Raw genomic sequence first — 144,179 nt, forward strand, 5'->3', positions numbered from 1 at the left:
ATATTATATTTGGATTTACAGATGATAAACTTTGTAAAAAGTTTGCTAAATTAATGCAAAGTAAATATGAAATGAGCATGATGGGAGAACTAACTTACTTTCTTGGTTTACAAGTTAAACAAGTTAGTGGTGGAATTTTCATTAGTCAAACTAAATATATTTATGATCTTTTAAAGAAGTTTGACTTAATGGATTGTTCACCTGTAAAAACTCCCATGGCCACTGCCACTAAGCTTGAATTAAACAAGGCTGAAAAGTCTGTGGATATTACAAGTTATAGAGGCATGGTTGGCTCACTTTTATATTTAACTGCTAGTAGACCTGATATTATGTTTTCTACTTGTCTCTGTGCTAGATTTCAAGCTGACCCTAAAGAATCTCACTTAGTGGCTATTAAAAGAATTTTCAGATATCTCAAGGGGACTCCAAATCTAGGAATTTGGTACCCTAGAGAGTCTGGTTTTGATCTAATTGGCTACTCAGATGCAGATTATGCAGGTTGCAAAATAGACAGGAAAAGCACAACAGGCACCTGTCAATTTCTAGGGAACAAGCTTGTATCATGGTTCAGCAAGAAGCAGAATTTTGTTTCCACATCAACAGCTAAGCTGAGTACATTGCAGCTGGTAGTTGCTGTGCACAAATAATATGGATGAGGAACCAGTTATTTGACTATGGTATAACTGTTGACAAAATTCCAATATTTTGTGACAACACAAGTGCCATTGCCATTACTGAAAATCTAGTGCAACACTCAAGAACCAAGCACATTGATATCAAGTACCACTTCATTAGGGAACATGTGATGAAAGGTACAGTGGAACTTCATTTTGTTCCAAGTGAAAAGCAGATTGCAGACATATTTACCAAGCCACTTGATGAATTAACATTCACAAGATTAGTAAGTGAGTTAGGTATGCTTAACTATTCATAATCTATGTCATCTATGTAATCTGTCTTGTAGCCTGAAATGAATTTGTTACAAGAACAAAGTTGGCTTTAATCAAGACATATCCTGTCAACGGATATTCCCTATCCGTTGAAAGCCAAAATTGTTCTATCAACGGATATTCGTCATCTGTTGAAAGACAAATACATTTCTGGTAATTTTATCCTTCAACGGATAAAATGGTGTTGTTCATCAACGGATAACTATTTACCTTATCCGTTGATGTGTCACGTCAGTGAGTCACAATCGTTGATTCTTTTACTCAACCGTTGATACAGATATACAGTGTTGTATGTATTTGTATTTACGGTAGTTTTCAGAATTTCTACAGTTTTATTTATTCCTGAACGGCTGTCACTTACTTAAAAGTATCATTTAATTATTTTATTTATGTTTTAATTCAAGAAAGTATAAAAGCCCAATTGAATTCTTGTTTTCACTTTACGCTTTCTTGCAATTATCATTCTCTTTCTCTCTCAATTCTCAAGTTTTTCTCTGCAACCTCTACTCACAACAATGGCACCAGTAGTCAAAATTATGTCTCAAACAGGATTTGTTTATGAAAAGAATAATTTCATAGTCTTGGTTGAAAAGAATGAAGCCCATTCTGATTATCACAAGATGATGGACTTCATCAAGAACTGCAAACTGAGCTATACAATGCTGGAAGCCCCAACCATCTACTGTGAAGTGATTGAGGAAATTTGGACAACTGCAGAGTTCAACACCACAGATATGACTATTGCCTTCTCTCTCAAAGGTAAGGACTATTGCATTAATTGTGATGATATACAATCTTGCTTTAAGTTGCCTGAGAATAATGCCATGACACCACATACTGATAAAGATGTCTCTGCAATGCTAGATTCTATAGGCTATGCTTTTGATTCTGCTAGTTTAGGTAGTATTAGAAGGAAAGGCCTTAGGAAAGAATGGAGTTTTCTTGGAAATGCCTTTATTAAGGTTTTCTCTGGGAAGATTAGCAATTTTGATGCTATCACTTCATCTCTTGTTAATATGCTCTATATGCTAGTTTCTGATAGGTACTTTAATTTTAGCAACTGTGTTATGCTAAAATTAGGTTCCATATTAGGCAACAAAGCTAATAGACCACATAACATCTACTTTGCTAGATTCTTTATGTTATTGGCTAACCATGTTGCTGAAGGTTTGGTTATATCCAATGAGAATAATAAACTCAAATGTTGGGCACAAGAGAAAAGGGTCCTTGCAGACCTTTTGAGAATGAACCTCAACAGCCAGGTGCCATTGGTATACTTGACAATCATGAATGCACCATAGGTAAGTGAGGTAAATGTTTCTATAACTCCTACTATTTCCAACCCCAATGTTTCTTTGCCTTCTAGTGTGGCTATGGAACCTGTGTCTTTGTCCAAACAGGCTCCTACCAAAGCCACCAAATCTAAAGTTTCCAAAGTCAAGTCAAAGAAACCTACCTCTGTTGTTTCTCAAAAGACAACAGTTGTAACAACTACCATAAACCCTGAAGGGAGTGAACAGGGTGTGAGTGGTGAGGGGAGGGGTGAACATCAAAAAGCCCCCAGGATAAGGTGGGAGAGGTGAGTGGTACCCAAACCAGCCAAGCCACAGTCTCTCAAAAGACTGTGGTGGTTCAAAAGGAGTCCAACACATCCCTAGTTGCATCCTCCCAAAAGGTTGTAACTATTGAAAATAGTCCCCAACCAGGGACACAGAACAAAAGAGGGAGGGACACTGAAGCCACACATTCACCATTTAAAGCCTTTTCAAGGAAGAAGAAGGCCAAGACCCTAGTTTCCATACAAGGGACACACTCAGCACAGATACATCCACCTGTATCTGTACCTTCTCAAATTCAGCTTGATGTGATTCCAGCAAATGTGGAATCACAGCCCCATTCTCTCAATATAGAAACACACCATTCATCAAACTCTCCAACACCCTCTCTGGATGTGGATATGATATTCACATCAATTCCTGATTTTCCCTCATTAAAACTCAGGGAGGAGCCCCACTCAAAACCTGGTGATCATCATCTTTTAGATGATTTGTTGGATCATCAGCCAATTCTTTCAGATGTAGTTGCAGAATCTGTCACCACACTTAAAATCAATCCACACAGATTCAACAATTATGTCACTTTCTATATCTACATCTTTTCCTTCTTCAACGGATAACTCTCATCCGTTGACAAGTGGTTGTTCTTCAACGGATAAGCTTAACAGCAGTTATCCGTTGATACCATCAGTTTCCACTTCAACGGATACTCCCTATCCGTTGATGGCCTCTACACACTTAACAGAAACAATTCCAACTGTAGAGGACATGGCAACTGTACAATCACTTTTAGGCTTGAGGGAAGGGAGTGATTTTTTGAGTGAGAGGCTGGGTTGCTCCCAGGCAAAAGGAGAGGTTGAGAGTCACCAAATGCATGCTATTTCTTCCAGCATGACAAAAGTAAGTGAGAGGAGTGCCACCTTAGAAGGTGAAGGTGAGGGTGTGAGGGTGTGTGTGAGCCAGGGGGAGCCCCTGATGCAAGAACAGAGAGAAATTGAGAGAAAGGCAGGTACAGAAGCTATAAGGGTGGATCCAGCCATTGCTAGTGAGTTAATAAAAGTGGATGATGCAGATAAGGAAAGACAATTTCAGCAACATTACAAAGCTGTCATTGATAACATTTCCTTGGATGCTGACACTTTTACTCACCCTGTTTCAGCCTTTCAATTTTTGGCTACTCAGGGCAATGTGGAGGCAGAACAGACACTACACATTGTACACACTTCAGAATCTCTTCTCAGAGACAAAGCTGCTGTCAACAGGCTGCCTTCTCAAGCTGGTGAGCCATCTGAAGAATTTGGAGTAAATTCTAATGATGATGACTCTAATTCTTTGAATGAGAGCATGAACTTAGGGGGAGTAGAAGGCCCAAGTTCTGCTCCTGCTCTTCCTGAATGGGCACTGGCCAAATCACCAACACCAGGAGAATTTGGTGTCACTTTGGTCAGACAAGTCATGACAATTCAGAAGGCCTTTCAGGAGACTCAAGATGCTGGTACCAAGGCAATTCTTCAAGCTCATCTGGAATCTCTGCATCTCTTGCAGTTGCAGCATTACCAGCAAAATCTAAGTATGGATGAGCTCAAGCAGGACATTGCAGATCTGAAATCCTACAATGCTGAGAAATTGGATTCAGTTATACCCTATGGTACTATGCAAGATTTGTTGGGGAGACTGAGGAAAACATCTGATGCTGACAAGAGGCTGGCCAGATTGGAAGATAGGGTTCAAATCATTGAAGACTCTATGGTCACCATTCTTCAGAATCAACAAACTCAAACAAATCTACTCATGCAGCTGGCAAAAGCACAAGGCTTGACCCCTACCCTTGATGATAACAAAAAGGGGGAGAATAAAGGGGAAGGGGAAGGAGAGCCATCTACAACAGTTCAGATTTCTCAAGTGCTAGTTCCTGTCATCACAACTTCTCCACCAATTCAAGTCAAAGGAAAGCTAGATGGAATTGATCTAATCCAGATAGCAGCAGCTGAATTACAAGTTAAAGAGCAAAGGAAGAAGATTGATGAAAAGATGCAACTAATATTTGGTTCTACAACTTCTCAATCACAATCTGTGAAGCATAGCACAAAAGTGGAATCGATTATTATGGAACTCAAGCCAGTAGGGAGGCATAAGGATGGAGAAACTTCTTCCAAAGATCTGCAACCTATGGTTCTCAAGCCCAACAACAGCTTCAACAAGGACTCTACAAAGAACCCTCTAAGCCTTGCTCAAATGAAAGGAGTGGATTTTCCTCTTCCAAAGCCTGATGAAGACAAGCTTTTGGGTAGAAGTATCATAAAGCTCAAAGAGAACATGGATGAGACTGTAAGGAGGAACATGGCTGTTATCTTTAGAGAGGGAAAGAGCATCTATGTGATGCAAGGACATTCCAAATTCTCAATAGCCAAGAGGGAAGAAACCAAGAGGTTGAAGGAAGAAGCCAAACAGCTAAAGGCTAACAAAAGAGCACAAGCAAAGCTTGAAAAACAGCTAAAGTTAAGTCAGGCTGAAGAACAGAAAGAAATTGAAGACAAAGGTGATGATAGAGCTATGGGGGACATGGTTGGTACTGAGATGGAGGAAAGAAGTAAGGAAGAATGGCAGAAAGGGAATAGAAAGAAGGTCAATGCAAAGAGAAAGATGGTAGATGAGACTGAAGAAAACCAATCAATATCCAAACCACTACCCTCTATTCCTGAACCCATTGTGCCTGACCCCTTCATAAACATTCATGGTGAACCAATCATTCCTAAGGAGGAACCAATTGATTGGGACACCATCAAATTGCCTACCTTTCTAACCTCTTTTACACCATCAAAGAAGCAGAAAAGAAGAATCAAATCAACACCCCCTAAAGCCTCAATCAAATTCACACAGAAGCCTAAGCCTAAACCTCAAACCTCTAAAGATGATTATGTTCACATCTATGACATAAAAGAATTTTCAGACATTGAACTCTATCTGGATGAGCTGGAGGATGTAAGGGGAATAGCTGCCTACAGACAGCTACCAGAAAGACTAGTGTTTAAATACAAAGGAGCTGGGGAAAGAACATGGCCTCTTCACAGAATTCTGAATGAAGGCTACTCTACCTTGATTAGAGTCTACTCAGCCATACAAAAGGATTCTGGCTTTACCAGGACTGCCAGGACTGAGATTCTCAACAAGATTGCCAACATAAGGAAAACTTGGTGGGAGCCCAATGCCTTGCCTAGAACTTTACTCGTTCAAGAGAGAGGTATTACAATTCACAAATCACCTCATTGGTTGATGGAGTTCAGAGACAACAAAGGAGTCAGAAGATTTTTCAGAATTGAAGATCAGCTAAAGATTGCCAGTAATGAAACTCTCAAGGATATGCAGTCTAAGTTAGATATCAATGAAGAAGATGAAGCTGAATTCTACAGACAACTTCAACTTCAAATAGAGGAGAATGACAGGAGGCTAGGAAAGAAAACCAGGGATCAAAGGAAAAGAAAGTAATTTGCTCAGGCTAAAGGAGCACCCTTGGAAATAATGTATTTCTTCAACTTCATCTCAGCATATACACTTTTGTAGCACTTTTGAATTTCTGCTTTGTTACAGTTTATATATTTGTTAAGTGTTTTGTTATCATCAAGATAAACCCAAATTTATGCCTACAGTTCTAGTAGACATAAATAGGGGGAGATTGTTAAGAATATGTGTATTAGTTTGATGATAAGTTAAGCAAAACACTTAAGTAGAAATCTAGTGTTTGTAGCCTCAACGGATAAGACCATCTTGGCTATCCGTTGAAGGAGTAGCCTTACTTAGCAATAAGTTTGGTATTGTAGCACATTTCACTCTCTGGTTTCAAGCTGTAATTCTTAGATGTTGTTAGGAAATAATCAGTCATGTTGACTACTAATGGATGTACAAATAGGAGGGCTAATTGTAAATATTTCATGCCTTGTAATTTTGTATAAGTGAAGAAGTGTCAACGGATATTGAAGATCTTCAACGGATAAGAAACAAAGCTTCAACGGATGTCTCTAATGCTTCAACGGATAATATCCATCAACGGATAAGTGCTTCAACGGATAAAGCTTCAACTGCTAGAGCATCAACGGATAAAGCCATCAACGGATGAAAGGTTCAACGGATGCTCAGTCTCATAGCAGTTGATAGTGACAGTTAACAAAGCTGACAGAGGCACATGGATTGACAGAGATGTGGTAGCCTATTTCAGGAACAGCAGAAAAAGCAGCCATTTTTTAGTCTGGTTCAAAATGGAAAGTCAACAGATAATTCCATATTACACTGGATAAAAATGGAATAGAAATAAGTGGAGAACTATTTTCTTATTGTACTTTATCTTTGTCTTCACTTGTAAACTTGGTGATATATAAACCAAGTAGTAGCTAGTAATTAGAAGTGAATTTTCCCTGAGCTGTTTAGAAATATCAAGAGAGAAAATCATCTAGTTTGTACTAGGAAGCAGCTGTGATTTAATTTTGAATCACAGATTTTCTGAAATAACACATCTCTGGTGGAACAACAAATCCACCAGAAAAGTTTTTAAGTTCTTTGTGTTCATTACATTTGTGTTTAAATATATATCTGTCTCCATCAGCTCCAAGCAATTCACACATATTTGATCACTCAAACACTTAGCCTTACAAACTGCTCAAAACTTGAAAAAGTTTTGAGATTTACATTCAACCCCCATTCTGTAAATCTCATTGTTAGTCCACTGGGAATAACACAAATTCTTGAACTCTGTGCCATTATCACTTCTTATGATCTTCACTGAATCTTTGACCAATTTATCCAGTTGCTTGACATGATCAATCAAGATAGATGCAGTTTCACTTTTTGTGTGCAAGAAATACACCCATGTGTATCTGGTGAACTCATCCACTATGACCATAGCATATTTCTTCTTTCCAATAGACATGACATTCACTGGACCAAATAGATCCACATGTAGTAGGTGATAAGGCTCAAGAATTGATGATTCAGTCTTGCTCTTGAATGAAAATTTTCTTTGTTTTGCCTTCTAACATGAATCACAAAGGCCATCAGGAGCAAATACTGATTTTGGCAGTCCTCTCACAAGATCTTTCTTGACTGGTTCATTTATATTGTTGAAATTTAAATGAGAGAGTTTCTTGTGTCAATTCCAGCTTTCTTCAATTGATGCTCTACTTAACAGACAGATTGCAGAACTATCAGTACTTGTTGAAAGCTTGGCTTCATAAATGTTACCATACATGTATCCTTTCAGAACAACTTTGCCTGTAGATATGCTTACAACTTCACAGTGTTCTTCAAAGAAATCCACATGATAACCTCTGTCACAGATTTGACTAACACTGAGCAGATTGTGTTTAAGTCCTGAGACCAGAGCTACTTCTTTAATGATGACATTCCCAAGATTGATATTGCCATATCCCAGTATTTTTCCAATGTTGTCATCTCCATAAGAAACACTTGGGCCAGCTTTCTCCACAAAGTCTGATAACAGGGCTTTATTTCCAGTCATATGTCCTGAGCATCCACTGTCCTGAACTAGGATGTTTTTCCTGTTGCCCTACAATCACAAAGACCACTAATGATTAGTTTTAAGGACCCAAACTTGCTTGGATCCTTTGGTCTTATTAAGTTTGTTAATATTTGCAGCGGATTTAGCATCAGAGTTTATGTTAACATTTTTCTTATCAGCATTTACACTATCAGACTTTGTATCAGAACTTACACTAGAAGGAACAATGCTAACTTTCTTTAAAGAAGGTTTTATTTGATAATAATCATAGTACAAACTATGATATTCCTTACAAGTATAAATGGAATTCCATAAACTACCTCAATGAAAATAAGGATTTTGTGGCCTATATCTAACAGACTGACTCTTAACTCCTGACTTTGAAGGTAAGGAGTTTATGTTCTTATTCTTCCTGCAAAAAGAAGCCAGATGGTTAGAACTTCCACAGTTATGACATGTTTTTCTAGGAGCATTAGGAACAGGCTTATAATCATTACTTTTATTCACACCTTCCTTTCCATTCCTATTTTTCCTAGGTGACTTTACCTTGTTTACATTCTTAACATCTTTCAGCTTATGCTTAAGCTGCTTCTTTGTCATTAAGCCTACGTTAACTTCAGTTGGCTTTTCCTGTTTTAGTTTGTCAGAAGTTAATTCCTCTTTAACTTCTGATTTCTCAGTATCAGACTTTATAGCTACAAACTTAACAGGTTTTACCTTTGGCTTTTATTTAACAACTATAGGCTTAATTTCTACAGTTCCTTTATCATTCTTATCATCTCCATACCCTAAGCCCTCTTTCCAGTTTCCACTACTTAACAAATTTTGAGTTGTTCTGCCAGAGTTAGTCCAAGTCCTGATAATCTCTCTTTCCTTTTCTAACTCAGTTTTTAGAGATTCATTCATTTTAAGTACTTCATCCCTAACATAGAAAGCATCATCTCTATCTTTCTGAGTTTGATGGAACATGACTAACTCTTTTTCTAAATAATCATTCCTTTTTTTACAGGCAAGATTTTCAGAAGTTAATCTTTCACATGTTAAAGTTTGATCTCTATAACTAATAAACATGGTTTTAAGATATCTTCTCAACTCATTAATATCATCAGTATGAAAGGCATAAGTAGTTTGAGGTACCTTTAACTCAGCAGCTTCAGAACTGCTATCAGCATTTGCCATCAAGGCATAGTTCTCCTCACTTTCAGAATCTGAAGTGTCTGTCCAACTTTTCTTCTTTGTGACAAGAGCTTTGCCTTTGTCACTCTTCACTTTCTTGCAATCAGGAGATACGTGGCCTTTCTCACCACAGTTGTAGCATTTGACATTTGTGTAATCTCCTCTGTCAGACTTCCCTCCTTTGCCTTCAGATTTTCTGAAACTCTTCTTATCAGAACTTGCACCTTTCCTGGAAAATTTCTTTCCCTTCCTGAATTTTCTGTATGCAATCCTTGTGATTCCTTTCACCATAAGAGCACACAGCTTCATCATCTCTTCATCAGCATCCATCTCAGGCAAGCTTTCAGTTTCTGAGTCATCATCACTATCAGAACTTGATAACTCAGTATCAGACTTTGTGATGAGCGATTTTCCCTTGCCTTTCCTTGAGGTAGCTGTAATAACCCCAATTTTTGGAAAATTTTTGAAACCCTTATGAATAGTGTTTTTGCTGAATGAGAAAACTTTTCATGCCACACTATGTAGGGGTTCTGATATGGATATTCTGAGATTTTATTAGTACTTTATATGGGATATAAGTGTATGTAAAGATCGTCAGAATCCAAATCCGAACACTTTGATTTTTCCCGGAAATACACTAGATACGGAAAGATTTGAGAAAAAGGTAACAGGATAAAAAGGATTTAAATTAAAGGATTATAGGAGAGGATCATAAAAGGAATATAATATATTGAGAAAGGTTAAGGGAACCTAAGTAATAAGATCCCAGGTATGATCCCTCAAACGATAAACGAAAACGAAAGTTAAGCGAACCGTATAACAGATCAGCGGTCATTAGGCAAACGATTAGGAAGTTAATCAAAGGGATTAATGGGAATGATGTCATCCAACCAATAGAAAGAAGACAAGGAAGGAAGGATGACATCATGAGGATGAGGTAAGCATGACATGGGAAGGAAGGAGGTGTGGTTGAATAAGGACCACACAAATTCAAGGGCAAGGTAGTAATTTACTAAATCAAATACAAAAACCAAGCCAACCAAGCTAGCAAAATCATTTCATCAAAAAATCAAAAACAACCAAGGCATGAGTTCATCTTGCTCTCGGCTTTTTAGCATTTTCAAGGCATAGATTTTTCAAAATCAAAGATCAAAGCTTCCTAAATTGGTAAGAAAATTCCCTAATCATCTTCATGCTTAGTTATGGCTATATCATGAGTTTAAGCCATTAATTCTTTCTCTAACTTCTTCATTTAATCAAGGAAGAAGACAATGAATAGTGTTTTCAAGTTTTTAACTTGAACTTTTTCTTGTTTTTCTTGAAGATCCAAGCTTTCCTAAGGCTTCTCAAAGCTTCTTAAGGCTTCTTAGCTCCACCCACCACTTCAAGGAAGGTATACCATTTCCAAACCCTAGGTTCATATATATTATAAGGTGATTTTGAGTAGTGGGTTGATATTGTATCTTGTTGTTATGATTTAGAGTTTGAGATTTGGTATGGTAGTGAATGGAATGGTAATTATTGTGGTTTTGATTTAAAAGAACTTAAGAATGATTAAAGTTAAGTTTAAGCATAAGTATGAAAGATTAAATTGAATTGGTTGGGGTGGTTATGATGTGATAAGGATGGAGGATGGTTGTATGTTGGATTTGAGGTTGATTTGGGTTGATTGTGGATGGTTTAAAAATTGGAAATCGCGTAAACATAGCCGTCGTAACGTCCGATTTTCTTTGGACTGTTTTTGTGCATAGCATTAGGACCCGAGAACCCCCTGCTAGATTGTGACCACTGCCATGTTTAGATATCTCATGTTACGAGCTTCGTTTTGATATGTAGTTCGTTCGATTCCGATTTACGGTTTAGGAGAAACGACCGTTTCAAGTAACGGCGTTTCGCGAACGAAACTTTTTCCCTCGCCTTACTTTGGAATGTAGGTTAAAGACCAAAAAGGGTTATTTAATGTGTGAAACATTTATGGTAAGTGTGTTAGGCAGTTGGTAAGTCATTCGCGAAGGAATCGCTTTAAAACTCGTAAAGGTTAAATTATTAAAAATGGTGGAGCCGAGGGTACCCGAGTGACTTAAGCAAATCGGTGAGCGCAAAACTAGCATTAGAGTCTAAGTTAGTTAAAGCATAGATTTACAAGTGATTTTGGTTTAATTCCAACTTACTTGTTGTTTATAGGTTATCAGACTCGTCCCGAGCCTTTCTCACCCCCAAGTCGCTCAGGCAAGTATTCTATCCGTTATACTGTTGTTGTGATGAATACACTTGTATATGCACTATCTTGCGATAGATGCATGTTGGTTATTTAGCAAATTCTTGCGATATATTGTAGCATGTGATATGGTATATATGCATGCCTGTTTCATATTCTTGAAATATATATCTGTTGGTTCAGTTGATAATACCTATGCTAGAGGATAGCGGTAACTTGCATATACCCTTAGTATAGGGACCCAAAGGTGAAAATATTTTCTAAAACCGGGAGCCGAGGATCCCGAGTAGATTTTGTATATATATGGATATGGATATATATATATATATATTTATATATATATATGGTTATAGTTTTCCAAACTATTAATCGAATAAGGTTTATTCGATAACTTTAACTTTATTTTATTATTGAATATTATTTCGAATATTATTCGAGGACTTATGACTCCTTTTATATTATTTATTGAATATTATTTGAATATTCATTCGAGGACTTATGACTCAGTTTATATTATTTAATGAATATTATTTGAATATTCATTTGAGGATCTATGACTCCTTTTATATTATTTATTGAATATTATTTGAATATTCATTCGAGGACTTATGACTCAGTTTATATTATTTAATGAATATTATTTGAATATTCATTTGAGGATCTATGACTCCGATTATTTGCTGAAATATATTCTTTATTTTATTAAAGAATAAGATGTCAATAATCAAACTTATTTTCGATTATTCAAATAAAGATAATACTTTCATATAAGTATAGCTTTGGTTAATTAATACTCGTTTCAAGTATAAATTTTAATACTTCTACTTCAATTATTTTTATAAAGACTATTCTTTACGGGAATATTATTTAATTAATAATATTCAGATATTTTCTAATATTCTGGGGACTGATTTACTTCATTAAATCAGCCTTACTCCAAACACTCTTTAAAGTGTTTTCGAGTCTTCAAAATGATTTTTAAAAGTCAGAGCGGATCCCAAAACTCATTTTTTTATATTTAAGATCTTCCTTTTTAAAGGGGATTTAAATACTCGCTCAAAACCTGGGGAATCCGGCTCTGTGGTGTATTTTATATTCGCAACGAGGTTGCAGATTTGGTAAATGAATTGATTACTTGCCCAACGTTCGGGAAGTAAGCTCATCTCATTGAGTCGGCATAAGCGACAGGCCGGGGTACGGTCTATTATTGTGTAAGTGGCTGGGTGGCAGTCCATCAACGCGTGAGGGGCCGGGGTACGGTCGAGCGCGAGGTCCTAATGCGGCCAGGGTGATGACCGGTGAGGAATTCATCCATCTACAGTAGAAAAGGTTACTTATTGGTATCTTTGCCTGATCAGCGAGATATCGGGTTTATGCCAAAATTCTTTTCCTTTCCAAAATTCATTGGATGTTTCAAACTCTGTTCATACTTTACATAACAGAGGTTCCAGGAAATGTTTAAGAGATATATATATGTGGATATATATATATCGAGACTAAATAAAGTATCTCGTAACTTTATTTCATTCAATAATATTTCAAAGATTGAATCTATTCAAATCTTGTCTTGTAGTCTCATCTATGTGATGAACTTTTGAAACTGATTATAACTTGAACGGTGGTAGTTCAAGTAGTATTGGGAAAGATATAAGTATATTGGGGTATTTGGTAACCTCATCTTTTAAACTTATATCTAATTAATAATTGTCTTATGAATGACAAAGATTTTCAGAAAAACGTTGAGACAAGGTTAGATATATGAGATCACCTTGCAACGATATTTGTGTATATTATGCATGGAAGAGGACTTCCAATATTTTGAAAAGTATATATGTATATATACTGAATATTTTGCGAATTCATCGCATTAAGATATCAAACTTGGTTCATTTCTTTTGACCAAGACTTTCATGAGTATTATGAGTAGGCTCATATATTGTAAATCATTATACATATTATTTTGGTGGGCTTGCTGCTCACCCTTGCTTTATTTCTTCATCACACAACAACAGTTAGGAAAGATGGCCAGACTCCAGCAGACCCAGCGCAAGCGCGTGGGAAGCGTCCCGCGTCTTCCCGTTGATGTTGTAGCTGCTATAGCTGCAGAGGTAGATCTATTGTAGATCAGACCATCTACTTTTGAGAATCAATTATGTATAATTATAACTTGTGGCAGATAATGGCAATTAACTGTAAATTTATCAAGTAATCATTTCGGGTTGTAATAACTTTTAAATTGTGGATTCAAAGACTTGTACTTATTTAAATTTCATCTCTGAGACTATAACGGGTTGTGGTGTGTGTTAGTGTGGGGTCACAGCATAAAGTTATTTATTATTAATTAAGTGAAGTGATATTGTGGAAAGAAAGACCGTGACGACCCGGATCCCCGACCCCGGATCTGGGGGTGTTACAGAAATGGTATCAGAGCTAAGCGTTATAAACCTCAGAGATGATGGGACGTTAAGATAATAAGTTAACTAAGATAATAAGAACTCTTGCCAAGTTCATAGTCGGGCTACCTAACGTAGTACTGACAGTTAAAACCCTTATGGGAACCCTTATAAATATCGTGATAGGAGCGTAGTTCGTTATCGTATATGGTAGCGGGACTCCGAACCCTGAGGTTGAGGAGCAACATCGCGATGATATTTTATTACTAATTGGAGATCGGATTGTGGATCCGATAGAGTGTCCTAATGCAGGACCGGATGATGTTGATATTGAGAATTTAGCGGTTGAGGATGTTGTCCTAGAAGGGATAGTTGTTGAGGAGGACCCCATGGAGGATCCTGACAGGATTGGATAAAGGACCACTGATGAATTGATGACCATGGTTTGGTCGACTACCAGAGGTAGGATTGGCCGGTCACTACCGGAGGTTCGTTCAAGTTTGTAAAGATAGTAACCCCTTTAACGCGGCTTACTCGTAAGACTGAGAAGTTCGAATGGACAGAGAAATGCGAGAACAGCTTTCAAGAACTGAAGCAGAGGTTGGTGATGGCCCCTATGCTGGCATTGCCGGATGGAAAAGGAGATTTTGTGAAGTGTAGTGACGCTTCGCACAAGGGCTTAGGGTGCGTGCTTATGCAGCACGGTAAGGTAATCGCGTACATGTCAAGACAATTAAGGTAATATGAAATTCGATATCCCCGCCCATGAGCTTAGGCTCGTGGCAATAGTTTTACCCTAAAGATTGGAGGCACTACTTGTATGGAGAGAAGTGCGAGAATTACCTAAGCCATAAGTGCTCTAGTACATTCTTACGTAGAAAGAGCTCAACATACGCCAGAGGAGGCGGTTAGAGCTAATCAAGAATTATGATTGGGAGATTCTTTATCATTCGGGGAAAGCCAATGTGGTGGCTGATGCCATTAGTAAAAAGGAGAGACTCAAGATGATAATGTCTTTGGGAGAGTTGATAAGAGATTTTGAGAAAATGGAAATAGTAGTGAAGGTAACCGGAGCCGGTACCGAAAAGCTGTTTGAGATTGCAATAGAGACCGAATTATTGGAAAAGAGCATATTGTGCCAGAAAAAGGTGATGAATGAAGGCAGAGAGCCAACAAATAAATATGAGATTAATACTGAGAAAGATGATAAGGGAATAATGAGGTATTCCTATAGAATTTGGGTTCCGAAAGTTCAAGAGCTTAAGGATGAGAACTTAGATGAGAGCCATAGTTTGAGGAATAGGATTTAGGGCAAACCCAGAGTGTGATAGTCAGGGAGGTTGCCATCAAGAAAGAAAGAACCCATAACATAATAGAGTGGAAAACAAGGTTTTTAATGTATAAGATAACCCCGATTATGGGAGAAGGTGGAAACATTTCATACTAAGGAAACGAGTAAGGAAAGGAGACCCGAGACGGTACTCCTATATGGCAATTTATGGACCTGTCTAGACAGAACTTAGACTATTATCCCCAACCACCACCCTGAGGGGACAATGCGGCAGGAAATTCTTTCATGACCTTTAAATCGTTAAGCTCTCAGAGTTCCAAGGAACAAGCTGACCCAGTCGAGGCAAGAGCCTGGCTAAAGGAAATATAGGAATCATTTGAGATTCAAAATGATTGATGAACCACAAAAGACTGTTTTTATCACTCACCCTCCTAAGAGAGAGACCACCCGCTGGTGAAAGGCCAAGGAAGGCACGGAGCAAGAGATTATAATAAACTGATTTAAGTTCAGTCAATTGTTTTCAGGAAAGTACTTCCCAAGGTTATGGAGATAATGTAAAAGCTTTAGAGCCATAACAAAGGCAGACGAGTATGATGAATTATGAATCTAAGCTGTAAAAGTTGTCAAGATTCGTTCTGAGGACACGAATCCAGAATGACGGGATGTATGAAATCAATGTTTATGTTGTGTTGGTTCATGAAATAATGATAAGAGAAAGGAAAATAAAAAGGAATTGAAGTGGAAAGGAATAAAAAGGCAACAGAGTTTGAGGAATGATAAGGGAGTTGGGTATGAGGAAACCCTAAAGACTCCTATTAATAGAAATAGAAAAGTATGCATTCGTCAGGATGAGGGTGATTCACCATAAGTTAAAATTGATGGTTGAGGGCATAAGAGATACATATAGTTTATCCCCTGTAAGTTGGGAGGATTCGAGGAAACCTTGAGATAATTCGAAGGATAAATAATGAGACGCGGATAGACTAAGGGGATAAGGAAGTAAGAAATTAGGAAAAATTGGATGAAGGAAGTGACCTTCAAGAAGGTGAAATGTAAGACCGGTGGCTTGATACCCAGAAAGGGAGACGCCAGGTATGAAAGATATCCCAATATTGAGGTGACTGTTGAGATAAACAACAAAAGTAAATAAGGAATTATTAAGAAGAAGTTCACGTTGAACACGACCAATATCTTCCAGATCATCCATGTGATCATTACCAAATCAGGAAAGACAAGCGGATAACCGTTGTTATCTTTTGGAGGCCATATGGATTGACCTCAATTTGAATAAGGATGCTATTATGAAGTTAGGTATAGACTATCGAGGTGGAAATGATTGAACAAGATACCCTTATCAGGGACATATGACTTGATTTATTCGTGGAAGGATGCAGGTACCTTTTAAAGGTGGAATTAAGGATAGAACATTGGTAACTTAAAATGAATCCTAGGGGACTGCATAAAGGTTGGCATTTCACCCTTAGTAGGGATAGTATGAGTTTGACGGTATGAATTGGAAAGGATTAAGGTAACAATAACCTTTAAGGATCAATGGAGAAATTTTGCAGAAGTATATAGACAATGGTTCTACTATTAGTAAATGGTATTGTGATATGCCCTGTATCTAGGGAATATAGGAGGAACGATTGAAGGATAACCTTAGAGGTTTTATAAGGAAAAAGGTAATATTCAAAATTCTCAAGAATAGAAATGTGGATAAAGGAAATATGACGTAATTATAATGATGCCAAGTGGGGCATGTGTTAAACCACGAGAAAGTATGGATCGAACCAGTAATGGTCGAAATTGTTCAGGGAAATTAGGACTTAAGATAAAAAAAAAAAATGTTCTAAGTATGATTGAGAGTCAGTCTTGACAGTGATTAGCCTCTAAAGACTGAGGCAATAACTTATGGAAAAAAATGGTGATGTTTTTTTTTACTCATCAGATTTTAAGGGAAACATCTTCACTCAAGCAGTGATCGGAAATAAGGTAGAAAATTTATTTGGAGGTGGTTAAAATGACATTGACTGTAAGGAAATTTTACTATCAGGAAAGGCCAAAGAGGTGGCCGACACTCTAAAGGTAAGTGGATAATTATAGGCGCGTGTGCCAAAAGAAAACAGTGATGATGGTTAAAAATGTGAAGGTTGAATTATGGTTTGGATGATTGACATTCCTTCTGATGACTGTGCAATACCCAACCGTAATAGTAGTTGGTAAAGGTATAATTCGTGTAATCGCCATGAACGGGCTATCTATCTTAGAAGATACTATCTTGAGAATAAGCCAGGACCATGTTTCAAAAAGGACTAGACGAACCTTTGAGTAAGTCTTCTATTTAAGGCATATGACTAAGAATGGTATTAGCCTGCTATCGTTGCTTTGATTGAAACTCTTCTGCAATTTTATCTACTTCATGTCATGAAAGTACGTCAGAGTTTGGAGTGTTCTTCATGAATTGTGATTGGTGGTTATGTTAACTCCTTAGGAGAATTAGATACGAGATGTATGGACTCCGTATGGTTAGATATTAAGATTTTATGGAAAAGTGAATGACGACAGTAGGTCAGTGGTGGACCATAGTAAGGCAGCAATGATTCTGCGAGTAATGAGCTGATTACAACCGTGAGAGTTGTATTGGAATGGGTGTTGAGATTGAGTACCACTAATCGGGTCGTGGTAGTGTATAAGTTATCATTGATAGACTAATTAAGTAGAGTATCTACCTAGTGAATTATTATTCTTTCTTATCAATAGAGAGTCGTATTATTATACGAGGAAGGTTGCGGTGCAAGCATAGAATTCTAGTAGCGATGATGTATAGAATGAGATCCCAGATTCGATTTTCGATGTCGAGGGAGTTTCAAAGGTGATTGTGTATAAGCTCGAGGAAGAGCATGGGTCCATAGAATGATGAACGGAATAGAAATATTTAGGCATGTGAAATAGGATGCTATAATACTTGATGTTGATATAAATACATATATGTTTTGTTCTCCTATGACAAACCTCTATAGTTCAGAGGTAGGTTCCAAGCCAGATATTTTGTGGCAGTATATTTTTTTATATATATACAATTCTCTTCAGTTCGTTCTTTTCTCTTCTTTTCATTTCATATAAATTGAGAAGAACAACCCTTCCAGAAGAGGAGGTATTGCCGAATGACTGTCTATCTGTGTGATAGAAGCCTAGTAGGATACCAACTATTGTTTAATTGCTTGTCAAGTACTAAAGGCTGGCCACCTTCTGTACTAACTATGCGATATAACAAGTGTTCATGATCATAGTGATCTCTCAACAAATTCCTTTACTTCTATTTGATTGATCAAATTTTGGAAAATAGAAACAACTGAAAAAGGAGTAATAAAGTGGTGGTAGTATGCGGAATGGAAACACATTCGTGATACTAAGGTTGACGTGGTTATTAAAAGGTTATAGAACGCTAACGAGCAAAAGTTTAACCAGTATAATATTAGGAATGGAAGGTAGTAGTGATTACGAACTGGAAAAGAATGGGTATTGAGAAGCAAAAGCTCTAATGCTAGAAGCTATAATGAGAGTCTGTGCAATAGACTTGAAAGGAATTAGAATGATCACTTAATGCGGATTGAGTTATCTTACGACAATAGATCATATGTCATTATCGAGATGTCGCCTTATGAGATCCTTGAGGGAAGATAATGTCGATCTCCCTTATGTTAGGATGAAGTTGTAGAGCGCAAGATGCTCGGACCCGCAGTAGTCCAAAGGATCAAGGATATAATAGATCTGATCAGAGGATGGTTGGTAGTAACCCAAGATGGACATAAGAAGTATGTTGATTTGACACGAAAGGACAAAGAATAGGAAGTAGGGGACCTAGTGTTGTTAAAGGTATCCCCTTGGAAACCCTTGGAAAGGATTGATGAGATTCGGAAAGAAAGGAAAGCTAAGTCTACAATTTGTTGGACCCTTGGATATATTAAGACGTTTGGGAAGTTAGCATATGAGCTAGCCCTACCCCCGATCATGTAGCAAGTCGTAGCGTGTTCCACGTATCAATGTTAAGGAAGTGTAATTCGGATGCCAGTTAAATAGGGGCATATGAGCGCATAGACATGCAACCAGACGTAACCTATATGGAGCAACCAGGAAGGGTTATAGAGTGAAAAGGAACAAGTGCTTAGGAGAAGGATTATCAAACTAGTAAGAGTTTGATGGTAGAACCACAATGTGGGAAAATTTACTCGAGAGTTAGAAAGTGCAATGCTAAGAGAGTATCCCTATTCACTTTCTATCTGATTCCGGGACGGAATCCTTTTAAGGAGGGGAGACTGTAATAACCCCAATTTTTGGAAAATTTTTGAAACCCTTATGAATAGTTTTTTTGCTGAATGAGAAAACTTTTCATGCCACACTATGTAGGGGTTCTGATATGGATATTCTGAGATTTTATTAGTACTTTATATGGGATATAAGTGTATGTAAAGATCGTCAGAATCCAAATCCGAACACTTTGATTTTTCCCGGAAATACACTAGATACGGAAAGATTTGAGAAAAAGGTAACAGGATAAAAAGGATTTAAATTAAAGGATTATAGGAGAGGATCATAAAAGGAATATAATATATTGAGAAAGGTTAAGGGAACCTAAGTAATAAGATCCCAGGTATGATCCCTCAAACGATAAACGAAAATGAAAGTTAAGCGAACCGTATAACAGATCAGCGGTCATTAGGAAAACGATTAGGAAGTTAATCAAAGGGATTAATGGGAATGATGTCATCCAACCAATAGAAAGAAGACAAGGAAGGAAGGATGACATCATGAGGATGAGGTAAGCATGACATGGGAAGGAAGGAGGTGTGGTTGAATAAGGACCACACAAATTCAAGGGCAAGGTAGTAATTTACTAAATCAAATACAAAAACCAAGCCAACCAAGCTAGCAAAATCATTTCATCAAAAAATCAAAAACAACCAAGGCATGAGTTCATCTTGCTCTCGGCTTTTTAGCATTTTCAAGGCATAGATTTTTCAAAATCAAAGATCAAAGCTTCCTAAATTGGTAAGAAAATTCCCTAATCATCTTCATGCTTAGTTATGGCTATATCATGAGTTTAAGCCATTAATTCTTTCTCTAACTTCTTCATTTAATCAAGGAAGAAGACAATGAATAGTGTTTTCAAGTTTTTAACTTGAACTTTTTCTTGTTTTTCTTGAAGATCCAAGCTTTCCTAAGGCTTCTCAAAGCTTCTTAAGGCTTCTTAGCTCCACCCACCACTTCAAGGAAGGTATACCATTTCCAAACCCTAGGTTCATATATATTATAAGGTGATTTTGAGTAGTGGGTTGATATTGTATCTTGTTGTTATGATTTAGAGTTTGAGATTTGGTATGGTAGTGAATGGAATGGTAATTATTGTGGTTTTGATTTAAAAGAACTTAAGAATGATTAAAGTTAAGTTTAAGCATAAGTATGAAAGATTAAATTGAATTGGTTGGGGTGGTTATGATGTGATAAGGATGGAGGATGGTTGTATGTTGGATTTGAGGTTGATTTGGGTTGATTGTGGATGGTTTAAAATTGGAAATCGCGTAAACATAGCCGTCGTAACGTCCGATTTTCTTTGGACTGTTTTTGTGCATAGCATTAGGACCCGAGAACCCCCTGCTAGATTGTGACCACTGCCATGTTTAGATAGCTCATGTTACGAGCTTCGTTTTGATATGTAGTTCGTTCGATTCCGATTTACGGTTTAGGAGAAACGACCGTTTCAAGTAACGGCGTTTCGCGAACGAAACTTTTTCCCTCGCCTTACTTTGGAATGTAGGTTAAAGACCAAAAAGGGTTATTTAATGTGTGAAACATTTATGGTAAGTGTGTTAGGCAGTTGGTAAGTCATTCGCGAAGGAATCGCTTTAAAACTCGTAAAGGTTAAATTATTAAAAATGGTGGAGCCGAGGGTACCCGAGTGACTTAAGCAAATCGGTGAGCGCAAAACTAGCATTAGAGTCTAAGTTAGTTAAAGCATAGATTTACAAGTGATTTTGGTTTAATTCCAACTTACTTGTTGTTTATAGGTTATCAGACTCGTCCCGAGCCTTTCTCACCCCCAAGTCGCTCAGGCAAGTATTCTATCCGTTATACTGTTGTTGTGATGAATACACTTGTATATGCACTATCTTGCGATAGATGCATATTGGTTATTTAGCAAATTCTTGCGATATATTGTAGCATGTGATATGGTATATATGCATGCCTGTTTCATATTCTTGAAATATATATCTGTTGGTTCAGTTGATAATACCTATGCTAGAGGATAGCGGTAACTTGCATATACCCTTAGTATAGGGACCCAAAGGTGAAAATATTTTCTAAAACCGGGAGCCGAGGATCCCGAGTAGATTTTGTATATATATGGATATGGATATATATATATATATATATTTATATATATATATGGTTATAGTTTTCCAAACTATTAATCGAATAAGGTTTATTCGATAACTTTAACTTTATTTTATTATTGAATATTATTTCGAATATTATTCGAGGACTTATGACTCCTTTTATATTATTTATTGAATATTATTTGAATATTCATTCGAGGACTTATGACTCAGTTTATATTATTTAATGAATATTATTTGAATATTCATTTGAGGATCTATGACTCCTTTTATATTATTTATTGAATATTATTTGAATATTCATTCGAGGACTTATGACTCAGTTTATATTATTTAATGAATATTATTTGAATATTCATTTGAGGATCTATGACTCCGATTATTTGCTGAAATATATTCTTTATTTTATTAAAGAATAAGATGTCAATAATCAAACTTATTTTCGATTATTCAAATAAAGATAATACTTTCATATAAGTATAGCTTTGGTTAATTAATACTCGTTTCAAGTATAAATTTTAATACTTCTACTTCAATTATTTTTATAAAGACTATTCTTTACGGGAATATTATTTAATTAATAATATTCAGATATTTTCTAATATTCTGGGGACTGATTTACTTCATTAAATCAGCCTTACTCCAAACACTCTTTAAAGTGTTTTCGAGTCTTCAAAATGATTTTTAAAAGTCAGAGCGGATCCCAAAACTCATTTTTTTATATTTAAGATCTTCCTTTTTAAAGGGGATTTAAATACTCGCTCAAAACCTGGGGAATCCGGCTCTGTGGTGTATTTTATATTCGCAACGAGGTTGCAGATTTGGTAAATGAATTGATTACTTGCCCAACGTTCGGGAAGTAAGCCCATCTCATTGAGTCGGCATAAGCGACAGGCCGGGGTACGGTCTATTATTGTGTAAGTGGCTGGGTGGCAGTCCATCAACGCGTGAGGGGCCGGGGTACGGTCGAGCGCGAGGTCCTAATGCGGCCAGGGTGATGACCGGTGAGGAATTCATCCATCTACAGTAGAAAAGGTTACTTATTGGTATCTTTGCCTGATCAGCGAGATATCGGGTTTATGCCAAAATTCTTTTCCTTTCCAAAATTCATTGGATGTTTCAAACTCTGTTCATACTTTACATAACAGAGGTTCCAGGAAATGTTTAAGAGATATATATATGTGGATATATATATATCGAGACTAAATAAAGTATCTCGTAACTTTATTTCATTCAATAATATTTCAAAGATTGAATCTATTCAAATCTTGTCTTGTAGTCTCATCTATGTGATGAACTTTTGAAACTGATTATAACTTGAACGGTGGTAGTTCAAGTAGTATTGGGAAAGATATAAGTATATTGGGGTATTTGGTAACCTCATCTTTTAAACTTATATCTAATTAATAATTGTCTTATGAATGACAAAGATTTTCAGAAAAACGTTGAGACAAGGTTAGATATATGAGATCACCTTGCAACGATATTTTTTATACAGTTATACACTGGGACTTTGTGTATATTATGCATGGAAGAGGACTTCCAATATTTTGAAAAGTATATATGTATATATACTGAATATTTTGCGACTTCATCGCATTAAGATATCAAACTTGGTTCATTTCTTTTGACCAAGACTTTCATGAGTATTATGAGTAGGCTCATATATTGTAAATCATTATACATATTATTTTGGTGGGCTTGCTGCTCACCCTTGCTTTATTTCTTCATCACACAACAACAGTTAGGAAAGATGGCCAGACTCCAGCAGACCCAGCGCAAGCGCGTGGGAAGCGTCCCGCGTCTTCCCGTTGATGTTGTAGCTGTTATAGCTGCAGAGGTAGATCTATTGTAGATCAGACCATCTACTTTTGAGAATCAATTATGTATAATTATAACTTGTGGCAGATAATGGCAATTAACTGTAAATTTATCAAGTAATCATTTCGGGTTGTAATAACTTTTAAATTGTGGATTCAAAGACTTGTACTTATTTAAATTTCATCTCTGAGACTATAACGGGTTGTGGTGTGTGTTAGTGTGGGGTCACAGCATAAGGTTATTTATTATTAATTAAGTGAAGTGATATTGTGGAAAGAAAGACCGTGACGACCCGGATCCCCGACCCCGGATCTGGGGGTGTTACAGTAGCTGCTTTGGGGGATTCTTCCTCAACTTTAAGAGCAACTGTCATTGACTTTCCTCCTTTCCTCTTGCTTCTTTGTTCCATCTCAAGTTCATGAGTCTTGAGCATCCCATAAATTTCATCAAGAGTTGTTTCTTCAAGATTATAGTTGTCTCTTATAATTGTGGCATTCAAATCCCAACTTTCAGGAAGAGCTAACGGGAATTTAAGGTTTGAATCTTCAAGATCATACTCCTTATCAACTAGTGACAAATCATTCAAGAGTTTGACAAATCTGTCATATAAATCAGTCAATGACTCATTAGGCCTTGAGTCAAAGTGTTCATACTATTGAGTGAGTATAGTCTTCATGTTCTTCTTAATCGAATTCGTTCCCTAGCATCTTGTCTCCAAGGCATCCCATATCTCCTTTGCAGTCTTGCAGTTAATTACCTGTTTGACATTACATTATCAATGACACTATGCAGCAAGTGTCATACCTTAACATCCTTAGCAATTGATGCGATATCTTCAACAGTGTAATCACTCTTCTCCTTTGGTACAAAATTTGCTGCTTCAACTGCAACTACAACAACGAGTTTGGTTGGCTTGTGAGGTCCTTCATTGATTTTGTCAAGATATTCTGGATCTGTATCTTCCAGAAACATAGTCATCCACACCTTCCATATGGGGTATTCAAATGGTTTCAGTATGGGAACTCTAATAGCCTCATATCGACTATGGATTTGAGCCTTTGGAGGTTCTTCAGTTTTGGTGGGCTTGGTTGGAGTTTCTGCTTCAGACGTGATTGTTTTTGGATCTTAAACTGTTTGTGTGTTAACAGATAGGCTCTGATACCACTTGTTAGGTCACACACACTGTAGAAGGAGGGTTGAATACAGTGTATATCACAATCAAATCGAATTCAAAGAACACAAGTAACAGAAAACAAACTTTATTAAACTCTATTACAATGTGGAACTGTTCTCTCTCAGTGATGAACAAATATCACGAGAGCTGCTAGGATTACAATGAATATTATTCTCGATTATGATAACACTTATAGTGTAAACCCTATGTCTGTGTTTATATACTACACATTTACAAGATAATCACTAATTGATATGAAATATAATTCTGCTTTCTTAAATATATCAATCAGATATCTTTTCTTCCAAGTATTCTATTCTTCATAGAATTCTTTATTCATGCATATCTCTTCTTGTGTTTGTCTTGATCTTCTTTCCTTTCAATCAGCTGCCTTCCTTATCTAAAAGTCTCCTTAAGTCCTGATATTATCTCCTAATAAATATCTGTTAATAACTTAAGTTCTGACAACTTAAGTTCTGACTTCTGTATAAGTGTCGATATTCAGTTAAATACTGATTTGTCCTGTTTAAGTAAGATCTGAAAACTAAACACAAATTATATTAGACATGACATTATCAAATATATCTGACAATAGATATATTATTAACTAATTTTTTAATAAATAATACATCTAATTTTTTAATTAGACGTAAAAAAAAGTATTTATAAATACTTTTTTTGTTTTAACAAAATGTGAATCAATCACAGAACTTCTCACAAAATAGACTTTAAACGGTATGAAAGTGGCGCCATATGCAAGTGCACAGAAAAAAAAGGAAGTCGAGTACAATAGCGCTCTCGGCTGTATGGCCTTACTGATGGAACGTGTATGCCACGCGCCACCACTAACACTACCATCACCACCAGCCCTCGAATCCAAACCTCTCACTTTCATCCCACCTAAGCTACGTCGTTTGTCCTCTCAGTCACTATCAAGCAATCATAGTTACATATCTCCTTTAGATGATCCTCTGAATTCAAGAACTTATGCTTTAGCACTTGAATCATGTTACTGCTCAAGATATGGCAAACAAGTTCATGCTCAGGCACTTAAAAATGGGTTTCGTGGGCATGAATTTGTTGAGACTAAATTGCTCCAAATGTATGCAAAATGTGGCTCATTGGATGATGCAGTTAGAATGTTTGATGAAATGCCTGAGAGAAACTTGTACTCGTGGACTGCTATTCTTGGTGCTTTTGTGGATCATGGGCTTTTTGAGGATGGGTTTTTTATGTTTTTGGAAATGCAGGTTGTGGATTTGGAGTTGAAATTTTTTGTGTTTCCATTGTTGTCGAAGATTTGTGTTGGATTGTGTAGTGTAGAGTTGGGAAGGCAGTTTCACGGGATTGTTGTGAAGAGTGAAGTTGATAATAATATATACGTGGGTAATGCTCTAATGGATATGTATGGTAAATGTGGAAGCTTGGATGATGCAAGGAGAGTTCTGGGTTATATGGAGGAAAGAGATTTAGTATCGTGGAATACTATGATTGCAGCTTGTTATGCGAATGGGAAGGTTGATGAAGCGTTGCTGTTTATGCAGAAAATGTGGGTTGAGGATAATTTGAGTCCGAATCTTGTTTCTTGGAGTGCTGTTATTGGTGGATGCTCGCAGAATGGACTTGATGAGGAAGCTATAGAGATACTAGGGAGGATGCAAGCTGCTGGAATTGAGCCTAATGCTCGAACACTAGCTAGTGTTCTTCCTGCTTGTGCTAGATTAGAGAAACTAAGATTGGGAAAAGAATTACATGGCTTTATAGTGAGAAGAGGATTCATGGGTAATCAGATTGTTGTTAATGGAATATTGGATGTGTACAGGAGGTGTAACGAAGTGAATAGTGCTGTAAATATATTTTCAAAATTTTCTGTGCAAAATGCCGCCTCTTATAACACGATGATTGTTGCTTACTGCGAGGCAGGAGATATTTCAAACGCTAGAAGACTCTTTGATCAGATGGAATCAAACGGTCTTGAGAAGGATGTCATATCTTGGAACTCAATGATATCAGGCTATGTTGATAACTCTATGTTCCGCGAGGCTCTGAAAATGTTTATAAATCTGCTGATGCACGATGGTATTGCAACTAATTCTTTCACTCTAGGAAGTGTTCTCACTGCCTGTACTAATATGGGTTTAATAAGATTAGGAAAAGAGATACATTTGCATGCCATTGTTAGAGGCCTGCAATCAAATCCTTTTGTGGGTGGATCATTGGTAGAGATGTACAGCAAATGTCAGGACCTAAAGTCAGCTCGAACTTCATTTAATGAAGTGAGTGAAAGAGATATGGCTACATGGAATGCTATGATATCTGGATATTCTCACTGCAATCAGATTGAAAATATCCAGGTTAGTCTTCAGGAGATGAGAGAAGAGGGATTTGAACCAAACGTGTATACATGGAATGGCATTATTGCTGGCCATGTTGAAAATGGCTGCCATGAGTTGGCTCTTAATATGTTCTCTCAAATGCATACTTCAAACTTGCAACCTGACAATTACACGATCGCAACAATTTTAACTTCTTGCTCAAGATTAGCAACACTTGAGAGAGGAAAACAGGTTCATGCTCATTTGATCAGATTCGATTACAAATCAGATTTTCACATCGGAGCAGCCTTGGTGGACATGTATGCAAAATGCGGGAATATAAAGTATTCCTGTCTGGCTTACAATAGAATATCTACACAAAATTTGGTGACTCAAAATTCAATGCTGACTGCATATGCTATCCATGGATATGGAGAGGAAGGAATTGCTTTTTTCCGCAAAATGCTTAGAGATGGATATACACCTGACAGTGTTACTTTTCTTTCAGTCCTATCCTCGTGTGTTCATGCAGGATCAGTTGAGGCAGGGAAGGAATTCTTTAAACTGTTGAGGCCGTACAATGTAAATCCCACATTAAAACACTTCACCTGTATGGTAGATCTCCTAAGTCGTGCAGGTGAGATAAATGAAGCTTACAAGTTTATTAGAGAAATGCCCCTACAACCTGATTCAGTCATTTGGAGTGCTTTTCTTGGAGGTTGTGTTCTTAGTGGGAATGTCGATTTGGGGGAGGTTGCAGCAAAAAGGCTAATAGAGTTGGAGCCAGATAAAACTGCAAACTATGTCTTGTTGGCAAACTTATATGCTTATGCAGGTAAATGGAGGGAGCTATCTAAAACCAGACAGATTATCAAAAATAAACACATGAACAAGAACCCGGGATGCAGTTGGATTGAAAATTCTGATGAGATCCATATATTCGTATCTGGAGACAGATCTCATAAAAAACACAATGAGATAAATGACACTTTGAATAACTTAAGAATCCACATGAGCCTTGTAAAAGAATTACGACAATAATCAGTTCATGTATCATATATGTACATTTCAATACAATCATAGATTTATAAATAGTGCACGCTTTTCTTTTGGGGGAAATGATGTACTGTAATACCAAGTACCAATTCCCCACTCTGGCTTCCAAATATAAACCAAATTTACAACATTATACTAATTCTGCATAAGGATTGCATTGCGGATTTGAAGTTGCAGTATAACACAATTTTTTATTAACCAAACAAAGAACTTCTGGTCCAGTGACAAGCAGTGAAACCTATTCAGTAGGGCAAGAACTTTCTATACAAGAGAGACGGGATGCACATAGGTAGCAGGCTAGAAGAAATAGAACAATGTTTGAGCATTACCAGTTCTCAGTTACAATTTTTAACTTCTCAAGTATGAACTTCCCTTCCTTGTACTTCTGCGTAGGTTCATAAGCTCTTTCATACTTCCACCCCAATACCTCACAGCAATCAGCACAGGATATATCAGCAACGGTGTGAAGCCCCGTCATGAGATTTCTGTCTTCTTTGCGTCCAACAGTAATGTTAATCGCATGTGAGAACAAGAAGGCTCGTCCGTTTCTTCCCTAACATAATCAAACAGAAAATTAAACAGGGATAAATCTGTAGCCGGAGGATTCAATTAAACGAAGTGCTTTGGAATTTATTACAATTCTGATATAAAAACCAAATTCACTCAATCAGATTGATCACACACACAAAACACAAATTCATTCAATCTGAATGATCACACACACAAAACACACACTAATATGAGATCACGAGGAAAGTTAGACCTGGAAAGCCTTGGAAATTATATCATCATGAAGTGCAATATGATTTCGACATTTACAGCAGCTATACAATCGAGGTCCATATTCAGCCATCAATATCAAATGCCTAAAAAGGTAGTAAAAGCAACAATTTCAAAGCACTAAATCTAAAAAACAGAAAAATCTTAACCAAAATCATGAAATTAAAATCATGAGTAGATCAAATTTGTGTACCTGTAACAAAGTAGAAATGACCCACAAAGTCTGATGATGATAAAGCAAAGAAAGTGATATTATTGGAACATGAGATTGTGTAAAGGACAGCAATTGCGTATTATAGTATTTGGACAACAGTGAGGTCGATTAAGACATAGTATTTATTTATTTTATTTAACACTATTACACAAAATTGTCCAAAATGTATTACTACAATAACAGCAAGTTGCGGTGTGGGGGAAAACTGAAACACACTAAATTAATAGTAACATAAAGTATGAGGATCAAGCTACAAATCTGATGCTCATTCGTTAAATATAAGTTAATAATTCTGTAAACAAAAAAGTATTTTACTTTTCTCAAGAAAAAGGTATTATACTATATTTTATAAATATAATTTTTAAAAAATCCGCCATTTCATCTGATGAACATAAATAACAGTACTGAATCGTGTAATTTAGTATAGTTCCTAACTCCCGAGGAACAGGCGATGCTGAGGAAACTAAGGGGTAGAAAGATCGTCAAAGAGAAGGGAAAATCGAAGGAGGTGGATGAGGCTGAACAGATAGGGGCCAAAAAACGGGAGGCCGATGTGCTGAAACTCAAAGCCATAAAGCTACAAAGGGAGGAGTTGGAACTGGAGGAGAGAGCGCTTAGAGCGTCACTCGAAGAAACCGAATGTGCTAAGAGTTCTCGGAAAGAGACACGAGTCAATGTTGAGGAAGATGAGTCCACGGACTCTGACTCACACCACAGGAGGAGGGAGACGAATGTCGTTTTGACTTCAGACTCTGACCACGAAGAAGAAGGTGATGTGTCTAACACTAGGTTGTCCAGGCTAGAAAAAGCCATATTTGGGGACAGAAAACTTAACCGTTCCCGAAAATGACTGAGTTCAATGGGAGGGGGATCCCGAAAACCTTTGTGACAAATATGAATTATTGATGACTGACATGGGTCACAGCCAGACAATATTGTGTAAGATGTTTAAGACGTACCTGAAAGGAGGGGCTTCAATGTGGTACAAATCGCTTCGGCCACGTTCGATCTATTCCTATGATCAGCTGAAGGGAAAATTCATGAGGCAGTATTCACACCTGTGTCGAAGAGAGAAAGACACTGAGACTATCATCCATTGTAGGCAGAGGACGAACGAGTCCCTGGGTGATTACCTAGCCAGGTTTAAGGAGGAAGCGGGCATGGTCACCAACCCGAACAAGACGAAGGCTATGAGGTATCTAACCACTGGGTTGGACCCAATCAAAGGTAAACAACTCATATCTTCTCTTTATGATTATCCCCTAAAATCCCTTAATGACATATATGTGAGGGGTGAGAACATCTGGAGAAAAATGAAAATTCTAGAAGGGTATAGAGAACCTCGAAGAGACGACCGAAGCAGACATTCCGGCCACTATGAGTACTCCCGAAGTCCAACCGTGACCGAAGGGACGATCGCAGGAATGATGGTAAAAAACAGACTGGTCGGGGCCTAGAGAGGCGAAGAGATAGAGATTCGATCGCGTTTACACCTCTTAACGCGCCGATCTCCAAGATTCTCCACGATATTAGAGGCAAGCCAGGCTTTGTCCGCCTGCCAAAATGAAAATGGACGATCACAAGAAGAATGCTCACAAGTACTGTGACTACCATCAAGATAAGGGGTATAATACTGATAAATATTTCCACCTGAAGAAGCTAATTGAGAAGATGATCAAAGTCGGAGAGTTGAATAAATTTGTAAGGGATCTGAGGGATAAGCTGGAACAGAATAACGCAAGTAATAGGAGGACCGAAGAAAGATATCGGGGAGAGGTGAAGACCATTTCAGGAGGCAGTGCCCTCGGTCTTGATAGCAAGAACCCTAGAAAGAGGTATGGCCGCCAAGTTTATAACCTGTACCAATTCAGCCCTGCCAGGCAGGTCATGCCCCTCTCCTTTATCGAAGAAGACTATGAGGATGTCGTATACCCTCATGAGGACACGTGGTAATCAATCCCCTCGTCGGAGAAAATAAGATATGGAAATTAATGATGGATGGAGGAAGTTCTGCTAATATCTTGTTCTATCGGACATACACAAAGATGAATCTGGCGGGACAACAAATGGAACCGTTCCATGAAGCACCGCTGGAGGCCTTCGGCGGACATCATATCCCCTGTGAAGGTACAATCACTTTACCTGTTCTTATCGGTAAAATGCCCTACAGTGTTGAAAAATATGTCAAGTTCTATATTGTGAGGGTCGAAAGCCAATATAACGCACTCCTTGCCCACCCTTCTTGTCCACTTTCTAATCCGTAGAGTCCATACCCCATATCAAGCTGAAGTTCCCCATATAAAAGGGGGTTAGGGAGATGAGAGGGGACCAGAAGATGACGAGGATTATCATGCTCGAGGACCTTGACAAAGACAAGGAGTATGAGGAGAATGACTTAAATGGGAAAAGAAAGCATTCGGAAGCCGAACCGAGTGGGAACAAACAGCTGTTAAATATTGAACTGGAGAAATTTGGGGCCAACCTGTCTTGCCCAATTGTCGAGCCTGCGACCGTAGTGGAAGAAGTCAAACTCTATGCTGGATGTTCGGGAAAGATGGTATGTATAGGGAAAAATATGGAGCTTTACCTGAAAGAGAAATTTATCGCAGTGGTAAGGAAATACCATGACGTCTTCTCATAGGATCCCGAAGACATGCTCAGGCTAGATCCGAAGACGGCTAAGAATTGCCTTAATGTGAAGCCCGAGGCCAAGCCTGTGAGGCAAAAGAAGAGAACCTTCATCTCAGAGCGACAGAAAGTTATTGACGCCGAGGTTGAAAAACTATTGGAAGCCAAGTTCATTGAAAAGATTGAATACCCTGATTGGCATGCTAATGTAGTTGTGGTTAAGAAAGCAAATAAATGGAGGATGTTTGTAGACTACACACAACTCAATAAATCCTGTCTGAAATATCATTACCCCTTGCCGAGCATTGACCAGCTGATAGATGCTATGACCGGCTACCAGGTCCTCAGCTTTCTTGACGCCTTTTTGGGTTACCATCAGATAGCCATGAATATGGCTGATATCACGAATACAGCCTTTATCACGTAGAATGGAACGTAGGCATATATCAAAACGCCCTTCAGCCTGAAGAATGCAAGGGCAACTTTTCAGCGTATGGTCAATAAGATCTTCAAAGAACAAATTGGGAACAACAGGGAATGTTATGTGGATGACATGATTATTAATTCACTTTTTCGGGACTATGCCGAAGACCTCCGAGAATGTTTTAAACCTCTGAGAAAAAATAGCATGAAGATTAATCCGAGCAAGTGCACGCTTGGAGTTGCCAGTCAAAAGTTTTTGGGATACATGGTAAGTAAACGAGGCATAAAAAATAACCCCTAAAAAATAAAAGCAGTATTGGACATGGAGCCCCCGAAGTGCATCAGCGACATTCGGAAGCTAGCGGGCCGATTGACAGCACTTCGGCGTTTCATATCAAGATCGGTCGAAAAAGCACTCTCTTTCTTTGGTGTGCTGAAAGGTTCAAAAAACTTTGAGTGGGGACCCGAAAGTTAGACAGCCTTCGAGCAAGTAAAAGAATACCTGACCAAGGTCCCCTTGTTGATGAGATCAGATACGAAGGAGACGCTTCAACTTTATCTTTCTATTTTAGACCAAACTTTGGGGGGAGTCCTAGTGAAGGAATACGAAGGTAACCAGCATCCTGTTTTCTATGTATCTCACATGCTTAAAGATGTTGAAACCAGGTACCCCGACACTGAAAAGTTCGCATATGGGTTGGTCATGGCCACCCGAAAATTGTGACACTATTTTCAAGGGAGAATAGTGCAAGTTATGACCGACCTACCACTCAAGAAAATTTTAACAAGACTAGAAGCTTCAGGAAGAGTGGTCGCTTGGTCGGATGAGTTGGGCGAGTATGATTTGGAGTATATTTCCGAGAACGTATATTAAAGCACAAGACCTGTTTGATTTCATGGTAGAATGTGTTGGGATTTGAGGCATAAAACGCAGCGAAAACTAAGTTTAAAATTGTAAAAACCAGGAAAAAAATGAGACCCGTCGCAGGATCCATGTGAAAAGATAATATTTAATTTGTGGTTTAGATGTTTACCTTAAGAAGTTTTATGATTTCTGTTGTCTAATGGAGGTCCAAGCTTTCAAAAATTGCCACATATCCCGTCGCGAAATGATCTACACCTTGAAGGTATCCACACGAATGATTGAACGGAGGATGAACGTGTACTAGCACTTGTAAACCAGAAGCCGCCTTTTCTCTCTCTCTTTTCTCTTAAGCTGCTAGGGTTTGTATTTTTATCTTATAAAAACGTCAAACCCTGGTTGAGGCTTAAAAAGATATTATATATGCAAGAGAAAAAGACTTCTCACCCAAAACTAATTTAGAGTTTTAATAAATCCGAAAATCCTAGTTATTATTAATTAAGTCTTACTTAATCAACCAATAACTCAATTTCGGATTTAATAGTAAATTCGAATTTCTTATTTATTTATCTAATTAAGTCTTACTTAATTAATAACAAATTATTTGAATTACTTACATTTAATTTAAATCTGAATTTAAATTAAATAATTCTCCAATCATTCTTTGTGTGACCCTTTAAGTTATTATTATGTTGGCAATAATTTTAAATCTAATTTAAAATTGTAAACAATGAGCGACATCTAGTAATAAATCATTGTTATCCAAGTAATAATAATTAAATCGGTGATCAATTAAACCTTTCGTGAATAATGTACAATGTAATATAATCCTTTTAAGCAAATATTATAGATTAAACTCGAGGCACGTAATGTGTCATCATCTTCATAGTTTAATCCAAGTTTCCTTGATCAAGGAGTAGACTATCATTTCAAATCAACATTTAAGCGCGACGCCACACATTTCATAGTCTAGCTCACACAAGAGGCCAATAATATCTTTCCAAAATTATGAGGGTTAAATCATTTCTAGATCATTCATATTTCTCACACGATTCCTAATATACCCGATGTCCACTTTTATCATTACCCGATAAAGGGCAACTTTAGATGTAATCAAAGTATATTAATCATCATGTAGAAATATAATGATTTCAAGTCGAAAGACCATTACATCATTATCACTGTGAGAATTACTTATGACACAACACACATGTAAAATATCATATTGGGTCTATCCAGCACCATGTATATTTACATCTGCTAGTGTTTTCGACTTTAGTATCTTTATACCTATGATCAATGAGTTGTGATCATCAATCAACAAAAACACTAGTCTTAATGCATTATTATTGTCCCTTAATAATAATACTCGACTATGGATGTTTGGGAATATCTATACTATTCACATAATCTCATTTCTAAGTCACGTACTTAGAGATATAAAATTCATATCATATTTCAAGGACATTTATTAATCTAATATTTATGTCACAGTAAATTAAGACTTAATAAATTATTAAAAGAATAATCGATAGAACATAAACAATAATAATCCAAATATCATAAATAAAACATAATAGTGTTGTCTCTAGGGCACAAACACTAACAATCTCCCACTTGCACTAGTGTCAATCACCCATGTATCTAATACCCATGGAACTAGTATGACCGTCGTGCTTCTGCTGCAAAAAAGCCTTAGTCAGTGGGTCTGCAAAATTATCATCAGTATGCACTTTACATATATGTATATCTCCTCTCTAATTAATCTCTCGAAGAAGGTGATATCTTCTAAGTATATGCTTTGCTGTAATAACCCCAAAAATTTTGAACTGTTTGTAACCCTTATGAATAGTGATTTTTGTTGATTATGCTGAATAAGAAAACTTTTCATGCCACCCCTTGTAGAGGTTCTTTTATTGTTATTCTGAGATCTTATTAGTACTCTATATGATATCTAAGCGTATGTAAAGATCGTCAGAATCCAAATTCGAACACTTTGATTTTTCACGAAAATCCACCAGATACCGAAAGAATTGAGTATAAGGTAATAGGATAAAAAGGATTTAAATTCAAAGACTATAAGAGAGGATCATAACAGGAATATAATGTATTGAGAAAGGTTAAGGGAACCCAAGTAATAAGATCCCGGGTATGATCCCTGAAACGATAAACGAAAACGAAAGTTAAGCGAACCGTATAACAGATCAGCGATCATTAGCCAAGTAATTAGGAATTAATCAAAGAGGTTAGTGATGATGATATCATCACACCAACAAGAGGAAGACAAGTGTGGAAAGATGACATAAGAGGATGACATAAGCATGACACAATGGGAAGGAATTGTTGGTTGATTATAAGCCACACAAAATTTACCATGGTAACAATTCAATTAACAACAAAAAAACAAAGCAACCAAGCCAAAACAAATCAAAAACACAAAACACAAGTTGACTTTCACTTTCCAAGCAAAGAAGCTCTCGGCTTCATCTCTTTTTCAAAGAAGAAAAAATCCAAATTCAAGTTACAAGCTTTGTTAATTAGTGAGGTAATTAATCCAAGGTTCCTTGTACATAGATATAGATATCCTATGAATCTAAGCTTCCAATTCCTTCACAATCTCTTCCAATATTTCATGGAAGAAGAGAGTGAATAGTGTTTTTCAAGAACTTGAAATTTTGATCTTGTGTTTTTAAGCTTTAGTAAGGATTTTCCAAGGTTGTTTCAAGCTCATTTGTTACTCCTACTCTCAAGGAAGGTATAATCTCTTAACCTAGCATTATTATTGAATGTTAAGAGCTTGTTATGAGTAGTATAGTTCATGAGAAGCATGGTTATTGAATATTTAGAGATTGGTTGGTTTTATAATGTTTTTGGAGTTGTAAATCTTGATTATTAGTTAATGAACTTAAGTATAAGCTTTTAGTTCATGATTTAGAGTAGTATAAATTGGAGAACTTGAGATTTTGGGGTTGTAGTAGAGTATGGATGGAGTTTGGTTGTAGTAATGATTGTGGGATTGATTGAGGATTGATTTGGAGTTGTACAAATTTGGTAATCGCGTAAACATAGCCGTCGTAATGCCCGATTTACCTTAGACTGCTTTTGTTCTTAACATCAGGAGCCGTCAACTCACTGTTAGGTTTTGAACATTGCCATGATTAGATAGTTCATGTTACGAGCTTCGTTTTGATATGTGGTTCGCTTGAATCCGATGTACGGTTTAGGAGAAACGACCGTTTTAAGTAACGGCATTTCGCGACCGAACGATTACCCCTCACCTTACTTTGAAACCTTGGTTAAGGCCCTTAAATGACTAATTGGAGTATGAAACAATTATTTAAAGTGGATTAGGCAGTTGGTAGGGTACTCGCGAAAGAATCTCCTTAAAATTTTTAATGGTTAATTTATTAAAAATGGTGGAGTCGAGGGTACTCGAACGACTTATCTGATTCGTTAAGCGTAGAAGTGACCATAAGCGAACATTAAGGTTCAATTGGTTAAAGTCTAGTTTCTTAAGCGACCGGGGTTTTATTCCGACTTATGTTGTTGCTCATAGGTTATCGGACCCACTCTAAGCTTAAGTCTATCCGGGAACACTCAGGCAAGTTTTCTACCCGTTATACTGTTGTTGTGATGTATATATTTATATGTATTATCTTGTGATAAGTGCATGATTGTTATTAGCAAATTTTGCGATATATTGGAGCATGCTGATATGGTATATATGCATGCCTGTTTCGTAATCTTGATATCTAATTGTTGATTCAAATGCTTATAAGTTGCATAATACATATGCTAGAGATAAGCAATAGTTGCGTATACCCTTAGTATAGGGGACCCAAAGGTGAACATTTTCTAAACCAGGAGTCGATGTTTCCGAGTATATTATATATATATTTATATATATATATAGATATAGTTTTCAAAACTATTAATCGAATAAGGTTTATTCGATAACTTTATTTTAAATAATGAATATTAGTTGAATATTCATTCGAGGACTTATGACTCCATTTATTTTATTTAATGAATATTATTTTGAATATTCATTCGAGAACTTATGACTCCGCTTATTTATTAAATAATATTCTTTATTTTATTAAAGAATAATATTTCGATAATCAAGCTCATTTTCGATTATTCAAATAAAGATCGTACTTTCGTATAAGTATATCTTTGGTTATTTATTATTAATTTCAAGTATAAGTTTTAAAACTTCTACTTCAATTATTTTTATAAGGATTATCCTTATGGGAATATTATTTAAATAATAATATTCAGATATTTTCTAATATATTGGGACTGATTTATCTTATTAAATCAGCATTACTCCAAACATTCTTAAAAATGTTTTCGAGTCTTCAAAAATGATTTTTAAAAGTTAGGGCGGATCCCAAAACTCATTTTTATATTTAAGATCCTCCTTTCGAAGGAGATTTAAATACTCTCTCAAAACCTGAGGGATCCGGCTCTGTGGTGTATTTTATATTCGCAACAGGGTTGCTGTTTTGATAAATGAATTGATTACTTACCCAACGTTCGGGAAGTAAGTCCATCTAATTGAGTCGGCATAAGCGACAGGCCGGGGTACGGTCTATCAAAGTGTAAGTGGCTGGGTAGCAGCCCATCAACGCGTAAGAGGCCGGGTGGCGGTCCAGCACAAGGTCCTAATAAGGCCAGGGTGATGACCGGTGGGGGTGTCATCCATCTACTAGTAGAAAATGTTACTTATTGGTATATTTGCCTGATCAGCAAGATATCAGGTTTATGCCAAGGTTTTCTCCTTTCCAAATTCATTGGATATTGCAACTCTGTTTATAATTTTCATAACAGAGGTTTTCAAGGAGTGTATGAAATGTATATATATAGGTGTATATATATATCGGGACCTAATGAAGTATCTCGTAACTTCATTATTTATAATGATATTTCAAGGATTGAATCTATTCAAATCTTATCTTGTAGTCTCATCTATGTGATGAACTTTTGAAACGGATTATACCTTGAACGGTGGTAGTTCAAGTAGTATTCGGAAAAGATATAAGTATATTGGAGTATCTCGTAACTTCACCTTTTCAACTTATATCTAGTTAATTATTATCTTACGCTTGACAAATATTTTCAGAAAAAGGTTGAGACAAGGTTAGATATATGAGATCACCTTGCAACAATATTTTTATACAGTTATAAACTGGAACTCTATGTATATTATGCATGGAAGAGGATTCTAAGATTTCAAAAAGTATATATACATATATACTAAATATTTTGCGACTTGGTCGCATTAAGAGATCAAACTTGGTTCATTTTTTCTTGACCAAGACTTTCATGAGTACTATGAGAATGCTCATATATTGTTAATTATTATACATATTATTTTGGTGGGCTTGTTGCTCACCCTTGCTTTCTTCTTTCATCACACAATAACAGATAGACAAGATGAATAGGATCAAGCTCCCAATTCGAGAGCGGTTAGGAAACGTTCCGCATTTTCCTGTAGGCGTTGATGCCGTTGTAGCTGAGGTAGGAACTACCAATAGGCTAGGCTTTCAACTTTTGATGTGCCAGACTTATGTACATTTATGAATTGTAATAATGGCAAATAATATGTAAATTTATTCAGAAACCCTTTTGAGGTGTAATGGCTTATAATTATGGAATAAAATGACTTGTGTTATTTTTGAATATTCATCTCTGATACTATAACTTGTGGTGTGTGTGTATATTGTGGGGTCACAGTACGCAGTAGTTGGTTGATTATTAAGATTAAGTATTATTAAGGGAAATGGAACTCGTGACAACCCGGATCCCCGACCCCGGATTTGGGGGTATTACAGAAATGGGATTAGAACTAAGCGTTATAAACCTCAGAGATGATGTGATGTTAAGATAATAAGTTCGCTAAGATAATAAGAACTCTTGCCAAGTTCATAGTCGGGCTACCTAACATAGTACTGACAGTTAAAATCCTTATGGGAACCCTTATAAATATCGTGATAGAAGCGTAGTTCGTTATCGTATATGATAGCGGGACTCCGAACCCTGAGGTTGAGGAGCACTAACGCGATGATGTTTTATTACTTATTGGAGATCAGATTGTAGATCCGATAGAGCGTTCTAATGAGGGACCAGATGATGTTCATATTGAGGGTGTAGCGGTTGAGGATGTTGTCCCAGAAGGGATTGTTGTTGAGGAGGATCCCGTGGAGGATCCTGACAAGAATGAATAAAGGACCATTGAGGAATTGATGACCATGGTTAGGGAAACTACCAGAGGTAGGATTGGCCGGTCACTACCGGAGGTGCGTTCAAGTTTGTAAAGATAGTAGCCCCTTTAACGCGGCTTACTCGTAAGACTGAGAAGTTTGAATGGACATAGAAATGCGAGAACAGCTTTCAAGAACTGAAGCACAGATTGGTGACGGGCCCTATGTTGGCATTGCCGGATGGAAAAAGGAGATTTTGTGATTTGTATTGACGCTTCACATAAGGAATTAGGGTGCTCTTATACAGCACAACAAGGTACCCGCGTACGCGTCAAGACAATTAAGGGAATATAAAATTCGATATCCCCACCCATGAGCTTGGGCTCGTGGCAATAGTTTTGCCCTAAAGATTGGAGGCACTACTTGTATGGAGAGAAGTGCGAGATTTACCTAAGCCATAAGTGCTCTAGTACATTTTCACGCAGAAAGAGCTCAACATACGCCAGAGGAGGTGGTTAGAGCTAATCAAGGATTACGATTATGAGATTCTTTATCATCCAGGGAAGGCCAAAATGGTGGCTAATGCCCTTAGTGTAAAGGAGAGACTCAAGATGATAATGTCTTTGAGAGAGTTGATAAGAGATTTTGAGGAAATGGAAATAGGAGTGAACGCAACCGGAGCCGGTACCGAAAAGCTGTTTGAGATTGTAATGTAGCGCGAGTTATTGGAAAAAGATCATATTATGCCCAGAAAAAGTGATGAATGAAGGCAGAGAGCCAACAAATAGAGAAGAGATTAATACCAAGAAGGATGATAAGGGAATAATAAGGTATTCCTACAGAATTTGGGTTTCAAACGTTCAAGAGCTTAAGGACGAGATCTTAGATGAAAGCTATAGTTCGAGGAATAAGATTTAGGGAAAACCCTGAATGTGATAGTCAGGGAGGTCGCCATCAAGAAAGAAAGAACCCATAACGTTAATAAAATGGAAAACAAGGATTTTAACGTATAAGATAACCCTGATTATGGGAGAAGGATGAAACATTTCATACTGAGAAAACAGAAGTCGAGTAAGGAAAGGAGACCCAAGACGGTACTCCTATACGGCAATTCATGGACCTGTCTAAACAGAACTTATACTTTTATTCCCAACCACCACCTTGAGGAAACAATGCGGTAGGAAATTTTTTCATGACCTTTAAGTCGCTAAGCTCTCAGAGTTCCAAGGAACAGGTTGACCCAGTCGAGGCAAGAGCCTGGCTAAAGGAAATATAGGAATCATTTGAGATTCTAAATGATTGACGAAGCACAAAAGACTGTTTTTGTCACTTACCCCCTAAGAGAGAGGCCACCCGTTGGTGAAAGGCCAAGAAAGGCACGGGGCCAGAGGTTATAATAAACTGATTAAAGTTCAGACAATTATTTTCGGGAAAGTACTTCCCAAGGTTATGGAGGTAGTGTAAAAGCTTTAGAACCAGAACAAAAGCAGGATGAGTATGATGAATTATGAATCTAAGTTGTAAAAGTTGTCAAGATTCGTTCTGAGGACACGAATCTAGAATGACGGGATATTTGAAATCAATGCTTATGTTGTGTTGGTCTATGTAATGGTTGTAATGGAAACGAAAATAAAAGACTGAAAAGGGCAGGAGTATAAAGGGATATAAAGGAAATAGAGTTGAGAAGTGATAAGGGAGTTAGGTATGGGAAACCCTAAGAAACCCTTGTAATAAATATAGAGAAGTGTGTCATCATCAGCGCGATGGTGACTGATCATGAGATAAATTCAAGGTTTGAAGGCATAAGAGGTACATATATTTTATCCCTTGTAAGTTGGGAGGATTCGAGGAAACCTTGAGATAGTTCGAAGGATAAATAATGAGACGCGAATAGACTGAGGAGACAAGAAGGTAAGAAATTAGGAAAATTGAATGAAGGAAGTGACCTTCAAGAATGTGAAGTGTAAGACCGGTGGGATGATACCCAGAAAGGGAGACGCCGGGTATGAAAGATATCCCAACATTGAGATGACTGTTGAGATAAACAACAAAAGTAAATGAGGAATTATTAAGAAGAAGTTCACGTTGAACACGACCAATATCTTCCAGAACATCCCTGTTATCATTACTGAATCAGGCAAGAAAAGTAGATAACCGTAGTTATCTTTTGGAGGCCATATTGATTGACTTCATTTTGAATACAGATGTTATTGTGAAATTAGGCATATACTATCGAGATGGGATTGATTGAATAAGATACCCTTATCAGGGATATATGACTTGATTTATCCATATAAGGATGCAAGTACCTTTTTAAAGGTGGAATTAAGGACATAACCTCAATAGCTTGAGATGAACCATGGGGGGATGCATAAAGGATGGCATTTCACCCTTAATAGGGACATTATAAGTTGGGTAGTATGGAATGAAGGACTAAGGTAACAACAACCTTTAAAGATCAGTAGAGAAATTTTTCAGAAGTACTTAAACAATGGTTCTAATATTAGTAAATGGTATCTTGATATGCCCTGAACCTAGGGAGTACCGGATGAAGAATTTAAGGATAACCTTAGAGGTTTTACAGGGAAAAAGGTAATATTCAAAGTTCTCAAGAATAGAAATTTTGATAAAGAAAATATGACGTAATTATAATAATGCCAGGTGGGCACGTGTTGAACCCTAAAAAAGTATATATCGACCCAATGAAGGTCGAGATTGGTGAAAACGAGAAGGACCCAAGATAAGAGACGTCCTAAGTATGATCGAGAGTCAGTCGTGACAATGTTCACATCTAAAGACTAAGGCAATAACTTATGGAAAAATGGTGATATTTTTTTTCTCACTAAAGCTTAAGTAAGAGCATTTTTGCACAAGCAGTGATTTGAAATGAGGTAGAAAATTTATTGGAGGTGGTTAAAATGACATTGATTGTAAGGAAATTTAACTATCAGGAAAGGCCAAAGAGGTGGCCGACACTTTAAATGTAAGAGGATAATTATAGGCGCTCGTGCCAGAGGAATACAGTGATGATGGTTTAAGCCGTGAAGGTTGTATTATGGTTTGGAAGATTGACATTCCTTCTGATGACTGTGCAATACCCAACCGTAATAGTAGTTTGGTAAAGGTTTAATTCGTGTAATCGCCATGAGCGGGCTATCTATCTTAGAAGGTACTATCTTGAGATAAGCCAGGACCATGTTACGAAATGACTAAATGAACCTTTGAGATGCATGTCTCCCAATAAAGACATATGGTTAATAATGGTATTAACCTGCTATCATTGCTTTGATTGAAACTCTTCTGCAATTTTATCTGCTTCATGTCATGAAAGTACGTCAGGATCTGGAGTGTTCTTCATGAATTATGAATGGTGATTATGATAACTCCTTAGAAGAATTTGATACGACAGGTATGGATTCCGTATGGTTAGCTATTAAGATTCCAAGGAAAACGAATGATGATAGTAGGTCAGTGGTGGACCATAGTAATGCAGCAACGATTCTTTGAATAATGAGCCGATTACAACCGTGAGAGTTGTAGTGTAATGGATGTTGAGATTGGGTACCATTAATCGGGTTGTGGTGATGTATAAGTTATCATTAATAGACTAATTAAGTCGATTATTTACCTATTGAATACTTATTCCTTCTTATCAATAGAGAGTCGTATTACTATACGAGGAAGGTTGCGGTGCAAGCATAGAATTCTAGTAACGATGATGTCTAGAATGAGATCCCAGATTTGATTTTCGATGTCGAGGGAGTTTCAAAGGTGATTGTGTATAAGCTCGAGCAAGAGCATGGGTCCATAGAATGATGGACAGAATATCAAAAATATTTAGGCATGTGAAATACGATGCTATAATACCTGATGTTGATATATATACGTATATGTTTTGTTCTCCTATGACAAACCTCTATAGTTCAGAGGTAGATTCCAAGCCAGATATTTTGTGGCGGTATATTTTATATAAATATAATTCTCTTCAATTCAGTCTTTTCTCTCCTTTTCATTTTGTATAAGCTGAGAAGAACAACCCTTCCAGAATGGGAGGTATTGCCGAATGACTATCTATCTGTGTGATAGAAGCCTAGTAGGATACCACATGTTGTTTAATTGCTTGTCAAGTACTAAAGGCTGGCCACCTTCTGTACTAACTATGCGATATGACAAGTGTTCATGATCATAGTGATCTCTCAATAAATTCTTTTACTTCTATATGAAGGACCAAGCTTTTGAAGATAGAAGCAGCTAGAAAGGAGTAGTATCAGCGCGGTGGTATTCTGAATCTAACGCGTTCATGATACTAAGGTTGACGCGGTTATTAAAAGGTTATAGAATACTAACGAGCAAAAGTGTAACCAGTATAGTATTATGTACGGAAGATAGTAATGACTACGAACAAGAAAAGAAGGAGTATTGAGAAGCAAAAGCTATAGTGTTAGGAGCTATTATGAGAGTCTGTGTAATAGACTTGAAAGAATTTGGAATGATCATTTATCGCGGATTGAGTTTTCTTACGACAGTAGATAATATGTCATTATCGAGATATCGCCTTATGAGATCCTTGAGGGAAGACAATGTCGATCTCCCTTATGTTAGGATGAAGTTGTAGAGCGCAAGATGCTCAGACCAGCAGCAGTAGTCCAAAGGACCAAGGATATGATAGATCTAATCAGAGGACGGCTGGTAGTAACCCGAGATGGACATAAGAAGTATGTTGAATTGACACGAAAGGACAAAGAATAGGAAGTAGGGGACCTAGTTCTGTTATAGGTATTCCCTTGGAAAGGATTGATGAGGTTCGGAAAGAAAGGAAAGCTAAGTCCACAATTTGTTGGACCCTTGGATATATTAACACGTATTGGGAAGTTAGCATATGAGCTAGCCCTACCCCCCGAACATGTAGCAAGTTCATAACGTGTTCCACGTATCAATGTTAAGGAAGTGTAATTCGGATGCCAAACAAATAGGGGCATATGAGCGCATAGACATGCAACCAGACGTAACCTATATAGAGCAACCAGGAAGGGTATAGATTGAAAAGGAACAAGTGCTTAGGAGAAGGGTTATCAAACTAGTCAGAGTTTGATGGTAGAACCACAATGTGGGAAAATTGACTTGAGAGTTAGAAGGCACAATGCTAGAAAAGTACCCCCATTTGTTTTCTATCTGATTCCGGGACGGAATCCTTTTAAGGAGGGGAGACTATAATAACCCCAAAAATTTTGAACTTTTTATAACCCTTATGAATAGTGATTTTTGCTGATTATGCTGAATAAGAAAACTTTTCATGCCACACCATGTAGAGGTTCTTTTATTGTTATTCTGAGATCTTATTAGTACTCTATATGATATATAAGTGTATGTAAAGATCGTCAGAATCCAAATTCGAACACTTTGATTTTTCCCGAAAATCCACCAGATACCGAAAAAATTGAGTATAAGGTAACAGGATAAAAAGGATTTAAATTCAAGGATTATAAGAGAGGATCATAACAGGAATATAATGTATTGAGAAAGGTTATGGGAACCCAAGTAATAAGATCTCGGGTATGATCCCTCAAACGATAAACGAAAACAAAAGTTAAGTGAACCGTATAACAGATCAGCGATCATTAGCCAAGTAATTAGGAGTTAATCAAAGAGGTTAGTGATGATGATGTTATCACACCAACAAGAGGAAGACAAGTGTGGGAAGATGACATAAGAGGATAACATAAGCATGACACAATGGGAAGGAATTGTTGGTTGATTATAAGACACACAAAATTTACCATGGTAACAATTCAATTAACAATAAAAAAACAAAGCAACCAAGCCAAAACAAATCAAAAACACAAAACACAAGTTGACTTTCACTTTCCAAGCAAAGAAGCTCTCGGCTTCATCTCTTTTTCCAAGAAGAAAAAAATCCAAATTCAAGTTCCAAGCTTTGTTAATTAGTGAGGTAATTATCTAAGGTTCCTTGTACATAGATATAGATATCCTATGAGTCTAAGCTTCCAATTCCTTCACAATATCTTCCAATAATTCATGGAAGAAGAGACTGAATAGTGTTTTTCAAGAACTTGAAATTTTGATCTTGTGTTTTTGTTTAGATAAAGCTTTAGTAAAGATTTTCCAAGGTTGTTTCAAGCTCATTTGTTACTCCTACTCTCAAGGAAGGTATAATCTCTTAACCTAGCATTATTATTGAATGTTAAGAGCTTGTTATGAGTAGTATAGTTCATGAGAAGCATGGTTATTGAATATTTAGAGATTGGTTGGTTTTGTAATGTTTTTGGAGTTGTAAATCTTGATTATAAGTTAATGAACTTAAGTATAAGCTTTTAGTTCATGATTTAGAGTAGTATAAATTGGAGAACTTGAGATGTTGGGGCTGTTGTAGTAGAGTATGGATGGAGTTTAGTTATAGTAATGATTGTGGGATTGATTTGGAGTTGTACAAATTTGGTAATCGGGTAAACATAGTCGTCGTAATGCCCTATTTACCTTAGACTACTTTTGTTCTTAACATCAGGACCCGTGAACTCACTGTTAAGTTTTGACCATTTCCATGATTAGATAGTTCATGTTACGAGCTTCATTTTGATATGTGGTTCGCTTGAATCCGATGTACGGTTTAGGAGAAACGACCGTTTCAAGTAACGGCGTTTTGCGACCGAACCATTACCCCTCGCCTTACTTTGAAACCTTGGTTAAGGCGCTTAAATGACTAATTGGAGTATGAAACAATTATGTAATATGGATTAGGCAGTTGGTAGGGTACTCGCGAAAGAATCGCCTTAAAATTCTTAATGGTTAATTTATTAAAAATGGTGGAGCCGAGGGTACTCGAACGACTTATGTGATTCGTTAAGCGTAGAAGTGACCATAAGCGAACATTAAGGATCAATTGGTTAAAGTCTAGTTTCTTAAGCGACCGGGGTTTTATTCCGACTTATGTTGTTGTTCATAGGTTATCAGACTCACTCTAAGCTTAAGTCTATCCGGGAACACTCAGGCAAGTTTTCTACCCGTTATACTGTTGTTGTGATGTATATATGTATATGCATTATCTTCTGATAAGTGCATGATTGTTATTAGGAAATTTTGTGATATATTGGAGCATGCTGATATGGTATATATGCATGCCTGTTTCGTAATCTTGATATCTAATTGTTGATTCAAATGCTTATAAGTTGCATAATACCTATGCTAGAGATAAGCAGTAGTTGCGTATACCCTTAGTATAGGGGACCCAAAGGTGAACATGTTTTAAACCGGGAGTCGATGTTCCCGAGTATATTATATATATATTTATATATATATATATAGATATAGTTTTCAAAACTATTAATCGAATAAGGTTTATTCGATAACTTTATTTTAAATAATGAATATTAGTTGAATAATCATTCGAGGACTTATGACTCCATTTATTTTATTTAATGAATATTATTTTGAATATTCATTCGAGGACTTATGACTTCGCTTATTTATTAAATAATATTCTTTATTTTATTAAAGAATAATGTTTCGATAATCAAACTCATTTTCGATTATTCAAATAAAGATCGTACTTTCGTATAAGTATATATTTGGTTATTTATTATTCATTTCAAGTATAAGTTTTAAAACTTCTACTTCAATTATTTTTATAAGGATTATCCTTATGGGAATATTATTTAAATAATAATAATCAGATATTTTCTAATATATTGGGACTGATTTATTTTATTAAATCAGCATTACTCCAAACATTCTTAAAAATGTTTTCGAGTCTTCAAAAATGATTTTTAAAAGTTAGGGCGGATCCCAAAACTCATTTTTATATTTAAGATCCTCCTTTCGAAGGGGATTTAAATACTCGCTCAAAACCTAAGGGATCCGGCTCTGTGGTGTATTTTATATTCGCAACAGGGTTGCTGTTTTGATAAATGAATTGATCACTTACCCAACGTTCGGGAAGTAAGTCCATCTAATTGAGTCGGCATAAGCGACAGGCCGGGGTACGGTCTATCAAAGTGTAAGTGGTTGGGTGGCACCCCATCAACGCGTAAGAGGCCGGGTGGCGGTCCAACACAAGGTCCTAATGAGGCCAGGGTGATGACCGGTGGGGGATTCATCCATCTACTAGTAGAAAAGGTTACTTATTGGTATATTTGCCTGATCAGCAAGATATCAGGTTTATGCCAAGGTTTTCTCCTTTCCAAATTCATTGGATATTCCAACTCTGTTTATAATTTTCATAACAGAGGTTTTCAAGGAGTGTATGAAATGTATATATATAGGTGTATATGTATATCGGTACTTAATGAAGTATCTCGTAACTTCATTATTTATAATGATATTTCAAGGATTGAATCTATTCAAATCTTATCTTGTAGTCTCATCTATGTGATGAACTTTTGAAACGGATTATACCTTGAACGGTGGTAGTTCAAGTAGTATTCGGAAAAGATATAAGTATATTGGAGTATCTCGTAACTTCACATTTTCAACTTATATCTAGTAAATGATTATCTTATGCATGACAAAGATTTTCAGAAAAACGTTGAGACAAGGTTAGATATATGAGATCACCTTGCAACGATATTTTTATACAGTTATAAACTGGAACTCTATTTATATTATGCATGGAAGAGGATTCTAAGATTTTGAAAAGTATATATACATATATACTAAATATTTTGCGACTTGGTCGCATTAAGAGATCAAACTTGGTTCATTTCTTCTTGACCAAGACTTTCATGAGTACTATGAGAATGCTCATATATTGTTAATTATTATACATATTATTTTGGTGGGCTTGTTGTTCACCCTTGCTTTCTTCTTTCATCACACAACAACAGATAGACAAGATGAACAGGATCAAGCTCCCAATTCGAGAGCGGTTAGGAAACGTTCCGCATTTTCCTGTAGGCGTTGATGCCGTTGTAGCTGAGGTAGGAACTACCAATAGGCTAGGCTTTCAACTATTGATGTGCCAGACTTATGTACATTTATGAATTGTAATAATGGCAAAGAATATGTAAATTTATTCAGAAACCCTTTTGAGGTGTAATGGCTTATAATTATGGAATAAAATGACTTGTGTTATTTTTGGATATTCATCTCTGATACTATAACTTGTGGTGTGTGTGTATATTGTGGAGTCAAAGTACGCAGTAGTTGGTTGATTATTAAGATTAAGTATTATTAAGGGAAATGGAACTCGTGACAACCCGGATCCCCGACCCCGGATTTGGGGGTGTTACATTTGCTTTGGAATGGGCCCTTGGTTCTTTAGCATAAGCAATGGCTCTATTATTATCGCAATAGAGATCAGCTGGATCTACGATCGATGTAACCACACCAAGTCCTGTTATGAATTTCTGCATCCAAACAGCCTATTTGGCTGCTTCAGTAGCAGCAATATACCGAGCTTCCATTGTGGAATTAGCTAGTATCTCTTGCTTTGAACTCTTCCAGCTTACAACACCTCCATTAAGGCAAAACACAAAACCTGACTGAGATATTGAATCATCTCTGTCTGTCTGGAAGCTAGCATCAGTGTAACCCTATACAACTAGCTTCTCATCTCCTCCATACATCAAGAATGAATCGTTAGTCCTCTTTAAATACTTAAGAATATTCTTGATAGCTGTTCAGTGACCCTCACCTGGATTAGACTTGTAACGACTGAGAAATTACGTTTTTATTATATCATAATAAAGATAAATTATGTGTTTTATTATGTCAATTATGTGTAATTACTCTTAAAACCCTAACTGCTATATGCCACGTGTGTTCTGTATTGTCAGGGTATCTTCCGAGTAATTATCGAATATTTTATTTCGTATTAAAATCTTCTGTATCAGGAAGTTATATGACCCGAACTGTGTGTTAATAGCTGATATTTCAAATAAAATAATTGGCCTTATTTTTCCTAAAATGGCTTGTACCGTTGCATTATTCTGAACATCTAGATATTTTATAATTTTTCTTATTTAGCGAAAAATGACTTTTCCGGGCCCCCATTGGGTGTTAAAAACCCCATAAAAATCACATTTTTATTTTTATAAAATTATAGGACTTTCAAATATACCATTTCTTTGCATTTTTAAATTATTCACAATTTTTGAGAATTTTTGGCATATATATTGTATATATTAATTATTTAAAAATTAAAAATTAATACTAAAAAATTATAAAATTAGGGGCCAGTTAATTTTAAAAGATGTATAATTAGGGCCTTAATTTTAATTAGGAGTATTAAGTTTACTACTTTAAATAGCCTAATTTTTATTTAATTATTATTAATTAACAAAAATCAGAAAAATTATCAAAATTCTCTGTTTTCGGGTCGGATTTTCCAGAGTCGGGTCGAAGAATCAATCTGTGATTTTGAGTTAATTTCTGCATCAAATCAATCGATGTAAGTATCAGAATTCATCCTCTTGATTTGTTCTTTCGATTTTTTGTATCAATTTCAAGTTTTAATTCGTTATTTAGGGTTTATACCCGAATCAGGACTTTTTGATTCCAGGGTTATTAGGATGATTTGATGTTATGAATAGCTTTATATGATGATTTCTGATCGATTCATGGTATTTAATTGAACAAACGATTCCTGGAGAATGAGATTCAGGGATGCTTTTGGTTCGTTTTGGCTGGAAATAAGTTACTATAGTTGATTAGGATTGAAACCCTGTGAAAATACAGACCAAACAATGTCGATTTTGGCCTGAAATTGGGCCACCGGAATCTGCTCCAGTGACCGGATTCTGGGCAAAATCCGACATGTTCTTCACGACTCGGATTTTGACCCCTCTAACCCGTCCAGTTGACCCATGTTTGATCTGTTTTGTCAGAAATTTCAGTTCTGACAAATGTTTCTGGAAATTATATTTACTTTTTATTTTTATTAATTTTAAAATCAGTTTAATTTATTTTATAAATTGATTAATTAATTTTTAAATTAATTAATTTATATTATAAATAATTCTGAAATATTTTCTAAAAATTAAAATTATTTATTTCCTTAATTATTTATTATTTATTAATTACTTAAAAATAATTAATTATTTTGATAATTAATCAAATTATTTTCAATAAATCATAATAAATTCATTTTAATTCCAAAAATTATGGAAAATCATTTTTAATTTTGATTTTCTCCAAATAATTATTTATAAATATTTTTAGGGTTCAATAATTAGGATTAATTATTTATATTGAATAATAAATTGATTTATTCTTATTTATTGAATAATAATTGAACCGTTTCTCCGATTTAAGTGAAACAAAAGCCCTTCGACTCAGAAAAATGATTTGTTTTCATTAAAAATAGTTTTAAATCCTATTTCTTTTAGAAGCGAGTCGAATTTTGATATTTATTTACTTATAAGCCTTATTGTGTATAGAAACGAGTCCAATAAATTTTGTAAAATAGGAAACGAGCCAGTTATTGTTCAGTAAAGCGAATAGTGAGTCGAATTCGATTCTAAAAAATATTTTTAAACCTAGAATGACTATATGACTTATATGCTATGTGAATTATATAGTTAATCGAGTCCTAATTGTCAATAATTGTTATACGAGTCGATTATACGTGTACGGGTAGACGATAAGGGCTATGTAAAGTCGGTTTGAGATGCGATTGAGATACGAGATGACTAAATAAGCATCTTTCTTTGATAGAGATGAAGCCAGCAAGGTGGACCGAGCCAGTGTTATAGAACGGTGATATACTTGTGATAGATAGCGTGAAAGGCAATTTTTCCCCTATTCTAAATTCCGAATAGTGAATTACTTTCAGATTCTTATCGCATTTACACACTGATAATTTATGTTCACAAACACTGATACACAATTATTATTCTTTTGTTCATATTTCATTTCGATTCTTGATTTTTTCTAATTCGTTGAATCCTCTATTTATTTTCCAATAGTTTATATATATATAATTGGGATACGTCAAAGCATATGGATTGTTCTGGTTACTCCTCTATGGACTGGATGGTTATGATCAGGATAAGGTATACACTTGTACCTAAGGACCTGGAATTAATCGAATCTTTGTGTTGGGTCGTAGAGCCTGGATACCCGATTGGATCTATACATTGAGGTATGGATCTGCACTGTATCCTGGCTGATCAGCAAGGTATAGGTGCGAACTTGTGTCCAGTTTAGTTTATTGATATTCGCCGATAATGGCTTTTGTTATTTACTTGCGAGGTTATATCTTTGCAGATGTAACCAAGTTACTGGTTCATTTAGTTTATTATAACACTGCATATATATTGTGGACTTGTTGAGCAATTTATGGCTCACCCATATTTGTTGTTATTCACCTTATTGATTTCAGTTAAGAAGGAAAATGAAACCTATCAGGACTCGCGTGGTAAAGAAGCGAGTCAAGCAGCGGGACCCTCTCATACCAAAAGTAATGATCCCGATCCAGGAAGAAAACTTTGAGTTACCTGAGCACGTGTAGTGTAGATAGTTAATGTGTGTGTTTGAATAAAAATGAATGTAGTTTAAAACTCGTTTGACAATGGGTTGTAATAAAGAGAGTTTGTAAGATTTTAAATTTGGCTTGTAATAAAGTTAGAATGTGGCTTCTTGTTTTCATACTTTAACCTAAAAGATCCTGGTTAGTATTAAAGGGTTTTAGATATGTATCTGCTTAATTATTATACATGTTCGTACAAGTTTGGTATTTAGCTAGTAACCCCCAGACCTAGACCCCGGGTTTGGAGGGCGTTACAAGACTGATATATGTTCATCATGCTCAATGCATATAAAATATCATGACTAGTACATATCATCGCATACATTATAGATCCAATTGCCGAAGAATATGGAACTTTGCTCATATGGCCCTTATCATCTAATGATTTAGGGCAATTATCTTTTGAGATCATTATCCTATGAGACATTGGGACATATCCTCTTTTTGCCTCTTGCATCCCAAAATGATGTAATACTTTATCAATGTATGTACTCTGACTTAGGCCGATCAATCTCCTTGATCTATCTATATAGATCTTGATCCCTAATATATATGTAGCATTGCCTAAGTCCTTCATCGAGAAACTATTTCCCAACCAAGTCTTAACAGCCTGTAGAGAAGGTATGTCATTCCCTATTAGTAATATGTCATCTACATATAGTACTAGGAATGTCATATGGCTCCCACTAACCTTCTTGTAAAGACATGGTTCATCTTTATTTTGAATAAAGCCAAATTCTTTGACTGTTTCATCAAAACGGCGATTCCATCTCCTTGAGACTTGCTTCAATCTATAAATAGATTGAAGCAACTTACAGACCATCTTAGAAAACTTGGGGTCGACAAAACCCTCAGGTTGTATCATGTATACATCCTTTTCAAGGATCCCATTTAAGAAAACGGTTTTGACATCCATTTGCCAAATCTCATAGTCGTAGTAAGCAGCTATTGCTAGCAAAATCATGTTTTAATTGATCATAGAAACTGGTGAAAAAGTCTTATCATAGTCTATACCATGAATTTGTTTGAAACCTTTTTCCACTAGTCGCGCCTTATAGGTCTGTAATTTACCATTTATGTCAGTCTTCTTTTTGAAAACCCACTTGCACCCTATAGGTTTTACCCCTTCAGGTGGATCAACTAAAATCCATACTTTATTTTTATACATGGATTCCATCTCGAATTTCATGGCCTCTAGCCATCTCTCGGAGTCTAGACTGTTCATAGCTTTTTAGTAGGTAAGAGGCTCATCATTGTCTATGAGCATCACATCGTCATCTTGAGTCAAGATAAATCCATAATATCACTCTGGCTCATGACGAGTCCTACTAAATCTACGAACAACCTATATTTCTGGAGCAGAAATATCTTGATATACATCTTGCCCACTTTCCAACTATGGTTCAATGTTATTTTGTACTTCTCGATATTCATCGAGATCTATAATCCTCCCACTGTTTTTCTTGGAAATTAAATCTCTTTTAAGAAATACAGCGGTTCAAGCAACGAACACTTTGTTCTCGGTATGATTATAGAAACTATACCCTTTAGTTTCTTTAGGTGATCCCATAAAATAACATTTATCCGATTTTGGTCTAGCTTGTCAGATACCAAGTGTTTCACAAATACTTCGCATCCCCGTACTTTCATAAATGATATGCTGTGACGTTTCTCAGTCCATATCTCATATGAAGTCTTTTGAACTGATTTAGTTGGAACTCGGTTTAGTATATATGCAACCGTTTCTAGAGCATAACCCCAGAAACTTATTGGAAGATCCGCTAGACTCATTTTCGATCGCACCATGTCCAACAAGGTACGATTTATCCTCTCAGAAACTCCTTTCCATTAAGGCATTCTGGGACGAGTAAGATGTGATATGATACCACACCCCTTCAAGAAACCTTTAAACTCGAGGCTTAAGTATTCTCCTTCATGATCTGATCGTAGAACTTTTATACTTTCCCCTGTTTGCTTTTCCACTTCGGCCTTGTATTCTTTGAACTTTTCAAAAGAATCAGATTTGTTCTTCAAAAGGTATACGAATCCAATTCTACTGAAATCATCAGTAAACATAATGAAGTAGTAAAAGCCACCTCCTGCCATCATACGCATTAGATCATATACATCACCATGTATAAGTCCTAATCATTCGGTGGCCCTTTTACCTTGTCCGGTAAAAGGAGCTTTAGCCATTTTGCCAATGATACAAGATTTACATTCTTTGTATGATTCAAAATCAAACTTATCCAAGTAACCCTCTTGATGTAATTTGGAAATGTGTTTCTCATTTATGTGACCTAAACAACAATGCCACAAGTATGTTTGATTTGAGTCTTTCATCTTAATACGTTTATTATCATTATTTATGTTATAGACAGGAGCATCTAAATCATGAACATATAAACCATTAAATAAATGTGCAACCTCATAGGTTACATTATTCAATGAAAAGGAACAACTACTGTTCTGAATCAAAAACGAAAAACCTTTCTTGTCCAAACAAGAAATCAAAATAATGTTTCTGCAAATTGCAGGCACGTAAAAACAGTTATCTAGTTCTAAAACGAGCCCAGTGGGCAACGATAAATGATAAGTCCCTACAACTAAAGAAGCAACCTTTGATCCATTGCCAACACATAAGTCGACTTCTCCCTTCGCTAATGTCCTACTTCCCAGCAGTTCATGCACATTTATAGAAATATGAGAACCACATCCAATATCTAATACCCGAGATGTAGAAGTAGACAAATTGACTTCTATAACATAAATACACGAATTAGAAGCTCCAGTAGCCTTCTTCTTCTTCTTCAGATCCTCTAAATAAGCATGACAGTTTCTCTTTCAATGACCCAGTTTTTTATAATAGTAACAAGTATCACCCTTTGCAACACCACCTCCAGGCTTTAAAGCCTGTTTGGGAGCAGTTTTAGGAGTAACAGCAGGTTTGGATCCCATCCTCTTCTTGCCTTTCCATTTACCTTTCCCTTTGGCACTCCCTTTGTTCACCGTCATTATAGGAGCAAGGGACGCCTTCTGAATATTGGTCTCAGCAGTTTTTAACATAGCCAACAATTTGGTAGGTGTCTTGTCTATCTCATTCATGCTGTAATTCATTACAAACTGAGCATAGTTATTGTTTGAAGATTGTAAGATCGGATCAATATGGGCTTCCGGACCAATTGCGGAACCCAGAGTAGCGAGGTACTCCATATATCCAATCATCTTCAGAACATGCGGTCCAACCGGATCACGATCGCCCTGTTTACATGCATACAAAGCTTTGCTTGTATCAAACCTCTCTTGACGATCCTGTCCTTCAAACATATATTTAAGGTGCTCAATCATGACATAAGCATCCATATTCTTATGTTGTTTTTGAAGCTCATGACTCATAGTCGCTAGCATCAAACATGTGACATCCGTGTCATCATCTATATGCTTCTAATAAGCAGCTTGTTGAACACGCGTTGCATCTTCAAGAAGAGGTCCAGGGTGAGAAACATCAATGGTATGGAGCTTTCGCTCCTGCCTGAGGACTATCCTCAAGTTTATTTTCCAATTAAAGAAGTTTGTTCATGTCATCTTGTCCTTCTCAAGGGCTGATCACACATAGAAGTTGTTTGAGTTGTTTGCCATTTAATATCTATAATATTAAAATGCATAAAATGTATTAGTCTATATATTATTATTAAATTATGTTCAAGTGATTATTCATATATATTCAAAATATATATCTCTCAATATTTTTATCAAATCAATAGCCCTAACTATTAATTCAGAAAGAATATCTTCTATATCCTTTCTAGTGAGCCAAGATCCACATTTCACAATGTTTTAGTTCAGCTTTGGCTTTACTCCTAAAACATGATTCATCAAGGTAGACAACATTTGTCAAACTCTTGGATAGTTCTGTGGAACAACATTTGTTCATATTTATCTAATAAATCTCGCCAAACTCCATGCCTCTAAGTTCATAATCTTATTGTGGTAACTCAGTTAAGTCAAACCCAATAGTCAGAACGTATCAATATACTTCAACGCATCTCCCACGATAGATGGGAGTACTTCGCTCTAGCGAATGCACTCCTTATCGATCTAGGGGTTAACGCGTTGGACATATTGGAAGGCATCTAAACAACTTAATAAAAACTTTAGGGTTTTGTTAATATTAAAACGATCATGATCCCATCATAAAGAGATTCCCAATTTTCCTTGAATAAAATACTTCAAATCAATACTCGTCAATGGTTTGATTTCCAGGTAGTGAGGAAGTCACATCGGTCTCGCTTAAAATCCACAACCTTACACGTTCAATGAACCCTTTTTTGACAAAATCGCCCCATGTCAGAAATAAATAAGATTCGTATTTTATTTCATGTTTCATGAACACGAGAATCTTATGATCGTTTGTAAATTTTAAAATCTTGAGTCGTTACAGATTTTATCTTGTTTAAGCAGGCATGACATGGGTGACGTATCTAATACATACATTCATGCATGATTAATCTAATTAAAGCATGCATTATTAATTATTCTACACATACATTCATACATCAATATGTAAAGTGCGGAATGTAAACGTTCTTGGTTATGGCCTTTATCATATGTGATCCTTTCAAGCTAAAGAAAGAATCAAGGTCAATTTATGGTAAAAAATAAAAATACAATTACAAGTCTTCATTCTTCTTGTCTTCATAGTTGCTCCTCCTCTTGGACCACCCCTTTCTAGAAGTACATTACATTTAAACAAACTATACTAATGTACTTACATAAGAAAACTCGAGTTACATTCGAGGTTGAAAAGTTACAAGAATAATGAAAATGACATGCAAGTCGTATTTATAAAAGCAAAACCATAAACTTTAATCTACAGGTCTTAAGGTCATAACCAACACCATGCTCAATTAAACAAATAAAGAACTTGAAAAATATAGCAGGGTCCGGGGCGACAGCCCCGGGCGGGGGTTCGGGGGCGGCAGCCCCCGACTGGGGTCGAGCTCGAAAAAAAGAATTTTTTTTGAAAGACTGGTCTTATACAGAAATTTCAATTTCAGAGCTACAGATCATATCTTCGCCAGTCTTTGCCACTACTGCATCATATGCAGTTTCAGAAACATGTATCATACACATACTATATGTTCCAGTCCCCTATTGTGTTCGAACACAATTAACCATAACAACAGTTATCTCAGATAATCAATACATGCATAATATCTTCATATCTATCATGGCAGATCATCGGCATACATAATATCATCATATTTATCATGGCAGATCATCTACACATGCATAATATCACATATCTATCATGGCAGATTATCAACACATGCATAATATACAAATCGCATACATATAGTCATGGAAGATTGTATACATGATATTATCATCAAACTTAGTAAACACACAAACGAATTAAAACCTTTCGCAAGTAGCTCTGATACCATTATTGTGTTTGGAGGCATAAAACGCAGCGAAAACTAAGTTTAAATTGTAAAAACTAAGGGAAAAAAATAAAACCCATTGCAGGATCCATGCGAAAAGATAATATTTAATTCGTGGTTTATATGTTTACCTTAAGAAGATTTACGATTTTTGTTGTCTAGTGGAGGTCCAAGCTTTCAACAATCACCACGTATCTCGTCGTGAAATGATCTACGCATTAAGGTATCCACATGAATGATCGAACGGAGGATGAGCGTGTACTAGCACTCGTAAATCAGAAGCTGCCTTTTCTCTCTCACTTTTCTCTCAAGCCGCCAGGGTTTGTATTTTTATCTTATAAAAATGTCAAACCCTAGTTGAGGCTTAAAAAGATATTATAAAGGCAAGAGAAAAAGACTTCCAACCCTAAACTAATTTAGAGTTTTAATAAATCCGAAAATCCTAGTTATTATTAATTAAGTCTTACTTAATCACCCAATAACTCAATTTCGGATTTAATAGTAAATTCGAATTTCTTATTTATTTATTTAATTAAGTCTTACTTAATTAATAACAAATTATTCGAATTACTTGCATTTAATTGAAATCCGAATTTAAATTAAATAATCCTCCAATCATTCTTTGTGTGACCCTTTAGGTTATTATTACGTTGACAACAATTTTAAATCTAATTTAAAATTGTAAACAATGAGCGACATCTAGTAATACATCATTGTTACCCAAGTAATAATAATTAAATTGGTGATCGCTTAAACCTTTTGTGAATAACGTACAATGTAATATAATCCTTTTAAGCAAATATTATAGATTAAACTCGAGGTATGTTATGTGTCAACCTCTACATGGTTTAATCCAAATTTCCTTGATCAATGAGTAGACTATCATTTCAAATCAAAATTTGAGCGCAGCATCACGCATTTCATAGTCTAGCTCACACAAGAAGCCAATAATATCTCTCCAAAATTAGGAGGGTTAAATCCTTTGTAGATCATTCATATTTCTCACACGATTCCTAATATACCCAATGTCCACTTTTATCATTACCCGGTCAAAGAAACCTTTTGATGTAATCAAAGTATATTAATCATCATGTAGAAATATAATAATTTCAAGTCGAAGGACCATTACATCGTTATCACTGTGAGGTTTACTTATGACACAACAAACATATAGAATCTCACATTAGGTCTATCCAACATCATGTATATTTACATCTGCTTGTGTTTTTGACTTTATTATCTTTATACATATGATCAATGAGATGTGATCATCCGTCAACAAACACACTAGTATTAATGCATCATTGTTGTCTATTAATAATAATATTCGACTAGGGAGATTTGGGAATATCCATACTATTCACATAATCTCATTTCTAATCACGTACTTAGAGATATATAATTCATATAATATTCCAATGACATTTGTTAATCTAATATTTATATCGCAGTAAATTAAGACTTAATAAATTATTAAAAGAATAATCGATAGAACATAAACATTAATTATCCAAATGTCATAAATAAAACATAATAGTGTTGTCTCTAGGGCGCAAACACTAACAGAATTCACCTTCACAGGGCAAAAGGACTCGATGCCCGAAGAACAACTGATTCGGCAGCCAGGGAAATGGAAACTCTCCGTCGATGGGTCAGTAGCAGGGTCAAAATATGGAGCAGGACTCATCCTGACCTCTACAGATGGATTCAAGATATGCCAAGCTATTTGGTACACTTTCCCCCTCACCAACAATGAGGCCGAATATGAAGCCTTACTAGTTGGGATGAACTTGATAAAGAATCTAAAAGCAAAACACCTTAGAGTGTTCAGTGATTCCATGTTGGCAGTAAAGCACTTTTCGGGAGAGTACAAACAGAGGGATCCTCGGACCCGAGCTTACGCCATCAAGGTACGAGAACTGTCTTTGTCTTTTCAGTATTTTGAGTTAAGTCAAATTGTCAGGGAAAACAATAGTTGAGCCGATGCACTATCTCGTTTTGCATCGGCCGAGACTTGGAGCCTTACTGGTTCAATCTATCTCTATGAGGTAAATACTCATTCGATTGACAAGAAGCTGTGCATGGAAATTCATCAAATGATAACCTGGATGACACCAATTCTTGCCTTTTTGGAGAAAGGGACATTTCCCCTAAGTAAAAAAGAAGCACATAAGGTCAGGTACAGATCGGCCAGTTATACAATCATAAACGGGAAGCTTTACAGAAGATCAGCTTCATCCCCTCTTCTCCGATATCTGGACACTGAAGAGCAGAAGCTAGCTATGGAGATGGTCCATGTGGGCATCTGCGGCGAGCACCTTGCCGGAAGAGCTTTAGCCTTCAAAATTCTCTGATAAAGCTTCTATTGACCGACCCTAAGAGCCGATGCATACCAGTATGCCAAAAAATACAGACAATGTTAGGTATTTAGCCCCATTCCGAAGCAACCCCCAGAGAAAATTGCATCAGTCCTAAGTCCCATCCTTTTCGCCATGTGGGCGGTAGACATCGTGGGAATCTTGTCGACTAGTACTAAGCAGGAAAAATATTGCATTGTGGTTATCGACTATATGACCACATGGGTTGAAGCCCGCCCATTGGCCACCATAACCGAAGATGCAGCAAAAAAGTTCATGCAAGAGCAAGTCATATTGAGGTTTATAATCCCCAATGTATGTGTTTTGGACAATGGCACTCAATTCATCGAAAAAAATTCAGAACTTTCTTGCACCACTTCGGAATCCAATAGAATTTCAGCTTTGTGGGCCACCCTCAAGGCAATGGGGCAATTGAGGCCACAAACAAGATCATCTTCGATGATATTAAAAAGAGACTCGGTGATGCAAAAGGCCTTTGGGCCGAAGAATTGCCATGGGTGCTATGGGCCTACCGAACGACACCAAGGTCACCCACGGGAGAAACACCCTTTAGACTAGCCTATGGAACGAATGCTCTCCTCCCGGTTGAAGTGGGCCTGGAATCCTATCGAACTGAAGTCTTTAACATTGAAAGCAACGAGGTAGGCCTGCGAGCCAATATAGACCTCCTAGAAGAAGAAAGGGAAATAGTTCACCAAAGAAATCTGAAATACTAACTACGGGTCGTCCAATACTATGACTCGGGCGTGAAAAAAGTGTAATTTCTTTATCGGCGACTTGGTATTTAGGGAAATAGCTACATCCATGCATACTAAACAAGGCAAACATCATCCTAATTGGAAGGGCCCCTATTCGGTCTCTGAAGTGATCAGGCCAGGGACATAAAAACTGAAAACCACGGCAGGAGAACCTATCAAAAATATTTGGCATGCTTCTAGGCTCCGAATTTTTTTCCAGTAAGCTCGTCCAAAGCCCTGCTAGTCTATTTCAGTTTATTTAATTATGTCATTTAATTTGGTATCGCAGTTTGAATTCCCTAAATGTGAAACATGTATGACATTGTATGAAATTCTATTTCTCAATGACAGTTACATGTTTCCAGTTTCCATTTTTATTTAGCATTGAATGAATTTCTTGTTATATATTTTTAAATATAGAATTATAGACCTTCGGATAGGGGCAATAAATCAGTCAACATATTATTATCTGAAGGCATACATCTTTCTTTAAAAATTTTACTAAGGTCCAAATTGAGACCGAGGAAGTAAACCTTTTCAAAAAAGTTACTGAGGCCCATATTGAGGCCGAAAAAGTAAAATTTTCAAAAAATTTACTAAGGCCCAGATTGAGGCCGAAGAACTGAACTTTCAAAAGAGTTACCAAGGCCCAAATTGAGGCCGGAGAAATAAACTTTTCAATAAATTTACTAAGGCCCAAATTGAGGCCGAAGATGTAAACCTTTTCAAAAAAGTTACTAAATCCCAAATTGAGGCCGAATAAGTAAACTTTTCAAAAAAAGTTACTAAGGCCCAAATTGAGGCCGAAGAAGTAAACTTTTCAAAAAAATTACTAAGGCCCAAATTAAGGCCGAAGATGTAAACCTTTTCAAAAAAGTTACTAAGGCCCAAATTTAGGCTGAATAAGTAAACTTTTCAAACAAAGTTACTAAGGGCCAAATTGATGTCGAAGAAGTAAGTTTTTCAAAATAATTACTAAGGCCCAAATTAAGGCCGAAGAAGTAAATAAAACATAAACTTAAAATGCTTAGTGGACAAATCATAATAAAATAAACCCGAACGCAACTGGAATGTAAGCCGGAAGACAACTGAAATGTAAGCCCGAAGGCATATGAATTCAAGCCCGAAGGCATTAAGTTTACACAAGTTTAAAAACAAGAATAAAAACAAAGAAGCTTGTCCGAGAGGTCTTTGTCAGGACCGGAGGAGACGACAAGGGGCTCATCTTCAACGGGCTTGCCGACAGGGTCGTCCATGCCTTTGTCAAGTATGAGCTTGTAATCCCAACCTCTATCGTGAGCCCGAATTTCCGCCTCGTTAAAGCCCAGTTGGAAGCACAACTCTTTTCCAGCTTCTTCTTCTCCTTACGGAGCATTTTTCTCAAGGCCTTCAACTAGATATCCCTCCGAGCAACCTTCTACTTCAGCTTAGAGAGCTCCTCCTCCAGGTTCTTTTTATCAGTCGACAAAGCCGAAACTTTCCCCTCCGACAGCTCTAATGCCTTCTACACGCGACCTAGCTCATCTTCAGCATGGGTTGCCCTGACTTCCATCTGCACCACCCCTTTCATCCTGACTTGCATATCCTGGACTTTATCGGCCACAGCAGCAGCCCAGGGGATAACCTGGAAAAGGAAATTATGGCAAGAATAATATAAAGGAAAGAAAGGGATTGAAATAAAAGCTAAGGAAAAAATGTACCATAGAAAGGCCATCCATGAGCTCGGTGCAGGCATCCGAAGGGCCGACGGTAGCATAAACAGACTGGTCCTTCGGGAGCATCAGTCCTCTGCAAATGTCCATATCGACCTCCCTTGCGGCTGCAGGGGCTCTGGAGACTATAGAGTCCGACAAAAGCACACCCCATTTCAGGGCATACGTCTCGATGACCTCCCCACCCGGAGTCCGAAGCCTTTTACGGGGATCAGCCTTCAAGTCTGACGACTCGGACCTATTCTCTCCAGTAAGATCAAAGGAAGGAGTGGGCGAGTGAGCAGGAGAAGGGACGTGCACCCGGGTGTCGGCATTCTCCGGACGAGAAACTCATGCGGCAGCCCTCTCCAAAGCGAGTTTTTCTTCGGCCTTATATTTTTTTCCAATACTTCTTGTCTAGAAGACACTGCAGAAATAAAAACACAAGGGAAATGTCAGATCCCTGAAATCACGAGAAGCAATAGTTTTTTAACAGTAAAAATGGTATAAGAAGAAAACAAATAAAGTATACAAGGACAAAAAGGTGTTACCACTACCCCATAGGGCGAATAGTCAGTCTCTTTCCCGACTACTAGTTAACAGCAACTTGGGAACTTTCAGAGACACTAAAGACCCATAGTTTATAGCCTCTTCAGGATCGAGGGTAAGCATCACAAGATGAGTCGGCTCGACCTCACGCCAAACCCTGAACTCTGCCAAATAGATGCTGGAGATGTAGCACCAGTGCGTATGGCTTTTCTTAATACTGGAATTGGTGAAACACCAATTCCCTCGGACAGCTATTCGGCCGATGGTGTAGAAACCCGGACTCTTCCCGTTCGTACAAAAATCGTAGTGAAACCAGAACAACCGGGTCGAAGGCTTGATCTTCGCCTCCAAGCAACTATATTGGAAACTGTTGATGTGTATGAATCCGTTCGGATCCATTTGGGCGAAGGCAATCTTCATTTTCCTGAACAGGCTCTTTACTAATTTTAGGAGAGGGACACATAAGCCATATTTAAGAGCGGCTTCAGAAATCCCGACAGCATAGTCTCCACGACTCGACGGGACGGGAGAGGTATGAAAAATCCGACCGGAACCCTTCGGATGGTAGAGATGATAAACCCCCCTCAAAATTTGGTACTTATCATAGAATTGGTCTATGTCTGATTTTTCAGCTGCGAAGGATTGCTGGCAGTTGGGAAGGAGGCGATGTCACTGAAGTAGGTCGGACCGCTCGACACCGCTCCCGCGCTAGACCGATCCATGATAATGCATCCGAAAATGAGGAAGTATTAGTCGTGTACTCGGATTGTATGACTATGGGAAAAAGGACTAAAAGAGATAGACCACGTACAACAGGCCAGGATCAGTGCGATGAAGAAGACGAAGATTTTAGTTTTATGGACTTAGAGGATCGGCTCCCGAAGTGTATTCTAGGGCTTGGACATCCAAAGAATGTTCAAGGCTTACAACACACCTGCATGCAATCTTTAAATCCTGACAAGTCCCCGAAAAGAAAAAAAATGAGAAAAAAGGGTGTCTGGGGGACGATTCTCGAAGACTGTTCCAAGGCTTGAATATGTCGAAGCATGTTCAAGCTTAGGAACAACGTCGCTTACCCTCTTTAAGCCCCACTAGACTAAAAAAAAAGGGAGAAAGGCGAAAATTCCTAATAACCCTATACAGAATCAAACCCCTGCAAACCTACCAAAGCCATTCTAAAAAAAATATTGCATGGTAAACCATAGACTTGCATGTAAAACGATTGGGTAAGGAACTTACAGTTATACAGAAGATTGGAAGCACTATATGGTTGTTGAGGGAACCCTGACCTTGTGTTGCCCGTGATTTGGTGTTTGGGAGGGAGGTTTCTGCAAATAGTGGTCGTTGTTTGTAAGAAAATGAAATAAAAGAGGATATTGTAAGAGAAGAGGAGTATATATAGAAGTAAAGAGATGTGCCCTTTAAGTTTCTTGGTTCAAGAGACGTTGGTTTTAAAACCAACGGTTGAGATCAAAACGTTTGGGATTCAATAGGAAGATGAGATTGAGATTTCGAGATGGAACAATTGTCATTATTAAGGTAGTCATAGTTTCCCAGCGACGCTGCCCACCAAAGACAGCGAAATGGGCCAAAGAGGTTGGACTTCGCCCCAGAAATCCCTTCTCAGTCAAAGCCCAGGGACATGTTAGAGGCCCACTATTATCAGGCCTAACGTGTTTGGGCCGAAAACGATAAGACATTACGTAGGCCGTAGAAAGGTCGGTCCAACAACGAGGACGACGGTTGGTCCAGTAAAGACGAGGACGCAGTCCCCTGGCCGCAACGGCCACTTCCCTCTCTAAGCGAAATGAACCGATAGTCTCGGAGAGGAATGTTAACATCACACATATTATATAAACGATAGAACGAATTCATTTACATACTCTCAGATCACATTACTATTACTATCTTATATTCCAAATACCTATATAAAAATCAGTTAACTTATTTTCACACCGGAGATGAATCGGGAGGATCATACCTCGGATTTTTCTATTTGCAGACCGAAGTCCATTCATCAGGACGAAGGAAGGTCGACAAAAAAATCGATTATAACATTTGTTTTCATACCTGCATAGTTGTATTGACACATTTGATAAAAGAATTATTTCGAACTCTGGAAAGTTGGCAGTTTTAGCTCTAAGATCACACAAATTATAAAATCAAATCCAGACTGTTTTGGTGTCATTTTACTTTTAGATATTGAAATGAGAAGAATGTGCTTGAATAATGAATACTTGAAGGAGCTATATGAATATGTAATATAGTTTAATGACCTATTTACAAAATTTTTAATCAAATTTTAAAATTACAATTATACCATAATGCATTCACATTTAAAACTTTTAGCATTTCGACCAAGTTTTGTGAATATGTATTAAGGAAAATTATGTTACCTTGATATTTGCAACTCTAACTGAATGTTTATCTCTTGGATTGACCATGGCAACAACAAAAAGCAGGCAGCAACCACAATCTCAGAAGAAGAAAACTAAATACAGCAATAAGCTTTACAGGTTACCAAAACCATGATACATTTTACTTCTTGTACATCACTTGTAGGCTTTTGTAGCTTTCTACTTCTTAATGGAGTTACCAATATAAAGAGATATCTAGAACATGTTGCTTAAACCTGAAAGGGTTGGTCCCGGCAGAGAGTATGATTGTTCAGAACTTCGAGTTCAAGAGCAAGTGCTCCGGATAACAAATGCCAAAATCTCACGCTCTTGCCAAAAAATTTACCGCTATAATCACTTTTTCCCTGTAGAATCCAATCATTTTTACCCATGTAACACTTTTTCCATGTAGAATCTAATATAGATATGAGCTTCAGGAGGATCTGGACGAAACATGGAGATTTACTAAAGCTCTCTTGTTTTTTCAAATGTTTCATACATTTAATGAGTAACATACATTCATACTTGCCAATCATAAAATCATTAGACTATGGGGGACACTTGGACCCATAAAGCATTCAGAAGAATTTCAACAACATAAAGGACCGTTACAAATTTTAGATCTACAGACAAGATTTTCTGCTGCTCTTAGCAACAATAGAATGATCAATTCATGTTCTCAGAACTTCTAAAAGCAACATTAATGTTTAACTTAATACTTATGTAGATTTGTCTTCGTCCTCCTAATGGTTTGAGTCTAGTTTCCTAAGGAGATTCTGTAGTAAAGAAATAGAATTTATAGTTGGAATTTGCTTACAAGCTTACTAGTAAAATGAGTACAATAGAATCTTAATGAATTAGTTGGAATGCATGAATTCTAAATATATACAACAGTTTCAAAAGTATACACTGAAATCAATAATCATATAGAAAACCCCAAAGATAAACGATATTAAAGATTCCAACCACTCCCTTCTGTTAAAGTTTAAACCCTCTTGATCACCAAATGCAGGCATGTCCCAACTGAAAGAATATTCATGTGCCAAACAATTGCTTGACAAATTACCTCTTTACTTAAAAATTGGTGAAAATTCCAAATCCGGCGATTACATGCATGAGAAATTGATGTACGTTGAATATCAATATACATTCAGGTCAAAGACACGAGATCTTGCTTGATGCCTTGATCACTAAAACAAAAGAAGATGATCTAGTAATACTAATTAGTCAATATATAATATCCGAAAAATTACTTATGAGTGAACAATGCATAGTAGACAGGTCGATAAGTTGGACTTATCTATTTTCCTTGCGTTAAAGAAGCTTTGGCCATAGCCAAAGCACCCTCATAACTCCGATTTCCACCAATAAAGCCACTCATGTGAACAAAAATACATCCAGGGATTGCGGCCACCTCGGAAAGTTCTTCACCTGTCAAACCTCTCCATTGAGATAATAGAGGTTTTCGACTCTGATACTTATCGGGTGAGACAGCTACTGCCTGCACTCTCCAGTTGTGGCTTCTATCGTCCTAGAAGATCATGCAGACGGGAGAATAAGTAGGTAACTAAAATCCTAGTTTACATCACTGTGTCCCAATAAAACCAAAAACATGGAACAGGGTTGGGCTTATTGGTTAGCAGTACTTCTAAGATATCTGTAGTACTCAGCAATATAAAGAGAAGATAAAGTATAATTCACCAATACACGAATGTTGATTAAAAAAAATAAGAACCGAACCTGGTAAATAACATATTTAATGGAAGGATCAATCTTCATTTCCTCTTCAAGCTCAAAAATATGCAGCTTCCACTGTTGCATGTATGTTGCCATTAGTTTATTTATCATATTGATGAGAGAATTCAACCAATCATCTTGTCAGTTCCAAATATCTTGCACATCAAAGTTCTTACCAAACAATAATACTGCTAATAGCGTGCAAATACTTCAGAGAGAAACTAAGAAAAAGCAAATTAAACCAGCTTTCTACAATATTCAGCAAGGAAGACAATATTTTTCTTCTGTCAAATCAGTCGAGCATTAGATAACTACCAGGGCCGGCTTAAGGCAATTGGTGTCTCTAAGGCGAATCTAAAATGTGAGGCCTTTTTAACTAAATAATCAATATTAAAAAATTGTTGTTATTTAAAAAAATCACAAAAATATATTGCAATACTAGTTACCTTCTTTTTTCAAATGAAATGTACTTATTAGTATAATTACAGTGCAGTGATACTCTTTTTTAATTTAAAATATTATCTAATATTAAAATGAAGATTATATGTTACAGACGTTTAATAAAGTTACTTACAAAAGTTTATGTTGTAGTTTTCAGGTTAGAATAAATTGATTATCTAATGAAAAATAAATTTCGAGACATAATTTATACTAGTGTTACAGGTTATGCATACGCTATCAAAAATATAGAAGAATACATAATATATATTAAGTTGAAAAGAAACATGTAAAATCTTTTACAATCTCTTTTAGAAAAAAATAAAAATATTTGAGAAAGTAGAATAGTAAAAGCTTAGTTTTTTCTACCTAATTAATCTCAAAATTTACAAATTTATAAAAAGTTATATAAGTAAAATTATTTTTTTAAACCTTCTGAGATTGGGGGCCTTAGGTGACCGCCTCATCCGCCTATAGGATCAGCCAGTCCTGATCACTACTAGTGAGGATCAAATTAATATGATATTGAGGCAAGGCAAGATACTGGAATGAGAGAATGTGATTTGTGAAACAAAGAATTTCCACTCACAGGGCAAGGTTTGTGCAGCAGAATAATTTCTCCACTAGAATCGACATCCTTCCTTTCCGCAAGACAGTCCATAACAACTGTTTGAGCCGGCAACCACGATTTTGCATGAAAATATATACTCTGTATAAATTTTCAGTAAGGAGTGTGATTAGTAGAAATTTTTAGGCAGTAGGCACCCCTTAATTAGTTTGTTCAAACTATAATAATATTTTAAAAGTTCAGCTAAAAGGCCTTCTGGTAAAGCAAGTGATAAGAAAAAAAATACAGAAACTAACCTCAACGAATTCGTTCCCAGCCAAAACCATTGCACGTTGAAACGCCTCATTTTCATTTTCAATTGATTGATCGGGTTCAGTCCAATCCAAATTTAATCTTCCTATTCTTGATGACAAACTCGTATTGTTCACATAATTAGGAGGTAAATCAACATCATATTGACTAACCCCATTGTCAATAGCATCAATTGCCTGTAAAGAATGTTTAGTTCCAATGATGGAAATGACAGTTAGATCAAGATCAACACGCGCCAGTATAGGAGACGGCAAAAACTTAAATGCCAGTACTTATGGTACATAAAAAATACAGGGCACATTTTAAAAAACACAAAGAGCTATAAAAAGTAGTTTCACCTTCCTATATTTCAGAATTGCCTGATGGTCTTAGATTGAAATGAAATACCAATTGTACGGTTTTTTGTCGTATCACCGATCTTGGATAAGATCAGTTATCAACACCCTTTGACAGTTTTCAATATGTTACGCCACAAACTTTAACACAACACAAGTAGATAAGAAAAATGTACTGCAAATTACAGTACCTCTATAAAGCTCTTGTAGACTGCCAAATATAACTTGTACACATCTGGATGCTCTTTATCCAGCTGAATCTCCTTGGCTATAATCTCCAACCCGTAATGCTGACAATATAAACTTTTGCATCAGATAATAGCAAGTCATCTATACAAAAGCAAACAAACTACTTCCACTTAGGATCACCAATTATTAATCCCTTAATTGTTGCACCTATGAGTAACTCGTTTTCCCTAGTCCTAAATCTCATCAAAAGCTCGGTGCAGATAGTATACAATTCACGCAATCACAATGATTAATTCACCTTATAGACAAGTCCAGCACTACTGAGTTTAGTAGAATAACCAGCATGACAAAAAACCTCATTAAAACCTTTCTGATGATGATCGAAACGATCTCTACTCGGATCATAAACACCTCCAACATCAACTACCGCATCAAGACTCTCCAACACCTACCAAATATCTCCCCAAATTATAAACCAAAACCACCGCAAAATCATAAAATACAATATAAATTGTAATTAAAATAAAATGTTTATATGCGAGACACTTTTTTCAGTTACTTACACTCATTACAATTTGCATAAAAATGTAAGCATGATAAATTTATAATTTCCGCATACAATTTTTAATGCATCTTAAAATAAGCGAAAAATAGAAACGGAAACGGATTATGTAAAATGGGACGGAGGAAGTAATTGATACCTGAGGGTCACGAGTTCGAATAATATTAGCAGCGGAGAATTTATGAGTGAGACGGAGAATGAAACAAGCGAGCGCCTCGTCGCAGTGGAAAGTGCCGTTGTGAGTGCCGAGCTGTGAAGCGGCGGTGGAGAAAGAGGTAAAACCAACAACCCTAGATATAGTGGCGGGAAACGAGGTGATGGTGCGTGTTAATTGGAATGCTGGGAGCCTCAGCATATACATATTACTTGTATTGTAATTCAAGCTTTACTCAACTGAGAGAGAGAGAGAGAGAGAGAGAGTAGGTATTAGTTTGTGGCGCGTTCTGAATTGGGAATTATGCCGCGCAATGCAACTCACATTTCGCAGAAACAAATGTTGGTTGGTTATTTTTTTTCCGTCAAGAGACTCAAGACAAAATAAAGACTACTTCTTCTCTCCCTTAATGCTTTTACATTTTGATTTTTTACATTGTTCACGGTAAACTACTAATTTATATGTAATTTATAAAAGCAAATATAGTCCTGAGTGACCTTGTTGAATTCGTATTTATAAAATATTTTAATATATTGAAATTTTTATATTTAATACTACTACGAAATTAAAGATATTAATCATCAAAAGTGTGTCTTAACAAACGTGTAGAACACAAATGAGAAATGTTTTTAGGGACAGAGCGAGTAATAAATATAGCAGGGGAAATCATTTACCCGAGAATGACCTCAGTCAGATTCATGAAATTATAATATTTTTTCATACAAATGTTTAAGGATAAATTTGTAAATTAAAAATTACTAATATTTATAAAAATATCACTAAAAATATATAGAAGAATGTTATAATTTCAGGTGAGTTATGTGAACTCAACTCATCCTCAGACCGATTTTTCTCATATAGCATATTTATTTTGTATACAAGTCATTATCTTGTAAAACGTAAAAGGACAATTCAATCTCAATGAAGTAATATTTTATAAAATAGTAAAAGTACAATTCCATCTCAATGAAGTAATATTTTATAAAATAATAATTTATAAAATAATAAATTCGCTAAAATAATATATATTTTTTCGGTTTTAACATAATACATATCGTGTATTTTTATTATCGATAAAAATAATAAATTTGATAAAGTAATTTTTTTCTCGGTCGCAACTCTATTCAATCAAGATTTTAAATAATTTTTAATGATTTTCAAAGTTCATGAGTATTCGATTTATATTTTAAAAAAACATGTAAAATCTATAGGCATTCAATTTTTATCGTAAAAAATTCAATTAAATTCTGAGTGTATTTAATCAAGATTTAAAAAAATCTATCAAAATCTTTCAGTATACAGTCATCAATTTTAAAAACTCCACTGAAATCTGATGAATTAAATCCATGAATTTTATTTAATTTAAAAAATTGGTGAATTTTGATAAATTTTCTGATACATTATTAATCTTTTCAAATCTCACCAAAATACATAGATTTTGAATGATTTCTAAAAAAATTACAAAATTATCAAGATTCTGCATGACTTTTTTTATCAATTTCGTCAAAATTCACCAACAATTAAAATCAACAAAAAAAATTTAAAATTCGTGAATTATTATTAATATTTTAAAATTTCAATTAAATACATTCCTTTAGGTTTAACTACATTATGTTCCACGAAATCTGACCAAAAAAATATTATGTTCGAGAAAATATTATAAACTAGATTGGGACATGGGTGGCAAACAAATTAGATTAACAGCTTGTGATGCTTCGTTATGTTGTCCACCCTTTCATTTCTTCTTTTTTTGCCAACCTATTTTTGTCGTTCTTTTCCTTCTCCAACTCCATTTGTACCTGTTGATGTATTCCTTTTTGGTGCATTGGTATAGTTTCCCTTTGATGGCCCGTAAATTCCGCTTGATTAATCGTAGCGAATTATAGTCATTATGAGAAGATTTTTTCTTGTTCTTTATCTATTTTTTGTCATTTTTCTTTTTCGTCTTTCTACTCAATTTTTGGTAGGTTTTATATCTTTTCAAACATGAGTAATCTCCCATATTTTAGGTAAGTGATGACATGTGCCTAGAGACTACACATAGGCTAGATGATAAGAATGGAATGTAGAGACATGTATCATTGTCTCCAAATATTCGGGGATTACTGAGACGAAGCAGGTGACGAGTACGTGATAAACATGATATGTGGAGATGGATTTGAACGAGTGACTTTTGGAACCCTTGCCGTAGGGAGAAGGGCTGTAGGCCGCAAGTCCTGGGTCTGTAGGCCGTATGAATTTTAAGACTATCATTTACCTCTTTGATAAATAAAGTTTCTTTAGAAAGATTCGTTATCAAAATTTTGTTAGGGTAATGAATTACACACAGAGGGGAGGGGGTGACTGTGTTTTTGTATTTTAATATTTTTCTTGAACTATTTTGGTTGTGAACAAAGTAAATCAAATCTTGTAGTGAAATGTGTTCATGCAGAAATTAAACATGCAATAATAAAGAACACAGGTTTTTCAAAACTCACTTAATTTTATATTAAAATTAAGAATCTTCTGCTACAAAATTTCTAGGCTCTTTGTTGATAAAGAGCTTATCTTCTTTTTTGAGAGAATACAAGAGTTCCTGGTCTAAAATTGTTTGTTACTTCTAACAAAGGACCAGTGTTAATTTTTTATTTTAGTTAACTGCTGGTTTACACAGTATAAAATAAGAGATGCTATTCATTTTAGTAAACTGTCACTAATCATTTCCATTTTAGGAAAGTATATCTTCCATTTCCGGCTTAGCATATCTTTGTATATTGTGTTAACTTTGATCTTCCTTTGTCAGTTAATCTTCACCCTTGATCTTGCACACTCTTCAAACTGCTTTTTGTAGACTTGTCAATCCAACTGGTTGGATTGTTTGTTGATTGTTAATCTTGGATATTGAACTGATCTGCAATTTGTACTTTGAGATTTTACCTCGAGATCTCCAGTTAGGCATATAGATATCTTAACATCTCGATAAGTATATTGGCTTGTCGAGATCTCTAATACTCCATAGTTGATTTGATTTGTAGAGGTCTCTGAGTTCTCTATAAGAGAATTTGGCTTATCGAGATCTCTAATCTTCATATCTTCACTTTGACTTATGGATATCTCTGAGTTCTCTAGTGACTTATTGACTTGTCGATAACTCAGAGTTCTCTAGTCAAATTTGATTTGTCGATAACTCAAGAGTTCTCTAGTGAACTGTGGATAATCGATATCTCCGAGTTCTCTAGTGAAATTTGACTTATCGATAATTCAGAGTTCTCTAATGAATACTGACTTGTCGATAACTCTAAGTTCTCTAGTGAAGAATTGACATGTCGATATCTCCAATCTTCATGTGTTCAATTTAACTTGTCGATATCTCTGAGTTCTCTAGTAGGTTTTCTGAGTACTCTATAAGTCATTTGGAGTTCTCGAGTGACTTCTCTATAACACTAAATCTGTGACTTGTAGAGATCTTGACTTAAAATATTTTTCTCAAAACAGATTTATTCAACTCCAAACTTCTTCATAATTCTTCTGAGGCATTATCTTCTTGATCTTCTTCCAGATAGAATTTTTAGGCTTGACACTGTTTACAGAAAAATACTCCAGTCTGCTCTTTTGATATTTTTACAGACTTTAAATGTTACAAGTACAAAATACAAATTAAGATTACAATACAACTAACTTAGGGTTGTCAATTTGACTTAGTCTTGTTGAAGTACAGGCATGTCTTGCACAACAATGTTTAAATATTATCTCGTAAGGGAGACAAATTAAGCTGTGATGTATCTGTAGGTTTTTTTTTATGAATTTCAATAGGAAATACAATTATAAGGAGAGGTGTACAAAAAGCATTGTTGGTGTGGAAAATGATAGAGAAAAAAAGAATATATCGAATAATTTGGGAAAAAATATTAGAAATGGGGGATTGAGACGAAGAAAAGTATAAATAGACTTTAATAAAATTAATTATAAAAAAATTGGTAGTAAAATAAGGGAGAACAAAAGAAAAGGGGAAATGAGGCGTGTAACTGAACAAGTATTGGTGATGTGGGAGAAAGAAATGAAAATGAGAAAAAGTGTAAATCTGGGCCCCACTAGCATTTTTTTTTAAATCCCTAGATTTTAGGGGAATGGTTGTTATTATAGCATTTTAGGGAGTCGTGGCTTGAGTATATAAATACATCCTAATTATGTTTTCATTCTTTTTATTACATAATCTTTTGAACTTTGTAAGAGAGGGATAAGCGTAAACTTTTCAGTTAGATAAAAGACTGAATTTTTTAGGTAATCGGCGTCGACATTCTTCGAAAAAGAAGAAGCTTTCTACATCACGACATCCATTAAAAGGTATGTTCTTAATGCTCTTAACCTTTTCATTTTTCTGAAATACTTTATAGAATGCATGATAAATTTTGAATGGTTATTTTCGAAATAAATACGCATTGTTAGAGTAATATGTTTGGAGAACTAATGGATTTAGGGTTTAAAATAAGGAGAAGGAGGGAAAATGTGTGGGAGTGATAAGATTAATCGTTTTTAGAGTTTGAGGGGGTAAGATTAGTTGGGAAAGTATGTATGACCTTGAAGATAATGAGTAAGGATTTGGTAGGAAAGGGAAAAGTATAATCTACTAATTTGGAGAGATCTCTGTACTAAGATTTTGAGAGTGTGTTATCGTTATGTAGAATTGAGGACATTGATATGTGTTTTTCATAACGTCTCATTTCTTTAACTTGGTTGTAGGATTTGATGAAAATCGATGGCTAGGAGTGAGAAGAGCATTATAGGTTCAGAAAATAAGTATTTATCTTCTTCAATGCGAGTGGAAGAAATTAGCACAAAAGGGAGTTCTAGTGATAATCGTGAGAGTCAAGGGAATGGGAAAATGATATCGAACAGGGTTATTCCGGCCGTTCCTTTAAGGTCCGGTGCCCCTAAATGGATCTTTGTACTAAGATTTTGAGAGTGTGTTATCGTTATGTAAAATTGAGGACATTGATATGTGTTTTTCATAACGTCTCATTTCTTTAACTTGGTTGTAGGATTTGATGAAAATCGATTGCTAGGAGTGGGGAGAGCGTTACAGATTCAGAGAATAAGTATTTATCTTCTTTAATGCGAGTGGAAGAAATTAGCAACAAAAGGGAGTTCTAGTGATAATCCTGAGAGTCAAGGGAAAGGGAAAATGATATCGAACAGGGTTATTCCGGCCGTTCCTTTAAGGTCTAGTGCCCCTAAAGGGAAGGTAGTTTTTGTGGGCCATACAGGGAACGGGAAAGATCTTCATGAGGTAGAAGGCCATTCAAGTAAGAAGGGTTCAAAGACAACACCTCTTGGGAGGGGAGAAAAAGGGGAAACTGTGAAAAAAGCAAGGAGAATGGGGAAGCAAGGAAGAGTTTCATGAAGTAAGGGTTTGAAGGTGCCTACAAGGAGTTGCATAGAGACGGCTTCCGGTTGGCTAGATTGCACGGAGAAATTTGTTATGATTCCTACGGATGTCAAAAGAGGGGATTATTTTAAAACCTATGAAAAAACGTGTTATTGCGGAAGGGGTTCGGTAAAATTCCTGATAAGGTATTAACCGGGAGGTTGAAGGATTTGGAATATATCAATAAGCCTTATAATTTTAATGAGGAGTGGTTTCACTTTGTAAGATATGCCTTCCAAATTCTTGAGGATTAAGAGATTAGAATTGTGGAAGAAGAGGGAAAATATATCAAAGAGAAGAAGATCTTTGGGTAGGCATTCTGTTAGAGCATTTGTTAGGTCACACTTTCACTGTAGAGGGGGTGAATACAGTGTTTATTACAATCAAATCAAACTTCAAGAACTTATGTAACAGAAAACAAACTTTATTTAAACAATAAACCCTGTTACAATCTGGAACTGTTATCTCTCAGTGATGAACAAAATATCACGAGAGCTTCTAGAGTTATATTGAATAATATTCTCGATAATGATAACACATATAGTGTAAACTCTATTCCTGTGTTTATATACTACACAGTTACAAGATATTCGCTAATTGATATGGAATATGATTCTGCTTCCTAAAATATATCAATCAGATATCTTCTATTCCAAGTATTCCATTCTTCACGAAATTCCTTCTTCATGCATATCTCTTCTTATGTTTATCTTGATCTTCTTAACTTTAATCAGCTACTGTCCTTATCTGATCATCCTTCAGCACTTAAGTTCTGATATCTATCTCCTGATAACATAAGTACTGATATCCCTTAAGTTCTGACTTCCAGTATAAGTACTGATCAGTTAAGTACTGATTTGTTCTGTTCAAATAAGATCTGAAATCTAAACATAAAACATATTAGCCATGACATTATCAAATATATCTAACAATCTCCCCCAACTTGTAAATTAACAAAATATACAAGTTTAACAGATATTTGATGATGTCAAAAACATTAAGTACAAATGCATGAGAAATAGACAAGATAACTACAACTTACAGTCCTTAAAGTTTTTACCAATTCAACTTCTGATAACAACTTCAACCTGTATAAATATCAGAATTTAAGCAGTTGTAGATCTTCGACTTGGTTTCATCATTTTCTGATCTCTCTGATGTCAGGAGTTGTTCTGAGATAATTCTTCAACAAACATTTCTCAGCATATCTGAGTTCATCAATCATTCTCCGTTTGACATCTTTAAGCTCTGCAGTATCTTCACCAGTTTGAAATATTGCAGCTCTGAGATCATTAATCTTTGCTTTTCTCAACTCCCGATCTAGTCTTATGACATAAGCTTTATTAGACTCTAGATTGAATTCAAGCCCCTTAATACCAAGATATGTTCTGATCTGTGCAGTATTAGGCTTCATATCAACAATATCACCATTGTGATTTCTGTACTTTGGAACATATCTGCTGTCAGACTTAACAGAATAAAGTCTTTTCTGTCTCTGAATCTGTTCCTTTAAGTAGTTTGCAGCAGTCTCTGTTATTCTGTCATCCACTTGAAGTAAGAACAATACATGCTCCAATTCTTCAAAATACTTCAACGGAATGGCATTTTGTCTTATATGATAAACCCTACCATCTGTCATGAAATACAACATGATGTATTCTTTCAAGTAGGTATGGTAAACCATCTGTACAGATTCTAGTTGATTCAATCTTTCAGGAGTTGCTCCAATACCTGGTTCACACAAGGAAGTTGGATCATCAGTAGTGTTGTGTACTCTTCTTTCATCAGCACTTCCCAATCCAGTTTTATCTCTAGCTTCCTTTCCAGTAACTACTCTTGCTTCAAAACCACTTGCAGTAGTCTTCAAAGGTTGAGTCTGTTTTGCTTTAGTGAATCCTGGTAGGAGTGTATTTGATCTTCCTTCTGATATCAAGTTAACTTGAGCTGTGTCAGAGGTTACTTGCTTCTTCTGAATATCAGAACTTACAATTTCTTGACTCTGAACAACTTGAGCCATGTCAGAGGTTGTTTTAAGAACTTTTCTTGAAGTCAGAGCAAGATTATCTTTTCCAACAGTAATTTCTTCTTCCTCAGGAGGTACATAAGGCTTGATAGGTTCACCAACCTTTTCTTTACCCTTGGATCTTGGATCTATCTGTGGTTGTGATCTAGCCAAAGTTTCTTCAGTATGTTTCCTTTCTTTGATCACAATGCCTTTAGGTTTTGGAAGTAACTTTTTACCAGAAGCTTCAGATTTAGATGTGACTTTCTCTGATTTAAGTCTGGCTTCTTCTTCCTTTAAACTTTCCAAGTCCATCCCTGGATTTTCTTGAAGAAATAACTGTCTTGACATTTCCTCATCAAGATCTAGAAGTTCATCAGAACTTATCCTTTTACCAGCAGCAGAACTTATTCTTTTCCCAGTATCAGAACTCGTTCTGTGACTAGCTTGTCTTGATGTAAACCTTCTACCTTGACTATGACCACTACCCATTCCAGAGTTTCCTTGGTCATCTGTTCCATCATCCTTTCCTTGCAGTGACTTGTTGGTTTTGCATTTGGACTTAATTACCTTCTCCCCCTTTTTGGCATCAGCAGGTAATAAAAGAGAGATAAGTAGTTCCACTGGGGTCTGGATGTCAGTAAGTTGCGATTGCTGAGAAGCTTGATTTGTCAGAATTTGATCAATCTGAGCTTGTTGCTTCTCTTGAGTTTTCTCAATATAAGCAACCCTGTCAATGGTAGGTTGGAAGAACTTTTTCTTATCAAGTTTCCAAACTTGTTCCTGTTTAATAAAGTTCTCCTGAATCTTGTGTAGCTCTGCATGAGTATTGGAATGAAGACCTTGTAGATGTTTAGTACTCAATGCAGTGACTCTAAGCTGGGTTTTAAAATCATCAGAATTTAACATTTCATCAGCTTTAGTCAAGTGCTCAGCAAGATGTAAAGCATTTGGAACACATGAAACTGAGTTCCATTCCTTAGTCCACTCCTGACCTGCAGGAGTTTCACTCCAAGGTACTGGTGCATCCCTGATAACAAACTCCTTTAGCAGTTCAGACTTAGGAAGAGTCAATGGAGGAGTATGTCCTGAAGGACCTGCTGCATCAGCATCTACAGTTGTAGCAGCTTCACCAGTATCTCCAACATTTGCAGCATCAGAACTTAAAGAATCAGTATCTTCTGATAAGACAACTGTGTGAGTAGCAATGGAGGCTTCAACATCCTCTAATTGCTGATCTGATACTAAGTTCTGATCAACAGCCATATCCTGATGCTCACCTAAAATCTGATCATCATCTTGATGCAGAGAAGGTGATAGTGATAACTCAGGAGTTTGAACAGCATCAGTAACAGGTGTTGTGGAAGGATTATTTGTTGTTGGAGCTTCTAACAAAAGTATTTCAGGCACAACCAAGTTCTGAATATCAATTTCAGCACTTGTGCCTGGATCAACAAGAGATATAGAAGGTGAATTAGCCTTGTCAGATACAGGTTCCTGAGATTGAGTTGACGGAGAAGAAGTGACTGGAGCAAATTCCTTGTCTTGCGAGATCAGAGATTCCTGATCCCCTTCCTTAGCTGCTTCCTCCTCATCATCTGAAACTGGCCTCTGTGCCCTCTGTTTCTTGTACTTCCTTGTTGATGTGGATTCCTTGGGAGTTGCAGGAACCGTCATACGTCTAAGCCTCTTGAGAAGCCTAGAACCCCCAATTGCAGAATCCTTCTGAGAAGTTGCCTTCTCAGCTTCATTTATCATAGGTTCTGAAGATGGAATCTGATCCTCAGAATCTGATTCATCTCTCAAAGTAATCCTCCGCTTCTTCTGAGATGTTTGAGGAACAGTCTTTGTTCTCTTTGGCTTAGAGGATGTAGGCTTCACAGTAGGTGCTGAAGAAGAAGGTTGAGCATTCTGTGAAGTGGAGAGATAGGATTTGAGATAAGTTCTGAGGGTAGGTTGAGTAGAATGAGAGGTAGGGACTGAGGTTGATGGATTTTGGTTATGGTGAGTTGGTTGAACATTTGAGTAAACAGATTTGTAATTAGCTGGATCAGCATTTACCAGAATCTGTTTCACAGACTGAGGAATCTGTAATTGTCTCACCATTGATTTCTTTGTGTCAGCATTTATCAGGTCGTTAAAGTACCTTTTGGCAACCTTAAAAGGTGGGGTTTGAGTGCTGACTAACTGGGGTTCAGCAGTACAATACGTATAAATAAGTTGACAGAATCTAGCAAAATAAACAACATCTCGATCCTCTGTCATCCTATCCCCAATAAAACCAATTATTCCAGTTGCAAAATCAAAATGAGTTTGATGGATAATAGCATACCCGATGTGCTGACTCAGAATTGGGATGGCATCAAAATTTGAACACTTGTTGCCAAAGGCCTTGGTGATGCAATCGAAAAAGAAACTCCATTCTCTTCTGATATTAGCCCGTTTCAATTGTCCAAGTTTCGTCAGACTCTTTTCATATCCCAATTCAGCCATTAACTCCCGAAGGGCTGAGTCCTCTGGAACTGAGAAAGTACAATCCTCTGGAAGATGTAAAGCCCTGCGTACTGTACCAGGAGTGACTACAAAAGATGAATCACCCACTTGGAAAATAATACTGGGAGTTCCACGGTTACCACCATCATCAAAAACGCCAGTCCTCCAGAACCTCAGAACTTGTTGACTTGAAAAGAATTCAGGCTGAGTTAAGGCGTACCCAACCTCACTATGTGCAAGAAGATCTTGCACAAAATGCAATTCAGATGGAGCTTCAGTATGATCAAGAATTGCAGCATAGTTGTTTGGAACGAACTTTGCTCCATCAATGATTAAATCCTTTGGTGCCATGTGAAAAAATATTGAAATTCAAGTATGCCTGTTAGGTGTTTGAGATAATATCAGTATGTAAACAACGGAAATAGTAAAGTGAAGGAGAGTAAAAGTAAGAAGAGAGATAGAAGATGAAGAAATTAAAAAGATTAAAGAAATCTTCTCTCTGCTGTACTTATACAAAAAAAATGTTACCGTTGGACACCTGTCAGACATGCAGTAATAACGGATAGTTACTGGGCTCGAGAAAACAGTAATCATGACTTACCCATTTGCCGAGTTTCAAGGAAAAAAAACTGTTCCTTTTATCAAGGGAAACAATTCAAATTTTAACCCGTTATCACTGATTGGATTGTTTTTCACTGCAACATTAATATTCTGAAAATGAATCATGTTAAAAATGACCGAGATAATTTCTATGAATAAGTGCTGACGGAGAATCAGAACTTAAATAAAAACAAAATTTAAATGGTCATCAGAATATCAATCAGGATTTATCAACACAAGATAAAATAACTCAGAGACAAAATCTTGAAGTAAAGACAGTTTTCATTAATATATCAAGTCAATACATATATGAAATAGAAATTACATCAATACAAGATTTTCCCTAAGCTTCTAATCCTAACATCAACAGCTTTAGTCCTAGCTAAGAAGCCTGACAAAGCTGAGGATGAAGAAGAACAGGAAGAAGACGAGATTAAGTCATCTTCCTCTTCCTATCTTCGACAAACAAGATAGCGAGTCGAATGATTCGCTCTTGCTGACGGATACGACGAAGGTGAAGGTCTCTTCGAACGGCCATCAGATCACGTTTGATAACCTCTGGAAATTGAATCCAGAGATTGTGAGGGATATTGGTGATAGGGTAGGGAGTTGGAATTCCATTCAAAAAGACATGCACAGTCTCATCACCGTAATTGTAGAACCAGCCAAATTCAGCCATTTGTGATAGTAAATGAAAAACAAGACTGAATTTGTGATACAAGTGGGATGAGAAGACTAATGTGAAGTGGCTGCATATATAGGCAAGAGAATGCCAAGAGAAGCAAAGATATTGAATGCTGACAGGTAGAAGTAATTCTACCTCGTCTCCCTAGACTTTGAAAAAGAATAACAGTCATTGGAAAAGGAATGTGCACATGTAACAAGAGTGAACTGTTCAAGGACGAGTGCCATTATGTTTTAACCATAGACTATTAATCTTCCACTTCAACATTTCGAAATTAATCTGAGACTGTTACCAAATTTTATTCACAGATAAGTCAAGTAAAGGGTTAGACTGAAAAATCAGAACTTAGACCTATACCAGAACTTAACAGTCATCAGAACATAATGTCTTAACTCGAACAAGGAATATCTATCTTAGTAAATACTCATACAAGTTCTTAGTTATGAACGTCAGAACTTAATCATCAGAACGTGGAACTAGAACTTGTCCTCAGAATTTGTGCAGAAGTGACACAATGACTGTTTATCTAAAATAACATAGACCACCACAGAAATTTCATCATTCATATGGAGTGATGTGTGTGTGCATTAAGCTAAATAACAGACAAAGAGTAAAGTCTGATCTACTTCAGTACATCTTAGAAATAAGTCATAATTAAAATTTTGCTAAAGAACTGTCATTATCCTGAAACCTACTGATAAATGAGTTCATGCATGAGTCCACCTCTACTGTTTTTGTGCTAATTTTATGCATCTTTTGAAATTCTATTTTACAGAGGCTTCTCAGTGTAAGTGAGTCACGACTGTTTATTAGAATTTATGCTATTATCAGAGTATTTCTCCAGTAATCATAGAGTGTGAACAGTCACCAAGAAAAATATTTTGCTTTTCTAATGCATATTTACTTAATACCAGCAATGCACTTGGGTCGTCCCATTCACATTTTTACTCTAGATCTCAAAGGAGTACCTGATATTATTCTTTGATTCTTTTCTTTTTCTTTTGATAAGTGAGGTTTATCAGCACTTAGTACATTCAGCAGTTTTACTAGAATCAGAACTTAAACAGATGAGTAGCATTATTCTAATTTGTGACTTAGTAATAAGATATACAAAGTAAACTTAACTAAGCTCAGTTATCAGAATTTTCTTGTGTCATAAGATTTCCACAGAAATAATTACTTCTTTCATGGGATCATTTGTTTATTGAAGACTAGTAGGTCAGTATCTAGCACAGTTATCCTCATAGGATTGAATAGTTACTGAAACAGACATATCACTTATCAGAGTTTAGAAACATATATCAGACAACAGTCAGTACTTGAAGACATTTATCAATTAATGCACAGAATATACAAAGAGATTAATTCTGTAAATACTGATCATAAAGTCTGATAACATAGAACAAGTTTAAGCAGATTTAGAGAAAGAACCTGAAATCATTCCAAGTTCATTTACCAATTTTGAAAAGGTAGCTTCACACAGTGGTTTGGTGAAGATATCTGCTACTTGTTGATTTGTGGGAACAAAATGCAATTCCACTGTACCTTCATCCACATGTTCCCTGATGAAATGGTACCTGATGCTGATGTGCTTTGTCATAGAATGTTGAACTGGATTACCTGTCATAGCAATAGCACTTTGATTATCACAGTAAATAGGGATTTTGAAATATGTTAACCCATAATCCAGTAACTGATTCTTCATCCAAAGAATCTGTGCACAACAGCTTCCTGCAGCAATATACTCTGCTTCTGCAGTTGATGTGGAAATTGACTTTTGTTTCTTGCTATACCAAGAAACCAACCTGCCTCCAAGAAATTGGCAGCTTCCACTTGTGCTTTTCCTGTCAATTTTGCAACCTGCAAAATCTGCATCTGAGTAACCTATTAATTTAAAATCAGATTCTCTAGGATACCATAATCCTAGATCAGCTGTTCCTTTAAGATACTTAAAGATTCTTTTTACAGCTGTTAAGTGAGGTTCTCTTGGATCTGCTTGAAATCTTGCACAAAGACAGGTAGCAAACATGATATCTGGTCTACTAGCAGTTAGATAGAGAAGTGAGCCAATCATACCTCTGTAATCAGTAATATCTACTGAATTACCAGTATCCTTATCCAGTTTTGTTGCAGTGGCCATGGGAGTGGATGCACTTGAACAGTCTTGCATTCCAAATTTCTTCAGCAAGTTTCTGGTATACTTAGATTGACAAATAAAAGTTCCTTCTTCAGTCTGCTTGACTTGAAGGCCCAGAAAATAACTAAGTTCTCCCATCATACTCATCTGATATCTTGACTGCATTAGGTTGGCAAACTTTTTGCAAAGTTTGTCATTTGGAGACCCAAAAATAATATCATCAACATAAATCTGGATCAGAAGTAAGTCCTTGCCATGATTGAGATAGAACAATGTTTTGTCAATAGTTCCTCTGTTGAATCCACTTTCCAGAAGAAACTGAGCTAAAGTCTCATACCATGCTCTTGGAGCTTGCTTAAGTCCATAAAGTGCTTTATCAAGCCTGTAGACATAATCTGGATGTTTGGAATCTACAAAGCCTGGAGGTTGTTCAACATATACTTCCTCTTCCAATTCTCCATTGAGAAAAGCACTTTTCACATCCATTTGAAAGACAGTAAACTTTTTGTGAGCAGCATAAGCCATGAATATCCTTATGGCTTCTAACCTAGCAACTGGAGCAAATGTTTCATCATAGTCAATTCCCTCCTGTTGAGAATATCCTTTTGCAACCAGCCTTGCCTTGTTCCTTACAATTATGCCATCACTGTCAGTTTTGTTTCTGAATACCCACTTTGTACCAACAACCGATCTATTCTTGGGTCTTGGCACTAAGGTCCAGACTTTGTTTCTTTCAAATTCATTCAACTCTTCCTGCATTGCTTGCACCCAATCAGTATCTTGAAGAGCTTCTTCCACTTTCTTTGGCTCAGACTGAGAGAGAAAAGAATTGTAAAGACATTCATTCGAAGTACCTGTTCTAGTTCTGACACCTGCCTCAGGATTTCCAATTATTAAATCAGGTGTATGTGATTTTGTCCACTTCCTTGCAGATGGAAGATTTTCTCTAGAACTGGATGCTCCCCCATGATTCATGCTGTCTTCGGTTTCATTTTCTGATGCTCCCCCTGAAACTATGCTCTCTGAGTTGGATCCTTCAGTATTTAGATTTTCAGCACTGTCAGTACTTGGCTTATCAGAACTTGACGAATCAGAATTTGAAGAGCCAGATGTATGTTCTGATGCTTCTTGAGATGGGATAATATCTTGAGTATGCTCCCCCTGCATTGGTGCATCTTCCTTTGACGTAGTCACCACAGTTTCAATAACATCAGAGTTTAATCCATCAGAATTTACAGTATCAGGACTTAGACTGTCAGGATATGAATCTTCATTTTCAAATCTCAGCTGATCATGATCAATGCAATCTTCAAGTCCAGTGATCTTCTTGTCATCAAAAGAGACATTGATAGATTCCATGACCACTTTTGTTCTCAAATTATAGACTCTGAAGGCTTTTGTAGAAAGTGGATATCCTACAAAGATTCCCTCATCAGCTTTTAGATCAAACTTGGATAGCTGTTCAGGATGAGTCTTGAGAATAAAACATTTACATCCAAATACATGAAAGTATTTGAGATTTGGCTTCTTGTTCTTCACCATCTCATATGGTGTTTTTCCATGCTTGTTAATGAGTGTTGCATTTTGAGTAAAACAAGCAGTCTGCACAGCTTCAGCCCAGAAATAGGTTGGAAGCTTTGCTTCTTCAAGCATTGTTCGTGCAGCTTCAATTAGAGTTCTATTCTTTCTTTCAACAACTCCATTTTGCTGTGGAGTTCCAGGAGCAGAAAATTCCTGCTTTATTCCATGATTTTTGCAGAACTCTTCCATTATCAAATTCTTGAATTCAGTGCCATTATCACTCCTCAAAATTTTCACAGAATCTTTGATCAATTTATCCAGATGTTTGACATGATCAATCAGGATAGATGCAGTTTCACTTTTTGTGTGCAAGAAATACACCCATGTGTATCTGGTGAACTCATCTACTATGACCAACGCATATTTCTTCTTTGCAATAGACATGACATTCACTGGACCAAATAGATCAACATGAAGTAGATAATAAGGCTCAAGAATTGATGATTCAGTCTTGCTCTTGAACGAAGATTTTCTTTGTTTAGCCTTCTGACATGAGTCACAAAGACCATCAGGAACAAACACTGATTTTGGCAGTCCTCTCACAAGATCTTTCTTGATCAGTTCATTTATCTTGTTGAAGTTTAAATGAGAGAGTTTCTTGTGCCAATTCCAGCTTTCTTCAGTTGAGGCTCTACTCACTAAACAGATTGCAGAACCATCAGAACTTGTTGAAAGCTTAGCTTCATAAATGTTACCACGCCTGAATCCCTTCAGAACAATTTTTCCTTTAGATTTACTAACTATTTCACAATGTTCTGCAAAGAAATCAACATGATAACCTCTGTCACAGATTTGACTTATACTCAGTAAGTTGTGTTTAAGTCCTGAGACCAGAGCTACATCTTTAATGATGACATTCCCAAGATTGATATTGCCATATCCCAAAGTTTTTCCAATGTTGCCATCTCCATAAGAAACACTTGGGCCAGCTTTCTCCACAAAGTCTGATAGCAGGGCCTTATTTCCAGTCATGTGTCCTGAACATCCACTGTCCAGAACTAAAATATTTTTCTTGTTGCCCTGCAATCAAAAAGACCACTAATTATTAGTTTTAAGGACCCAGACTTGCTTGGATCCTTTGGCCTTTTTAGGTTTGTTAACATTTGCAGCGGATTTAGCATCAGAGTTTATGTTAACAGTTTTCTTATCAGAACTTATACTAGAAGGAACAACAGAAACTTTCTTTAAAGAAGGTTTTATTTGATAATAATCATAGTACAAACTATGATATTCCTTACAAGTATAAATGGAATGCCATAAACTACCACAATGAAAACAAGGATTTTGTGGTTTGTATCTAACAGACTGACTCTTAACTCCTGACTTTGTAGATAAGGAGTTAATATTCTTATTCTTCCTGCAAAAAGAAGCCAGATGGTTAGAACTTCCACAGTTATAACATGCTTTCCTAGGAGCATCAGGAACAGATTTATAGTTATTGCTTTTATTCACACCTTCCTTTCCATTCCTGTTTTTCCTAGGTGATTTTACCTTGTTTGCATTCTTAACATCTTTCAGCTTATGCTTAAGCTGCTTCTTTGTCATTAAGCCTATGTTAACTTCAGCTGTCTTTTCCTGTTTTAGTTTGTCAGAAGCTAATTCCTTTTTAACTTCTGATTTCTCATTTTCAGATTTTTCAGTTACAAACTTAACAGGTTTTAACTTCGGCTTTTGCTTATCAACAGGCTTAATTTCTTCAGTTCCTTTTTCATTATTTTCTCCATAACCTAAGCCCTCTTTCCAGTTTCCACTGCTCAGCAAATTTTGAGTTGTTTTGCCAGAGTTAGTCCAAGTTATGATAATCTCTCTCTCCTTTTCTAACTCAGTTTTTAGAGATTCATTCATTTTTAGCACTTCATCCCTAACATAAAAAGCATCATCTCTATCCTTCTGAGTTTGATGAAACATGACTAACTCTTTTTCTAAGAAATTATTTCTTTTCTTAAAAGCAAGATTTTCAGAAGTTAATCTTTCACATGTTAAAGTTTGATCTCTATAACTAACAAACATGGTTTTAAGATATCTTCTCAACTCATTAATATCATCAGTATGAAAAGCATAAGTAGTCTGAGGTACCTTTGTTTCAGCAGCTTCAGAACTGCTCTCAGAACTTGATTTATCAGCATTTGCCATCAATGCATAGTTCTCCTCACTTTCAGAGTCTGAGGTGTCTGTCCAGCTTTTCTGCTTTGTGACAAAAGCTTTGCCTTTGTCATTCTTGGTCTTCTTGCAATCAGGAGATATGTGGCCTTTCTCACCACAATTATAACATTTAACATTAGCGTAATCTCCTCTGTCAGACTTTCCTCCTTTTCCTTCAGATCTTCTGAAATTCTTCTTATCAGAACTTATGCCTTTCCTGGAAAACTTCTTTCCCTTCCTGAACTTCCTGTATGCAATCTTTGTGATTCCTTTCACCATAAGAGCACACAGCTTCTTCATCTCCTCATCAGCATCAGTTTCAGGCAAGCTTTCAGAATCTGAGTCATCATCACTCTCAGAACTTGATGACTCAGTATCAGATTTTATGATAAGAGCTTTACCCTTATCTTTCTTTGAGGAAGGTGGTTTGGGGGATTCCTCTTCAACCTTGAGAGCAACTGTCCTTGACTTTCCTCCTTTTCTCTTGCTTCTTTGTTCCATCTCAAGTTCATGAGTCTTGAGCATTCCATAGATTTCATCAAGAGTTGTTTCATCAAGATTGTAGTTGTCTCTTATTGTTGTTGCCTTCAAATCCCAACATTCAGGAAGAGCTAACAGGAATTTGAGGTTTGTATCTTCAAGATCATACTCCTTATTAACCAATGACAAGTCATTCAAGAGTTTGACAAATCTTTCATACACATCAGTCAATGACTCATTAGTCCTAGAGTCAAAGTGTTCATACTCTTGAGTGAGTATTGTCTTCCTGTTCTTCTTAACTGTTTCAGTTCCTTGACACCTTGTCTCCAGTGCATCCCATATCTCCTTAGCAGTCTTGCAGTTGATTACCCTGTTTGACATTACATTATCAATGGCACTATGCAATAAGTGACGTACCTTGGCATCCTTAGCAATAGATGCTATATCTTCAGCAGTGTAATCATTCTTTTCCTTTGGTACGGTCATTGCTGCTTCACCTGGAACTACAACAGCGAGCTTGGTAGGTTTGTGAGGCCCTTCCCTGATTCTATCAAGGTATTCTGGATCTGTTGCTTCCAGAAACATGGTCATCCTTACCTTCCATATGGGATATTCAGATGGTCTCAATATGGGAACTCTGATAGTCTCATATCGACTCTGAATTGATGTCTTTGATGATTCCTCAGTTTTGGTAGGCTTAGTTGGAGTTTCTGTGTCAGACATGATTGTGTTTGGATCTTTAACTGTATGTGTGTTAACAGATAGCTCTGATACCACTTGTTAGGTCACACTTTCACTGTAGAGGGGGTGAATACAGTGTTTATTACAATCAAATCAAACTTCAAGAACTTATGTAACAGAAAACAAACTTTATTTAAACAATAAACCCTGTTACAATCTGGAACTGTTATCTCTCAGTGATGAACAAAATATCACGAGAGCTTCTAGAGTTATATTGAATAATATTCTCGATAATGATAACACATATAGTGTAAACTCTATTCCTGTGTTTATATACTACACAGTTACAAGATATTCGCTAATTGATATGGAATATGATTCTGCTTCCTAAAATATATCAATCAGATATCTTCTATTCCAAGTATTCCATTCTTCACGAAATTCCTTCTTCATGCATATCTCTTCTTATGTTTATCTTGATCTTCTTAACTTTAATCAGCTACTGTCCTTATCTGATCATCCTTCAGCACTTAAGTTCTGATATCTATCTCCTGATAACATAAGTACTGATATCCCTTAAGTTCTGACTTCCAGTATAAGTACTGATCAGTTAAGTACTGATTTGTTCTGTTCAAATAAGATCTGAAATCTAAACATAAAACATATTAGCCATGACATTATCAAATATATCTAACAGCATTTTAGCTGGGTTACGTTTACTTTACATCGATTCATACATACACTATTTATTGATATGAGGCTTGGTTTGGGACAAATAGGCCCAAATTCCATTAGAAAAATATGTGCGTTCATAGCTAGGTGTGTGACGATGAGTTTAGAGCCTACATTGAGTTCATTTTGGTCTTTGCACAAGCTCCAGGCATCCAAGGATTATGACCCGTTATATGAGATCCACTAGAGAGAGGGCAAGATTTTAGGGGGTTACCTAGTAGAAGTTCCTTCCTCGAACAACAGATGGTACTGAGAATTTCTAATGTTTCGCGGGGGAGATTTGGGGTATCCACCAGAATATCGTAACCCTGATGAGATTATTGGGACTGTTTGCAGGGTGGAGAGATTAGAAGAAACATAAAAAGGGATGACAAAGGAGTTTGTCAGAGGGAATTTGAAGAGATTGTGGAATGCTGGTCACTTCAAGAAACCGGATTTTTGTATAATTATAATCGTATGAGAAAACCTTTTAAATAATTTATTAATGAGTTCTCTAATTATTGGAAGAAAATGTTTATGTTTCACTGGTGGTTGATATTATTTTTGTTTTGTTTCTGGGCAGTTCTGTTTCAGGACCTAGTTCTTCCTCGTGCTATAGACAAGGAGAGAATTTTGTGGCTGCAACAGAAGAAGGATCTGAAAGATCCTAAGAGTCAAAGTGAGGAAGAAAGTGCTATGACGGCTGGTACAGAGCAATCAAGGAGCGTTCAGGTTTCTACAACAGTGAAGGAGATGAGTGGAGAATCTCACAAGAGGAAGATACCAACAGAAGGCACAGAACTGAGTACCTTGAAGGAAAGGGGAAAGGCTTCGGGGACTAAGCACCAGAATTTGGCAAGTGAGGACAATGATGTTGGAGTGTATGCTTCTCAAGAGAATATCCTAGCTACTTTAATAGATGAAGGCATGGATAACGTGCCTTTGAGTGAGAGATTCAGAAGTTCAGTTCCTACGGAGGAAACAGAGAAATACACTTTGGTACGTTTCCAAATAGGACGGGGCTGGTTGGGGACTACTAAAGGATCTAGCACCCCATCGGAGGAGTTGAACATTTTTGAACTTTTACCCGATAAAAGAATTCTAGAAAAATTTTCGGATGACGAAGTCGTAGAGAAAGCGATTGAGGCTTTCGTAGTGGTAAGTATAAGCATAGGCATTATAATGATCATTTCTCATATTCTCATGAAAGTTCTTTATAATTTATTTTTGCATATTGCATGTTTTTAGTTTGTGACTCGATTCTTGGATGTGATAAAAAGGGTGGAGTTAAAGAAATCTAAGTTAGTAGAGGAGAGGGAAAAGACTTTTCAGGAAAAATCTTCTAAGGATGAGGCCCTAGATTCAATGAGGACAGCTAGGGAAATGGAAAAAAATTTGACTGAGGAGTTGGCTAGGGTAAACAAGGAAAAGTCCGTATCCGTAGAAAAAGTGGCTAGTTTGGAAGAGTCTTACCAGACCGAGCAAGCATGTACTGCTAGTTTACAGACAGAAGTGTTTATGAATATCGAATAGGAACTGGAGGTGAAAAAAAGTTTGTCTCAAGTAAAGAAGATCACAAAGACTTTGGAGAAACTGGAGAAGGAGTCTGACATAACTTATAACGACTCTGTGGCCAAATATGTTCAGACTCAAGCATTTGTGAACAGAGTGGAGGAGAAAGCTGGAGAATTCCATGAGATGGGGTATAATGATGGTTTGAATTTTATGGGTCATAGTAACATGGTGGATTTAAGCATCAATGATGTAGGCATCTTTAGGAGAGTGGAGATAGCACATCTGGAAAAGGAAAAAGAAGAAGCTGCTAAATAATTGTAGGAAGCCTTTAAGGCTAATGACGAAAGGTTAAGTGCTAATGTGGATAAGGCGAGAGTTGAAGTGGAGAAAAAGACTAAGGCCGATGTGGAAAGGAAAGCCAAGGAGGATGAACAAAAGCTTGAATCAGAAAGGGCAGCTAATGCCGAAAAGGTCGAACATCTCAAAGCCAATAAGTGAGCTCAGGCAAATGTCGTTGAGAAGGCCCGGTTGGAGGCGATCAAAAAGGTAGGTAATGAGAAGACAACAATGGAGGCCAAGAAAAAGGCAGAGGAGTAAAAGAAGAGGAAGGCTGTAACAGCCAGCACTTCCGGACCATTAAATCTAAATCGAAACTAAAATATAATACAATTATTAATCCAAAATTCTATTACAATGGTGACTATTATAAAAGCGCAGATAAAAGCGGTAGTCCAAAAGTCAGTCTACTCCAATCCTAAGATCCTCGAAATTCAATGCTATCCAATTCAAATTTTTGACGAAACCTGAAATTGTAAGTAATGAGCTATACAGCCAGCAAGAAACCAATCGATCCAACTAGTAGAGCCAAGTAACATATTCACATATAACAAAATATGATAATCTATATGATACAATTCACTAAACAAACACTTTCAATAAACTTTCATATTTGTATTCCTATTCGATACATATAATACACATAACACATAAACAACAATAATTCGAAATCAACAATCCATGCCACGACCACTATAACCCGATGATAACGATCCTAATTTTTTTGAAAGCTCTCACTACAATCCGGTGACTACGGTCCCAAATTCTTATTCGATATTTTCACAAATCATGACACAAATCGAAGATCCAAAATTATCGTAGGCACACCACACATATATATATGATAATACATATCACTTCAAAATATATTGTCACTTAGCCCATGTTTTGATAATATAATAGAATATATACATGTAACACATAGTTTAGAAAATACTAGCAAAATTGATCAAAAACTTACCTCAAAATCTGACCAGATCTAAAATTAGCCTTTTGGTCCTCTAAACTACGTCTTTTTAAAAAACATGAATCGCAAACGTTGAAAAGAACGAAAAGAGCTTTCCGAAAAGTCCATAATCAACAAATTCCGACTTACGATGAATGTTCTATGAATTTTACAAGATTGTTGATTTGTGTGTAAAAGAGTCCTACGAATTTTGATATTAAAAACGAGGAAGACGTGTAGGGTGTATTTATAACGATACAAAACCCTATTTCTTAAACTACAAGTTATCCATATTAAAATACGATCCAAATTTTAGGCTCATTACTGTAATTTAATTTTAAATCATAGTCTTTGTCTAATTATAATACTTTTTTCAATTATTCTATTATTAATCTAATTCTCACGTGATATTACAAAGGTCGAGGAGAAGGAGAAGAAGGCGACAACTCCAAAGAAATGAGGATCATAGGGTTTAATATGTTATTAGAACTTTTATTGAACCTTATTTCCTGTAAGGAGTACCTATTTTGCCTAAATTCTTTCGTATTCTCTTTTGATATTTTGGACGGGTTTTAATTCATGTGATTCGAATTAGATTCCATTTCATAAATCATAAGTATTTTGTGACAACTATTATATTTTGAATTTTTGAAAAAATGAAAGAGTTCTTCAATCAAGCTCTGAGAAGAGGAGTCATATTGGTAATGAAATAAAGTTATTGGGATAAGGAGGTATTTTGTTGATATTTGACTGGGTATTTATGAAGGTTCTCTAATAAATCAGGGGAGAAGAATGGTTCAGAAGGTCAAAAGTCTCTTTAATACCTATAAATAGAGGCTTTTGGTGAAGGAAAAAAAATCATTATGAGAAGCATTTGGTTTTTATTTCTCCCATTATAATCTAGTAAATTGTAATTTTATAATTTACATTCTATTGTTTCAATCATTTTAACGGAAAATAACTTATACATTTGTCTATGCACAGATTAATGTCCTTAATGACATGATTCGTATGCTTCAGGCGCGGAATAATGAATTGAGGATGTCTTTAGGACGTCGCCCACGCTACCCTAAGAGGGATGGTGTTGATGTCGACGATCCTACCCTTTATTTTTTTAATTTTTATGAAAAAATTAATGTATCGTTAACATCTTATAGACGTATTATGAATGAAGCTTGTTTAATTGAAAATTTTAGTTCCTGTTTACGCCAAAAATTATCGTTTCATTTTAGAACTATCGATTATATTAAGGAGGTATCATACTTATCGATAAAAGTTTTATTCGTATTTGTTTTGCATGATTCAGAAATATGAAAGGTTTTTTCTTTTTAAATAAATATTTCATCATTTAATCAGTACACAACACACTAATCTTAGAAAAATGGGGTAATTAACATGTCATTAATTACGACGTCTTTAATATTGGGCATACAAAAATGAATAACTTAGATTATATAAGCATATGTCTCATGTGCTTGAATAATCAATATAAGATTGGCTTTGATTATAACTCTTTTATTTATTTTAATTTTTCTCCGATGTCACAAAAAATGAGCGTTCCAAAAAATGTTGATATCGAAACAAAGAGGACGTCAATAGGCGTGTCTTCTTCGCCAAAGAAGAAAGGCAGTCCCTCAGTACAGAAGAAACTTTGGGCTAGAGTGGAAAAATTAACAGATAAAGTTTATTTCGAGGAAGGAAAAATTATTGACTTGGAAGTGAAAGTGGATCTATTGGAGGGGATATAAGGGCGCTTAAAGAGGAGAACGGTTATCTCTGAATGGTTTCTGGAGAGGATTATTAATTTTTTCTTGTATTCTTATGTTTTGGTTGTAAGCCTTCAGGCTTTTGTTTCAATGAAACTTTTCTTCCCGTATTTTTTCTAGTGTTTCAACATTTCATTTTCTTTTATATTTCTCCTGATATTTATGTTTAGGAAAATTATTGATTGAATTTTGATTTAATTGTGAATACTAATATGGGGAATAAGGGTTGCCCCTTGATTCTGATTGTATATTCAAAATGGGGTTGAAAAATCAAAAAACTTTGTTCAAATTTTAACTTTAGGAATTCTGATTTTAATAAGAGAAGGCATAGATGATTAAGAGAATCAAATTATCACTGAGCGTGAATATATCAAAAAAATTATTTGTAAGGATATATTCATAACAAAATGATTATTATTTCCAAATAATTTGAATAAGAGCTCATCATGAGAATGTTCTTATAAAACTTTTATTCAGGTTTCAAGCAAAGTTTTTTTTTAGGGAAATCAGGAACATGGGGTAAGACCTTAATAGCATTCTGGGGTCGTAGCCTTGCAATTATCTCAGAGTTTCTCTAATCAAGTGAAAGCGTGATTATAAACAACATTTTTCGTTATAACCCTAGATATGATTATAATGAACAAATAATCGATTCATGTCGCAACCCTAAGTATGGTTGTATTACGTGGACATTTATATGAATTGATTGAAGGGATGGGAAATCTGTCCAAGTCGTAGTCCTAGATATGATTACTTTTATTGGCTTTTAATTGTAGAGATCGTATATTCCTTCCCACCTTTAGTCTAGATAGGACTAAATATGCTGGATTTTTAAGAGAGGAATATAAGTATCATTTTTACATGAAGGCAGTAAAATAGAATTAGAACAATTGTTTCGCAAACAAGTAGTTAAAATTAGACCTTTAGCTAAGTAATTTTACATGAGCTAGGACATCCAAAATCCGCTTTCATTCATTTGAAGCTAGTTTTACTGATCTTACCTTTTTACACACTGATCCTTCATACATGGATCCTTTATACATGGATCCTTCATACATGATTTCTTCCAACCACTCTTCTTCCCCCCTAAAAATTGGGAACTATTAAGTTGCCACAAAGAAGGGTTTGAAGGTTCAGAGGGCCGTAGGGAAACATGAATATCTTAGGGAAAATATTTTTTAAGATGGAAGGCATTCCAGGTGTTTGGAAAAAGATCTCCTGAAAGATGGGAAAGGACATGAAAACTTGGAGGCAGGACTTTATGGATGAGATAAGTTCCTTCCCAAGTAGGGTCCAAATTCTTGGAATGTGTAGGATCCGAACCGGCTGTAGACCATAGCACTATATCTCCTTTAGAAAACTGTCTTGGATTAATTTTTATAAAATATTGGGCTATTTCTGTTTGTAATTAGCCATGTTGACAAGTGCATTGTCTTTTCTTTCTTCGAGAAGATCTAGGTTTGTACGGAGACCTTGTTCATTTAAAGAAGAGTCATATTTTTTCATGTGTTGGGATGGTTCTCCGATCTTTATGGGTATTAGAGCTTCAGTCCCATAGGTGAGCCGGAAAGGACTCTCTCACGTGGGTTTTCTAGTATCAGTTCTGCAGGCCCAAAGGATATTGGGTAGCTCTTCGGCCCACAAGGTCTTTTTATCTTCGAGGTTTTCTCTCAAGCATTGTAGGAGACCGCGACTGGTAACATCGGCTTGCCCATTAGATTATGGATATAACATAGAGGATCTGCGATGTTGAATGACATAAGCAGTCAAATACTCCTCAAACTTAGCGTCGATAAATTGACGACCATTGTCGGTGATGAGGGTAAAAGGTATACCAAAGCGGGTGACAATGTAATCATCTAAGCACCTTCTGTAAACGGTGGTTATAACATGGGCCACGACTTTAGCTTCTACCCATTTGGTCATGTAATTGATAGCAACAATAAGGAACATGATGCTTCCTTTGACTGGAGGCAAGGGACCCATTATATCTACACCCTGAGTGTCAAATGGGATGAGAAAGAGGATGGCAGTAGGAAGAATATGAGGTTTCCTGGGAACCATAAAAAAAGATGGCACTTAATACATTTTTTAACATAATCAAGACAATCTTGTCGAAGTGAGGGTCAATAAAACCCTTGGCGCAACACTTTAGGGTCCAAAGCTTCACTAGAAGAATGACTCTCGCAAATTCCCTCATGAACTTCCAACATACTGTAATTGGATTCATCCTAAGAAGAGGGGCTATGAAGGATCTTCGATATAGCTGATCATCGATGAGAGTATAATGGCTGACTTTGCCTCGCAGAGACTGAGCTACTTTGCGATTTTTAGGAAGAATGCCTTGTTGGAGGTATAACAGGAGAATGGTCATGTAATTAGGACCATATGATAGAACCAGCACAGATTCTGGGATGTAGATATTAGAAGATACCGTAGGGGATGCCAGTACCACATGATATATCAGACCTTCACAAATCATCTGCTCATCTGTGGCTAGCTTTTCTAAAGCATCCGCTCTAAGATTCTGATCCCTCCCTTGAAGTGAGGCCACTTTGAATCGAAGTGATCGAGTCCTTGTCTCCTCTAGATATTTGACCAAAGGAACATATTTGGTACAAAAATTACCCAAAACTTGATTCACTACCAACTGAGAATCACTGTAGATATAGAGGTATTGAACTTGGAAAGCTTCGGCTATTCGGAGGCCAACTAAGAGAGCTTCATATTCTGAACAATTATTGGTAGCAGGGAATTCAAACTTGATGGATTATTGAACTTCAAATTTTCCAGGGCTTAGGTCCGCTCCACTACAATCATTGGTAGATGATCCATCCACATATAAGTTCCAAAATTTCAAAGAAGAAGGGGGATCACATGGTTGGTCTTTTGAAGCAGATTCTGCATAAGTGGTAGAAGATTCGAGCAAGAAGTCAGTGAGGGCTTTCTCCTTAATAACATTGCGGGAAGAATAGGTTATGCTAAATTGACTAAGTTCCACATCTCAGTTAACCAGTATTCTTAAGAGATCAGGTTTACGAAGAATTTTATGAAAAATAAAATTGGTATATACCTTTATTTCATGTCCCTGAAAATAGAGCCTGAGTATTCTGCTAGCTAGCAGAAGAGAATATGCAACGTTTTCTATTATAGGATATCGAATTTCAGCATCTCGTAGTACATGGATGACGTATTATACATGATATTGCTTAATTGCTTCTTCCCGTAGCAAACAAGAACAAATAGCTTCCTCATCTACGACCATATATATACAAGCATAAAGGTTCTCCTAAAATGGGACAGGCTAGGATATGAGGAGAGGAAAGATACCTTTTAGGGGATTTGAAAGCTTCCTGACAAGAGGGGGTCCAAGTAATTTCTGTGGAATTACGGACACCTTTAAGGGCCTGGAAAAATAGCAAGCTTCTTTCGGCCAACCATAATATGAATCTCCGAAGAGAAGTTAAACACCCATTCAACGTGTGAATTTGTTTGAGAGTTGAAGATGGAGGCATTTTTATGTGAGGTCTTATTTTTTGTGGATTGACTTCAATTCCTCGTCCACTAATCATGTGGCCCAAGAATTTTCCACATGACACTCCAAAGGAGTATTTGACATAATTTAATTTAAGCTTGTACTTTCAAAGAGTTTCAAAGGTTTGTTACAAGTCATTCCATTGATCCTTTTTCATCCGAGATTTTTCAATCACGTCGTCATCATATACTTCAGATTTCTCCCAATTTGTGAAGCAAAAATTTTGTTCATGGTTCTCTGGTATGTTGCTCCGCCATTCCTCAATCACATGGGGAGTACTCTATATGCATATACAGCTCTGTGAATTATAAAAGCAGTATTAGGGCGATCTTGGGGGGAAAAATTGATTATATCCAGAGAAAATATCAAAAAAGCTAAATAACACATGTCCTACAGTTGCATCGATAAGTTGATTAATAGTGGGAAGAGGATAACAATCTTTAGGGTTTGCTTTATTAAGATCGGTGTAATCGATACGAACCCTTCATTTTCCACTAGATATCTTAACTAGCACAACATTGTCTATCCATTCAGAATATTGGATTTCGTAGATGAAGTTGTCCTTCAAAAGCTTGTTAATTTCTTCATTTATGGTTTGTTGTCGTTCAGGAGCGAAATTCCTTTTTTTCTCTTTGACATTCTTCATATTGGGATCAATATGCAGCCTATGCATGGCCACATATTCATCTAACCCCAGCATATCTTCAGGCTTCCATGCAAATATATTAGAATAGTCTCGAAGCAGAGTAATCATTTCTTCCTTTAAGGGCTCTTCAAGTTCACTTCCTATGTATATTATTCTTGAAGGATCTCCCTCTATAAACTCAACGAATTCTGTGGATTTTCTAGGAATGACTTTAGGAATGTGAGAGGGATTTGAAATGTCTTCCTCGATGAGGGAGGAATTACTAGAACATATGATCATCAAAACTTGAGGATTCTCGGTTTTAGAGATTTTGGGAGCATTAGGGGAAGATGTGGAGTGTTTATTCTCTCCATAGAACTTCCTCTTGTTGGGTTGAGTCTGAGCCAGACTAAGAGAGGCAGACTAACAGAAAATAGAACTGAGCAACTTCGTTATCAGACATCAGCTCTTATGGGCCCATACCCGTAGAAAATTTTACTTTCATATGGGGAATGGAAATAATAGCTCCCAAAGCAAACAAAGAGGGTTATATTATGATAATATTATAGGGGGAAACAATATACACAATATGATATCTGACAAGGGCAATTACCTCTCGGCAAGCAGTGCCAAAAATGGTAGGGAGATCAATAAATCCTTGTGTGGTATGGCGTGATTTCCAAAACCGTAAACTAGTCTCTGCCCCTTATCTACGTCTAATTTTTCATTCTGTTCTTCAAATATCATTCTTCTGAGAGCATGTTGGAAGATGTTATCAACAGACGAGCCATTATCAACAAGTACTTTCTTGACATCTTGATTTGCTATATCCAATTGAACGGTTAAGGGTCCATTTTGTAGGATTTTCCTTGAGGGTAATCTTCATCGGAGAAAACGATGATAGTGTCTAAAATTATGAAGGTTGGAGGGGAAATATCAATTTGCATAATTTTTTTATTGAGATAATCTCCTCCAATTATCAGGTCAATGACATGACGGGGCCCAGAATTTCTTGATGGCGGGTCTTTCTTCGATTGCTTATCTTTCCTTTGCGGACCAACATAACTATCTAGCAAAACTCTCTTCATTGACCTTTCCAAGAAGTATTTCAAAGAGGTACATTCTTTAGTTGCATGCCCAATGCTAACATGGTAATCATAAAATCGTGAACGATCTCTTTTGTCAGCAGGTGTTCTTATAGGAGTGGGTGGCATAAAGAAATCTTTGGAACTAATTTATTTCAAAATATTCGAAATATTTTTATTTAAAGGAGTGAAACGAGGTTCTTCTCTCTATGGCCGAAGGAGAAATCTTCGATCCGTAGTAAATCCGTGATCTGTAGGGAACCTTTCAGGGCCCTTCCTCTGGAATCATCTATACCATCTATTTGCATGATATGCCTCTGAAATCCTGAGGCTTCATCCCTGGAACTGGGGTAATACGCCCGTATTGTCTCATCTGTAGCGATATATGTAAATGCAATATTGTAAGCTTCGTACAAATCCACAGGCTCCTTGTTACAGGGCTCTTTACAATAATCTTTGTATTCACTATAATTTATGTTACGAATGAATGAACCTACAGAATTAGCAGGTCGTAGTTCTCTTACCTTTGAAGCAGCCGTTTTGAATTTCTTGATGTAATCTCTTGAGGATTTCCCATGATCTTGCTTAATATTTTCCAGAGATATAGTATGTATAGCATGAGGAGTATTGACTCAAAATTTAGCTAAGAATACCATTTTGAATACTTCCCATGACCCCACGCTCCGAAGAAGCAAGCTGGAAAACCACGTGTGGGCTTAAGCTTTAAAAGCGGAGATGGATAATTTGTATTTGGTTATTATCGTTGTATCGGTGGCAAATAATAAGATTCTCGTAGTAGCTCAAAATGATCATTAGTATCCATATTACCATCAAAAGACTCTAAACCGATGATCTTTATACCTTGATACACTTGTGAGGCTTCTAATTCTCGAGAAAAAGGGATCTTCATATATTGATTTCTGACGGTGTTCTAGTCATCATCTCTTCCAGCCTGGTTAATCGCTCTCCTACCCCGTCTTGTTCTATGGGTTGGGGAGTTTGGGCGTTTTACTGGATGATTATAAGAGGGGTTCCCTTGTGGTGGCTGGGAGATCTAAACATTCTTCTTCGACCATATGCTAGATTTCTTTTTCTATAAGGTCTTCTATCACGAGACCTCTCTCGTTCAGAAAGGCAAGAAAGCACATATCCATGTAAGTCAGAAGATGATTGTGTTGGGTGTCTATGAACACTTCCTTCAGAGTTGTAACTGAGAGTTTGCCTTTCTTCATGGGAGGAACTGTAAGCGTGTTAAGAATCACTTTGATGGGGAAATGAGTGGATATAAAATTTTCTATCTCCTGGGGATCATACCGCGGAGCGTGCTGGGGTTCACATTGAGAAATATATTGGTGATGGTAATTGGCATCCATCTGGGCTGTCAAATCATCCATTTGCTCCTGCATATATCTCTGTTGCGCTCGAAGATTGAAAAATTGATCATGTATTGAGGAATAAGGAGGGGTATCGTAAGGAGATCGACAAGAACTAGAACGGTTGTTGGATTCTTGGCTCATATTGGTAAATTTATGGTGGTGCTAGGTATGTTCTTGTGTCGTTGTTGGTGATTTTATGTTTAATCGTCCCCGGTGCTAGCGCTAAATGGGCGTTTTCTGAAAACCTTTTCTTTTAAAAGAGAAATCATGGCCGGTAAAATCCCACTTGATTAACCATATCGGATTGTATCCATCTTCTTTCTTGTTCTTTATATGTTTTTTGTTATCTTTCTTTTTCTTCCGTTTCTTCTCTATTTTTTGTAGATTTTATATCTATTCAAAGATGAGTCATCTCCCATATTTTAGGGAAGTAATACACGTGTCTAGAGACTACATATAGGCCAGGTGATGAGGATGAAACGTAGGAACATGTGTCATGATTTCCAAATATTTGAGAATGACTAAGACGAAGCAGGTGACGAGCATGTGATAAAGGTGATATGATATGCCGAGATGGATTTGAACGAGAGACTTTTGGAACCCTTGCTTTTGGGAAATTATCCATAGGGAGAAGGGCCTAGGCCGTAGGAATTATAAGACCATCACCCTTGTTGCAACTTTAACCGCATTTTTAACCAAAAAAATTTTTTAACCGCATTTGATTGGTCTCGTTCTCTTGGATTTTGAACGAAAACATGTTCATCATTTTCCGTCATTTCTTTTGCAGTTAAGCATCTTTGTCCCATAACAGCCACATGTGGTAGTATATTTTTGCTGTCTTTCCTCTCTTTTCCTTCTGATCTTCGTCTTCTTCTCTCCTTTTTTCCTCCATGGTCTCCCAATTTTAACTCTAACCCGTAGATTGAACTCATATAAAACGCATTCGTTGATGAGTTTAAGGTTTGTTATTTTAATACTAATAATAAAAATGATATTTGAACAATAACTTTTTTAATTTTTTTGAACAATAACTTTTTTATTAGTTTTCTAGTCAAATGAATTGATTTAAATGTTTAATTACCAGTGGTATAGAATAAATAATAATTAAATAATATTTTTAACTTAGGGTACCGTACTGTGGAAGTGTGGATGTTCATTGGTGCTTTTCCCTGGTTAGCATGTAAAGTCTGTTGTTTTGTGTACACAGCCGAGATATAATGCGATTGATTCTCATGGAAGTTATCAAGTTTCGGCATAATTTTGCATATGAATTAATCTTTATTTTCAAATTTTCCTTTTCATTTGTCTTGACATATCTTTTCGCCAAATGACACACTGTGCTTTTAAAGGTGGGGTCTTCATTTTTTTAGTTTGCAGAAGCTGTCCTGTACTTCACTGCTGCTGTCATTATGTGATTTTAGTTTTGTTGATTTCTCTTTTTTTTTTCACTGTAATCAACTAGTCATTCGATCTGGACATCGGATAATTAGGTCTTTGCCCCTACCTGCAAATAAGATATCCCTATTGCTTACTAAGAACGGCATTCACTTGGTAAGAGGAAAATGAAACGAAAGTGGATAGTTGAAAAACACGCAACACCATGTTTTCGCCGCAGAAGCAGCATAACTAGACTATGAATTTGTAGGCCCGCACTCCTCAGAATGAATTGGTCTATCCTCTGTACTTTACGGGAATGGTAAGTGACAAAATCGCAACGCAGTGTTTTCAACATAGTACTGCTAATCTGCTAATCAGTATTCCATTATTCTCTTTATATTCGCTTGGTCATCTTAAAATACTTCCCTGCCTCCCCTAAAGTCAAGTATGACTACTCTCTTTTGATTAAATATCTTTTGCTGTTTGTCAATTTCTGAATATCATTCTCATTCTTTGTTTTCATATTCCTTCAAAGTCAAAAACGGTTCACTAATTCAATATCATAACCATTTTTTTAGTTTATAGACAATTTCAAATCACAGACTTCTTGTTAAGAAAATGCTATGTTGACAATGTAAATTTAGTCTGAAATGATGGTTTATAATAACAAAATTCTCTAGGATTATATATCAACACTACAGATTACAAATTTGATTCTCCCCGGTGCAATATACATTGATTACCGAGTAACAACGATACAAAGAATTGCGAAAATGATTTGCTAAAGAAATAAATTATACAAGATTGTATTCTATCTAAGAAATTTAATCACTAGCAATGCCAGATGCTAAAATTTAAGAACTCTGTCTCTGATATTCTCTGTCCTGTAAATCTACATCCATCGGCTCCTTTCTGCTACTCTTCGATCGAAACAGCCCGTACAACTTCCTGAATTCTCTAACTGTATGAACACTTTCACTGTACAATCCAGCTGATTCCCCGGAATCTTCAATTCCAACAACTCGAGCTGATGCACTTCTCGGAATTTTATTGACTACTCTCGCACCCATATTACTTTGCATTGCTGTGATCACAGATTTAAGAGCTCGAGTTGGCGAGCTACGATTCGAGATCATGATTTCGCCAATTTCAGCTGGACTTAAACTCGCACCGCTTTGAAAAATCTCTTCAACCTGAGGGAATAGTTTGTGCTCCTTAAGGCCTAAATGACTGTTAGCTAGATTTTTAAAAGCAGAGAAATCGCAAAGCGGAAATTGTATGTGAACATCTATTCTTCCAGGCCTTAAAACCGCAGGATCAACATGATCTTTGCCATTCATCGTAAACACCATCACGCGTTCTTCGCCACAGCTAGAGAAAAATCCGTCCATGAAATTTAGAATTCCTGATAAGGTCACAGCCGTGGATTTTTCAACTAAGAAACGGTCAAGATCTTCGATAACAATCATTGACTTGTTCGTGGTTTGCAACAGAAGCATTTTCAGATCAGAATCATCGGTGACTTTACGCAAATCAATATCGTAGATATCGTAGTTAAGAAACTTGGCCATTCCTGCTATAAAGCTCGATTTTCCAGTACCAGAAGGTCCACACAGTAGATAACTCCGTTTCCATACTCGTCCGAGGCGTTGATAGTACTGCTTTGACTTTAGAAATGATTCGAGATCCGATTTCACCTTATTTTTAAGATCCGCATCAATTACAGTTGTTTCAATCGTTGACGGATGAGTAAATGGAACAGATATCCACCGTCCGTTTTTCTCTGGTTGCGTCTCTGCATTTATGTACAATTTAACTTCTTTTCTTCGCTGCTCAATTTCATCGAAAACAGTATGAATATGTTGAATATATGGACGGAGAATTCTTCGTTTATCTCGTCGTCGTATCTTTAAAACCAGAGTAGTAGAGCCTGTTTTAGACTTCTCATTAGTCCAGTAGACTCTCGCGCTGAGAAAAGTATCGGTTACAACTTGATCAGAGTCGAGAACGATAGTGATATCGTTGGATTTGTTGCCTGTGAAAAGATTGGCGTAATTCGAATCTCCAACCGAAGATAACGAATTAAGGTACGTAACAACTTTTGTGTACAGTTGATTCTCTTGCATATGATCGTTGAATTTCGGAATTTTGTAGAACTGGTAAACATGACAACTATCTTCTAGTAATCTCCACCATTTTTTCGCAATGAATAATAGAGATGTTTTTGATACAAGCCGAAGAAGAAAATAGATACCAATAATCACAACAGGAGACGTAAGAAATAAACTCAACAACACCATACTTGACGATTACGATAATATTATACAATATATCTTAAGCGGGATATAATGAGTACGTTCTACAAAACTGTTTACGGAGATACGATGGAGAACTGAATTAGGAGTATGATCGAAAGGTGTTTCGAAATGTAAGTATATATATTGAAGGTGTTTTGTTGGGGAAATTGTAGACGGCGAGCGCCGGCAGACTATAAATGAATGAATGATGAATAAAATTAAAAGGGAAATAGGTCAAAGACGAAGAGTGCGTGTGGAATGAAATATAGGAATAAGAATAGAGGGGGATAGATAGAGAAATGAAAGTGCAATGGTGTATGGGACTAGTTGTGTAAATATGACTATTGACTATGTGCTATATAGTCTAGAGTCCATTGGTTACTTGTTTAAATTGTGATACTTGATTTTAATTTTTAAGATCACGTTAACGTATTTGTATAATATTACTTGTTCTAGATAATGCCTGGCTCCCACTGTTTTAATTCCTGATGTCATCACGTTTTTTATATGCCTGTTAAACAGAACCCCTAAACAAGTTATAATTCTAATTTAGCAATCAGCACACCTAATTAACTAGTTAATCTATATATCTATATAAAGGAGAATCTCGAGTATCTACATGGCAGCCTTGAGATGGCATCAAACTTCCTTCTCATTTTCTCAAGCCCTCACTGATTTATTCTCAATTCTTGCGATATTAAGTTATGAAACGCTTATCATTATCATCATGATTATTAGCAGAAATACCAAGAGGCAATTCATTCACCAACCAAATCGAATTTAATCATCATCACTTACGGTCTTCTTACCTTCCCATGCCAAATAGTATGAAGTGATTGCTATAAATCTGCTACAAACTACAAAAATCAATAGGAAAGTACCAAATTGCCTCTCCTATGGATTTCACGCTCAGGTAATTTTTTGATTTGTGATTTTATATCACATATCAATCTGTGTTAAAGATTGGATTTTTTGCTTAAATGTCATCTGGGTATGTGTGTTTATGCTTTATTTTAGTAACTATGTTGTTATATGCTTCATCTGTTGTATGTTTGTTGCCAATTACTTGCAATTTAGGGTAATTTGGGATAAGAAAAAATCGAACTTTGTGGTGTGTTGATTTATGACTATGGGCTAAAATATGAGTGCTTGTGATTGGAGATTTTTCAACAATTGATTTTGTTAGTGAGATTGGAATTTTTTGGGGGTGGAGGAGGTTTGGAATAAGGGGGGAACTATCGATAGGTTCTTTAAGGATGTGTATATTAGGATCTTGAATCAAAATTCTTAGTTAATGACCACGTTAGAGTTTTGTATTGGTTTTTACACAAAAATTATAGGCAGGGCATATAAAGCAGGTGTTATGGTGTTATCAGGGGTTGTGAGAGATTTGTTAAGTAAAAGCAAAAACCACTATGGGACCGGGCAAAAATTATTGACATCTTGGGTGCTAAGTTGGCAAAGAGTGCAGTTGAGGTGCCAATTACATGGAATATACAAGTCAACACTTGGTTGCGTCACTGTGAACCTCTCTTACTTAATCTATGTTTTGTAAATTGTAAGCGTTGTTTACCCCATCCTCCTAACTATAAGCAAGGCAAGTTGACAAACTATCTCAAAAAATTTCACTCTTACACAAACAGACTAAAGTCATTATAGGCGGTAATTAACTGTTAAAGAAATATATTTAAGATGATGTTTTTTCCCTCTAGATGTCTATGGGAGACTCCTCCAAAAAGGAAAGAAACCAAGTTTATTCCACTTGCTGGCTACACAAACTGTCACTGCTGTTTGGCATGTAAGTCTTAGGAAAGAGTTCTCTGTCTTTACTCTTACGATGCGTATCTCCCGTTTTTGTTCTACTCTGTGCTAATTTCGTTATTAGTCGTTATTAGTCTGAGGCTTGCATATATTATTACTATTTTTGTTTAAGTCTTGCTAAAATTATTATTGTAACTGCCAAAAGTAATTTCTATTAGAGTGCCATGTTAACATTTTTAAAAAATTAATGACTAAAAATGGGAAATTAAAGAGAAGAAACAATTAGGGAAGAGGATCTATGCATTTTTTAATTGAAGGTTCTTAATTTCTTCTACTTGTAATGCCATCAAATCGTACCCATCAATGTAGTAGTAGGATCATTCTCATTGTCTTTGATGGCCTTTTAATTCTCAGAATGGAGTTAATATTTCACTAATAATAGGTGTCGCTCTGTCATGCTACAGTCTGACAAGGTAACATGTTATCTTAATTAGGGACGAAAATTATTAAGAGCCTTACAATGCTCAAAGTCATGAGTTCTTTTTTATTTTTTGGGTGTGTGCATGATGTGTGTTTGTACATATGCATCATATCTGGTGTAAAATTGTTGCTTCTTCGGTTTGATTAATTTGGGTGGTTTGTTTGTATGACAGGGTTTGTATCCTGGATACTTATATTCTTCATTCATTCAATTCTACTTATAGTTGGTTCAAGAGGTAACAAACATGCATCTCAGATTCTTCAATGTTATATTAATTGGACATTTCTGTGTTAGTCTTAATTTTAACTTTACATGTTTATGAACAATCATTTACAGATGGTAGCAAATGATTACTCCGAAAATGGCTATACTTCAGAAGATTCTTTTCGTCATGAACTTTGCTTACACAATTCTGGTTCTGAACTATGCCTGTGTCGGTTTTTAGTAAGTTTTACGTCTTTTTATAAAGAAGAGAAGTGGATTTTAGGAATTGATCTATTTATAAGATTAAGGAAATTTAAGAAACTGTTTACTTGATTGATCAGGGGTGTTAATTTTAAATGAAACACTAAGTGCATACAAAAGTGTGTACTTTGTCGCAAGTGATATTTCAATCCTATTAGTTCTTATTGGTAAGATCATTAAACCTGCAAAGCCAGCAAGAACTAAAGCTCTAAAAGACGAATTAGGTAGACTTGCATCTTTAGAATTGAAAGTTATTCATGGTCTGTAAAGCAATGTATCTTACTGCGATACATTGCCTTCATATTGAATTTATTATTGCTTATACAGTTGAATCTTTTCCAGGTATACTTCGGTTTGAATTTATCAGACATGTTGGATGAGTGAAAATTGTACATACGACAAGTAAAATGTATGCTTCTTTGTTGTGGGAGCTTGCTCAACGTCTTTATGACAAGGTCTGAGTTTTCTTTTTGTTTGAACAGTAAAGTATTCTATCGTTTACTGTATTTTATATGTTTGCAAGGAGAAATATTTCTCAGACGATCCTGTGATGATATGCAGTGTCTTAAGAAGATGAATGTTTTATATCTTATCCCCTGTTGAGAATTGCTTCCTGCAAATATTAGGCAGCCAAATTTGTTGTTGTCTGGTACATTATTTTAATTTCTTGAAATTTGCGGAAATGGTGAGCGTATTGTAGCATTTTACTAACAGTATACTATCAATTTGTTATTAATTTATTTAAATTTCTTTGAAATTTGCGGATATAGTGAGTGTATTGTAGCATTTTACTAACTGTATACCATCAATTTGTTGTTATATTATTTTATTTTCTTTAAACTTTGCGGATATGGAGTGTATAGTAGCAACTCTTATGGATAATCTTTCATAAACTAATATGTAAGTCATGAATATTATAATATGCTTTCTAATTTGACAATCAATATATTAAAAATTTGAGCCTCCTAATTTGACGATCAATATATTGATTTTTTTTGTAAATTGTAATTTATTGTGTTTGATCATATTGTTTATTATTAATTCGAATGTTTTTGTTGTTATATTTGTATGCAGATTTAAGTTATATGGATCCCCATACCTTATTCACCTAATAAGCTGTAGATTTCTTGTAAATTTAACCATATATGGGCAGACCGGTGGTTTTGTAGGCGAGAAAAAAGATGGTTTTGCATATACTGCCCAGGTAAACCAATAATGAAAACTAGGTGACCAATGGCTTGACCACCTCTCTGCACCGAGCTGCAAAATATAAGCTGGTATAACATTTAATCAGCACTATATGATGTATTCATTCGGTGCAACTCTTTGGAAATAATTTTACGTGCACCCAAAACTACTATACAATTATAGATTTATTGCAACTAATCATCCTCAACTTGGAAGATGTAGCCTATTGTATCTTTGTCAAGGCACGAGGTCACATAAAATCTTCACACATTTGGTGGACTGATGAGAGCTACTTGCCATTAATGGAATGGAGGAATAGCAAGAAGTTTCGATACCGGAAATGGTGATCCGGTCTACAAACCAATGATGCAGAACTTAACAGGATTTAGTTGGGAGTAGAGGATGGAAGTTTAGCTGGGTGGGGAGAAACAACCAGACGCGCTCGTGGACAAACAAGTGATATAGGTATCTTGCTGAATTTGTGATGATAATCTTTATAGAGGAATTTTAGTTATATAGGCTACTGATTTTTTGTCTGGTTTTCAGAGTGATTAAATTTGGCTTTGCCATTTATAAATGTCTTTGCACACTCATATTTTGGGTGTCCCCATTAGAGTGCAGTGTTTCTCCTTAGATGTATGATTTGCATAATTTTGTATGCAGAGAAATATAAAACTGATGTTCTATAGGATCTTAGTTTTTTGTATCATCATGTCTTGATGGAAACGGATCCTTAAAGTATTTTTTATTTTTTTTAATTTCACATATATTTTGATCAATCCATCTAAAAACAATCCTTTCAAAATGCTCGGACTTCTGATATAATACATCCCAAGGCTGGAGATGTTTCATCTTATTCATTGTTATCACTTAATATTTTTTTCCTGATATTTTAATAATATTATAATAAAAAAAATTATGACAAAATAAATCGCAATACTTTATTTGATACCGTTTAAATTTTTGAAAACATAATTTTAGAACCGCGCGAAGCGCGATTTTTTCACCTAGTTTGTTAATGTACAGAGTCGCGGTCAATTATGGTGATAACACTATATAAAGCCAGTTTTACTGTATTACAGTATTAGCTAGAACATACAAGAGTTGAGCATTGGGCAGAAATATATTACCTCGTATAAGAGTTATAGTAGTATCAATCATGATTAAAAAAATGGTGAGTTAAAATCAAGCTGGAGATTGAGCGGCTATGTCAATAATTTTGTTACTTATGCTACTGTCTTTGGCAGTTTGGCCGAATGATAAAATCTCCCTCACCAACTTAGATAATTTTTTTTCTATAGTAGCTAACCCTTCGGGTGCGTACCGGGTAAACTCTACAGATTCACGCAATAGCCTGCAAATCACGTGAACGTAAGTGACCAAAAAGATAGTTTTCCTCTTTTTAACCAACTGAGTCAACCCTTACGGACTGAGGTGTTCAATTTTAAATGATAACTACGTGTATACAATTATATTTTATTATAATTCCAGCTAATTTTTTAGATCTTTATCACATTTAATATCGTCAAAATATAAGAGTAATTTCAACAAAATATCTGAACACGATTTATACCGAATTTTTTATATTCCCACATGAGTAATCTATACATTTCTTTTAAATTAACAATTTTTATACCTAATTTCTAAAAATCAAATGATACCGCATAGTTAATCTGTTCATTTCCTTCAAAATTTAGTACTACTAATTTAGTAATGTGCACGTTTTTGTCCGGCTAATAATAAGGAACGAAGTCCAATATGTATCATCTTGGTGGAATATTGTGCAGAGCAAGAATATTTCATAGCAGATGCCCACATGGACATGCACTATTTGTGTCATTATACACTTTACAATATTTTACTCCAATTAACTATGCAGTTTGCAGGCACTACACTCCTGCTTAGATTTGTCTTCTTGAAATGCTAAATAAAATGCTTTACCGATTATATAATAATATAAAGAGTTGAACATATCAAATAAATTTTTATTTTTTTTGAAAGACATAACAGATAAACTTAAAACTTCATTCAGAAATACCCAAATTTAGGGTTGGAAATTGGAGACCGAAATCGAAAAGGAAAATGAAAGATATAAGAATAGGAGTAAATAAGAATGAAAATGACATGAAAAATCAAAGAGCAGTAAGTTTATCATAAGATTATCATATACCCATTTTAAGGAAATGAGATTCACATCCTCGTTAATCAAATTCATTAATCAACTCACTCTTGTAATATCTCGTGACATGACAAGATGGCGAGAATTTAATGCTAGGAAGAAACGTTTGTTTCAGAGAAGATCAACTTCTACAGCTGAGATTTTACTCGAAGACTATTCCAACCAACTTGGAAAACTGCTGGTTGTTCGGGGTTGTATACTGAAGTCAGTTGGGTTTGTCTGACCCAAAAAAAAAACTCATTTAATTCACATGCAAAAAACTCACAAGTTCGTATTTTTTCAAGATAATACCAACTCTAAAACAAAGATTTCTTGGGAACAACCAGCATTAATCTGGCAGTTGGATTTGTGGAATCACAGGTAAGAGTACAGGGTGTACAGATCAAACTTGACTTGTACCGGAACATTATAATTAATACTCCTCCTATCCCATTCAATTATCTACATCACTTTTTGACACGCTTTTCAATACTTGTTTAAAATATAAATCTATTATATTTTTTTCTGTATAAAAGTTTTATGTTTAAACTTTTATTAAAAAAAAAATTAAAAAAAAACATTACAGAACTATACTTTATACAAGCCTCGAAATACGTGCAAATAGTAAACGTAGATAACCTTATGGGACGGAGGTAGTAATAGTAGTATGTATATGATTGCAATCATTTCGTAATATAAATGATTGATGGCTTATTGCTAATGCCCAGTCCCACAACCAAAAACTGCTGTTGAATAAGTAGTAATAGTAGTGTATAGAGTTACAGTACTGTCTAACATGGCGCGGATGATGTGTGTGTACAACATTTGACAACTTCTATACAGCCAGGCAGAGGCAGGCAGCAAATACAATCTGTGATGGACACAACAAACGCAAGTCTCGCTTAAAGCCTTGGACCTACTTTTCTCATACATTTTCTCAATCCAACTCCCATAACAATCAAGTCCATAACATCTACCATTCAACTCCAACCCAATATAGGCACAATTTGAAATTAATTTCATGTCCACTTATCACGAAAAAATGAGAACAACTCCATTCTGTTCCGAACTTGCCTGTCGAATGTGTACCTCCATCACTCCGTGAGGCTCCGTCAATTATTCACTTACTGTGCCCTCATGTAATAAAAACTCAAACTCGCATTTCATCCTTGAGCAAAAACTATGGTAAAAAAAAAACTTACTTTTAATCTGTATGATCTCTATCTCAAAACTCGAACCGTTATGTATTAAAAGTTCTTATTTAAGTATGGTTAACTAAACTCACGTCTAACAAGGATCTTACAATCTTAGCCCAGCACTTTCTTTGTCAATAAGTCTAATTACAGAGCTCAGGGCTAAGTTCTCTTATAAATTTTTAGCCCTATAGCCCAAGAGGCTTTGGAAATTTGTTTCATGACTGAAGTATGAATTGGAACAATCAAGATTAGCTGTAAACCACAAAACTCAAATGTGGAAAGTATACATGGACCACAAAGGTAAAGATTCCAGTGACATGAGAATCAGTAGTTGAAACATATCTCAATCATTTGAATATATGATTCTGTATAAAGTGAGACCTTTCCTCAAATCTGCTCCATCCACTCAAGTGGAACACTGTGCCAATTTACCACTGAAAGAATCCACGATAAGAAAGGGGGAAGGGGCCACTTCTGTGTGAAAATATAACATAGTATTCAATTTGGGGAGATTGATAAAATACAAAGCCCAGGTGGGAACACCAGTTTACTGACTCAATTTTCAGTCTTTGGTGGACTCTATAAGAGCTGGGGTAAGTTAAAAGTAGGCTATTGACTTGCTCCTCCAGCTCCCCAAGTAGTGGAAATTTCATTTGATAATACACAACAGTTACTGTTTTTTGTCAAGTACTTCGACCTTGAGAAATTTTTTACATATCATAACCAAACTTGCTCTTTGCTTCCGCATTAGAGATTTAGTATGAACCTACAGTTTTACACATCTGCAGCACTTCTATAATCAACAGAACTGAATCAAACGCAAATAAGTGTATCGTGTGTGTGAGTGGCGCAAGCGATCAAACACCTAGGACCAGTACAGGCATGAAGTTCGACATCTGGTCATCTACTCCAAAATAAGGTGGACTATTGACACTTTGAATTCCCAATTATTGTTTGTGAACAAGTATAAGCGAGATTAGACAGAAACCAAGTTAAGCAGGGTTAGTACTAGTAGAGAGAATATTTACACTGGAAATCAATCATCAAGCACAATGTAAACACCACTAACGAAAAGAAAAGAATATATTACCAAAAATCACAACTACATAACAAACCATAGCATTCACAGGTAATAATGAGTGGTGGAACTAAGGAGAGCTAGCCTAGGTTTCAACCCTGGCTAAAGTTCAAAAATCAGTAGAATGTATTTCATGTATCCCCAGATTGATTTTAGAACATAGAGAAGTTTTAGAGCCTCAGCTGAGAAGTGAAGAAAAATAAGGTATAGACTGGTGTACACTAGTTCATGTTTTTGCAACTCAAGGGTCCTTTTTGTTCTATGTCTGCCACTGGTAATAACATGATTAAGAATCTACAACAAGACCTTCTTAATCCTAACATAACTTTAGCTAGATATAGAGGGGATGCTCAAGGCAAATAACTAGGTAAATATTCCAGTTCACTCCAATGAAGTCCCATACACTAATAACAAGTTAAAAGTGGAACACTAGCGAAAAAATAAGCATTAAACCTTAACATCAAGAGTAGTAAGTGGTAACATGCTCAAATAAATTGTCATGTCCAGTTCACTCCAATGAAGTTTTTTTTTTTTTTTGACGAAACTCCAATGAAGTTTGAATTCATATGTACCAAGATAAAACTGGAACACGAGCGATCACAATCACCACTAAGCATGCAATACCACAAACCAAAAACTTTATTAAATGTAAGATAACTTAGCTAGCATCCCATACATCAAAATGCAGAGAATAAGCAACTTAACTAAACTGTGTCCAAAACTTCATTTTACCCAAATTCTATGCTATTGTATTAGCTACAAGAACTTTGGTCTATCCAAAAGAACAATAATAACATAAACGCGAAAAAGACTTAATTTCACTTACAATTACCCGCCGTTTGCAAGAACCAAAAACTTAAAACTACAAACACATCATAAATTCGGATAATTCCCCAAATTCAATCTAAAAAACCTGTTTGCTGAAACACAGCATTCCGAACACGCCTCAAGTCCCTCCCTTTTAGTGTCCTTCCAACACCTTCAAACACCGAAAACGTGACATGCGATCTCGCCACAATCTCGTGCGGTGGAATCATTTCCCCTTCCTCTTCCCCATCCTCCTCAATCTCATCAAAATTCTTGGACCTCATTTCCTTCTTAGGCCACACCGGGACATTCATCGGAGCAGATTGATGATACTTAACCCCACTCGTGCCCTCGGGCCGCTGCGCAATCGTTTTAGCAGCTGAAACAGACGGATTGAGAGCTGATTTGCGACGTACGAGAGGGGGGTGATCGGTAGATAACGCGGCGGAGAGGCCTTGAAAAGCGGAGAGGTGAGAGTTTTGACGAGGGAGATGTGTTGGAGGTGGGGGTGTAGGGGGAGAGATAGACACAGAGTGTGTGTCTATAGGTGTGTCTGAAGATGGGGAGAAAAATAAGTCACTTTCTTGAAATTCGAAAGAATTGGAAGATGGGGTTATTGGGGTTGGAGTGAGAAAGTCGAGGAAGCGGAGGGTGGTGGTTTTGTGGTGGTTGGGAAGGGTGGTCATCGGCGGTGAAGGGGTTTGTCGGAATGACGATGAGGAAGAAGGGGAAGAGGTTGTTTATGTTTTGTTTGGAAGTAATTAACAGTTGTGTTCTTTCACTTGTTTTTGTGTTGGAGTGATACTCATAGCGGAGGAATTATAAAACTCGAAATGATATGAAAATTTAATGTTTGTATTTATTTTTTTAGTACACCACACGAAAATACACAAACACAAAAATACACGATCGAAATTTAGTATCGATTTTATATTTTCTTTTCGAATACACGACACGACACGACACAACACGAAATATATGATATAAATAAATATTATAATTAAATATTTATATTTATAATAAATATATGTATATTCATAATAAATATATGTATACGAAAATACACAAACACAAAAATACACGATCGAAATTTAGTATCGATTTTATATTTTCTTTTCGAATACACGACACGACACGACACGAAATATATGATATAAATAAATATTATAATTAAATATTTATATTTATAATAAATATATGTATATTCATAATAAATATATGTATATTTATTTTTTAAATAATTACTTAATTTTATAATATGTATATAAATATGATCTAAATATATATTTTTAAAAATTTTCGTAAAAAAATTACCTAAAAATCTTACATATATATATATATATTTATTTTTTTAATTAATATTATTATTCAATTTTACACGAAAAACACAACACAAATATTGTGCAAGACATACCTGTATAATAACAAGACTAAGTGACATTGACAACCCTCAGATTTAGTTGTATAATAATCTAAATATGTATTGTATTTTTGAGTTTGTAAAAAGGTTAAAGATTAGACTTGAGTATTTTTCTGTAAACAGTCTCAAGCCTAAGAATAAACTCTAAAAGAAGATCAAGCTAAGATCATTTCTTAGTGAAAAGATGAAAAAGCTTGAAGTTGAAAAATATTCTAAGTCAAGATATCTACAGGTCACAGATCAAGTCATATAGAGAAGTCATTCGAGAACTCCAGAATGACCAATCGAGAAGTCCAAAATGGCTTATAGAGAAGTCTCAGAGATATCGATAAGTCAAATGAAGATGTGAAAATTGGAGATATCGACAAGTCATTTCTACATATAGAGAACTCGGAGATATCGACAAGTCAAAATGAAGACATAAGATTGGAGATATCGATAAGTCAATTTCTCATTAGAGATCTCAGAGATATCGACAAGTCAAATACATCTAGAGATCTCAGAGATATCGACAAGTCATTTCTACATGCAGAGATTTGGAGACCTCGACAAGCCAAGTTCACTTATAGAGAACTCAGAGACCTCGACAAGTTAAAGACACTTATAGAGAACTCATAGATCTCGATAAGCCATTATACTTATCGAGATGTCAGTTCTCTATAGAACAAACTAGAGATCTCGATATGAACCTCAAATACAGTAATGCAGACACGTTAAAGATTTAAGATTATCAATCAACAAACGATCTATTCACTTAGATTGGAAAGTCTACAAAAGCAGCTTGAAGAGTGCAAGATCAAGGGCCAAAATTAACTGACAAAGGATAGTCACAGACTTGCAAGATTGTGGAAAGATTTACTAAGCTAGAAATAGAAAGATTTAGAGATTGCTTAGAAAATGGTTTAGTACATCTTATTACATACTGTGTAAACCAGTGTTTTACTAATCTATAAAAACACTGGTCCTTTGTTTTTAAAGTAACAAAAACATATCTAGATTTTTCTTGTACTCTCTCAACAAAAAAACCGAGTTCTTATATTCTTTAGAACCCAGAAATTTTAGCAAGACCTACTTAATTTTAATACAAAATTAAGTGAGTTTTGAAATATTGTGTTTATTATGCATGTTCTGTTAATTCTGCTAATATAGTATCTCTACAATTAAACTTTGTTCACCACCTATCCAAATAAGATTTAAAAAGGGTAAAAATCAAGAAAACACATTCACCCCCTCTGTGCTGTACTCAATATCTAACAAGTGGTATCAGAGCAAAATCTGAAAAAAAACAGATAAAGATCTTGGAAGTATGAGTGCACGGAAGATAAGCAGTATCAAGATATCAACCTTTGATAGAATCAACTATACACTCTGGATAAAGAAAATGATGTTGTTCATAAGGATGACCAATCTATTATATATACAGATTCTCAAGAATGACCCTTTCACCCCATGGAAAGGGTTGATGAATCTACAGATGGAGACATGATTATCCCAACTCATTTTGCACTTAAGGACCCTTCAAAATACATTGAATCTGAGAAGGATAAAGTCTCTCTAGATAGTGGCCTACAATTAATTCTGATAGAGTCACTTGACAATGTCATGTACAACAACATTGTCAACTGTGACACAACCAAACAGATCTGGGAGACGATAGAGATTTTGTGTGAAGGAACAGAGAAAGTTAGGTCAAACCAAATGAGGATACTGGTGTCTCAATATGAGGGTTTTATGGCCAAGCCTAAGGAAGGTATAACTGAAATTTTTGAGAGATTCAATAAACTGATAAATGACTTGCAACTACATGATAAATATTATGAAGCTGAAGAGGTTAACTTGAAGTTCTTGCTAGCTCTTTCTGACCATCTTGAACAGAAGATATCATCCATTAGAGAAGGAAGGGATTCAAGCATAATGACACCAGAGGTGCTATATGGAATCTTAAAGACATATGAACTTGAAATGCTATCAAGAAAATCAGGGCAAATCAAGGACATGTGCTTGATGGATCTAGTGCATTAGTTGTTAATGACAGTGAAGCAAGTGAAGATGAACAAGATGCACAAGCTCCAGTCACTCATGCAGTGGAGAAAAAGAGCAAAGGACCTCAAAAGCAAGTTATTTTGGAGCTGGAGGAAGATGTACCCTTGATGAGCTGGATGAAATGGATCAATCTATGGTTTGCCTGGCTAGAAATTTTCTAACATCATGGTCAAAAAGCCAATGTTTTTCAAGAACAAGGGACAGTCCTCCACAACAACAACTGAAAGTCAAAAACACAGTTTAACTCAGCTAGCAAAGGAGGTTATAAAACTGGATCTGTTGACTGATCAAAGATAAGGTGTTTCAATTGTGATGAATTGGGCCACTTTTCTCCTGATTGCAGGAGGCCAAAGAAGGTGAAAAAGGACAAAGCTTATCTGAAATTGGAGGCTAAATATGAAGCTCTCTTAAAAAAGCAACATGGCATAGCTTATATTACTGAAGGAAAAAGTTGGGATGACTCTGATGAGGATGAAGATAAAGAAAAATTTGGAAACTATGCTCTCATGGCTCTTAAGCATGGAGAATCATCCACTTCAAAAATGGAGGTACCAACTCTAACCACTATTGATTTAGATGCTAATCAATAAAAGGAAATTGTTGAAAAGATGAGTGTAGAGATGTTTCATATCCACACAAGTATGGTGGCAGCTACTGAGGAAGTGAGTAGGCTGTCAAAGATAAATGAGAAGCTTGAGATTGAGAAATAAGATTCAGAACTGTAGCTTGTTGAGCTTGAAACTATCAAGCATGAAATTGAATATTTGAGGACCAAGCTAAGTGTGCTAGTGAAATAGAAGCTGTGTTGAGAGAAAAGATAGAGAAGAATGAAGTGAAGTTAAAGTCTTTCAGGAATGCTTCTCAGTTGGTTGGTCAGCACCATGAGAAGAACAAGCCATGTGCTAATATAGCCATTGGCATTGACTATGATTCCTTGAACAACAATAAGAAAATTGAAAGTGATAGAGGCAAAACAATTGCAAATGAAGATGTCCCAGTTATGCTGAGAAAAGTTGAGTCACCTGTGTTCAAGGCATGTGAAGTCAATTTCAGTGAAGCGGAGTTGGTCATCAAGCAAGAACTTGCAGATGAGGATAAAGAAATGAAAAATGAAGAAACCACTCCTGCTACTAAAAGAAAGAAGAAGCCCATGGTTAAACAAGTCCCTAAGACACCTGTCAAGGAAGTCAAGACTGAGAATACAGGAAGGAAGAAAAAGAATAAGAATGGTAAGATAGTAGTAAACAAGAGCAACAACTTTGCATTTGTTGTAGATGCCCCCAGAAAGCAATGTCAGAAATATGGCTCAACAAATCATCTAACTCACCTTTGTAAAAAGGATGTTAGCAAGCCAAAAGTGGGAGCCTGCAAGTACAATGAAGCAAATACAGAAGACATTTACTCCTTTTGTGACAAATTTGACTGCATACCTTGCAACATGAAAGTGATGACAAGTTGCCATAAACTGAGAGTAGATTTGAAATATATTAATTCTGGATCTACAGATAAAAAGGAAAATGCAAAACAATCTATTCACACCGTTCCTTCTGAATCAACTCATTCTAATTCTGCAAATTCTGTTAGCAAGAAGAAAGTACCCAACACAGCTTGGATAGCTAAACATAATTAATCCTCATTGTGTGCAGGGCAAATGAAGAGAGTCATATGGATCATAGACAGTGGATGCTCAAGACATATGACAGATGATAAGGTCCTACTATCACAATTTGAGAAAATGTATGGCCCATTAGTGACTTTTGAAGACAACAACAAATGATTCACAATGGGATATGACAATTTAGTTACTGGAAATGTTGTCATTGAAGATGTAGCACTTGTGGATGGTCTAAAAGTGAATCTCCTGAGTGTCTGTCAATTCACAGACAGATGATTCAATGTTTCATTTGACAAAGGAGATTGTTCAATAATCAACAAAAAGACTGGTGAAGTTACCTTGAAAGGAGAAAAAAAAGGAAGCTTGTTTGTTGCAAATTTAGACTCAGCAAATAAGGATGGAATATGCTGCTTCTACATCAAGGCATCTATTGAGCAAAGCAAGCTATGGCATAAAAAGTTCTCTCATTGAATTACAAGGCAATCAATACCCTAGTGAAAAAGGAGTTAGTGAGAGATATGTTAAACTTGGAGTTTTCTCAAAATGAAGTTTGTGAGGCTTGTCAAAAAGGAAAAATGAAGAGATCAAGTCATAAGAGCAAAATTGTGAATTCTATAAATGCACATTTGCAACTCATTCACATGGACCTTTTTGGACCAGTTAATGTCTTATCTATTTCTAGAAAGAAATATGTATTTGTGATGGTGGATGTATACTCAAGGTACACATGGGTAGAGTTTATGCATTCTAAGGATGAAACTCCACACATCATAATTGAACACATCAAGAAAATTGAGAAGCATGATGAAGATTAAAACTGTGTAAAAAGATTGAGGAGTGACAATGACACATAATTCAAGAATGCAATTCTGCATAAATTCTACAAAGACAAGGGCATTGTTCAAGAGTTCTCAGCTACAAGAACACCTCAACAAAATGGGGTAGTTGAGAGAAAGAATAGAACATTAGTGGAAGCTTCTTGAACAATGCTGTAAGATGCCAAGTTGCCAACAAGTTTTTGGGAAGAAGCTGCCAACATTGCATGCTACACTCAAAAGAGATATCTCATCAATAAAGATCTTGGCAAATCACCCTACTCAATTTTATCAAAAAAGAAGCCTACTGTAAAGAATATGCATATGTTTGGAAGCAAGTGTTTTGTCTTAAAAGACAACTCTGAATATGTGGTAAAATTTGACTCTAAAGTTTTTGAAGCAATTTTTCTAGGATATTCGATGGAAAGAACTGCCTACAGGGTTTATGTGCGTGAGTAAAAGAAGATTATGGAAAGCACATATGTGATTTTTGATGATGATAAGTGTCCAGGATTGGAGTGCCTTGATGAAATTGAAGTTGAAGCTCTTAAGTTTGAAAATTTGAACATTGATAGTGATTCTGAAATGAAGCTGAAATCAACACAAGCAACAGAATGAATGAAGAGTCAACTGAGCAAGTGAATCATGATAATTGAATCTTATCTCAAACACCTGAATTTGATAGCACACACTCAGGGGGAGAAAGAGAAGAAAGTTCTGCAAGTCATGCCAATGGTGAAGAAAATGTAGAAAACTCAAGTCAACCAAATCATATCAGAAAGTGGGATATGAGTCACACTAGAGATGCAATTAATGGTGATCCTAATGCTGGTGTGAGGACTAGGAGTGCAACTGCTAATAAATATCTACACGCATGTTTTCTTTCACATATTAAGCCCAAGAAAATTGAGGAAGCTCTACTTGATCCTGATCAGATATCTGCTATGCAAGAAGAGCTAAATCAATTTGAAAGAAATAAAGTTTGGAAGTTAGTTCCTGCACCAATGAACAGAAGTATAAATGGAACAAAGTGGGTGTACAGGAACAAGATGGATGAAAATGGAATTATGACAAGGAACAAAGCAAGGTTGATTGCAAAAGGCTACTTACAGGAGGAAGGGATTGATTATGATGAAACTTTTGCTCCAGTTACAATACTTGAAGCAATAAGGATCTTTCTTGCATTTGCTGTACACTTAAACTTTAAAGTGTATCAAATGGATTTAAAGAGTGCATTCCTTAATGGTGAGTTGGAAGAAAAAGTTTATATGCAATAGCCACCTGACTTTGAAGATCCAGAATTTCAAAACTATGTATACAAACTACTCAAGGCTCTATATGGATTAAAGCAAGCACCTAGAGCTTGGTATGACACACTGTAAGAATTTTTACTTAAACATGGATTCACTAGAGGAATAATTGACAAGACTCTCTTCTACAAGCAACATGGTGGTGATATGATCCTAGTTCAGATCTATGTGGATGATAGCAATTTTTGTTCCACTAATGAAAAGCTGTGTCAAGGATTCACAAAACTCATGCAAAGTGAATATGAAATGAGTATGATGGGAGAATTAAGTTACTTTCTTGGACTTCAAGTCAGTCAAAGAAGTGATGGTATTTTCATCAGCCAAACCAAGTATGTTAAGGATTTATTGAAAAAGTTTGGAATGGTTGAGTGTTCACCTACATCTACACCTATGTCTACAGCTTTAAAATTGGATGAAGATAAGAAAGGAAAAATTGTAGACATTTTAGGTTATAGAGGAATAATTGAATCTTTGTAGTATTTGACTGCTAGTAGACCAGACATTATGTTTGCAACATGTTCGTGTGCAAGATTTCAAGCCAATCCAAAGGAATCACATTTGATGGATGTAAAAAGAATTTTCAGATACTTAAAGGGAACACCAAACATGGGATTATGGTATCCTAAGGGAATTGGATTTGAAGCTGTTGGATACACAGATGCATATTTTTGTTGGAAGCAGGGTTGACAGGAAAAGTACTAGTGGAAGCTGTCAATTTCTTGGACAAAGACTTATATCCTGGTATAGCAAGAAACAATAGTTTGTGTCAACTTCACAATTGAGGCTAAATACATAGCTGTTGGAATTTGCTGTGCTCAAGTGCTTTGGATTAGAAATCAGCTAATGGACTATGACCTAGTGTTACACAAAATTCCAAATGTTGTGCATATGTTGTGTACTTGATAATTTCACAAACAAAACACCTAAGTAGATTTTACTTAGTGAAATAATGTAGCACTCGACGGATAAGAATTTTAGTCCCGACGGATAAATCTATAGTCCCGACGGATAATGATTTATTATCCATCGAGTGAGTAGCTTATGTAATAATGAGTCTATAGCACATTTCTGCATACACCTTTGTATAGAGTCTGTAGTAGCATATAAGTCATGTGGACTTTAACTAGATATGCAGAATAGGTTGATTAATTGTACATAGATGATGTCTTGTAATTCTGCATAAGTGAAATAAAGTCAAGTGCCTGATTGCTACCCGACGGATAAACTACAAAGCACCCGACGGATGATCAACAACCCGACGGATGATCAACAATCCGACGGATGATCATGAACCCAACGGATAAAGAGTTCAAAGATCAGTTGACAGTGACAACTGGTCACATGCGTCAGGATGTATGCAAATATAATGAGGACTGGGTAATAGAGAACAAAGTAGCAAAATATAAAAACTAATAGTTTTTATAATGATTCTATCTTTTGACTTTGTAATCTTGGTAATATATAAACCAAGAAGTAGCAAATAGAAACTAAGATCTGAGATACAAAAAGTGAGAAACATTTGTAAGCAGAATTATTAGCATTTCTCTGTATTCTCAGTAGTTCAAATTTGTAAGCAGCTGTGAGCATTCTTGCACACAGAGTTCTCTCGATATAATATATATCTCTGATGGAATTGTTTAAATCCACCAGAAAGTTTTTAAAGACTCTTGTTTTTAATTACTTATGTTTTGATTCAATTAAGTTTTTATTCCGCATTGTGCTAATCAAAACACTTATATTTGTATTCGAGTTTGAACATTTTTATTTTAAGAAAAAGGTTCAAGAATTCCATTCAACCCCCCTTCTGCAATTCTTTCTATATTGTTAAAGGACTAACAATTGGTATCAAAGCAAGCTCTTAATCAACAAAGAGTTTAAAGATGAAAACAATTCAGCAAGATGAACAAGAAGGATGTTGGAGTCAAGATTCCTTTTCTAGATAAAGATAATTACCATCATTGGAAGGTAAAGATGCATCTTCATATGCTTTCTCAAGATGAGGCCTATGTGGACTGCATAGAAAGAGGCCCTCTTGTTCCAATGAGAGCTGCAACAGGAAACGAGCCATCAGTTCCCAAGCCAAGGCATGAATGGTCTGATCCTGACATTGAACAAGTCAGGAAAGATAAAAAGACCATGAATATTCTGTTTAATGGAGTTGATGCAGACATGTTTGACAACATTATCAACTGTAAAACTGCCAAGAAAGTCTGGGATACTATACAGATAATCTGTGATGGTACTGAGCAAGTTAGAGAAAATAAGATGCAGCTCTTGATTCAGCAATATAAGCATTTTCACAATGAGGAAAGTGAGTCTCTCACTGACATATTTAGTAGGTTTCAAAAAGTACTAAATGCTCTCAAGTTGCATGGGAGAGTCTATCAGACTAAAGACTCTAATATGAAATTCCTTAGATCTCTTCCAAAGGAATGGAAACCAATGACAGTCTCATTAAGAAACTCACAAGATTATAAGGAGTTTACTTTGGAGAGACTGTATGGCATCCTGAAAACCTATAAGCTTGAAATATAGCAGGATGAAAGGATGGAGAGAGGAAAAAAGAAAGGAGGATCCATTGCACTAGTTGCTGAGTTGGAAAAGGAGAAGGAAGTGAAGATGGAAGCTGTTGAATCAACTTCAAAGGTCTGTGAGAACAAGGGCAAGGGGCTTGCAGTAGAAAGTGAAGATTCATTGAGCCAAGATGACATGGAGGACATTGATGAGCACCTAACATTTCTTTCCAGGAGATTTGCCAAGATCAAGTTCAAGAAGAACTTTGGAGCAGCCAAGCCAAATAGAAACATGGTGGATAAGTCAAAATTCAAATGTTTCAAATGTGGCTTGGCAGGGCATTTTGCCAATGAGTGTAGAAAGTCAGATTCCAGTAAGAAAAAGTTTGAGTCTGTGGATTATAAGCAAAAATACTTTGATCTACTCAAACAAAAGGAAATGGCTTTTATTACACAAGAAAATGACTGGGCAGCAGATGGTCTGGATGAAGATGAAGATGTCAGCTATGTCAATCTAGCCCTAATGGCCAAGTCTGATGAGACAGAGACAAGTTCCTCAAGCAATCAGGTAATTACAACAAACCTTGCACATTTATCTAAGGTTGAGTGTAATGATGCCATAAATGACATGTCTACAGAGTTATATCACTTGCGTGTTACACTTAAGTCTCTTACTAAAGAAAATGCTAAAATCAAAGAAAACAATCTGTTTTTAAGTGAGAGGAATAATGTGCTTGAGTCTCAGTTTATTGATTTTGAGAAATTAAGAATTGAGTGTAAGACTGCTAAGGAGGAATTAATTGAGTCCTTGAAAAAGGAAGAAATTTTAAAGAAGCATATCGAGCGTGAACAAGAGGTGATTAAAGCTTGGAAAACATCCAGGGATGTCCATGCTCAAATCACCAAAGTTCAAGGAATTGAGTCTTTCTGTGTTGAATCCTGGAAAAAGAACAAAGAGAAACTAGAACCTAATTTGGCAGATGGACTGCTAACAGATGTAGACTCGACGGATGATGAGGACTATCCGTCAGATAACAAAAAGTGTTATCCGTCGAATGATGAAAATCCTCATCCGTCGGCTGTGGCTTAGCAAAGCCAAACTAATTAAGCTGAATGAGAAGTATGGGTCTGTTTCCAAGAACTTTGTTTCAGGAGAGTCAAGTCAAGTTAAAAAAGGGAAAAAGACTAATGTTGGTCACATGACTGTCAAACAGTTAAGTGACAGACTTGAGAAAATTAAGGTAAAAACAGAGACTAAAAGGAAAAATAATAGGAATTGTAAAGTAGGGATTAACAAACACGATAACTACACACCTGATAAATATGCTCCTAGAAAAATCTGTGTTAAGTGTGGTAGTGTAAATCATTTATCTGTTAATTGCAAATCTGCCATGCCTACTCCCATATCTGTTCAGTCTCAATTTCCTAACATGAATGCCATGCCTCCCATGCCTGTTAATGCTATGCCTACACATAACATGAATGCACAGTTTGCTAATATGCCATTTGCTCCTAATCCTTATTATGCTGCATATAGTATGCCACAAATGCCATTTAGCATGCCTTACTGGAATAACATGTTTACACCAAGCATGCCATTTCCTGTTAGTCATAATATGCATGATAATTCTGTTGCAATGAATGGTTTCAAAGGTCCAACCCAAATGACTAAGGATGAATCTGAAATTCTTAAGTCAAATGAGACAAGACCTAAGAAACAGAAAAATAAAGCTAACAAGGCAGGACCCAAGGAAATTTGGGTACCAAAATCAACTTGATTTGATTTTGATGTGTGCAGGAAAATAGAAGGAATCTTTGGTACTTGGATAGTGGTTGTTCAAGACACATGACTGGTGATTCTACCCTGCTCACAGAGTTTAAGGAGAGAGCTGGCCTAAGTATTACTTTTGGAGATGACAGCAAGGGTTATACTGTGGGATATGGCTTGATTTCAAAGGACAATGTCATCATTGAGGAGGTTGCATTAGTGGATGGTCACAAACTCAAGGGGAGTTTCAATTAGTCAAAACTCAATTACACATCAAGACAACAATGAGGTCTCTTCATCTAGAGCTAAACTACCTCAATAAAGGAAATGGACAAAAGATCACCCCTTTGAGCTTATCATTGGTGATGTTTCTTCTAGAGTTCAAACAAGAAGAGCAACTCAGGAAGAATGTCTATACAGCAGCTTTCTGTCAAAGGAAAAACCAAAGAAGGTAGAAGAAGCTTTATTGGATCCTGATTGGATTTTAGCTATGCAGGAGGAGCTAAACCAATTTGAAAGGAATAATGTATGGAAGCTGGTACCCAAGCCTAAAGGAAAGAATCCAATAGACACCAAGTGGGTATTCAGAAACAAGATGGATGAAAATGGCATAGTAGTCAGGAATAAAGCTAGATTGGTTGCTAAGGGCTATTGTAAGCAAGAAGGAATTAATTTTGATGAAATATTTGCTCCTGTTGCAAGACTTGAAGCCATCAGAATCTTCTTAGCCTATGCAGCCCATGCCAATTTCAAGGTCTATCAAATGGATGTCAAAAGTGCCTTTCTGAATGGAGATTTGGAGGAAGAAGTATATGTTAGTCAACCTCCTGGTTTTGAAGATCCAAATTTTCCAGAATATGTCTATTATCTTCTGAAAGCACTTTATGGACTGAAGCAAGCACCTAGAGCCTGGTATGACACCTTATCAAAGTTCCTTTTGGAAAATCACTTCACAAGAGGTACTGTAGATAAAACTTTATTTTTCAGAAATGTTAATGGCTCTAGTATACTTGTTCAAATTTATGTAGATGATATTATTTTTGGCTCTACAGATGAGAAACTTTGCAAAAAGTTTGCCAAATTGATGCAAAGTAAGTATAAAATGAGTATGATGGGAGAACTAACTTACTTTCTTGGTTTACAAGTTAAGCAAGTTAGTGATGGAATATTCATTAGTCAAACTAAATATATTCTTGATCTTTTAAAAAAGTTTGATCTAATGGATTGCACATCTGTAAAAACTCCCATGACCACTGCAACTAAGCTTGAATTAAATACTACTGAAAAGTCTGTGGATATTTCAAGTTATAGAGGCATGGTTGGCTCACTTCTGTACTTAACAACTAGTAGGCCAGATATAATGTTTGCTACATGTTTATGTGCCAGATTTCAGGCTGATCCTAGAGAATCTCACTTGATAGCTATTAAGAGAATTTTCAGATATCTCAAGGGAACACTAAACCTTGGCATTTGGTACCCTAGAGATTCTGGTTTTGATCTAACTGGTTATTCAGATGCAGATTATGCAGGTTGTAGAATTGATAGAAAAAGTACAACAGGAACCTGTCAATTTCTAGGAAATAAGCTTGTGTCCTGGTTCAGTAAAAAGCAAAATTCAGTTTCTACTTCTACAGCTGAAGCTGAATATATTGCTACTGGCAGTTGCTGTGCACAGATTTTATGGATGAAAAATCAATGCTAGACTATGGTTTGCAAGTTGAGAGAATTCCTATTTTCTGTGATAACACAAGTGCAATTGCCATCACTAAAAATCCAGTGCAATATTCAAGGACAAAGCACATAGATATCAAGTACCATTTCATAAGGGAACATGTAATGAATGGTACTGTGGAACTACATTTTGTTCCAAGTGAGAAGCAATTTGCAGATATCTTTACCAAGCCACTGGATGAATCCACCTTTTCAAGGTTGGTAAGTGAGTTAGGTATGCTTAATTACTCTTAAATTTATCTGAGTTATTTTACAAGTTGTTATGCAGCCAGAAATTTAATTGATTTTTCAGTCTTGGATGAAATTTTGGTTAAGTCAAAGTTTACATCTCGACGGATGACCCTTATCCATCGAGATTAGTCATCCGTCGATATACTATTTGCTAATAAAAATCAATTACTTTTCTGGAATTTTTTAAGACACGACGGATAACAGTTTATCCTCATCCGTCGAATTGTCTTAATCTGAGCCGTTAATTCCCTGTACATTATCCATCGAGTAAACTTACAGTTTGTAAGCATTACACGAGGGATAATGAGTGGAATTTTTACAGAATATTTTTAAACGGCTATTTTAGGCAATTTTTTATTAGTTAATTTACTTTACTTTATTATTTTCATCAGTTATTTTTGAGATAGTATAAAAGCTTATTTCATTGCAATTATTTTCTTTTATCATTCTCAAATTCAACTGCTCTAATTTCATTCTCTCTCAAGCAATTACTCTCCTTCTCTTCAAGCTTTCATTCTCTAACAATGGCACCTGTAGTAAAGATTATGTCTCAAACTGGGTTCATTTATGAGAAGAACAATTTCACTGCATTGGTCAATAAGGGTATTCAACAATCAGAGGACAACCACAAGATGATGGACTTTGTGAAGAATTGCAAGCTCAATTACGCCATGTTGGAATCACCTACAATCTTCTGTGAAGTTGTTGAAGAGATGTTGACCAATGCTATCTACAACTCTACTGACAAGACCATCACTCTAACCATCAAAGGTAAAGAATTCTGTATCAATAGTGATGTGATAAAAGCATGTTTCAAAATTCCTGATAACAATGTGACTTCACCACACAATGACACTGATATTATCAATATGCTTAATTCCATGCATTATGCACTTCCTACTTCTAAACTGAGTGATATTAGGAGAATGGGTCTTAGGAAGGAGTGGAGTTTCATGTGTGATGTAGTTACTAAGGTTTTCTCTGGAAAAATCAGTAATTTTGATTCAGTGAATATTTCCATGCTTAACATGCTATACATGCTAGTTACAGATAAATTTTACAATTTCAGTGACCTTGTCCTATTTGAGTTAGGTTTTAAATTGGGTGAGTTAGCTAAAAGAGGTAAAAATGTGTATTATGCTAGATTTTTCATGTTATTGGCTAACCACCTCTGTGAAGAGATTGTGCTTGAGAACCCTAACAACAAACTGGATTGTTGGGTTCAAGAGAGAAGACTCATTACAGATTTGAACAGGGCCAATCATCACAAGGATGTGCCAATGTTCTACTTTCCTGTAATGCAGGCACCTCAGGTAAGTGAGGTAAGTTCATCCATCCCTACAACTATTCCAACCTCCACTATTTCTTTGAATTCAGGCGTAGCTATGGCAACTGTGCCAATGACCAAACAGTTGCCTACCAAAGCCTCCAAACCTAATACTATTTCCTAATGTAAATCAAAAAAAACCTCCTCTGGTATCTCTCAAAAGATGCCAGTTAAAAAATCCACAAAAGCAAAAGAGGGGAGTGTGAAGGAGGGAAAGTCAGGTGAGGGAAGGGGTGAACATCAAAGAAACCCCAAGAATAAGGTTGGAGAGTTGAGTGAATCCCAACCTAGCCACACTGTAGTTTCCCAACAAACTGCAGTGCTTAAAAAGGACAAAAGCTCACTTCTAGCTGCATCCCCTCAAAAGGATGTGGTTATTGAACAAAACTCTCAGCCAAGAGCACATGCCAAGAGGGTTAGGGACACAAGCTCACCCCAAACTTATACAAGAAAGAAGAAATCTAAAACCTCTGGGGATGCACAGGGTACACACACTGTGCAAACTGGTGCTAAAGACACAGTCACTGCACCTTCTCAAGTTCAGTTTGATGTGGCTCCAATAAATATGGAGTCACAGCCAAAATCTCTAGTTATAGAAGTACCTCATACACCATACTCACCAACAAACTCTCTGGATGTGGATATGATAAACACATCAATTCCTGATTCCCCTTCTTTAACTCTGTTGGGGAATCCAAAATCTAGTACAAGTGAGCATCATCTGTTAGATGATTTGTTGGCTCACTTACCAATTCTTTCAGAAAATATTGTGACATCTGTGCCCCAAATATCTTCAATCAGCACAGAGTCAACAATAGTTTCTCTTCCCAACTCATTCATTCTACTCTCTCGACGAATATTGCTCATCCGTCGAGTAGTGAATGTATCCCGACGGATAAGCCTAACAGCAGTTATCCGTCGGATAACATTACCACTCACTCGATGGATATCACTCATCCGTCGAGTATCTCTGCACAACTTCAAACTTCAATTATTTCAAGTGCAGAAGATTTAGTGGTTGTACAGTCACTCTTAGAATTGAGAGAGGAGAGTGTCTTGAGTGAGAGGTTGGGTTGCTCCCAGGCAAAAGGAGAGGAAATGAGTGAAAATCTGCAATCCATTTCTTCAGGATTGGCAAAAGAGAGTGAGAGGAGTCCCACCTTAGTAGGTGAAGGTGAGGGTGTGAGGGTGGTGAGCCAGGGTGAGACCCTGATGCAACAAAAGAGAGACATGAGAGAAAAACAGGTATAGAGGGTATAAGGGTGGATCCAGCCTTTGCTCATGAGTTAATGATTATGGATGATGCTGAAAAGGAAAGACAATTTCAGCAACATTACAAAGCTGTAATTGATAACATTTCCTTGGATGCTGATACTTTTACTCATCCTGTGTCAGCCTATCAATTGTTGGCTGCTCAGGGCAATGAGGAGGCAGAAAAGACTTTGAATCTGGTGCATACTTCAGAATCTCTACAAAGGGATAAAGCTGCTGTCAATTTAATGCCTCCTACAGCTGGTGAGCCATCTGAGGAATTTGGAGTAAATTTTAATGATGATGACTCTATTTCATTTGATGGAAGCATGAACTTAGGGGGAGATGAAGGCCCAAGTTCTATTCCAGATTTACCTGAATGGGCCTTGACAAAGGAGTCCACACCAGGACAATTTAATGTATCCTTGGTCAAACAAATCATGTCTATCCAAAAGGCCATTCAGAAGAGCTCAAATGCTGGTACCAAGGCTATTCTTTAAGCTCACCTAGATTCTCTACATCTCATGAAGCTACAACAATTAAGACAGAATCTAAGTGTAGATGAACTCAAAAAGGATATAGCTGACTTGAAGACCTACAATTCTGAGAAGCTGGATTCAGTCATGCCATATGGTACCATACAAGATCTATTACTGAGAATGAGAAAAGAATCAGATGCTGAAAAGAGGCTGACCAAACTGGAGAATAGAGTTCAAGGTATTGAAAACTCTGTGGTCACCATTCTTCAAAATCAACAGTCTCAGACCAGTCTTCTCATGCAACTGGCTAAAGCACAAGGCCTGACTCCTCAACTTGATGATAACAAAAAGGGGGAGAAAGGACCAAGTGAGGGGGAGAAACTTCAAATACAAATCAACAAAGTAATTGTGCCTTCAATTACTGTCTCAAAGCCACCAGTTGCAGATGGTATAGATTTGATTCAGGCAGCAGCAGCAAACTTGAAAGTTGCTGAGAAAGAAAAGTTGAATTTGATCAACTAGGAGAAGATTGATGAGGAGATACAGAATAAGTTCCAACTTGTCAAGGAGCCAGTTAAGTCAGCCATCCATCACTCACAAGTCAAGCAAATCAGTGTGAATGAGATGAGCATGAACTATCTGGAAAGAGGACAATCTTCCTGCATCAAGTCTCCAAAGGCTGAAATGATTCTTAAACCAATGGCAAACTATTCATAATCATCCTTGAAGAACCACTTAGATACTGTGTATGAGACACCCAAGCCTGATGAGAAGAAGCTTCTGTCAAGATCAGTTGTTTTCTACAAAGATCCAACTGATTCAGCTTCAAAAAGGAGAATTGTTAAGATATTCAGAAATGGAAAGGAAATTTGTGTGGTAGCTGGACATCCTCAATTTGCTCAAGCAAAGAGAGAAGAAAAAGCCAGATTGAAGCAGGAAAAGAAGCAAGCTATTCTAGATGCAAAGAAGGCTAAACAAAAGAAAGAGCAAATTGCTATCTTGGCCAAGCTACAGGCTGTGAATTCATCACAACAAATTCCCTCTCAATCATCTGAAGCTACTGAATCAAGGAAACATGTTGAAGAACAGAAGAAATCTCCAAGAAAGAAAGAATTGGCTAAAAGAACAAAAAGGAATCTGGATATTGTTGAAAAGGAATTGGGAGATCAATTTTCTAAGGAACCAACACCAGCTACAACTCAAGCATTAAAGCCCTCTGTGGTATTTGAAGATATAAGGGTGGTGGATCCCTACAGGAGTATTCATGGTGAACCTATTGTGCCCAAGAATGAGCCAATAGAATGGGATAACATACCAATTCCTAACTTCAGTCTACCAATCCTTAGCAAGCCAAAAAGGACAAAGTCAAGAGCAGTCAAGAAGGTGAAGCTATCACCTCTCAAATCCAAATCTGTAGTCAAAGCTCAGCCCAAAGTCAATAAGGGAGACTACTTGTACTTGTGTGACATCAAAGAATTTTCAGATCTAAACCTCTATCTGGATGAACTAGATGAAGTGAGGGGAATTGATGCATACAGAAACCTACCTGAAAGGTTAGTGTTCAAGTACAAAGGAGGAAAGGAGATTCAGTGGCCACTTCACAGGATTCTTCAAGATAGCCAAGCTGTACTGATTAAAGTTTATTCATCCTTCAAGAAGAACTTTGGGTTCAATGTCACTGCAAGAAGACTAGTATTGAAGAAGATTGAAGAACTAAGGAGTGTTAGAGCTAAAGATGCACTCCCAAAGTCTCTAATCATCCCATACATAGGGAGAAGAGTGCATCTAAGGCCCTATTGGCTGATGGAGTTCATGGATGACAAAGGTGTGAGAAGATTCTTCAGATTAGAAGACCAACTGAGCATCTCCAGCAATGAGACTCTCTTGGAAATGCAAGAAAAGCTAAATCTCTCAGAATCTGATGAACTGGAATTCCACAGGCAGCTCCAAAATCAGATTAATGAAAACAACAAAAAGTTTGGAAGAAGATCCAGACCTTCAAGGAACTAGATAAATCTGCTCAGGCTAGAGGAACATCTTGAAAATGTCTGTGAGCCAAACTTTGTACATTTTGATTAATTGAAGCACTTTCAGTATTATCTACTTTTCTTTAAAGCTGTATGTTTAGGATGTTTTGTTATCATCAAGTATCTCTTAATTTATGGCTACAATTCCAGTAGACATAAATTGGGGGAGATTGTTGTGCATATGTTGTGTACTTGATGATTTCACAAACAAAACACCTAAGTAGATTTTACTTAGTGAAATAATGTAGCACTCGACGGATAAGAATTTTAGTCCCGACGGATAAATCTATAGTCCCGACGGATAATGATTTATTATCCATCAAGTGAGTAGCTTATGTAATAATGAGTCTGTAGCACATTTCTGCATACACCTTTGAATAGAGTCTGTAGTAGCATATAAGTCATGTGGACTTTAACTAGATATGCAGAATAGGTTGATTAATTGTACATAGATGATGTCTTGTAATTCTGCATAAGTGAAATGAAGTCAAGTGCCTGATTGCTACCCGATGGATAAACTACAAAGCACCCAACGGATGATCAACAACCCGACGGATGATCATGAACCCAACGGATAAAGAATTCAAACATTAGTTGACAGTGACAACTGGTCACATGCGTCGGGATGTATGCAAATGGAATGAGGAAGCCTATTAACTGGGTAATAGTGAACAAAGTAACAAAGCATAAAAACTGATAGTTTTTATAATGATTCTATCTTTTGACTTTGTAATCTTGGTAATATATAAACCAAGAAGTAGCAAATAGAAACTAAGATCTGAGATACAAAAAGTGAGAAATATTTGTAAGCAGAATTATTAGCATTTCTCTGTATTCTCAGTAGTTCAAATTTGTAAGCAACTGTGAGCATTCTTGCACACAGAGTTCTCTCGGTATAATATATATCTCTGGTGGAATTGTTTAAATCCACCAGAAAGTTTTTAAAGACTCTTGTTTTCAATTACTTATGTTTTGATTCAATTAAGTTTTTATTCCGCATTGTGCTAATCAAAACACTTGTATTTGTATTCGAGTTTGAACATTTTTATTTTAAAAAAAAGGTTCAAGAATTCCATTCAACCCCCCTTCTGCAATTCTTGCTATATTGTTAAGGACTAACACCAATTATGTGTGACAATACTAGTACTATTTCTATTGTGGCTAATCCAGTTAATCATTCTAGAACAAAGGACATTGATGTAAGGTATCATTTTATTAGAGAACATGCTGCAAATGGTACTATTGAGCTTATTTTTGTTCCAACAGAAAAACAATTAGCTTACATTTTTACTAAACCTTTGGATGAAGCAACTTTCACTAAACTTGTTGATGAAATTGGAATGTTAAATATTTCATCCTAAAGGCAAGAACTCAGCTAATGTGTTGCAGCAGATTAATTTCTAGTAAATCAAAATTAATTTAATTTAATTGGAAATTAACTGGAATATGAGTTATAAATATTTCAGAATTCTCTGTATATTTATTTTTCAAAATTCAAATTTAGCATGAAATTTTTCAAATTCTAAGGAAACTGCATAACTGTTAATTTACATTTTTCAATATGAAAAATTAGCATAAGGCAGAATCAAAATCAAACAAAAGTATATAGAGAACTGAGTTCTCAATAAGTCTAATTGACTTCCCAACAAGTCATTTTGAGACTTCTCAATGCAGTTCTCGATAAGTCTTTTTCTAGACTTCTTGAATGACTTCTCGACAAGCTTCATTATGACTTCTCGATAGGTCATTATAGAGATCTCGATAAGTCACTTTGAGACTTCTCGATAAAGTTCTCTACAAGTATAATTCTTAGACTTCTCGATAAGTCAGAACAGAAATAATTTAAATCAATAAATTATTTCAATAAAATACTTTTGATATAAAATCATTCTAATTTTATTTTGATTTATTTAAATAAAATTGGAAAACTCAGTCCATTCAGGACAAACTGAGTATTTACTAGACATCTCGATAAGTCATTATCTAGTTCTCGATAAGAGTCAGGAAGGTGACATATCGATATGTATCTATTCTCACATGTGACTTCTCGATAAGCAAATCCCAACCGTCTATTTCTACTTCTCGATAAGTCATTTACCTTTTACTATAAATACCCAAACATCTCGATATACACCTCTTTACGCCTTCGAGATCTCTAAGTGACCTAATTTCTGCAAATCCAAACCGTTTTCTCTCATTTCAAACTCTTTCTCTCTAATTTTTCTTACCCACTCAAATTCAAACACTTAAAATAACATCAAACATAGTTAGATCTTTTATCCCAAAAGAAGGCACCAACTATCTTGCATTTACATATGCTAACCAAGCTGCTGATAGCTTCAAGAGCTTTGTGAAGTTCCTCTATGAAATATACTTTGCAGGTGCTCTAACTGCAAATCCAATTATGTATTTGAATATTCTCAGTGATTTTTGGAACTTTGCTGTGATGATGACAGTATTGCATGAGAACCAAGCTATTTCCATGGCGGTTAACTACTCTATTCAAGGCCAACAGGTGGAGTTTTCTGAGAATGATGTCAATCTGGCTTTGGGCATCCCTACTGACAACCTGGTGGAGGTCCCAACTCAAGATGAGCTAGCTGAGTTCATGGACTTCATCAACTATAGTGAGAGGATCAACTTGGAAAGTCTGAACAATAAGTATTTGATGAGGGAATGGTCTTTCCTGTTTGACTCAATTGTGAGGGCCTTCACCTGCAGGAAGACAGGGTATAACAACATTTCAAGTATTGTTCAGAAGCTGGTGTTCTCCATAGCTCACAACAGACACCTCAATGTAGGACTTTTGATTATGGAGGAGCTAAGCACCAGGCTCACAATGCCCTTGACATCAAGAGGTAAGGAAATATTTCTTCCTAGATTTATAATGTCTACTTTAAACTATAAAGTGCAAGACATTCACTTACTTAATGGTATAGATAGAACATAAATAGGCAACTGTAAAAAAGTTTCTAAAATTCTATTTGGCTCACTTATTACTAAAAATAAGGTACCTGTAAGTCTTAGAATCACTCCATTTATGTTGGAGAGATTCAAGACATACCCTTACCCTATGCCTGACATGAGGTCTACAGTAACAACTAGTACAATTATGGCTCCTATACCTATGGAAAAATAAACACAGGAACACCAACATGGGTCTTCCCAAACTGAGACCCTTCCTTCTTTGCAACTAGCAGCTAGGAAACCAACCACTTCATCCTCTCAAAAGGGTGAAGTGAGTAAAAAGAAGAAAAAGCAGGCACCCTTGATAGTTATTAATGAGAGTGACGAGGATCAAACACAACCAGAGTCTACCTTGGTCAAGAAGCCAAAAAAGATAAAGCAAACTGAGTTGACCACTCATTTGGCTACCTCTGCATTCTCCCAAAAAGATGTAGTTGAATTAGAGGGAATCAAACATACTCTAGAGGAATCCTCTCAATAGGGTGTCTATATTGAAAAGAGCACTATCCCTAGTGCATCCTGTAAAGATTCTGCACCATCACTTGAACACATTCAAGTATATGAAAGAAGAAATAAGGATGACACACACTCTGAGAGCACATCTTTTGAAGCTCCCTCATCTACTCAGGGGGAGCTTCCAACACTCAATACTGAAATTACAAATCTTATTTCTCAAATTTCTTCTTCATTTAATAAGACACTTGAACCCACTTCTCAAGTGTCATCAAAATCAAGTGACATGGTTCATTAAACTGTAATCACCACCCAGGAACCACAATTAGATGGTGAGAGGCTACTAGCTGGGGTAGACCTTGATTACACCATCAAAACCATAAGGGTTTCATCAGTTTTGACTGAAGTCCCTGTGGATGTTACTCAAGCACCTTCATGTTCTAAACAATCTTCACAAATTAATAGGTTTAAGGGTAGTACTCCTGAGGGGGAGCTATCTAAATCCTCTCCAATTCAATTGAAGGTTCCTCATGCTGGGACAACTCCCCTCAAAACCCTAGCTGAGATTGCTCTGTTAATTGAAGCTAGGAGTCCAATTGCCAATGATCCAATCATAGGGGAGGAAAGCTTAGCACATTTAAGTGCGAGCTCTTTGAAAGAAGAGCAAGGATTTGAGGCTATGGTACATGACAGTAACCTGGTCAAATCCTCTCCAATTTAATTAGAGGTTCCCATTGTTGGTGAACAACACACTGTCACAACCACAGTTCCAACTGTGAGTCAAACTGTGGCATCAGTCACATGTAATGTTCATGAACCCCAACCATCCACCTCAACTCAAATAGACATACCATCTACGTCTAATCCCTCTCAACAACCCTCACACCTTATTTACTAGTGGCTGTAGGATGCTCAGACTCAGCCTATCATGATGAATCATCTATTAGTGGACTAATTTTCTAGCCTTGTCAACATCACACAACAATTGCTCACAACTGATATATCCAATCAGGATTATCAGGCCATCTTTCTTTCTTACAAAACAGATGTTTAAGAACAATAGTAGAAAATTATCAATGAAGTTGAACAAGATGGCAATTTGGATGCTTGGTTAGACAAAGACTTCAGTCTAGAGATGGATGAGGTTTTGGCTAGGTTTAGAGAGGAGTATGTAACTACCTTAGGAAGCATTGCCAAAACTCTCAGTCCCCAGGAAGTTTATGACGTTGTTACAGAGGTCTACAAGGCACAACTCAAAGCTTTTCACCTTATTGGTAAAGCACTGCAACAGACTCTGAATAGTCATCAAGACAGAATTAGAAAATTGGTAAAAGAGAAGCTGGATGACCTTGTTCCTACTCAAGTTGAGATCAAGAATAAATTCCAGAAATTTGCTGACCAAATGGCTAGGTTTGATATGTCCAGCATGGAGCAAAGCATCAAGAACCTGAAGTAATCTTTTGTGGTTCTACATGAAGTTGTCTAGAGTCACATCACCAGTAACAATGACACTAGGGTCAAACTCGATCAACTTCATCAATCCAGGTATGAACCTTCAGCTCTTTTAATGGAAGGGATCAAGAAGTTAGTTCAAGCTACATTTGGTGCTCCTCTATCTTCAAGCTCCCAACAACCACCTTCTACATCAACCAATCTTCAGATTCAATCTCTTCAACAACAAGTTTCCAATCTCCAAGCCTCAAATGACTCACTCACAGCTCAGGTTAATGCTCTCACTTCACTAGTGTAGAGTCAATAAAATGACATTAGGACCCTGGTAGACTCCCACAAACATCTTCAAATGAAAATTTCAGTTTCCTTGGGAGCTATCATGGGTGCCTTGAATGTTCCACTACCTGCTCTACCTGAAGCCGCGAGGCCAAAAATTCCAACTCCACTACTCCTCCCTGCTACCAAGACTAAGGGGGTGATATAAGCTAGAATTCAACAATCCAAGGAGGATGGAAAATCTACATTTATATCTCACCATGGTCAAAGCTCTACTCAAAACAAAATTTCTCAATATGTTAGTAAACAGACTCGGGAAAGCTGCAGTAGGACCCTGTCAAGATAATGTTGGGTTCCGAGGCATAAAACGCAGCGGATAAACGTAAATAAAACAAAAAAATTTCCGAAACCCAAAAACAGGATCCATGTATAATTATGAGCAGATTATGGAGATAACGAATCATACCTTTCAAGAGCTTAACTTTCACGAACTCAACGGAGATCCTAGCTATCACGCTTTGTGTCTACCTCTCGGAGAAACACCTATATGGTATCCACACGAGCACCTCCAAGAACGTCTCACGAACTTGACTATGGAATGAATGTACTAGCCTCCTTCTTGATGATCCGAATTGCCTCTGCCTCTCTTTGCTGCTAGGGTTTTCTCAAAAAATGTACCCCCTCTTTAACCTATCATTATCTATTTATAATGGCTGATTAAAAAGGCCTATAACAGCAAAGCCCAACCCTAGTAGGTATTGGATTAAATAATAAAAATGAATTTCTATTATTTAATTAATAACTAAGTCATACTTAATTATTATGGGAAAAAACATTCCTTTTAATTCGAATTTATATTATCTCAATTAAGTCTTACTTAATTATAATAAAATTCGAATAATCATCAATTAATTTAAATCCATAATTTAAATTAACTATTCCATTAAGTGCTCTATTTGTGCGACCCTGTAGGCTATTATTTAATTGGCAATAATTTTATTCTCTAATAAAATTATAAACAATGAGCGGTATCTAGTAATACATCATTGTTACCCAATTAAATAATAATTAAATCGTGATTAGATAAAACCTTTCATGATTAATGTTTTTCGTGTAATATAATCCCTTTAACCATATATATTATAGATTAAACTCGAGGCATGTATTTAGTCATCCTCTTCAACATTTAATCCGGGTTTACTTGATCCATGAGTAGACTATCAAGACAAATCATAATTTGAGAATGTCCATGCTTTTATAGTCCCACTCAATCAAGAGGCCAATAATATCTCTCCTAATTATAGGAGGGTTAAATCTTTTATCTATCATTCATATTTCTCATACGACTCATTATATACCCGATGTCCACTTTTATCATCACCCGATCAAAAGTAACTTTTAATGTAGTCAAAGTATATTAATCCTCGTATAGAAATATAATGATTTCAAGTCAAAGGATCGTTACACCATTATCATTGTGAGTCTTTCTTATGACTTTATTAAACATGAAGAATCTCACCGTGGGTCTGTCCAGTACCATGTACTCTCACATGTACCTATGTATTGACTTTAGTATCCCCATACTTATAACCAATGAGATGTGGTTATCTTGTCAAACAATATACTAGTCTATCTATGTATTATTATTGTCCTATATAATAATACTCGACTAGGGACCTTTAAGAATATGATATATTATATAATCTCAAGTTCAAGTCATGTACTTAAACTATACAATGTGTATCATGATTCTAAGGACATTTATTATGCTAACAAAATATTGCAGTAATTAAGGTCATAATAAATACATTTATTGAATGATCAACTGACATAAAGATTTAAAAGAATAATGTATTGCCTCTAGGGCACCTACACTAACAGATAAGGAGTTCAATGAGCTAATGGTTGTACTGAGAGTCTCTCTGGCCAACAAGTACATCACTTACAAAGAGCTTTGGCCAAAAATATCAATTTTCTATGGGTGGTGATAGTAAAGGTTGACAACTTCCTGGAGAAAAGGATAGTTGCAAATGTCAATGACTGTGGATTGTACAGATGTCTTTAGGTGTCTCTCTCAAATCTCCAAACCATGAGAGCATCTGAGCTGGATGTAGTAATTGACAGAGTGAATCCAGTAATTCCATAGGACACCCAGTTGTTAAATGAACTCAAGAAAGCTTATATAACTGCTTTTCCTGAAGCCTATCTACATCCAAGCAAAGGGATGGCCTACATCTATTCACAAACCAAAAGGTGCAAGTACTTCACAGTTCCAAAGAATTGTGTAAGAGGAAATCTCAGATTGATAATGACTCTGGAAACTGATCTCAAGTCAAAGAAGAATAAGAAAGATGAAGATGAGGAGATGATCATAATATTGGGGAGATACCTTCAAAATGCTGAAACCATGTTGCCAACTACTCAATTCAACACAAAAGATGACAAGAATGATGATGAACATAAGAATGATAAGCAAAAACCTTCTGACTCAAATCCAAGTCAATCTTATAAAGCTAGAAATATGTTGTAGGCTTGATGATAACTCTAAAAAAAACTCTAAGTATATAAGCTAAATGATTTTGTAACCATCAAAGTGATAGAATAGCTTATGTTTAAAAAAGCTTGTAGCACATTCATGTACACTACAATATCTTAGAAGTTTGGAAGTTGTTAGAAATTCCAAGTCATGTTGACTACTAGCAAGATATGTAGAATAATCTTGCAAATTGTAAATAGATGATAAATTGTAATTCTGCATAAGTGAAAGAGTATCAAGTGCTAAGGAAACACCATCTACGGATAATCTGCAAAGCCCTCAATGGATGACTCTAGCCATCTTCAATAGATAATTCATAACAGACTCAATGGATAATATTGAAGTCTAAAAGAACAATCAGATATGAATAGCAGTTGAAAGCGAATTGACAGTCACATGGGTTGATTGTATACAAATGGAATGTGGCAGCCTGTAATCAGGATTATGTAGATAAAGAAGCATTTCCAATTTCATGCAAAACAGGGACGTTCAAAGATGCTATATCTATCTAGATTGCATGGGACAGATGAATGAAGTAACCCGTGATAAGACCTAGATACATGTATGTAACTTGGTGATATATAAACCAAGAGTAGCAAGAGTTATTAAAAATTGATTAACAGAAAAAGCAAGCAAGAACTAGAGAGCATTTGTAAGCTGAATCTTTTAGCACTCTCAAGTTCAAGTTTATAAAACTCTTGTAAGCAACTGTGTGCATTTTGCATCATAGAGATCTTCTACATTTATATATATCTTTTGTGGAAACAACAATCCACCATAAAGTTTTTTTAAACATCCTTGTTTATTTACTTTGTGTTTGAATACTTGAATATTTCTTATCCGCACTTAGCATATTCATACACAGTTATATTTATATTTGTAAGAAGTTCTTAAAATCGAAAAGAAACCAAAAATTACATTCAACCCCCCTTCTGTAAATCTAGTTGTTAGATTGTTTGGGAATAACAATTGGTATCAGAGCAAGCTCTTGACGCACTAAGAGTTTAAAGATCAAAGCAACTAACAACATGAGCAGGAAGGATGTTGAAGTGAAGATCCCGTTCTTGGACAAAGACAACTATCACCATTGGAAGGTGAAAATATACCTGCATCTTCTCTCTCAAGATGAAAGATATGTTGATTGTATTGAGAAAGGCCCTCATGTTCCTCGAAGGGCTACTACAGATACTGAAGGAGCTGTAGGCAATGAGCAAAGTATTCCAAAGCCATAATCAGAATGGAAAGATGAAGAGATTGAGCAAGTGCATATAGACAAAAAGGCTTTGAACATTCTGTTTAATGGTCTTGATGAAGATATGTTTGACAATGTCATTAATTATAAAACTGCTAAAGAAATTTGGGATACAATTCAAATCATATGTGATGGAACTGAACAAGTGAGGGAAAATAAGATGCAACTTTTAATCCAGCAGTATGAGCACTTACATTGTGAAGACAGTGAATCTTTAAGTGACATCTTTAGCATATTTCAAAAACTACTAAATATACTGAAGCTGTATGGAAGAGTCTATCAGACAAAAGATTCAAACCTGAAATTCCTTAGATCTCTACCAAAAGAATGGAAGCCTATGACTGTCTCTCTAAAAAATTCTCAAGATTACAAGGAATTTACTTTGGAGAGACTGTATGGTATTCTAAAGACTTATAAGCTTGAATTAGAACACGATGAGCAGATAGAGAAAGGAAGGAAGAAAGGAGGATCTATAGCTTTGGTGGCTGAACAAGAGAGAGTGAAAGAGATGAAGGTTGAAGCTGTGGAATCTGCACCAAACTCTAGGGTTCGTGAATGCAAAGGAAAAGGGCTGGTAGCTGAGCATGAAGATTATCTCAGTCAGGATGAAATAGAGGACATAGCTGAACATCTAGCTTTCCTATCAAGAAGGTTTGCCAATCTTAAATCCAAAAAGAATTTTGGAGCAACCAAGCCAAATAGAAACATGGTGGATAAATCCAAATTCAAATATTTCAAATGTGGCTTGAGTGGTCATTTTGCAAGTAAATGCAGAACGCCTGATTCTGAAAGAAAGAAGTTTGATCCTGTGGATTACAAAAAGAAATGCTTTAAATTGCCCAAATAAAAGGAAAGGGCTTTCTTGACTCAAGATAATGACTGGGCAGCTGATGGGATAAATGCAGATGAAGAAACAAGCTATGTCAATTAAGCTCTAATGGCCAAATCAGATGAAGCAAAGGTCAGTTCTTCAAGCAATCAGGTAATCACTACCAATCTATCATACCTTTCTAAAGATGAGTGTAATGATGCCATAAATAACATGTCAACAGAATTATATCACTTGCGTGTTGCACTTAAATATCTCACTAAAGAAAACATAAAATTAAGGAAAATAATTTATTTTTAAGTAAAAGAAATAATGTGTTAGAAACTCAATTTGTTGAGTTTGAGAAACTGAAAATAGAGTGTAGAATTTCTAAAGAAGAACTAACAGAATCTTTGAAGAAAGAGGATATTTTAAGAAAGCAGCTTGAACGAGAGCAAGAGGTAATCAAAGCCTGGAAGTCATCAAGAGATGTGCATACCTAAATTGCCAAAGTTCAAGGCATATAATCTTTAGGTGAAGAAGCCTGGAAAAAGAACAAGGCGAAACTGGATTCAGGATTGGTAAAAGGACTTTCAACGGATGTGGATTCAACGGATAATGAAGATTATCCGTCGAAAGATAAAAGGAATTATCCCTCGAAAGACAAAGAACCACATCCGTCGAATGAGAAAAAGCCAGTTAGCAAAGCCAAGCTAGCTAAACTGAATGAGAAATATGGATCAGTTTCCAACAACTTTGTTACAGGAAAATGAAGTCAAGCCATGCAGAATAAAAGAGTAAATGTAGGGCATCTGTCAATGAAGCAGTTGAGTGACAGACTAAAGAAAATTGAGGTCAAGGCAGAATTTAAAAGGAAGAACAACAGGAATAGGAAAGCAGGAATAACAAGTATAACAACTACACACCTGACAAATATACACCAAGAAAAATCTGTTTTAAGTGTGGTAGTGTTAATCATTTGTCTGTTAATTACAAATCTGCTATGCGTGCACCCATGTCTACACCTCCCTCATTTTCCAACATGTCCACATTACAAATGAATGCCATGCCTATTATGCCTGCATATAATTTAAATGCATAATTTGCTAATATGCCATTTGCACAAAATCCTTATTATGTTGCATTCAATATGCCTTAAATTTCTTTTAGCATGCCTTACTGGAATAACATGTTTGCACATTCTATGCCATATCATGTTGATCAAAATGTGCATAATAATTATGTTATTGATCATGCAATTCTTAGTCAATCCCCTAGGAATAAGGTTGATTCTCAGTCACCTAAGTCTGATGGTGGAAAGCATAAGAAACCTATGAAAAAGGCTAAGAAGGCATGACCCAAGGGAACTTGGGTACCAAAATTAACTTGATTTAATTTTGATGTGTGCAAGAAAATAGAAAGAATCTTTGGTATCTGGATAGTGGTTGCTCAAGGAACATGACTGGGGATTCTACCCTGCTCACTGAGTTCAAGGAAAGAGCTGGCCCAAGTAATACTTTTGGAGATGACAGCAAAGGATATACTGTGGTATATGGCTTGATTTCAAAAGACAATGTCATCATTGAAGAAGTTGCTCTAGTGGATGGACTCAAACATAATCTTTTGAGTGTCATCCAGCTTTGTGATAAGGGCAACTCAGTAACATTCAACTCAGAAGCCTGTATTGTTACATACAAAAAGAACTGTAAGTCATATGTCATAGCCTATTTGTATATACGAGGATTCAACTCAACTCAAATAAGAATGTAATAAGTAAATAGTGGATCTACCGTCAGAGAGATCTCGCAAAGTAATATCTGTCAAAGGATTCAGAGACAAGGTTCATCTACAGACTTGAGGAGTTAATTCACTGGAAGAAGTTCAAGAAGTTGATCATGCCTCAGTGATATAAATCAAGATCGTGGATTTAATCAAGTGACAGAGATCTCGTCAGGGTATCAATAAATTACAAGGATTTAATCTGAAGAAAATCAAAGTGTCAAAGTCAAGATATGAAGAAACGTCACGGAAGTTAGTCACTCATGAACCAGACAGTACATCGAGTGTCAACGTTGAAGTGGTGGAATTGATTCATAATTTTCAGTGATTTTCAGAAGATTTGCAGAAGAATGGTTGCTGCTCAAGACTAGAATTAATTCTCTATTAATTAATTAAGTCATCTAATTTAATTAAGAAAATAAATTATATCTGCGAAGAATAATTTATTTATTAATTGAATTAATTGATTAATTAATTCTGAATTAATTCTAGGAATTTTCAGAAGTTTAATTGGATTAAATTCAAGCATTAAATCAGCAAGACAATTGAAAATGAACTAGCATGACAATCAGGATTGTCATACCGATTGTCATGCTAGGCCATATTCAATTGTCACACCGAAAGTTACTCTAGGAGGATGATTGTCTTGCTAGTTCATTCTGATTGTCATGCTAGTTCATTCAGATTGTCTTGCTAGTTCATTCAATTGTCTCACCGAAAGTCTTGCCAGCTATAGGATTGTCATGCCAAGTCAATTCTATTCGTTTGTTGATTTAAAAAGAAGCAGAGAAGCAGCAACTTATCATACACACAAGTCAAGAACAAAAGAGCAGCCGCCTTGAAATATAAAATCATCTTCTCTGCAGAAATTCAAGATCAATTTCTAGTTTGTTAATGTTAAATCCAAACCACTAGAATTATTTATCTTGTTCTTGTGTAACAATCTAGCGGATCAAAATCCCTAGAACTTAATCTCAAATCGCATTTAGCATTTGATTCTAATTATTGCAAAAATAGAAAAAGTTCATGTCGAATTTATTCTAGATTTGTAATAATTGATTTGAGATTAATACCTTGTAATCGATACAGTTGTTGTAACACATTTCAAGTTTAATAATATTTTTATTTAACTTGAATTTTGTTTCACATTTTTTATTCCGCATTTTATTCGATTATTTGGTACTGTTTGTATTCAACCCCCCTTCTACAAACACATTGGGACCCAACAATTGGTATCAGAGCCTTCTTATTAACGAACAAATCAAGATCCTAGACTTTTGTGATTTTTCAACTCCTTGAATTTTTATTTATTCAAAAATTCATAATGACTTCACATAAAGTTGGAACCGTTAAAATTCCACAATTTGATAAAGAGAATTATATCATGTGGAAGAAGAAGATGCTATTATTCTTACAAGTTGCAAATCCCAAATATTCAAACTTGTTAAAGAAGGGTATAAAAACTCCGATGGTTATTGAACCGGAGGTAATAATAGATGGTGTGGTGACTACTGAAGCTAGAACCTATCCAAAAGAGCCTGAAGATTTTACTCCTGCTGAGAAGGAAGAAGCCTCCTTGGATGCCAGCCTTCAATTAATATTAATTGATTCCCTTGATCCCTTGATGAACAGACATGTGATGAACTGTAAAAATTCCAAACACATGTGGGAAACTATTGAGGTGATTAATGAAGGCACAGAGGAAGTTAGGGAGAACAAGTTGGAAATCCTAACCTCTGAATATGAACATTTCAAATCAAATCCAGGAGAAGGAATTACTGAAGTGTTTGAGAGGTACAATGCGTTGATCAACAACCTGAACATCAATGGAAAGTATTATTCAATCAGGGAGGTCAACAAAAAGTTCCTTTTAACACTGCCAGCTCATCTTGAACATAGAATCACTGCCATTAGAGAAGCTAGAGATCTGAGTGAGATTTCTTTGGACAGGCTCTATGGAGTGTTAAAAACTTATGAGTTGGAGCAGATTCAACAGAAGGAAGTCTACGGGAAGGATAGAATGGTCAGCACATCTAATGCACTTGTAGCTGAAGGTCAACAACAACAACAATCTCAACAGTTAGAAAGAATGGTACAGTTTTCCAAGGGTGAGGAAAATGAGTTAGTAGCAGAATATGATCCTCCTACTACAAATCAATCAAGTGATGATTTTTATTCCTTGGAAGAGCTGGAGCAATTGGAAGACGAGTCAATGGCCCAAATTGTCAAGAGATTCTCCCATGTCAGATTCAAGAGGAATCCCAAGCTTAAGTACAAGTC

General features: G+C 36.1%; 6 protein-coding genes and 1 long non-coding RNA gene across 9 annotated transcripts; 3 read left to right on the forward strand and 4 right to left on the reverse strand.

The window, feature by feature from the left end:
* The first annotated feature begins 25,216 nt into the window (after window positions 1-25,216).
* Window positions 25,217-27,857, forward strand: LOC141708299 (pentatricopeptide repeat-containing protein At3g16610-like). The gene has a single exon (XM_074511861.1). The coding sequence runs from the start codon at window positions 25,221-25,223 to the stop codon at window positions 27,837-27,839; it is 2,619 nt and encodes an 872-aa protein (XP_074367962.1). The 5' UTR covers window positions 25,217-25,220; the 3' UTR covers window positions 27,840-27,857.
* LOC141708300 (protein yippee-like At4g27745) lies at window positions 27,811-28,980 on the reverse strand. The gene is made up of 3 exons (XM_074511862.1): window positions 28,828-28,980; window positions 28,618-28,720; window positions 27,811-28,407 (listed from the first exon to the last, which is right to left on the reverse strand). The coding sequence occupies exons 2-3, from the start codon at window positions 28,705-28,707 to the stop codon at window positions 28,180-28,182; spliced, it is 318 nt and encodes a 105-aa protein (XP_074367963.1). The 5' UTR covers window positions 28,708-28,720; window positions 28,828-28,980; the 3' UTR covers window positions 27,811-28,179.
* A 25,312-nt stretch (window positions 28,981-54,292) lies between these two features.
* On the reverse strand, window positions 54,293-54,811 carry LOC141699383 (uncharacterized). The gene has a single exon (XM_074503493.1). The coding sequence runs from the start codon at window positions 54,809-54,811 to the stop codon at window positions 54,293-54,295; it is 519 nt and encodes a 172-aa protein (XP_074359594.1).
* Window positions 54,812-59,384: 4,573 nt separating this feature from the next.
* On the forward strand, window positions 59,385-59,828 carry LOC141699399 (uncharacterized). Its single transcript, XM_074503494.1, has one exon. The coding sequence runs from the start codon at window positions 59,385-59,387 to the stop codon at window positions 59,826-59,828; it is 444 nt and encodes a 147-aa protein (XP_074359595.1).
* Window positions 59,829-65,425: 5,597 nt separating this feature from the next.
* Window positions 65,426-69,301, reverse strand: LOC141708301 (uncharacterized). 2 transcript variants are annotated; one of them, XM_074511863.1, is made up of 7 exons: window positions 68,924-69,301; window positions 68,521-68,670; window positions 68,225-68,323; window positions 67,683-67,874; window positions 67,408-67,527; window positions 66,384-66,455; window positions 65,426-66,174 (listed from the first exon to the last, which is right to left on the reverse strand). In XM_074511863.1, the coding sequence occupies exons 1-7, from the start codon at window positions 69,143-69,145 to the stop codon at window positions 65,944-65,946; spliced, it is 1,086 nt and encodes a 361-aa protein (XP_074367964.1). In that variant the 5' UTR covers window positions 69,146-69,301; the 3' UTR covers window positions 65,426-65,943. The 2 variants fall into 2 exon arrangements, with proteins under 2 accessions (XP_074367964.1, XP_074367965.1); XM_074511864.1 differs by lacking the exon at window positions 68,521-68,670.
* A 31,771-nt stretch (window positions 69,302-101,072) lies between these two features.
* Window positions 101,073-103,048, reverse strand: LOC141708302 (AAA-ATPase At2g46620-like). The gene has a single exon (XM_074511865.1). It carries the CDS (start codon window positions 102,713-102,715, stop codon window positions 101,270-101,272), a length of 1,446 nt encoding a protein of 481 aa, XP_074367966.1. The 5' UTR covers window positions 102,716-103,048; the 3' UTR covers window positions 101,073-101,269.
* A 228-nt stretch (window positions 103,049-103,276) lies between these two features.
* Window positions 103,277-107,303, forward strand: LOC141708303 (uncharacterized). 2 transcript variants are annotated; one of them, XR_012569431.1, is made up of 6 exons: window positions 103,277-103,625; window positions 104,425-104,510; window positions 105,127-105,189; window positions 105,291-105,398; window positions 105,762-105,874; window positions 106,494-107,303. It is a non-coding gene; the product is annotated as an uncharacterized LOC141708303 (long non-coding RNA). The 2 variants fall into 2 exon arrangements; XR_012569430.1 differs by having other exon boundaries at window positions 105,762-107,303.
* The last annotated feature ends 36,876 nt before the right edge of the window (window positions 107,304-144,179 follow it).

The sequence above is a fragment of the Apium graveolens genome, chromosome 2 (assembly GCF_009905375.1).
Source record: "Apium graveolens cultivar Ventura chromosome 2, ASM990537v1, whole genome shotgun sequence".
NCBI classification, from domain to species: Eukaryota; Viridiplantae; Streptophyta; class Magnoliopsida; order Apiales; family Apiaceae; genus Apium; species Apium graveolens.

Bases quoted from the DNA above. Each gene is read 5' to 3' on its own strand.
- LOC141708299 (XM_074511861.1), top strand. From the start codon at position 25,221: ATGAAAGTGGCGCCATATGCAAGTGCACAGAAAAAAAAGGAAGTCGAG.
- LOC141708300 (XM_074511862.1), bottom strand. From the start codon at position 28,707: ATGGCTGAATATGGACCTCGATTGTATAGCTGCTGTAAATGTCGAAAT. The intron at 28,408-28,617 runs GTCTAACTTTCC...TGATTATGTTAG, and splicing joins TAATTTCCAAGGCTTTCCAG to GGAAGAAACGGACGAGCCTT.
- LOC141699383 (XM_074503493.1), bottom strand. From the start codon at position 54,811: ATGGATGCTTATGTCATGATTGAGCACCTTAAATATATGTTTGAAGGA.
- LOC141699399 (XM_074503494.1), top strand. From the start codon at position 59,385: ATGTGGGCGGTAGACATCGTGGGAATCTTGTCGACTAGTACTAAGCAG.
- LOC141708301 (XM_074511863.1), bottom strand. From the start codon at position 69,145: ATGTATATGCTGAGGCTCCCAGCATTCCAATTAACACGCACCATCACC. The intron at 67,875-68,224 runs GTACTGTAATTT...CATTCTTTACAG, and splicing joins TCTACAAGAGCTTTATAGAG to GCAATTGATGCTATTGACAA. The intron at 66,175-66,383 runs GTTCGGTTCTTA...ATGATCTTCTAG, and splicing joins TTAAATATGTTATTTACCAG to GACGATAGAAGCCACAACTG.
- LOC141708302 (XM_074511865.1), bottom strand. From the start codon at position 102,715: ATGGTGTTGTTGAGTTTATTTCTTACGTCTCCTGTTGTGATTATTGGT.